General features: G+C 42.7%; 2 protein-coding genes and 1 pseudogene across 2 annotated transcripts; 1 reads left to right on the forward strand and 2 right to left on the reverse strand.

The window, feature by feature from the left end:
• Positions 1 to 4818: 4818 nt before the first annotated feature.
• Positions 4819 to 66012, forward strand: CYSTM1 (cysteine rich transmembrane module containing 1). The gene is made up of 3 exons (XM_069484111.1): positions 4819 to 4954; positions 21170 to 21376; positions 65529 to 66012. The coding sequence occupies exons 2-3, from the start codon at positions 21190 to 21192 to the stop codon at positions 65633 to 65635; spliced, it is 294 nt and encodes a 97-aa protein (XP_069340212.1). The 5' UTR covers positions 4819 to 4954; positions 21170 to 21189; the 3' UTR covers positions 65636 to 66012.
• On the reverse strand, positions 38033 to 38127 carry LOC138393288 (U6 spliceosomal RNA; annotated as a pseudogene).
• Positions 66013 to 66121: 109 nt separating the features above from the next.
• On the reverse strand, positions 66122 to 118448 carry PFDN1 (prefoldin subunit 1). Its single transcript, XM_069484108.1, has 4 exons — positions 118397 to 118448; positions 115823 to 115989; positions 96727 to 96811; positions 66122 to 67686 (listed from the first exon to the last, which is right to left on the reverse strand). Exons 1-4 carry the CDS (start codon positions 118427 to 118429, stop codon positions 67603 to 67605), a joined length of 369 nt encoding a protein of 122 aa, XP_069340209.1. The 5' UTR covers positions 118430 to 118448; the 3' UTR covers positions 66122 to 67602.
• Positions 118449 to 121896: the final 3448 nt, after the last annotated feature.

A 121896-nucleotide genomic window follows, 5' to 3' on the forward strand; every position in this document is an offset into this window, starting at 1 on the left:
AAAAGCAAGCTTTTGGCCTTCTGGATCCTTGAGTGTGGCCTTCTGACTGAATTTTACAGAACAAATCCTTTGAATAAAGATGCCTGGGTCCACTTATACCTCATCCACCGCTGGAGTTTTGGTTTCATGAGTCAATACAATATCTCTCCCTCTTTCTTAAACTAATTTGAAATAGTGCTTCAGTACTTGACTAGCAAATTGGAATTTAAAAGGGTAGATCAGAAAAAGAGGCACAAATCTGTGAGACCCACTGCTCAGGTGAAAATCAAAACCTGGAACCACGGCCAGAAACAAGGGATGACTTTGCCTCTTTCTCCTTCACACGCACACCCCAAATTCCCTTAGAGCAGTGGGCTAGGAAACAGGAGAAGTGTAATTTTTTTCTCATTTCTTTCATGCCCCTACATGAAGGAAGACTCGGATCAGTCTTGCCTGGGTTTTGTGCACGTGCTGGCCACACTCATTGGCATTCTTTTCCCGTCTGTCCCTTTGTCTGCTCCCATGAGGGGTAGGGAGAGCAGACATTGAAATTAGCCAGAGGCCACGTCTTGGCGGACTTCTCTAGTGCTTTCAACTCTCTGTACTTGACTGAAGGGAATTCTGCTAGCATTTGCCATTGAGCCTGTGAGCTCCAAAAAGATGTTGTTCAATTTGTGCAGCATTTGAAGACATTCATCTAATAGAGCCCCTGAGGGCCTGTGCATACCAGGCTCCAGCTTCCACACACTCACCGGCCAGTGGACGGGCCTTCTCATTTCCAGGAGTTGCCCCTGGTCCTCGGTCAGCCCTCCTGCACCCTGTGGGGCGGCACCTTTGCCATGGCCCTACCTTCCCTTCCGACCCAGCCTGAATACTGCTGTGAAATGATCCTTCACAAAACACTGCATTCCATTCCCACTCCCCACTTCAAGGAACTTCATGATTCCCTATGGTTTTCATATTGAATCTATCCTCTTCTGCTCAGCCCTTAATAAAACTAATTATAAAAGCTAACAGTTTGGAGCACTTACCTATGTACCACGCACATAGGTTTCACAGGTTTCTCAGTTAATCCTCAAAATGACACCAATCTTATCCCTATTTTTTTAGATGAGAAAACTTACGTACAAAGGGGTTGAGAACTCATTCAAGGTCTCTCAATAAGTGAAGGAATCTGAATGCAATCCTGTCACTCTGGATCCAGACCCCATGCTTGTACCAGAAGATTCTTCCATCTCAAAAGTTCTTCCATGGTCTGCTCCGTCTCTATGTTATATCTCACAACTCTCCAATATTTATAGTCCAGTTAGGCTGGTCTTATGGCTCCGCCTACCATTCTCTAATTTCATTGTCTTTGCTTATATATAATCCTTCAGTCATTCATTCATTCAACAAAGCCACCAGGCTGATTATACTGTATGCCAATAATTTCATTGTTATTTGCTCATTCATTCATTCATCCAGCAAACATTTACTGAGCCGCTGCCCTAGGTGTTCAGGTCATCCCCCTGACCCAGAATGCTCTCTTCACCTACCACTTCTCCAAATCCTGCCTATCCTTCAAGGCTCTGCTCCAGACCCTTTCATGCAGCCCCCTTTAGCCGAGCAGCTGGCATGGCCCCCAATTCCATGAACACTGAGGGCAAAGAAGGGCATAACATAGTTTAGCATTCAATTTCACAGCAGCCTGGCAAGGTCTCATGCTGTCTCATCTTCACCTCAGGAGTCAGATGCCTGCAGGACCAAGCCAGGGTACTTGCTTCTTTCATATCCATCAGTGCTGAGTGCACTCAGGGCACCCAAGAGACTCTTTCATCCAACTGTTGAGTGAATAAATGGGGTCCGATGAAAACATAATGGTTTTAAATGGCCCTTTAAAAACTATTATGAATCTGCATTCTCTTTCTTTGCCCTAGAATTCAACTAAAGTTTATGATAGTCTTATGAGGTAGGTATTATGTCCCCATTTTACAGAAAAGGTGGGGCCGGCAATGGTGGCTCATGCCTGTAATCCCAGCACTCTGGGAGGCGGAGGCGGGAGGATTGCTTGAGGTCAGGAGTTCGAGACCAGCCTGAGCAAGAGTGAGACCTCGTCTCTACAAAAAATAAAAAAATTAGCCAGGTGTGGTGGCCCACAACTGTAGTCCCTGCTACTTGGGAGGCTGAGGCAGGAGGATGGCTTGTGCCCATGAGTTGGAGGTTGCAGTGAGCTATGATGAAGCCACTGCACTCTAACCCCGGCAACAAAGCAAGATCCTGTCTCAAAAAAAAGAAGGTGAGGCTCAAAGAAGGTTAGTAACTTGCCCAAGTTCATTCACAAAACAGATAAATCTCAGAGCACAGTCTCCCAACCACTGCACCATGCTGCCTCCACAAACCTTGGCTGATTCTACCGAATGAACAAATGTTGAAAACCCATTGCTACTTCTGTGGCTAATGGCCTTTCACAGACAATATGCTTTGCCAGGGCCTTGTACCCAGACATTTTTCTCTATTTCCAGGAGTGGAAATTCACTGCTGTTGTGAAGAAATGACGAAACTCCAGCAACTTCTACATCTGGCCCACTGCTTAGTCCTGGGACTTGAGGTCAAAATCCTAGAAAAAATGGATGTGTTCCCTGGCCACATCTCTGTTCCTGCATGCTGCCAGCAACACTACCTGATTTTACCCACAGGATAACACTCCTTCCTCAGCACAGAGGTTGGGGTAGGGGTGAGAAATGTTCTGGTTTTCCTTTGATAATTACACCGTCACCCTACCAACTCAACAAAAGGGGAGTGGCCAGGGACCTTATTGAAAATATGTCCTAGCATCTTTTCTCCCCAGTATGGCCCCCAAATGTCCCAGCTGCCATATTCAGCTGGCGTGAGATGCTTCCCTCCCTTCCAAAGCAATTACCCCTGCCTTCCACCCCATCCTCACCTTCCCCTGCCCAGATTAGAGGCACGGAGGCATATATCAAGGGCCTGGAAAACTTTCTAGCCAAAAAGCCTTATTGTCTTGATGAGCACTGTCAGAGTGTAGTCATGGATGTGCCTACTTCTCTTCCCTCTGCATCGGTGCTCTGCAAAGGGTGGCTCTTGCCCCCTGATGATCCAGAGATAGTTTTGGGGTATGCATAGATGACCTTCACTCCTCAGAGACTAATAGACAATGCTGCTCTTTTCCACCAGCCTCTGAAGGACACTACCTACTGTCAGCTACACCAGATTCTCCCCACCTGCTGCTTCTTTCCCCTCAAGTCTTTCCTTTTATAGCCTCTCAGCCTCCCTTCCTGGGTCTCTCTTTACCTTGTCCTCGCTTTCTGCAACCCCTTCTCAAACCACTGCCCACTTCTTTCTTTCCAATCCCTCCTCCATTCTCTGCTCCTACCACTTTCCTCCTCCACTGGATCCCACAAACCTCATTCTGGCCCAACTCCCCCCCACCTCTAAGCCCCTCCCTAGATCTGCCAAACACTCCAGGTCTGGCTGCCTCTGTCCTGTTCCCACCATCTTCTTGCCCAGTCTTTTCTGATCAATGGGACCTAAGCTCACGTTTCCAATCTTTTCTTTCCTGTTAGCACAGCTCTCTCTGTCTAGAGCCATGATTCTTTACCTTTCACAACTGTCTTCTTTCCCATTTATATGCTGGTTTCTTTAAAAAGTAAATAAAAGCAAAAAAGTGCCACTTAAAAAAATTAAGTAAATAATAAACAAAACAAATGGTGCTTGGATATAAGATACACTACCCATGCACTTTTGATCTTCAAGGACCATGTCTCAATCGACCTGGCATTGCCCACTGCCTGACACCAAAAGGTGCTCACTAGAAGTTATAGTGATTATAAACTATTAGTTTTAGTACTTATAATCACTATAAGTACTAGTGATAATAAACTAACTTCTGGGTCTAAGATTCCATGCTCTGAGAGGGAAGGACAACATATATGAAACTTTTATGGCAGTGCAGAGATTAAGAGAGTAAAACTTAAATGAAAATCAGTCAGCAAGAAGAGAAGGGATGAGATAAGCATGGCTCTCAAACTGAGACCTCCATGGGGTGTTAAATTTTCATTTTCAAGCTGATGGTTTATTTGGGAGACTGCAGAGTCACAAAGGTGTAGGTAGGCACATCATTATAGCAAGCCAGGGGAAGAATATGAGGAGCAAATCAATTTCTAAAATGAAAAATAAAATTTTTGCAAGTAGGATTTGCAAGCTTGTTCTAGGCCTTGCTCTGGGAGCTTTTCAGTGATTTCTCTTCCGATTGGAATAGGAGATGAAGACCTTCAGGACACAAGGTCCCAGCCTGGGCCTCTCCCATTCCCCCTCCGGACATGAATGTAGTCTTATCACGCTAAGTACTGGCTGTACTATTTGCTGCAAGGTTTATGGGGGAAAGTTGCCACAGAGAGCAAACCAGTTATCAGCTTCAGCCCCAGTCCTCCCAGGTACAGCTCGGGGAGTAAGCCTTCAAAACTAGCTGGGTCTAGACCGAAAGTCACGAGGGGACAGCAGCCCGCAGGAAATCTCGCGCGCCACGCCCTGAGCAGGGTCCCCCAGGGACCCTGGCCTTGTCTCCCAGGCGCCCGCACTAGGGGCGAGAGGGTATCTGTCGGAGTCTCAGTACCAATCCAACCCGAGGAGGGTGCCTGTGGAGGTCTCAGGTATCCGTCGCACTCAGAGACGCGAGAAGCCAACGTCGCGTCCCTCCGGCGCCCACGGCCGCAGAGCGCTCGGGGCAGAGCCCGGAGGCCCAGCGGCTGGGGGCAGGGCTTGTGCTGTGACACCGCCCCTCGCCTCGCCCCTCCCCGCGCGCGTTGCCAGGGTGATCAGGTGACTCAGGGCTCGCGGCGCTCCGGGCGGCTGTGACGTCAGGCGCGCGGCGGCTCCTCACTCGCTCCGAGGCAGGTGCGGCGAGTCCAGTGCGGGGTAGTGCGGTCTCCTCAGTTCCCGACCCCACCGCCATCCAGCCGGTCCGTGGAGGGGAGAGGTGAGGCGCGGCAGGCCCGGGCCGAGCCACGCTGGGACCGGGGGAGGGGCAAGGCGCGACGGGCCCCTGAGCTCCCCAGAGAGCGCCCTGAGAGCCGGCGGGGGCGCGCGCAGCCCCCGGGGAGGGGCCGGGAGCCAGGAAGCCGGCTGCAGCCCTCCAGGAGCCCTCCCGGCGCCCCGCGGGCGCTCGCGGGTTCCCCGTCCCCGCGCCGGCCGCCCGGCCTCTCGGGCTGGACGAAGGCGCCCCGCGGTTCTGCGGTTCCTGCCTCCCTAGGAGTCGGCGGGGTCGGTGCGGGGCTCGCCACACCCGGTCTCCCAGGACCGGGAGGCTCCTGGATTTCTTCGCCTTGGGCTGCGATTTCTGAGGCGCTGCTGTGCGTGCTCCGAGCTGGACCAGCCGGGGGCGGGAGGCCAGGCGGGAGCCCCGCGGGTGGGACAGGGGTCGGGGGTGGACTGGAAGCAGGTGGGGGACGCAAAGCCGGCGCTCAGGGCCAGGGGTAAGCAGAGAAGGTGTTGCGGGAGAAAAGGAATCCTGGCTGGTTTTGAGAGTGGCGGATCGGGATCGGAGTAGACCTGTTGGGGAAGGTGAAATCTGAGCGGTGTCTTGAGGGGTGGGGACTAATCTGGTAGCAGAGGGGGTTGGAAGAGTAGGGGGAAGGGAAAAGGGGACCTCTGGGAAAGGAGACCGTGGGCCTTACGCTGGAGGTAAAGGAAGAACGATTTGGTGATTTACTGGGCTTCGTGCTGGGGCTGTTTTGGGAAATAAAGTTTGGAGACTTAGGTTAGGGCTGTTTAGGAAAAAAACTCTTGAGTGCCCAGCTAAGGCTTTGTGTGTTGTGGGGAGCCATTGAAATGTCGGCTAGATTGGGGTAAAAGGGGAACACTATGACGGGAGACACTGAGGACGTTGTGACACTCCGGAAGACGAGACAACACCGTGGTCTGGTGGGAGTCCTCGAACCCTGCTTATGAAATAGGGTTGGGGGCACAGGCAGGCAGGTGCCTTAACACCGCAGCCATTGTTAGCAGATTTAAAAATTTTTTAAATTAACAGATAATGATTGTGTGTATTTACAGGGTACAATGAGATGTTTCGGTAAATGTAAACTTTGTGGAATAATCACGTTAGCATTTTTTAAAATTCCTTCTCATGAGAGAAAGGACACACCCAACGGCAGCTCATTTTCTTGTATCTCATTTGACTGGCTTTAATGACTAGATGAGAGCTCGTCTCCCTTCATTATGTACGGAGGGTATAACGTCCACAGCACTTTGCCCTTCAGAGTGTCTTACAAAGACCAGTTATCCCCAGGTGAAATGCAAACCCCCCAAATGACTGGTAGGAGATTTAATAAGGGGAAACTATTAAAGGGGAATCTCACCCAAAACATGAACACCGGGCATTGGGTGAACTGAAAGGAATTCATACTCTTCGTTAATTGTAGAACAAAGATCTCAGGCCCAGAGTCCTTTCCTACCAGCCTCTCTGAGCTTGTGGGCTTCTCAGTGTAAGGCTGCTTAAGTGTGAATTGACCATTTTGTCCTAATTTCCTGAGAAACAGGAAAGATATTTTGATTATGTGAAGCAGAACGATTTGGTAATTTATGATTTTTCCCAGCCCTGAAACTTACTGATTCTGTGACCCAAAAAAGTGCAATTCCTTTTATGTTGAAACTTATCAACTTCTTTTTTCTGGGAGGAAGCGAAATGGCTAAAACCTTTCTACCAATTTGTTATTTGTTTGACTCCAGAAAACAGAATTGGGCCTCCAGGGATCTTGTACAGTAAAAGGCAGTTTAGGGAATTGCTAAGGAAAGTGGCCACGGCTGGTTCGTGCGTAAACGTAGAAACCTGTGTAGCATTCAAGGGCGACAAATCCAGAGTGGTGGGCCTGGGGAAAGGGAACTTCCAGTCAGATCAGTGAAGTCATTCTCTGTAACAGAAGCCCCAAAGTGTAAAAGGCCAGAGTAGTCCCCCCCCCACCCCCCTCCGTGTTCCTGTTCATTGGTAAGGATTATGATAGTGATTTTTAAAGGGCATTGTAGGAATCTCTTAATATTAAAAATCACTGAAAATTAGAGGCCGGGCCAGTTGGCTAATGCCTGTAATCCTAGCACTTTGGGAGGCCAGGAGTTTGAGACCAGCCTGAGCAAGAGCAAAACCCCCATTTCTACAAAAAATAGAAGAATTAGACCAGCCTGAGCAAAAGAGAGACCCCGTCTCTATGAAAAATAGAAAAATTAGCTAGGGGCGGTGGTGTGCACATGTAGTCCTAGCTACTCTTGAGGCTGAAACAGGAGTTTGAGGTTGCAGTGAGCTATGATGATGCCATTGCACTCTAGCCCAGGTGACAGGGCAAGATCCTGTCTCAGAAAAAAACAAAAAAACAGTCACTGAAAATTAGATGTCTTGAACACATTAAAAAAATTGTTACCTATTTTCTAAATCTCTTTTGATAATATTTGAACTGGCCAACTAATTATACTTCCTTTGGAAAGAAACAGTCCACCCCCCTCCTCCCTCAAGCAAAATAACTATGTGCTGTCAGGGCAGTTAAGTAGGCCAAGAGTTTTTGGAAATTTTCCGCTTTCATTCACCCCTGCCACCCCCACAAGGTTTCCCGTTGGTAGAGAACTTAAGACTTTGTTGTTGGGGAAAAAAATGTTAGTGTGTTTCCCTAAAAACAAGCTATAATAAACACCAAGACTGGCCTTCAACAGAAATGCTCTCACTTAAGGAGAACTGGGCCCAGGTGAGAGGCAGGGCTAGGGCTATGGGCTGCAGAGTTCTGAGCTTCTCACCTTTGTTACCCAGCTCACAGGAAGGGCACTGCTTTCTTGACATGTAAACATTCCTCGACCTTGAACCAAATAATGGCCAGTAGTCCCTTCACAGAGGTACCGAGGAGAATTAATGAGAGGCTTATATGAAATTTGAGCTCCTCCAAAGCAGAATATTTTAATTCGTGGATGAATGGTTTATTTTGAGATATCATGAAATAAAGAGGTGGAAGTTCTAAGTTTTTGTAAAAGCCTTATTCAAACTCTAAGGTCTTTTTGCTGTTTGTTTGTTTGTTTTGTTTTCCTAGAGTATATGGGCTTGGTTTACCAAGCAGCCTATAATCAAGATCTGGAGGCCTGGGCCTCAATCCGTGTTTGCATTTGATATGTAAATAAGCTCAAATTGTTCACTACCCTTGTTTACTCTCTGTTAACCGGGTCTTGGCTCTTTTAGAGTGCCTGGAGTACACCAGTAACACAGTAGGCTGTGGGGCTGGCACCTTTTGATCCTGCTTCCTTTTAACAGCAAGAGTATTATCAGAAAGTGTCACACCCCTAAACAGAGTTAGTTATTAACTCTTCTGTTAGAGACAGAAGTGGATAATATTGTTTACTAAATTGGATGAGGAGTGATATAGTCATCTTTTGAAATTTCCCTACCCTAGATCATGCCACCAGTTCTGTCTCTCAGTCTAGTAGGGATTCAAGTGCTTGCTGATATGCCCAGGGACACTACTGAATTACGACATCCATCTTTTAGACTTCTGACATTTTGTTGGCCAGATATACCTCTTGCACACAAGGGAAATTATGACAAAAAAGCCTTCCTGTTTTCCTTAGGCTGAGCTGAGTGCTGTGTTACAGGCCTCCAAGCTCCCCATGCTTGACCAAGGCTACTAATTGGCTTGCCTGTAAAATGGGAGTCAGCAATTAAAAAGCAGCAGTATAGAAGCAAGGGAACTGAGCATGCGTTGACCCTCCAGCCTCACAGCCAAAAAGGTTCACACCACTTTGGGCACTATACAAAGGGCTCTTCAAAAGGAAATGAGCTTGGAATGATGTCTTTGTAGTTTTCAGGAGACATATGTGGAATATTAGCACTGATACAGGCCTCAAAGCCAGTCCTGGGAAACTAGATGGGTCTTCACATCGAAAGCAAGGGAGACAGATGGTTTGAGTCCAGTTTCTGTGGGAGCAAGCCTGTGGTATGACTCTACCAGAAACAACGGATGATTTATATTTTTATGAACTCTTTTTGTTAAATGGTTTGAGGGAGTTTTGTTGTTTTTTTTTTTTTTTTTTCGAGACAGTCTTGCTCTGTTGCCCAGCCTAGAGTGCCGTGGCGTCAGCCTACCTCACAGCAACCTCAAACTCTGGGGTTCAAGCAGTCCTGCCTCAGCCTCCCGAGTAGCTGGGACTACAGGCATATGCCGCCATGCCCGGCTAATTTTTTTCTATATATATTTTTAGCTGTCCAGATCATTTCTTTCTATTTTTCGTAGAGATGGGGTCTTGCTCTTGCTCAGGCTGGTCTCAAACTCCTGACCTTGAGCGATCCACCCGCCTCGGCCTCCCAGAGTGCTAGGATTACAGGCGTGAGCCACCGCACCCGGCCTTAAGGGAGTATTAATAGTCATAGTGGGAGGGGCGTTTGATCTAGCTGGATTTACTCATTGGGGAGTAATGCCTTCCTTATTCAGAAGTGCCTATCTCTAGTTCCCTGATGATATGTGGTAAAGAATCATTAGCCAGTCTCAAGGACATTGGCTCAGAAAATACATCATAACTGAAAAGTATGTAGACATGGTCATTGTTATGTTCATGGGGGACAGTTGAACTGCAAAGGTATTTGGAGAGAGGAAGGCCTTGGAAATGGTGTTAGATTCTTGCCACACTGAATTTCTAATGTTGCACACGGCGTTTTACCAGTCAGCTTTCAGTATCAGGACCTTCGGCAAGATCAGTTCGGGAGAGTATGTGTGAAGAGTGGGACATTTGTATGAATGTGCCTTATCATTAAGCCAAATGCTTAGTGTTTTCCTGCTGCCACTAGCTTCCGGGACACTCCAGACTCTGCCCTCTTCCCTTCCCCTAGCCTTTCCTCCCCAGCACCACCTTCTATAAAGCCAATCTAATTTCTGATCCCAGTTTCTGCATCCTTCTGTCTCTGCTAACTTTGCTAAACTAATTCCTGGTGATCTTAAATGTCTGGTGGTGGCTAGATGAGAAACTCTAGTGAGGGGTAGTTGTATTTAAAGTGAGGGTCTCATAAGTGGAAACTCCAGTGTTTTTCACACTTCATTTGTTTTCTCCTGCTTGATTTTTGTCTTAACTCTATGCCATCTGTACTATTAACATTTTTCTTTAAGTTGATCCATTTTTAAAACCCTAAAATTTATTTAAAAGGGAAACTGTGTCATTGCCTTACCTTAAATTGAAAACAACTATATCACCTGCCACAAATAGAAGGTAAATACAAAAAGGCATAACTAATAAAATAAAGTTGTTTGTCTGTGTTCGCCAAATGATGCCGCATATCCCACTTGGGGAAGTACTACCGTCACCCAAAGATATGCCTTACTAATAGTGAGTTTTTCAGGTGACTGTGGATGGGTAGTAAGATGGTTTGGGTTAGGCAGGCCTTTAGAGAGGGCCCCTTAAATACTGTCTTCCCGGTGTAGCTCTGTGATACTAGGAAGGCCACAGAATGAAGAATCTAGGAGCTACAAAGAAGTTCAATGAGAAACCACTGGTGTTTCCACGTGAAGTTTGCCAAGAGGAGGCCTGAGTGGTGGTGAGGCTGTATACTATATTAAATTCTAGGCCCTCTGCCAGGGATGTGGCTTCATTGATGCTGTGTTATATTGTTCTTTCTGTGCAAGTGTGGCCCTAGAAAACTCAGATTTTTCTTCAGGCAGGATGCTATTTTTTTTTAACCTGTCAATATACGAAACTATTTTGAGCATCTTGTCTTTCACTTATAGTGAGCTTTTTGTGGGTATTGCTAACGACAATAATCTAAATTATCATCCAGCATTTGTTTTTTTTCCAGGCTTTGTTGTCCATAAAGACTATTCCTTTAAAAATCCTATGAAAACAGAAGAAAGGGGGAGGGTGAGCTACCCTGGGGTTGTACTGTCTTTCCGGGTGCCACACATGGGAGGCATGAGTGGTATTTGCTGGTGTGAAGAGAAATTCACTGTTGTCCATTAAGAGCCACCCTGCAGTGCTGACTGAGCTGCTGCTCCCTCAGAGGGTCAGGAGAGCACTCTTTCATGGTGGAGCAAAGCTGTGGCTGGCTAGATATTCATCAGGAACCAGGAGCGCTTAGTTAAATTGCCAGCACATTAAGCTGTAGGGGCCTCTTTCTAAACCATCAAGATTTCAACTTTCCCACAAAGCCTAATCTAATGCTCTGGGAGGAGGCGAGCAGAGCCTGTCTTTCAGGAGCTGTGCTGGTGGGGGACCTGGCCTGGGAAGTGGCCTTGTCAGGCTTGTTGGGAGAGATGGACCTGTCCCTTTCTATTATGTCCTCTCAACTTGGCGGGGTGCAGAGTTCTTCCCGTCTCTCTCTCTCTCTCTCCATGCCCTAACCTCTCCTTTTATTTTCCCAACTTACTTTCTGTATTAACAGCCTGTTTCCCTTTTCCTTTCCCTTCTGTTCACTGCTGCCCTCTCTTTTGATCCTTTCTCTTGCTGGGCCTCGTTTTCTCTCCATTCTCACTTTGAGGGCTATGTGAAGTTCCAGAGTTACAATGCTGTCCTGTATGTCCCAGTAACTAGATGCAATTCAGAGGTCCCTAGCCTTTTTTTTCCTGAGGAGGAGCCAACCTTCACTTTTTCCACTGCCTTTTAGATAGCAGTGTTGGTGAATTACTGACCGGAGTCCCTGAGCTGAGTGGTTGGGTAAGGCTGGATGTGGCCCTCCCCCAAATCGGGGTCCCAGATATATGAGGAGGGGGTTGTAGTAAGGATTTGCTGGCAGTGATAGGAGCTGTCAGACAAGGGCCTGAGTCCTTGAAGACTCCTTCCAGAAGCTGAAGGCAGAAGAGTCCTACATCCAGGCAATCCTCTGGTTTTTGGAGAGGACCATACATGATGAATGACGGCTAGAGAAGGGGCCCTTGGTGAAGTTGGCCTGGAACCCACCAAACTATTTGTGACTTTGGATCCTCCCTTGGAACCAGGTTTTTCCAGGTGGCAGCTGAAACAAATTGTGTTCTTGGTGTAGTTGGATGGTTGTTGGAAGCATCTAGAAGCATGGCTTTCTTGCTCAGTGAGTTAAGAAATGGATTATATTCTCCTAAAAGCCATGTGGCCGACTTTACCCAAAGATGATCAGCAGGAATTTTAACTTTTATTGTTGTATGTGACATGTATGATAAAGTATATATAACATAAATGTTCAGTTTAATCAATACTTGTATTCATTAGTATAACAGTGTAATCTATTCAGGTCTAGAAATAGAACTTTGTTTTTAAACCCAGATGGGGCAATAGAATGCACTGTGTTGCAATTTGTTTTTTTTGTTTTTTTGCACTTTTCCTTATCAGCGCATGTAGTTGTACCTCATTCTTCTTAAGGGTCATGTAGCAGCAGTTCCGTGGTTTGGAAATACCGTGGTTTATTTAACCATTGCCCATATTGATGGACATTTGGGGGGTGTGTGTGTGTGTGTGTGTGTGTGTATGTATAAAGTTGGATTTTTTTTTTGGCATACTGGTGTAAGTGTATATCTATAGGATAAATTTCTAAATGTAGACTTTCTGGTTCAGAGGATAGGATGCTTTTATTTATTTGGGATTCTACTTAAAAAATGTGTCTTTACTGAAGAGTTTATAAGAAAAAAGGGATGGACCCTCTTTAAAAAGAAAATTTGTTTACTCCAAACATTAGAGAGGAATGGGACACCAATGCCTGGGTGGCTAAGGGTAGGCCATTTTTGTTGTTGATATTTTCAGGTAGTAATGATTTTTTTTGAAGGGCTGTTTAATAAATGTTATAGCTTGTAGAAAAACAGGTCTTGGATCCAGCCAGGGGTTCTTTATAGAAAGCTTTATGCAAAAAGATTTTAGCAGATGATATGTTATCCTCTATTGAAGGGAACTTCTCTGAGTTCCCTCAGAAAGTCCCTAAGTTTAATATTGGAGGAAGATAAGATTGATTGACTACAGCCATATTTTCTAATAATTTTGAACTGTGGTGGATAATTAATGTGGATATGACTTTTCAGACTTTGCTGTTCCTACTCTAATCTACAGGGACAAGTTAAGAATGCTTACATCTTTGTGTCAGCTTAATGTTGGGGATAGTGACTTAAAACAATTACCTGAATGGCATTTGCAAACCACGTTGCTAAATAGTGTGTAGACTTTTTAGCTTCACGTGTATTCAGTTATAAAAGCAATAACTGTATAGTTTTTATATCAAATATTCTTTGTGAAAAAGGCAAATAAATAAGACAGTCTCTGCATCTCTTCATCACTCTAGGCCACTATGTTATTTTTTGGCTTCCATGTGTACTTTGATGCCCTTGTTCAGTGAAAGGTCTGACATCAGAGCTGTGTGTCATTGTGTACTACATAGAAAGGCTATTCTAAAGCTATATGCCAAAATATTTATTTATTTTATTTATTTTATGTATGTATATATGTATGTATGAATGAATGAGACAGTCTCATTCTGTCGCCCGGGCTACAGTGCCGTGGCATCAGCCTAGCTCACAGCAACCTGGCTCAGGTGATCCTCTTGCCTCAGTCTTCCAAGTAGCTGGGACTACAGGCATGCACCATCACAGCTGGCAAATTTTTACCATTTTTAGTAGAGACGGGTCTCACTCTTGCTCAGGCTGGTCTCGAATTCCTGAGCTCAAGCGATCCTCCCCCCTCAGCATCCCAGAGTGCTAGTATTATAGGAATAAGCCACCATGCCTAGCCAATGCTCTAATTTTTATTAATTCGTTGACTATATGAGGATAGCTCAGGACCTGGCAAAACACTCTGGCAAAAAAAGATTGTGAATGAGGTAGAGGATGGCTAATAATATTTGGTATTTGGACAATGATGGAGTAACACTGCAAGTTATCTTCTTTCAGTCTGCTCCCAAAAGAAAAGCAACTTAGGAAATGTCAATACACAGCAAAACGTGTTAGAAACAGTGAGTAGGTCATAAAGAGAAATATCTTGTCCATGTTATGCTAACTATCAGAGGTCTCCTGGTGTTTTACTGTTGGTGGAACCACCACTACCATCTTTAAAAAAGTAAATCCCTGCTGTTGCTTTTCCCCCAGGGCTCCTGTGTTAAACTGTCCATATCAGGAGTAGGTTCTTCCTAGGTGAAGGCCTAGTTTTAGAACGCCTGTTCTTATGACTTTAGTTTTGAAGTTTGAATTTGAGACCATCATTTCTTATCTCTGCTCACATGTATGTGTGCCATGACTCTCCTGATTGGGGAGTCATTTAGGCTTCTACTTGTACCTCCGTTTCAATAAAATTATATAACTCTTTGACCACCCCCTGGACTTCCCAAAGTAGGTTTTGTCTATTCTTCATGGCCAAACGACCGTCATCATACCCTTGAAAGTTGGAGAACTTCCAGTATTTCTTATCTGATACAGTAACAGATAAATAGAAAAGATAGTTTTATTTTTATTAATAGCAGTGCTAAAGGGGAGGAGCAAGCCAGCTAGAGTTCTTTCTCTCTTATCTCCAGCTCTGGGCCTGACATGCAATATTTAATATAAATATTGTTGAATAAATGAATAAGTTTGTCAGTAGTATCCAACAAACAAAGTTACATGAATTCTTTTATTTTTATTTTATTATTTATTATTATTATTTTTTAGAGATGGGTCTCGCTGTATTGCCCAGGCTGGTCTCAAACTCCTGGCCTCAAGCGATCCTCCCACCTCAGCCTCCTGAACAGCTGAGATTATAGGCACGAGCCACCAAGTTGGGCTATCTGAATATTTTTAAAAGAAATAAAGAATAACTATAGAAAAGGAAGATGCAACAATCCTGAAAGTCTGCTCTAAGCAAGGCTATTTGTTGAGCTGACCCTTTGGCCTCATCCCATACAGTGTGCTTCAGCCATAGTGAACCTGTTCAGTTCCTCAAATGCACTCTGCTTTTTCTCTGAGACATCTCACACATTGGTGTCTCTGACCAGAGCGTGAGAGTTAGAGTAATGTGAATTTCTGTTTATGCTTAGCTCTCAGTGTAACATCACTCATTTCCTCTTCAGAAGCTTTCTCAGACTTCCCTGCCTAGTTAGTTGTCTCTACTTTGAGCTCACAGTAGTCTGTGCTTCCTCTATCTTAGCTTGGTTTTGTAATTGCTGATGTTAATGTCTATGTCTCTCACTAGCCTGAATAGGAACTGTCTCTTGCTTACCATTATCTTGGTAGTGCCTGGAACCACTAATGCTGGGTAATAGTCAGTACTCCTGGTAGCATTTATGGAATGAACAAATGACTGTGTGAATAGAATAACATGTCAATACTAAAATTTAATGAAAACTGTAAAACAGGGATGATATGGCAGCACAAAAACCTAATTCTAAAGCTTTTTTTAGCCAACAAACCACACTCAAAATTATGGGTGTGAGATTCAAGAAATATTGAGGGACTTAGAATATAAAGCAATCTATTTACAAAGGTCGTATTTAAAAGGCCAGCTAATTGGGGAGTTTAAAGAAATAAAAGACTTGGAGATTTTTAGGGTAAGGTTTGCTGTCATGTTTTCATACTTTAGAGACAATTTTATAAGTTACCAGGAAACATATTTAAGGATAGAAGGATAAACATGACTTTAGACTTTGATAATAAGGGTTCCAAAGGGAGGGGGGAACCCACTGCATGTAACCCAGAGAATTTTGCTTTTTTACCCCAAGTCTGGTACCCAGTCAAGTGACTTCTCAGTTTGAAGCAGAAAGAAAACATTTAAAGACCTCAGGGAACTTAAGTGTCTTGTGGGGGAAAAAAAATCACACAAAAAGCAGTGAAGAATAGGTGTAAGAATAGATTGTTAACAAGGGGAAGAATAGTAATGGGAAGGAAAATTGGTGTATCAGAAGTGGATAGGAGGTCTAAAGCGGCATTTTAGCCATTAAAAATGGTGGGCAGCGTGGAAAGCAAGCACTAAGAGAACTTAATGTTTTTCCTGATTACACAGTTTCTCTTATTGAAGAATTTTCAGAAACACAAGTATAAATAAAAATTGCCCACTTTTTCAGCGCCCAAGGAAAACCACTATATTTTTTTCTTTCTGGCCAAATATTGTCTGTATGCTATTACTATACAACTTACAACAAAGGGTGAAAATCTTTATGTACAACTCAATACGTTCACATGTATTCGTTTAAACATGACTCAGCTCAAGATACAAAACATTTCCATCATCCCTGAAGGGCTCCCCTGTGTCCTTTGCCTCACTTTCTATAAATTAGTTTTGGCTCTTCTTACATTTCATATAAATGGAATTATAGCGTATCATTGAATGGTAGAAGGGCTGTTAAGTCTGGCTGCTTTGCTCATCCATCATTGTCTCTGGGATTCATCCATGTTGTTGCATGTAATAACAGTTCCTTTATTGTTGCTGGATAGTTTTCTACTCTATAAATATATCATTATTTATCTGTTCTGCTGATGAACATTTGGGTAGTTTTCAGTTTGGCACTATTATAAATAAAGCTGCTTTAAACCTTCTTGTATTTCTTTTGGTGGACTTACTCATTTCACTTCAATAAATATCTAAGAATAGAGTTACTACGTCATAATGTAAATACTGCTGAAGTTATGAATATATGGTATGCTATCTTCTATTAAAAGCTTGATTGTTTTAACTTTTATATATAGGTCTATGATATATTGTGAATTGTTTTTGGTGTATAAGGGTGGGAGTCAATGTTCATCCCCCCCCCCCACAAGGATATCCAATTAATCCAGCACTATTTATTGGAAAAACTACCTTTTGCTTTCTGAATTATAGTGGTGACTTTCTGTTAAATTAGGTGATTGTACTGTATGGGTGTTTTACACCAATGCTTCCTTCTATTGCATTGATCTGTTAATATTTATTTTAAAGAAAGTTGAGGTCATGCTGAATATATAGTTTTTAAATTTTTCTAACACAATATTATTAATATGTCATACTTAAAAAGCATAAATTAAAAATGACTGCAAAAAAAACCCATTATACAGATGCACCATAATTTAACTATTTTCTTTCTTTGGACATTTAGTTTGTTTTTTCCTTTCTCTGTTTTGTTTTGATCTGTCTTTTATGTTGGAGTCTTTCCTCCACTGTCTGATAATCTTTGTCCATTCATTTATGCATGAGGCAATAAAAAGCCCATTAGAAGTTCTGTGTGCGTGGGCACACTATGGGTGATTGTGTGAGTCATTTCTTTGGTGTCTCCCCAAGTATTAGTATCTTTTTTTTTTTCCATTGGGACTGTTCAGTTGTTCCAGAGGAAAATCCTCCACTGTACTGTCTGCAGAATTATGCCAATCTATCAGGTATCTTAAAATTTAAAAAATAGTAACTTTGGAAAATATTATTTTTTTCTGCATCTCTACTTTGATGAGGTCTTTCATATTGTCTTATCTTCCCTGATTACTTTCCTGAAGAATAGTTTCTGCCCTTCTCATTGTATTATGTGATTGAGTGACTGCTGACTTTGAACATGTCTTAAACGTGATCGTGCAGTAGTAGTGTTCATTACAGTCTATTAATGGATCTTAGCTGCTGCACTATTTGAGCTGTCCCTTTTGGAGCTCTGATTGGCCTTTAATGCTACAATTTACACTGTTTACATTTGATCCTTAGTGTAACACTTCACTATAGTCGGGTTTACATTTTTACCTGACCAAATTTATGAGGGAAAGCAGTTATGTTACAAAGTTCAGTATCATACCTTAAATCTAAAGCTCATTTGTGTTTGGCTATGTTAAGTGGTTTGTACTAGACTGTATCAGTGTTAGGTAATCCTTTTTACTTTAGTTTGGTTCTTTACCAGCTTAGGAACAATTGATTCCCACTGGGTGCAGTCCTGCTTTCCAAATGCCTGCTCTAGGATCTTGGATCCAGCACAGATGCTCTTTCTTTCTTTTGCTGTTCTCTCACTGGGAGTTTTTCTACCTAGAGGAAATTGAAAATAGATCCAGATCTTTATTCCTCTAAGATGACTGCCTATCTTGGGAAAGACAGGAAGTCTGTGTGTGGAAGGGGGTCATGGTGGCTGGAGCACCTTTGTGGTTTATGCTTTTTATAAATGCCTCCGTGAATAGCATGTGGGATTTTTTCCTCCCAGACCTTACTTGATTCTTCAGGCAGAGGGAGAAAGGTACAAACTAAAAATGAGGGGGAAACATGATTAAGGGCTAGATAAGTGAGAAGGACATGTACACTTGGAAAAGAGTTTTGAGGGAGAGAACTTCACAGGATAATGAGGAAATATATGCGGATAGGTAGATCAACAAGTCAGGAAACATTGACGTCTGAGGTTGTAGTAGTATACTCTTTGTTCTTTTTTTCTCCTCAATACCCATTGTTCTTAGAAGAACAATGTCTTCAGAGAAATCTAGGTCTAGATTTTGCTAAAGTGAGAGCAGTCATTACTGCATGGTCTTGTTGGACTGTTCAAGTTAAACTACAGTTTAAATGAAATTAGGTCTGAATTTCAGGACAGAGTATTTATGATGGCTGTGTTCTACTTCTGTGATTTAAAAATAAATAATGGAATGGCCATATAGGAGTTAATGCAACTAATTTCTGTGTTAGCCAAGGCTCACTAGGTTTTCCACAGCCTTCCTAGAAGAGAAAAAACGAAATGCATTCATGTAAGTCCAAATTTATGTGATGATTATAGTGTTAGTCACCACGAGCCTTTGCATTAGGGTAAGGGGAAAGGCCATTCCCATGTCAGAGTGTACTGCCAGTTGGCATAGACCAGAGAGCAGAGAAGGGAAGGAACTCTAGTGTTTTCTGAGTCCTTTCAGTTCCTAGAAAGATAAGATCTTATGACTGGGTGTGATGGCTGACGCCTATAATCCCAGCGCTTTGGGAGGCCAAGGTGGGAGGATAACTTGAGGCCAGGAGTTCAAGACTAGCCTGGGCAATATAGCAACACCCCATCTCTATAAAAAATTTTAACATTAGTGAGGCGTGGTGGCGCATGACTGTAGTCCTAGCTACTCGTGAGGCTGAGGCAGGAGGATTGGTTGAAGCCCAGAGTTCAAGGCTGTAGTGAGCTATGATTACACCACTGCACTCCAGCCTGGGTGACAGAACAAGCCCGTCTCAAAAAAAAAAAAAAAAAATTAAGAAGGTCTCTAAAAGGGGAAACAGAATGCAGATTGAAATAGAGACCCCCCCAAGCCATCCTGATTCCATATTATAAAATTTCAATTTATAATCACCTCTTTCAAGGGATACTCTGTACTTCCATCTCTTTCTACTGGGTTTAAGCCCCTTCTCCTGCCCAGCAGTCTGTTTAGCACCTTTTCTAAAAATCATTGTTTTTATGCTTGTCTTCTCAACCAGTTGCCCAGGGGAAGGGTTTGAGCCATACTGATTGCTATACCCCACATAGCCCAGTGTCAGGCACTGAGTCAGCACTGCATAATGTATGTTTGGTTGAATGTACCCAGAAGGGTTCATTCGCTTACCTTACTATTGGTTTCCAGGACTGGAAATTCTATTTCTTTTTTTTTTTTTCTTTTATTTATTTTAACACATCTGCTACAGATGATTGGAAATTCTATAGAGGTAGTTTAGGTTAGGCTGGGCTTCAGTCTTTGATTGATATGCTGTTACAAAGTCATGTGGAATCCTATTTCTTTCCTTTTTCCTGCTCTGCCTTTCTGAAATGCCCACTTCATGTTAAAGCTGACTCCTTCTCAGTGCTGCAAATTGAGTGTCAGCAATTTTGTAGGCTATGTCTTTCCTAGACTTTGTGTATGCCTGTGTTTAGGGGAAGAGAAGGTCGGGTGGGAAAGTCCGAACTTTTTACTGACAGAACCAGTCCCAGTGGCCAGGGGATGCCATTTACATTTGGCTTAGTCTTAGATCCCTTGAATCAATCATGATGAAAAAGGGGAGAGGGTGACCTGAATTGGCTTACCTAGGCTGGGCTCACCCTGGAGCTGGGATGAGATGAGCTTTCCCTGAAGCATGTGAGCTACAGGAAGAATGAATGGATATACCTACCTGGAAATCCGACTACCATTAGGAAGGAAGAATATGGATATTGTGTGGGCAACCGGCAAAGTCCACTGTTATACTAATCCAGATTTTCTAGGGAACCTTACTTTATGACTATTCTGTCTTTCATATGAAGTCACTTATGAATTTATTGATTGCGTGTTATGAAAAATAATAGTGAAATTATTAAATTTTTAGTGTGAAACTCTTCCCTACTATTTAATTGGGGATAGAAGACACTCAAATAGAGAAAAAGTTAAATAGTAGTGTAGGAGATAGGTAACAGTACGAAGCAGCAGTATGACAGATGTGTTGTTTAAGTGAGTCATCCGTAGAATATATACTTTGCATTCCCCAGTAATTGTTTGCTTCTAATCTGGAGATCACTGTGCCAGGCACCGTAGAGGTCAAAGAGATCATGGAAACAAGATGTGGCTCTTGAAGCTTCAAGCCCAATCAAGAGAATGATTAACAGGCTTGGGCACCAGGAAGCATGGCCTCACTCACAGAAGCAAACCCCTGAGGACAGGAACCTGTAGACACAAGTGAGGGCTCCTGGTGAGCCCTCCAGAGTCCTGGAAGCCTGCGTGGTCAGAGGAGATGCTTGGCATTCTCTGTAGACAGCTCTGCCCAACTGCTCGGAGTAGTGGGTCTGAGGAGAGCAACCAGATCACTCCAGTGCCCAGTGCCCAGTGCCCAGGGCAGTGGTAGTGGTTACCTTTGGTTGGTCACTGCTGCTTGTTAGAAGACCCCACTGGGTTCAACTCTGTTTATTGGAGAGTTTCTAGTAGCAGATCAGTGTCTACTGATCTGAGTCAGAGTGCTGTTAGGCTTTCTGCCTTATTAAAGCTGTCCAATCACATTTATGGACATTTCAGCAGATTTAAAAAATAAAATATCTTGTTATTCATTGAGCACATTTATTTAGGGGACTGCCTTGTACCAGGCCCCTATGCAAGGCTCTAGGGACATGGCAGTGATCCAAAACCAACTTGATCCCTGCTGTCACAGCCTACAGTCTAGTGGGAGAAACAGACAAAAGGCAAATAAATACATAAGATAATAGCCGATTGTGATGGTGAGAAGGAAGCAAAATGGGCAGAACTAGAGATTTGTAAAAGGCTTGATTCACCTTCATGGCATTTTGTAAGTGATTTCATGGGTTAGAATTTTTTTCCTAATGATTTCCACCAGTTAAATGCAAATAATTTTGATTCTTTTTGTCTCTTAGGTGCACTTGGCAGGTCCCTGATGAACCAAGAGAACCCTCCACCGTATCCTGGCCCTGGTCCAACGGCCCCATACCCACCTTATCCACAACAACCAATGGGTCCAGGACCTATGGGAGGACCCTACCCACCTCCTCAGGGGTACCCCTACCAAGGATACCCACAGTATGGCTGGCAGGGTGGACCTCAGGAGCCTCCTAAAACCACAGGTGTGTGTCTGTGAATATGTGGGTTACATGCATGTGTGCAGTTCCACGTCACCAAAGGAAATGTTTGCATGTTTTTTTTGGCAGAGAAGAAACACTGGCTTTTGTGACTTGTGGTTGATGTCTCCAAAGCTTGATGATGACTTAGAGTGGCGGCTTCCTCCTGAGAATGACTGCCTTCCTTCTCAGAAGGCCCAAGTCAGCTCTGCCTATTTCATTCATGCCTCTTGTTCCCTCTGGGGCTTATGACTTCCTGGCTGACAAGTTTTCTAAGCGCTACCCCATAGAGCACTGGTAGGGGAAAGTACCAATTGGGTTCTTGCCCTGGCAGCCAGTTTTGTTTTTCAGGTTGAGCCTTTAGGGGTTATTTTATCTGTCAGCTTGTTGACCCTCAAGTCATCCTCTTGCCCCTGCTATTGGGGTTGGTTTTCTTTACTAAATATTTTCGTAATTCTATTTAACCTGCTAGTTTTCAGCAGACTTCAGAGTCCTTCTTGTGTGCTAGAACAGTGCTACTCAGAGTTCAGTCTGCAGACAAAATACTGGTCCATGAACAGTGAATGGTTATTGGACGATGGCGAGATAAATACAGAAAGTGAGAGTAAACATTTAGAAACTTTTAGAGCAATTTGATATTGCTGTGACATTCAAGCATGTAATCTTGCATTTTACAAAAAGTTCAGTTTGTGCAGGATTAAAAATAAAATATCTTGAGAAGCACTGTGCTAGATGTTTTGGTCACTATTTTATAATGCATTGGTTTGCAGAATAGCTGCTCTCTTATAGCTCTTTCAGCTTTTTAAGATAGCTAATTCTTACTGAGTGCTTATTACATGTGACATGGTCTCCTAAGAGCTTTATATACATTAACATTTAATCCTTGCAACAATCCTATGAGGTTATTCCTGTTTTATAGTGAAGTAATTGGGATACAAAGTAGAGTAATGACTCGCCCAAGGTCACCCAGCTACAAGTGGGACATTCTAGCTTAGAATCCTGATAGTTTGTCTTAAAAAATCTGTACCTATAATTTATTGCTACACTGTTGTCCCTCTCCTGCATCCTGCATTTTCTGTGCTGATTCACATTCATCTGAATTTAGAGCCTTAGGCTTCCTCTGAGAGGTTTTCCTATAGTTTAACTCTTTACTAATCAAAATTAACAGAATTGATGGTTAATTTTATTCTAGGATATGAGGATTCTTTAGAATTGGTAGTTACCATGGAACGAAAATAATATTTAAGAGGAATTTTGCACTCAATAGGGAAAGATTCTACTTTTACAATGTCATGTCTTATACTCTGTTAAAATGGAAGCATTTGAACACCTTTAAAGAATTCAGTTTATCTTGAAGGAAAACGTTTACAGTCTGAGATTCTGTTCTGTTGTACCAGTTTTATAGTGCGTGCTCAAAGAAATGAGGGAAGCATAACCAATGTAATCAGAGTAGCTGGCATTCAAATTTGTGACATCACAGGAGCATTTCCTGAAAATAAATCTCAGTGTCTGGGTTTTCTGCTTCAAAATGAAGTAACTCTGTGATGAATGAAAGAAAGCAGATGGAAAAGACCACATACTGTATGATTCTATTTATGTGAAATTCAAAAATAGACAAAAAGAATCTATGGTGCTGTAGATCAGAATAGTTGCTTCAGGCTATGGACTTGGGTGGGGGTGTGTTGGTTATTGATTAGCATGGGCACAAGGGAACCTTCTGGCATATCAGGAATATTGTGTATCTTAATTTAGGTAGAAACATTCTTCAGGATGTGCACTTATGATTTTTGCACTTTGCTATATACTATACATTGATGTTTTAAAAAGTCATCCCAGCATCTGGGTTATCCGATAAACTCAGCCTAATGCCTACCTGGTGTTATGTCTTTCACTCATAGCCCTCATGTTTTTTCTGTCCATTTCCAGGCCAGTGTTGTTTATACTGACTCTCTAACTAGTACTTGATGAGCTTAGAACTTGATTGAACTGGTCTAAAATAAATGCTTTCCAGGTTTGATGGACTTTTTCCGCTCGTGAGAAAATACTCACAGATTTGGTCCTCTTACTTTTGGTGTAATTTAAGTATTGATGTTAGCCTTTTTGAGGTAAAAATAATTTCTTAATTCTTCTTAGGATTAAAGGCTCATTGAGTTCAGCCTTTCAATTGTGATGGATTTCATAAATGCATTTGAAAACTTTGATATCCTTTCCTGTGGAATTTCTTTGTCATTAGCATGTGAATTGTTAACTCTCTGCACCCATTCTGTACGCAAACATGGCAGGTGATGCCAATGGTCAAGTTCTCTCACCTGGGATCCAGGTTCTGTGAATGAGACCCTTTGGGGTTGTAGGCTCATTAAAGGATGAACCCTTTAGGGACCCATTTCATTCCTTGCTCTTGATATTGCTTCTGGGATCCCCAGTCAGAATCATGTGTTCTCATGCTGTGTATCTGAGCTCTGTATGGAAATTTAAGCTTTTTATCTCCAGCTGGATGATTTTATCTACTACTATAGAGCTGCCTGCCACTTAGGTTCAACTGTGTAATCCATTTTGTTAATGGCTACATAGGTGGAAATGGTCTTTTTCAAAGGAAGAGCCATCTCCTTTTTTCTTAATTTGTGTCTGGTAATTAGTTTTAAAGGGCTTTAAAAAAGGTGTGATGAATGGATAGGCAAGTGGGGGTAGATGGCTGTCTAAGCAGAACCTTCTTTTGTCATCTGTTTATGATTCAGAGTTCATTTTTCAGAAATTGTGGCCCCAAACCACCTTTTGTTTTCCTTAGGAAAGCATCCTTTTGGAAACCATGCGATTGGAAGCAGCAGATGCTTATGAGAATGAGGCATCCTAGAGAGCATACCTAGTAGGTTACCTTAAGGATCTCCTGGGTTGTTTTTAATAACTGTAGCAACTAGTATTTCTTGAACACAGTGCTTGATATTAACCTCATGTAATCTTCACAAAAACCGTAAAGTATCATTCCCATGTTACAGAGGTGGAATCTGAGGCTCAGAGAGGTTGTGTTTCAGTTATCTATTGTATAACATATCACCCCAAAACTCAGTGGCTTAAAACAGCAATGATTTATTATTTCTCATGATTCTCTGAGTTGACTGGGGGGTTCCTCCGCTTCATGTGATCTCTTCTGGGGTCACTTATGTAACTTTATTCGGCTGTTAGCCAGACCGGGACTAGGATGTCCCAGATGGCCTCATTCACATGAGTAAGATCTTGGTTTGCCTCCATGAGGCCTCTCTTATCATTGGGAGGTCTAGCCTGAGCTGCTTTACATGGCAGGCAGCTTCCAAGAGGGTGAAAGTGGAAGCTGCCAGGCTTTTGATAGCTAGGCCCAGAACTGGCACAGCCATTATTCACAGCAAGTCACAAGGCTAGCCATATTCAGTAGGAGGAGCAACAGATACCATCTCCTCCCTCTCCCACTTTTTTGGGTAACAGCTTGATTGAGATATAATTAATATACCATACAATTAATCCGTTTAAATTATACAATCCAATATTGAGAGTTTTTCAACCAACACCACTATCCAAATTCCAGAACATTTTTAAATTTTATTATTTTTGTAGAGATAACGTCTCACTATGTTGCCCAGGCTGGTCTCAGACTTCTGGGCTCAAGTAATCCTCTCTCCTCGGCCTCCCAAAGTGCTGGGATTATAGGTATGAGCTACCATGCCCGACCTTCCAGAACATTTTTATCATGCCAAAAAGAAACTCTATGACTTTAGCAGTCACTCCCCATTTCCCTTCACCTCCATTAATCTACTTTCTGTCTCTATAGATTTGTCTGTTCTAGACATTTCGTATAAATGGAGTATAATATTTGGTCTCTTGTGACTGGTTTCTTTCACTTTCCTTGATGTTTTCAAGGTTCATCCATGTTGTAGCATGTGTCAGTACTTCATTCCTTTCTATTGCCAAATAATATTCCATGGTATGGATATACCACATTTTATTTATCCATTCATTAGTTGATGGGCATTTGGGTTATTTCTACTTTTTGGCTATTAAAAACATTTGTGTAAAATAGAGTCCATCTTGATCAAAGGAATGGCTTGTCAATACAGGGTGAGAGGACTTGTTGGTGACCATGCAGACAATCCACTATGTTTTGCCCTTTGCTCTCAACAATTCATGTCCCTCCCATGTGCAAACTATATCTTCCACCTTCTAGGACCGTGAGATGTCTCATTTCAATAACTATATCAGCTTACAATCCAGGATCTATGTAGTCTATATGTAGATGAGGGCTCTAGCCTGCCATGCTGGTCCATATACCTTTGCTCATGCTGCACCCTTCACTCCCCTCCCCTTAATTCCCACTCTGCCCCTAACCTACACTCTCCGTCTTTGGAGATCAAAACAAAATATTTCCTCCATGAAGTTTTTCCTTACATCACACTGCCTATAGATTTTACCACTCCTGTTTGCTTCAATTGCACCCTATATAGACTTCTTTCAAAGCACCTCTTCTCTCTCCAAATTCAATTAGTTTCCACTTTATGTCCAGTTTAGCATCTTTTTTTTTTTTGAGACAGGGTCTTGCTCTCTCTCTGTTGCCCAGGCTGGAATGTAGTGGTGTCATAATAGCTCACTGCAACCTCAAACTCCTGGGCTCAAGCGATCCTCCCACCTTAGCCTCCCAAAGTGCTGGGATTACAGGAATGAACCACTGCATCCAGCCCAGTTTAGCATCTTACTGTCTGAATTCTATTAAACTGTTCTTACTGTTGTAGTTTGGGCTTTCACCATTTGTTTTAGTCAAGACTCTGAAGGCTGCCGGTGACAGAACCTCACCCTTAAATATTAATCGGCAACAGAAGTTCACCAGACACCTGAATAAAGAAAGCTTCCAAGCCGGGCATGGTGGCTCATGCCTGTAATCCTAGCTCTCTGGGAGGCCAAGGCGGGCAGATCATTTGAGCTAAGGAGTTCGAGACCAGCCTGAGCAAGAGCGAGACCCCATCTTTACCAAAAAAAAAAAAATAGAAAGAAATTAGCTAGATAACTAGAAATATATATATAAAAAATTAGCCGAGCATGGTGGCGCATGCCTGTAGTCCCAGCTACTCGGGAGGCTGAGGCAGAAGGATCGATTGAGCCCAGGAGTTTGAGGTTGCTGTGAGCTAGGCTGACGCCATGGCACTCTAGCCCAGGCAACGGAGTGAGACTCTGTCTCAGAAGGAAAAAAAAAAAAAAAGCTTCCAAAATGAAAGATGGTAATCCAAACAGGCAGAAAATAGGGATTCTGAGGGAACTAACTATGCAGGGAGAAAAAAACCTTCATACAAAAACAGGTGGGAAACGCTCTAATATTCTTAAGATATACAGGAAGATAAATCTTAATGAAATAATATCAGGGGTGCTGTATAAAAGGAACTCAGGAAACAAAAGCATTTAATCAAGAAGAATGTGAAACTGACCTCAGCCTAAGGATTAGATCCAAAAGACCCATTTGGTAGGCAGATCTTGCCAAACTAGAATTTAAGGCTTTTTGCCACAGGTGGAAGTTTGATGTAGGTTTTGGTTATCTGTTGTTATGTCACAAACTACCCCAAATCTTAGAGGTTAGAGGTTCTATAGTTTGGATAGGGCGTGGCAGGAAAGATTGATTCATTTCTGTTCCACGTGGCATCTACTGGAGCTGGAATGTAGATGGTAAGAACCAGTATGCTGGGTTGGGTATGTACACTTTCTGCCCTCCAAATAAGATTCATAAACTTTCCACTTGGCTTTGTATCCTGTCCAAAGGGGTCCTATTGGGTCAACTTACACCTGCAATACAGAGAAAGAAGCCATTTGGTTTGGCAGATGCTTTAGAAAGGAGAAAGGAATGGAAGCCTGGTGGCAGACTGACCGCTGGGAGGGGTTAGAACATACCCATGCCGAAATGCTAGTATTCCTATGTGTGTTCCAAACCAGTCTTGGTCTTCTCCATTCTTACTGGCTTTGTTTGATCCTCTTATTTCCCTTGAAGGTTTAAGTTCAACCAAATTCTGTTAACTATTTCAGTTCCAGTGGGATCTTGTACTTCTGGTTCATTTAACAAGAAATTGTTTTCTCAAATCCAAAAAGAAAAAAAAAAAATCACATCTGGCTGAGATGGTTGAAACAGCTGGGGTGGGATTTCTCTCCCTCCCCTCTATCTCCATCCTTCTGGGTGACCTTTCAGTGCTGCTATCACAGCATGGTGGTCTCAAGCGTAGTTAGGCTCCTTCCACACTGGAATGCAAGAATGGAAGCTACCAGGTTTTCCAAAAAAAAAAAAAAAGAAGAAGCAAACTTTTTATTTAACTTTTAATTTTGAAACAGTTCAGACGTACAAAAAACATTGCAAAAATAGTACAAATGATTCTGTATACCTTTCACCCAAATTTCCCCAGACCTAAATAACCACAATACAGTGATCGTCAGGTGTTTTACCCCCTGGGCTCAGAGGTTTCACAATGTCACTTCCATCACATTCTTGGTCAAAGCAGCTACAGGTCCGGCTAGCCTGGATTCAAGGGGAGAGGAAATAGACTTCATTCCTTGATTGGGGAGTGGTAAGGTCACATTGCAAAATGGCATATGGGATGGGAGATCTTTGGAAACATTACGGCAAGTTCCAATGGCAACATGTGAATTCCTGTTCACTGAAGCATTTTAAATAACAGAACTATTTCTAGATTCTTACAAATATGATATAGTAACAGTTCTGTTTAAAGTGAAGAATTAAACACAACAATATCTTTAGGCTTATGTGGGAAAATAGGCAATTTGTCTTTTTAAGGAAGGTTCTGTGAATTGGTTAGAAGGTCATGAAAGAAGGGGGTTTTTAATTCTATCACCAAATTAAAAAGACTCCCACTCAGTTACCTCAAATCAGAAGTGGAAGAGTCCTCAGGTGATCACCCTTCTGACCTCATGGCAGACATCTCTAGTCAGTTGTGGCTCTTTCTGCTACTCATGAATATGGCTTCAGAATCTTTCTTACTAAGCATTCTAGGCAGCCACTATGATTAGGTTTGAATTGTTAGGTAGGATGAACCCATTTATCATTCCTTGGCTAATCCCCCCTTTTTAGAGATATTTAAGCTATGAAGCCCAGAGAGGTTTAGTGACTTGCCAGGGTCAGTGAGTTTTGAATACGATATAAGTCTCCTGATTCCAAGCTAAGTGCATTTTCTCATTATGCCCTGCTGCTGTGATCCAGCGCAGATTCCACAGAAATTCTCAAACACTCACCAAAGGAAAATACTTTATTCTCAGCCCTTTTCCTCCCTTTTCTGTACCCTCACATAAAACACAAACCAACCAAAAAAAAAAAAAAAAAACCCACCTAGTAGTTATGGCAAAACACAGTTTCCTGGTAGACATAGGTAAAGTGGAGTGTGAGAGAGCTGGGTTCTATTAGCACTAGGACCTGGGCAAGTTAGTTAACCTCTTTGATCTTTCTTTGCTTGTGCCTGGCCTCCCCTTGTAAGCTTCACAAAGGCAGAGCTTTTTCCTGTTCTTCATCTCTGCTTCCATAGCACTTAGAACAGTGCTGAGCACATGGTATATTTAAATATACCAGTAAATATGTGTTGCATGCATAGAAATACTACCATTTCAGAAGGTGGCTATGAATTCATGTTAGGTGTCTGGTCCCCTCACCACGTTCCCTTTGAGATCCTTCCCTTGCCATTTAACGCTTGTGAGTCCAGATATTGGGGTTTTATCTGGGTTAGAACTGTGATATCTGGCAATGTATTGATTTAGAATGAAATAAGTTCTGCTTCAGCACAGTCCTTTGGGATGCCGCCCCTGGTTCTCAAAAGTCCGACTGGCCTTTGAACCAGGTTACTAAGCCTGTAAGTTGGGAACTACCCAGTGACCCTGGTCTTTGTAATTTGAAGAAATGAAAGGGAGGTGCATCTTCAAGGGTACCCTTCTGGGCCCGTCAGGCCATTGGCCAGCCGGCAAATGTTATGAGAGGCCTCTTTTATTCCACAGTCAGAGATTGTGGGGGAGGGGATAGAATAGCATATTTCTTCTGCACACTCTTCTTGGTGTTTCAGCTTTTATCAGTCAGTGTGAGGACAGAAGAGGAAGGAAATTTAACAGTCTGGCATCTCTGGCTAATTGGCTTGAGGTATGGAATTACTGCCTGGCTTGTTGAGCCTTTTATGCTTTCTTTCATCAGAAAGTCCAATCAGGCATTTTCATTGCCCTGGGAAGTCTTTCCAGCATAGACAAGTCCAGTGCCTTCTTTCTTTGCCAGGTATCAGATGACAGAATGTCCCAGCAAGGACACTGCATAGTGCCACCAAAAGCCACATTGGTTTACAAATCTAGGTTTCTCCAGTTCCCTGAGCTTCTGTTTTTCATCTGTAATGTTGGGATTAGAGGACCACAGTAAAGAATAAATAAAGTAATACACCTTATACAGTTTATGGCACCTCATGGGCAATGAGGAAAAGTTAGTACCCTCCCCTAACCCACACAAATTTTCTGAATTTTTGCTTATGGATGGATAGGAGTGGGGAAGATAGGAAGCTCTCAGGGAAAGGAGGGGAAGCCAGTTGCTGAGGGTCACTCCTGATCTCAAAATCCCCATAGCCTGAGGCAACTGGGACAGCTCCAAATTCATCAGTCATCTTCAGTCATAGCCACGGAACTGATCTCCCTCTTCTGGCTCATCCCCCCTGCTGTTTTCTACCCAGACCCCCTAATAGCTTCCCATTTCACTTTAGTAAAATCCAGAATCCTTGCAGTGAGGCAAGGCCCTTTGTGAGTGGGCTGCTGCTGCCTCACTGACTCCCGCCATTCCACCACCTGTGCACTCTGCTTTACCTTCCCAGGCGTCCTGGGCACTCACCGGGCACACTCCAACTCCCAGGGCCTTTGCACTTGCCATTCCCTTCCGCAGACATCCACGTTCTTTTGGTTCTTGTTGAGCTATCACCTAGTTAGAGAGGCTTTCCAACTACCTCCTCCTCCCCTGCCCCATTTAATATAGCACCCCAGGTGGCACGCTTTGTCCCTGTTCTTCCACCTCTTTTCCCTACCTTACATACTATGTTTACTTGTTCATTGGCTGCCGTTCTCTTCCCGCTGGAATACAAGCTCCTTGAAGGCAGGGACTTTTGCATGTTTTGTTCACTGCTTAATTCCAAATATTTATCAAATTGTTGAGTGTCTCCCTTTCCCAGTATCCTCTGGCTGCACCAGATATCTTGTGAGGCATTTTTCTTTCAAGCCTTGCCTTAACTTCCTTTTTCTTCTCATTGGTACAAAATTCTGGAAGTGACCCGACTGAGCTGCTGCTTCCTGAGTTACTGCCATGTGTTAGGCCTGGTGCTGACCACTGTATATCCTTTATCATTTAATTGGTATGACCGCTCTATGAGGTGGATCCTATTAAAGAAGGTACTTTGACAAAGCAAGCATTTTAAAACTGAGGCTCTGGCTTGAGAGCCTGTTCTCTGTGACAGTACTGCCTTAGTGGCTCCACCTCCAGGATAGGTCACCAGTTCTTTTGGGCTCTGCTCCATTGCTGCCTTCCCCCTTTTTTTTTGGAGACACATTCTCGCTCTGTCACCCAGCAAGCTAGAGTGCAGTCATGCAATCATAGCTCACTGCAGCCTCGAACTGGGCTCAAGCAATCCTCTCACCTCAGCCTCCCAAGTAGCTGGGACTACAGACGTACCCAGCTAACCTTCCCATTTCACATCTGGCTGAGGGCTTTATGTATTTTGTTCCTCTTTGGTGGTGCTTCTTTCTTGGCCTCCTAGTTTATCCTGATCTCTGCCTTCTTAATTGCAAGAGTTGACTGTTGTACACAATACTCCTCCATAGCTTATCTTCAGTTTACCTCTTAAACTGAGGATAACCCACTTAACTTTCCTCCTTCCTTTCGCATCTCTTAGCATGTATCCTGTGATATTCATTTGAATCTTCTAATGCCAGTTGGCATTTTCATGGAATCCTTTGGAAAAGTTTCACATAGGCCTGAGCCAGCATCTTTAAGACTTTAGATGGGTCTGTCAGAGACTTGAGAAGCTTGGGGTTTCCAACCTGGTAAGTGGGTCTGGGCACATATCTATTATACCTTTTTCTATGAGAAGGGAGAGAGAGAGAGCTCTGGTGGCCACAGGAACCATCTTGTCTGGCTCCTCAACCAGGAGAAGACAGGCTGCTTACGGGGTCCTCCTGGGATTTGTGGCTCTTGAGAAGGGCTCTGACATCAGCTGTTTCTCTCAGCTGTCTGGAGGGCTTCCCTTTTCCTGCCCAGAGCGGGCCCTGGGTTTAGAACTTGCTGATTCTTGGTTTGGAGGGAAAGCACTCCTCCTTACATTTTGTAGTGTTCTTTTGGCCTCCATTTGGTTTAGAGGATTTGCCATTGTACTGGGCTTACATGTGATAGGCCAGAGGTTTCAATTTACCTGAGAGCAAAGAGGTTCCGGTAGGAGCAGCTGCCTCACCTGATCCTTGGACGTGCCAGAGTAGGAACTATATGTAAAATTTAAGGGTTAGAATATTTTTTCTGTCCTCCTTAATGGTTTTCTATTATTCCTTAAAGACTAGCATTCCAAAAGGCACCTTGGGGCTCTTCATAGTCTGACCCTGCTACCAGGTTCAGTTTCAGTTCCTCAGCCTCACCAGGCTCCCTCCTCCCACATGGCTTTTGTAAATGCCATTTCGTCTATGTGGCTTGAGAAATTCTTCACTCCTCTCTTGTAACCTCCTCAGTACAGGTTACCCCTATTAATCCTTCATATCTCACCATGTGCCATGACACTGAGTTGTAACCCCTACCTCCCAGTCTGGGTCAGATTTCTATGTTTCATAGTACTAGCTGGATTTGTAATTTTAAAGTCTTGCCACTAGTTATAGAATTAAGGTTTTCTCTACTATGTGAAAGCTCCATGATAGGAAATCTTGTTTAATTTGACCAGTAGATTCCCCAGTAACTACTTGTTGAGTGATTAAAGATGAAGAAGAGCAAGAGAGAGGGCAGGGTGATACTGGAATAAGCTTTTTAAAGCCGTTAAACTCTGGGTTTGATTTTGCAGAAAAGACTGTTTGCACTACTTTTCGCTCTCTCACCTTACCCATTTTTGGTCTGGGATCTGAGCAGAATATTCATTGTGTAACAGGTTTGGGGCACTGGCAGTCGCAGATGTCTGAATAATCATAACTGGGAGGTGTAGTTTGGGGACATTCTTGCCTCCACTTAGTTCTTGCCTTCACTCTTTCTCTGATCCTTAAACATAGTAATAATGCTCATAGAAACTTTTTTTTAAATTCTCATAATTCAGATACCCCAGCATCTCAAATCATTTTCATGTCCTTACTTCCTAAGCAGTTCCTGCTTACATGCACGAGCCATTTATACCTGGCTGTCCCTGTAGTGTAGATGCCATCAGGTAGTCTGTTTTTCCCACCATGTACTTGTCATAAGCAAATTTCCTAAAGTGCAGGGTTTCTCAACCTCAGCATTAGTGACACTTGGGCCAGAAAATTTTTTGTTGTGGAGGGATGTCCTGTATATTGTAGGAATGTTTAGCAGCATCCCTAGCCTCTACCCACTAAATACCAGTAGTATCTCATCAGTTATGACAACCAAAAATGTCTCTAGACTTTACCAAATGTCCCTTAGGGGCCAACATCACCCTCACTTAAGAACCACTGCTACAGAGTCTTAGTAATTAAAATTTTAAGTGGGCCATTGCTTCTGAGCCCAGTGAAGGACAAGACCGTCCTAATCAGCTTCATCAGCAACTTAAAAATACATGACTTTTTCTGGCGGCATGCCGAGGGAGGAGGTTTCAGGAATTTGGAACTATAAAGAACTCCCTCCTGACTGGACAGGCTTTGTTTCTGAGCCTCTCTGCCATCTAAGGCTAGAGAATCTGGATGTTTGATAATAATTCCTAGATTAAAACCATCAGGACAAGAAGAGTTTAAGGCTAATGGTTTAAGTCTTTTAATATTAGATATTATCAAATAATAAGTATTAATAAATATTAGCTAAATAATAGAGCCAGTTTTTGTCTAGTAATTGTGTGCTTAGGCACTTTTATTTTATTTTTTTTTTTTTTTATTTTTTTTTATTTTATTTATTTTTTTTTTTGAGACAGAGTCTCACTCTGTTGCCCAGGCTAGAGTGAGTGCCGTGGCGTCAGCCTAGCTCACAGCAACCTCAAACTCCTGAGCTCAAGCGATCCTCCTGTCTCAGCCTCCCGAGTAGCTGGGACTACAGGGATGCGCCACCATGCCCGGCTAATTTTTTTTTCTATATATATTTTTAGCTGTCCATATAATTTCTTTGTATTTTTAGTAGAGGTGGGGTCTCGCTCTTGCTCAGGCTGGTCTCGAACTCCTGAGCTCAAACGATCCGCCCACCTCGGCCTCCCAGAGTGCTAGGATTACAGGCGTGAGCCACCGCGCCCGGCCGCTTAGGCACTTTTATATATTAATTCATTTAGTCCTAAATAACAACCCTCTGAGGTAGGTCTTCATTATATCTCCATCATACATATGAAGAAAATGAAGCTTAGAAAGGCTGAGTTGTCCATAGTCACACAGCTAGGAAGTGGTGGAGCTGAGATTCAAACCCAGCAATCTGACTCCAGAGCCTGTGCTCCTCAGTAACTACCATTTACTGAGCACCTGCTGAGGTCCCTGATAACTAGGCTGAGAGCTTTATAGACATGGCTTCCAATTTTTATGGTAGCCCTTCAGAGTAAGTGATACTATCCCAGATTTTACAGATGTGGAGCCAGTGTCTTAGAGACGCTATAATGTCTTGCCCATGGTCCCCCAGATCTCTGATGTACTTCTATGCATAATGTGGCCTCCCAAGTATGAATAAAAAATTTTTATAACCTTGTCCTTTTTCCCTTGGAACCGCCACTCACTAGTTCAACAAGTATCAATTAAATGCCTTCTGTAATTTAGTGCCAGTCACTAAATAAATGTTACCATTTCTAATTAGATCTTATTCAGGTGTTTTGTGTACATTATCTTATAATCCATATAGGAGTCTTGGTGTATCCCATTTTAAAGATGAGGAGTCTGAGATCAGAGAAATGAAAGAACTTTCTTAAGGTCTGTTTAAATACTAACTAGCTGAGCCATGAATTGAACCCAGGTCTGTCTAGTTTCAAATTGTATTCTTAACTACAGTCATGTGCCGCACAAGGACTTCTCTGTCAACAATGGACCGTACATACAATGGTGGTCCCATAAGATTATAACGGAGCTGAAAAATTCCTATCGCCTAATGACATCATAGCCATTATAATGTCCCATTATGTGTTTGTGGCAATGCTGGTGTAAACAGACCTGTGCTGCCAGTCCTATAAAGTGTAGCACATACAATTATGTACAGTACATAATATTTGATAATAATAAACAGCTATGTTACTGGTTTATGTATTTACTGTACTATACTTCCTATTGTTATTTTAGAGTGTACTCCTACTTATAAAAAAAAGTTAACTGTAGAACACCCTCAGGCACAGCCTTTAGGAGATATTCCATAAGAAGGCATTGTTATAGGAGATGAAAGCTCTGTGTGTGTTATTACCCCTTAATACCCTCCAGTGGGATAAGATCTGGGGGTTGAAGACAGTGATATTGATGATCTTGACCCTGTGTTGGCCTAGGCTAATGTGTGTGTTTGTGTCTTAGTTTTTAACAAAAAAGTGTAAAAAGTAAAAAATAAATTAAAATATTTTTAAATAGAAAAAGCTTATAGAATAAGGATGTAAAGGAAAAATATTTTTATACAGCTGTACTTGTACTTGTCATAAGTGTGTGTGTGTTTTAAGCTAAGTGTTATAAGAGTCAAAAAGTTTAGAAAATTGTTGAAAGGTTATAGTAAGTTAAGGTTAAATTATTGAAGAAAAAAATTTTTAAAAATAAATTTAGGGTAACTTAAGTGTACAGTGTATATAATGTCTACAGTAGTGTACAGTAATGTCTGAGGCCTTCACGTTCACTCACCACTCACAGATTCACCCAGAACAACTTCCAGTCCTGCAAGCTCCATTCATGGTCAGTGCCCTATACAGGTGTACCACTGTTTATCTTTTATACTGTGCTTTTACTATACCTTTTCTATGTTTGGATATGTTTAGATACATAAATGCTTATCATGATGTTACAGTTGCCTACAGTATTCAGTACAAGAACATACTGTATAGGTTTGTAGCCTAGGACCAACAAGCTATACCATGTAGCCTAGATGTGTGGTAGGCTATACCATCTAGGTTTGTGTAAACATGCTGTGATGTTGCTACAATGATGAAATCGCCTAACTACAAATTTCTCAGAACATATGCCCATCATTTAGCATCACATGACAGTATTCTGCTCTTTTGTGTGCTGTTAGGAAATATCCATAAAATACTCCAAAATTAGCTGTAATACACATTGTTAGCAATGGTAAAGAAGGGAGGGCTCTGTGGGTAAGACATGTTTTCTCTGGTGGCCCTCAATTGGAACTCTCTTCACAAAAGCAGATGAGAATGGCCTTTAGTTAGTGCACTGGTGACTTAGCACCAGTTTTGACTCTCATTCCACATACTTGTGACTTCAGGCCTTAACTTGACAGACCTGCTGAGCTAGGCCCAGCACTTCAGATGGTCTCCCTAATGACTACACCAACCCAGGGTCTCATGAGTGTCTTGGGATAATAGTATGATCTACTGGGAGACTGTAGACTCCTAAAGATGGCCTTAGGTTTTTCCATCTTCTTGGGGCTAGAGACACAATCTTTTTTGGTCAAGTACTTTATGCAAAACACTCTCTTGCCTTTTCTTTTTTCTTTTTTTTTTTTGAGGCAGAGTCCCGCTCTGTCACCATGGCTACAGTGCCCTGGCATCAGCCTAGCTCCCAGCAACCTCAAACTCCTGGGCTCAGGCGATCCTCCTGCGTCAGCCTCCCAAATAGCTGTGACTACAGGCATGCGCCACCATGCCCGGCTAATTTTTTCTGTATATTTTTAGTTGTCCAGCTAATTTCTTTCTATTTTTTAGTAGAGATGGGGTCTCACTCTTGCTTAGGCTGGTCTCAAACTCCTGAGCTCAAAAGATCCACCCGCCTCGGCCTCCCAGGGTGCTAGGATTACAGGCGTGAGCCACCACGCCCAGCCTCTCTTACCTTTTCAAAAGCCTTTGCTTGCCTAGCAATCAGAGGTAATGGAGTATGAAAAGACTTACTGCTCTTTGCAGATCCAGTTTACTCAGCTGGCTGGTGGGATGTGCCCAGTGCCTGCTGGCTAAGAGAAAGCTGGGTTGGCCAGACCGGGCTAGCCTGGGGAAACAGAAGGTGTTTTGAAGTCTTACGCTGCTCCCACACCAGTTAGCTTCATTGTTCTTAGCCCCGCTTCCACCCAGGAGCAGCCTGGGTTTTCTGCTCTAATATAGCTTTTACCAAGTCTTGAAAACATAGCACACACGTTCCTATTATCTCTTACAGAGCTTTGTTAGGTTGCTATAAACAATGAGGGCATTGGTTTGGTGAGGAAGAAAATGACTACTTTGGGTAAAAGGTAGCTAGGGAAATTGGAAGGTGTGGGTGGGATAGAGTCAGTCAGCCTTAGGAGGATTGGAGCCAAGCAGGCAGTGTTAGGACCTCCCTGTGCCAGCTCCACTCTGCAGAGAAAGTCCAGTGCTGCAGGTCGTAAGTGTGGGGGATACGCAAGGTGACAGGGATCGTCCCCTAGGAGATACCCTTACGTACAGGACTAGGCTCCAGGGCCTGTGCACAGGGTAGTGTGTCTCTCTCTGCACAAGCTGCCTGTGTGGCATGGTGCCCACAAGCACCTAGTGCCATCTTCCCAGTGGTTGGTGTGGTTAGCCACAGGGCAAACCTGAGGAGGAACCTCTTGAAAACTGACAACTTTTTCATTCCCTGAAGCTTCCCTTAGGTTTCCATAGAAGTCACTCTCAGGAGAACTATCTACACTAGTAGAATTTGGTGCCTTTTAAAAAACGTATATTATACTGTGGCTCCTCAGAGTTGAGACGCTCTAAAAATCGGGACATGATTTAGGATGATTGTAATTAAAATATTGAAAACAAAGATAGCAGAGTTTGGTGTTTGTATCACTGGATGAGTACTTAGCCTAGCAGACAATAAGGTGACCGTGAGGACCAAATCCAGAATGATCAGTGAGCCAGAAGAGCTGGTTTCTTCCAAATGTCTGCTTAGTTCAACTCTGCTAATCTCCCAGAGCTTCTGCTCCTGGGTTATACCTGGGCGCTCACACAGAGAAACCTGGCCACTTTTTAAAAAATAACTTTTTAAATTACAGAAGTATTTCTTCCCTTTAGAAAGTAAATAATACACATAATTATACTACCTAGAGATAGCAGCTAACGTTTTGGTATAAATTTTTTTATGATGCAATCCTTTTTAAAATTCAGCTAGTACATTAGTCTGTGTCCAAGGCATATATTTGCAGCTATTATAATGCTATATAAAAGTGCTGTTGAGTGTTTTTTGTTTTTGTTTGTTTGTTTAAATTCATCAAGTCTGTATATCCTCAGCTGGATCTTGGCCTCTTAGAATATGCAAGTCTTAAGGAGTGGTTATCAGTTTTCACCAAGGTCTCCATTTCAGATTAGTTTTACACTGTGGACTTCATACTGTTTTTTTCCCCTAGTCTAAATTATTCTTTTTTTTTTTTTTTAAATTTAGGGGCCATGCTAATCTTCTCTGTATCGTTCCAATTTTAGTATATGTGCTGCCGAAGCAAGCACCTAAATTATTCTTGTTTCTAAAAATCACAGTTTAGTGTAAAGCTCTACAACTCTTTATTAGTTTATAGACTAACAGCAGAAATAATGGCAATCAATAATTTATTATCTGTTTATTTTGTGCCAGCCACTGTGCTAACTGCTTTTCGAGGACTATCTCATATCACTTTTATAACAATCCCAAGAGGTTGGTGATTATCATCTCCACTTTTCAGATGAGGAAACTGATCGCAAAGAGGTTAAGGTACTTGCATTTTACTTAAATGGACTCTGCCATATATATTAAGCACAATCCCTAGATCCAGTGAACCTGTACTTGTGTGAGCTGGACCTTTGGGGATACAGAAATGAAGAGGACCCAGCTCCTGCCCTGTGAGCTGAGCTGACAGTCTGGTGGGAGCTGGGGGTCAGCAGAGACAGACCCAGTGAGCGGATCATGGCTGAATTTGAGTAGCCTGCTCTGGTCTTCTGCTGTTCCAGTCTTACCTTGGCTCCCCGAGGGAATGGGTCCCTTCTCCAGGAAGTATTTACTTTCCTATCAACTGTTACAGAAAGTCTTATCAGTTTGTACCAGGAAGCTTGTTGCTTGTGTGCTGTGAGGGCTCCAACCCTTTTGGTTCTGAGGGACCAGTACTGCTCCCCTCCTTTTCCCTTCCTGCTGGGCTCAGTGACCTTTTCCTCATTTGATTAAAGGTGTCTTGCATATCCAGGCTGGGACCCTGGTTGGAAAAGGTAGCACACTCCTATGGTTGCACTGACACATCCTCAGCCTTTTACATTTTAGGGACTTTCTGAAGCTGGGGGAGGGAGTGGAGCTGTCTCCTCCCACCACACACGCACACACACTTGTTCTGGAGGTTGTACCTGAACTTTCTCCTTGGCATTCTAAGCATCAGACCCTTTCCCCAGGAACACACCTGCTTAAAGACTATTAACTGGGAATAGCCTAGAAAAGATTTTAGTGCCTTTCAATTGCATTTTCCTTAGGGAACAGATCTCCATTAGACTTTTTTTTTTTTTTTTTTTTTTTTAAATAGTATCTTGGTGTCCTCTGAGCTTTTTCCATTTACTTTTCAAATGCGTTCCTTTGGTAGCCTGCAATACCTTGTCAGCCCAGACGACTTTAGAGAGAGAGTGTAAGATTGTATTGTGTGTTTGTCTTAATGGGTAAAAATGGATTTTTGCTTTTGAGGCATGTGTATCATGGGTAGTTTGTTTATGAAGGATCAACATTCCTCTCCCTTCTTCCTGAGCCTCCAAAAAAGCCCCATCCAGGTACACCCAGGCGGCTGGTGGGTATCCGTGAACTCCCCAGGGCTGTGGGCAGGATGTCCTGGGGCAGCAGATCTGAAGGAAAGGCTCCAGAGAAGCCCTGTGGAAAGGTGTATTCTGGGGCTGCAGGGCCCACTCTTGCTGGCCTACCTAGGCTGGGGGCCTTGAGCTCCTTTTGCTAGCTCACTTTCCCCAAATCTCCTAGGCAGATTGTTCCTTTGATACAAAGTTATGGCCCCAATATCAGGGACTGCCCTCAGCCCCTTTCTGGAAAATTCAGGGTATGCCAAGATCTCTGTTGAAGGGTTTGAACTGACAGATGTGTAGTGATTCCTTAAGAACTTGAGACTGGGTCTTTGTCTTTTCCTTATTAATGCTTTACAGTTGCTTTAGAGCCAGCTAAACCCGTATCTGCAACTTGTTTACAAGACAGGCTGGAAACAGCTTTTCCAACTCAGGTAAGGGATGCAAGGCAGATTATTCATTTGTCCATTCATTCATTTGGTGTCTCTTGTGTGCCAGGCCTACTGAGTGCCCTGTGGTGCTAGGCTGTAGACAGAGTGACAAGTGACATTGGAGTCCTTAGCATTTTTGTCCAGGTAGAATTAGGAGCTTAGGGTCAGTCACTAGGGTTTATCTTGGAGGTCAAAAGGAATTCCTGAATAGTATCATTCCCCTGTTTATTCATGACAGAAGAGTGGGGGTTGTGGTCTGTAGAAGGGTTCTTGGTGATAGCCAGCTCCAGCTTGCTGATTCCGCAGGCGCAGATAATAAGGATAGCTATGTGATTGTGAATATCATTAGGAGACGGCACCCCTGGCCTTCCTGGGTTATCACCCGGGAGCCTAATATCCACAAGGAGTTGGACTCGAGCAGTACCTCAGGGAAATAAACACCTCCTTTACCCCATTTCCATGTCTCTTATTCAGAAAGACCCCAATTCATTGTGTAAAATGGAACTACCTATAGGATCTACCAGATTTATTTAATGACTATATTGCTTCCAGGTGTCTTAGCAATTGGGGAGCCCTGCCTCTGTCCTTCAGGTTTCTGTCTTGGGAGCAATACTAGCAACTAATATATACTGAATACCTGCTGTGAACTAGACACTGGCCTATGTGGATTAACTCATTAAGTCCCTAAAGAACCCAATAAAGGAAGAGGTGCTATTCTTATCCCCATTTTACAGGCGAGGAAACAAAAGCTCGAAGAGGTTGTCATATCTGCAAGGTAGCACTAAGGCTGTACCCTAGAGTATCCAACTCTAGTGCCAGCTCTCTTTGCCTCTGCAACTGTGTTCTTTGGTGGACTGCCAGGCCCAAGAGATTGGGTCTGTCTGGACTGTGATATGGATAAATGATGATGGCAGCACTGCAAACAGACTGTCCAAGAGTGTACTAGGTTGAGTGTGCTATATGCTGTTCTTTAAGAGTTTGCCAAGAGTCCTTCTGTTCTGTCTCCTGGTTCTCCAAACTGGTAGTGCTGTGAATAAAACCACCACTTTGGACAGCTGAACTGTGTTCAGTGGATGGGGAGAAATCAGATGCTTTCTGGCCTGGCTGGCATACTGTAGACTCCCTACATACCTGCTCCACCCGCAAGGCCAACCCCACTTAGTTTTCCATCCTGGGGTTTTCATGGCAAGGATTAGCCTAGTGGAAAGGTAGTTGGTCATGATGTTCGAGACTTTTTTGACCTGGCTTTAGTGACAAGCTGGCCAGCATTGATAGATTTGACCATGGAAGGAAATAATTTCCCTAAACTCTGCCCCTATCTCCTAGGCTAGCAGAGTTCTAGTCACAGTCCTACAGGCCATACCACCCCTTCTATCTCCCTTTCTCCGCCAGAGAAGTCTCTGGCCTCACGTTTGCCAAATAAACACCTCTCAGTGGGTAAGGTGGTGGTTTTCAGGACCCTTTGTCATTGATTTTTGGGTGGATGTTAGCTTGTTGCAATGTTACAAAACAGCAGGACTTGCCATGGATAACTTGGTGGGGCCCCAGTATCCCACACAGTTCTTTCCAAATCTACAAGGATGGCCTTCGTTTCTCTGAGATGGTGGGCAGTGTGCTGCAGAGAGTAGAGTGGAGGGGTCGAGATCTGCCTCAACTCACCTTCTTACCACGCTCCTTGAGAATAGTCATCCTGTCCCACCCTGACCTCAGAACTCACTGTGTACATGGCTCAAAACTGAAGTGCATTCAGGAGAAAACACTATTTTTACTGTTATAAAATTAAGCCTGACAGTGGAGGAAGAAAACAACCTAGGGTGTTTTGCATAAATATATCTGCTTGAGCTGTTAATCAGTAACACAGGAATCTGGTACGTGTAGAAGCCAGTCATGCTCTGTATACCTAAGATAAAACACGCTTTGTGTTCAGTAAAAACGATATGGCAGTGTTTGCCTTCTTAGAAAATGCGACAAGTACTAATTGAATGAGACTCCTGGGCCAACACTCAGTGTGAGTCAGGCTAACATTCCCGATAACAGAGCAGCCTGTGCCTGGACACTAATTGGTAAAACCCAGCGGCTACCTCCTTGTTGATCTCCGTCTATTTGGGCAAGTTGCAAAGAGCCAGCTCTCCTCAAAGTAACTTCTCCATTTTTTTATTCCCCCCTGTAACCTAGTGCCTGAAACCAGGGAGATGATCGTTTTCCTGATTTCTATTTGGCCTTCTAAAATCTGGCAGTAGTTGTCTTATATTCAGGGGCTACTGACATTGGCGGCTTGTGGTTTCTGAACCATTTTTTATATCTGTTCCGCTCTTACCTTTTCTCTTGCTTTGTTCCCATGATTCCCGGGTTCCAAGCATCATTCCCGCTGCTCAGCAGGGTATGAAATAACAGATCATGCATTAATCACCCTAACCACTTCCATCCTGGGGGCAAGGGGCTATCAGGCTGTGATGGCCTTCAGTCAGCAGAAGCCAGGGCTGTTAAGGCTGACTATAGCAGCCCGGGCCAATTTAAGATGATGCCCACTTCTTGGTGAGCCGCTCACTGGCCATTGTTTACTTAAAATTTCTCATAGTGGCATAAGGGAAGAGAAATGAGGACAGGGTAATAATAAGATCGACGTTCCTCCCACCTTAACTCATTGAAAGGATCTGTCCTGATTCCAAATAATAGTTGTGTCTATTATTGGTCATGCCCGGTTTGGCATGTGACTGTGTGCTCCTTCAGCTAGGTCTTTGTCTCTTCTTTCCAAGTGGTCTGTGAGCTGCCTGAGTCAGGGACAACGTGTTTTATTTCTAGATTCCCCTGCAGGGTTGGCTGTGTTGGGAAAACACAAAGTGAACATGTGAGGTGGGAGGGAGTCTGAGCAAAGTGTCAGCAACAGCAGCTTCTTTCTTCTTCACATTTGCTGGATGTGAGATATAATTGGAGCAGTCTGGAAGAGTCTTCAGGCAGGAGGGCAGGTGGGCACACAGGCAGACAGAGTGACTTTTTTTGGTGACCATGACGTGCCTCTAGCTGGCTGGAGTCCAGGCTGGCCCCAGGAGACTTGCAGGATTGATTCATGCTACCAAACCAAAGAAAACTGAAGCTGCTTCTGGAACAGAATGTCCTTAAGCCACCAACATAGAGTTTTGCCTGCTGTGAAGCTCAGCTCTGGTGTCTCTCTTCCCCAGGAAGTTGAAGAGCCCTGGAATTCTCATGAATAAGCAAATGATTAAAGAATGCACATTTTTATGTGTGTGGTAAAATATTCATAATGTAAAATTGGCCATTTAAACCATTTTAAAATGTACATTTCATTGGCATTAAGTACATGAACATTGTTGTCCAACTATCGCAACCATTAGTCTCCAAAACTTTTAATCTTTCCAAACTGAAACTCTGTACTTCCTGAACAATTCACCATTTTCCCCTCCTCCCAGCCCCTGGCAACTACCATTCCACTTTCTGTCTCTGTGAATTTGACTACTCCAGGTACCTCGTGCAAGTGGAATCATACAGTTTTTATCCCTCTGTGACTGGTTTATTTCACTTAGCATGTCTTCAAGGTTAATCCATGTTGCAGTGTATGTTGGAATTTCCTTCCTTTTAAAGGCTGCATAATCCATTGTGTGTGTATACCACATTTTATTTACCCATTTATCCATTGATGGACACTTGGGTTGTTTCCTCCTTTTGGCTGTATTTATAAATAATACTGCTGTGAACATGGATGTACAAGGATCTGTTCAGATTTCTGCTTTCAATTCTTTTGAGTAAGGGTTTTAATGTACAAGGAGCAAGGTATCTTTGAAGATCAGTTTCTGATGAATCACTCTTCTCTGCTGAGGGCTAGACTTACAGACCAAAAGTCAGCATTACTCACCATCTAATTTTAGGCTCCAACATAAGTACCATTGGTCACTTGTAACATCACACTTCATTTTGATACTTGATAGGCTTTCATGACATGTTACAATTCAAGTTTTATATATCGCCTTTCATTGACTACACTTCAGTTGGCCACTTCCTTATGACTGTGGGGGCACCCTTGTCACTTGGTGGTGGGCATTGGACTAGGTGGTGCATCTTACTGCAGCTGGCGTGCTCTAGTGGTGCAAGCTCATGCTGACTTTGGCTCTCCTTCTGTGACCCAAGTTGGGCTGGTCTTTTGGCCTTGTCCCCAGACCTGGCTCCACCTTGAGACTTGAAAATCCTGAGCCTGCTGACGACTAAGGCTGTTGAGGCCACTTGTCTTCTCCTCATGGTAGATTTGTACAAGCGAGTCTGCTGGCTCTTGTAATCTTCTTTCATCTCAGCTTAGTCTTACACAACATTTAGAAGTATTGGAATTATGTATTTGTAAATTGTTGCCTAAGAAAGTATATTTCTGAAATGCCTTTGCACAGGACCGACCGGTTTTCCCTACACCAGCTAAGAACACACTTAGGGGATAATAGATTTTTGATGGATTCAGCTGTCCTTTCATGGGTCTTTCCACCTCCAGATGAGGCATCCTTGAGCCAATGTCCCTCTGTATTTGCTGGACCAGTTAGGAAGCAGAGATGGCTGGTCATGAAACTCTGCCTTAATGGGGATGTGGTATTCCCTGTGTTGATTTCTTTTTTTTTTTTTTTTTTTTTTTAGACAGAGTCTCACTTTGCCCGGCTAGAGTGCCATGGCATCAGCCTAGCTCACAGCAACCTCAAACTCCTGGGCTCAAGCAATCCTACTGCCTCAGCCTCCCAAGTAGCTGGGACTACAGGCATGTACCACCATGCCTGGCTAATTTTTTACATATATTTTTAGTTGTCCAGCTAATTTCTTTTCTATTTTTTTAGTAGAGACGGGGTCTCGCTCTTGCTCAGGCTGGTCTCAAACTCCTGAGCTCAAAAGATCCACCTGCCTCAGCCTCCCAGAGTGCTAGGATTACAGGCATGAGCCACTGCGCCCCGGCCTGTATTGATTTCTTATTAGAAATTATATAGACTTACAAATGAGCCAACTCAAACTACTTCTGCAAGGCTCATGATACTAAGAACAGTCCCGGTGTCCTGGTAGATTTTGAACCTATGACATGGTGAGGACCTAGACTGCAGGCCATATGGCCCTTGTGTGCAAGGCAGGGGCTGCCCACTGTTGCCACCTATCCCTGGCTTGAAGGCTTTTGGTGCTGCTCGTAGTTTCCAGCCAGCCCATGCTGCCTTTCCCTGTGTTTCGGGCCTTTTGGGACAGCACATGGAAAAAGCCTGTACCCCACACTTGAGGAAGTTAGAGTCTAGGTAGGGTGTATAGAGACACTGACAATAAGCCAGCCATTTCAGAGACAGTCCTATTTTCTTTATTCTATTCTGATGACAGAATTAAAAATGAAAACGTCATTGGCATACAAAGTGAAAGTCTTCTGTTCTTACCCCCGAAACTCTATTCTTCTGGACACTATACAACATGTACTGGCCTGTAATCTGCCTTTTTCGTCTTAATACTTACCTCGAACCCATTGTGCCTCAGTGCTGTATTCTTAAGGACTGCTTGGTATTTCTAAGGCTATTTTCAAATGATTGCAATAATAGTGTGCTAGGAGGAATTCAGAGTTAGAAAGAGCCTCGATAGGGTAGGTCAGGAAGGCCTCTTGGAGGAGCTGCCTGGAGCTCCCAGTTGGTGGGTAGGGATCCAGGAAGGTGATGCAAAGGAGGAGGAGGACATCCTGTGCTACTTTTCTTGTCTGCTCTTTCAAGAGACTGTTGCCTTCTCTTACTACTCTGGCACGTGGCTCCTGGGGCAGGGAACCGGAAGGATCAAGTGGTCTTTTTTTTTTTTTTTTTTTTTTTTTTTTTTTTTTGAGACAGAGTCTCGCTCTGTTGCCCGGGCTAGAGTGAGTGCCGTGGCGTCAGCTTAGCTCACAGCAACCTCAAACTCCTGGGCTTAAGCGATCCTACTGCCTCAGCCTCCCGAATAGCTGGGACTACAGGCATGCGCCACCATGCCCGGCTAATTTTTTGTATATATATTTTAGTTGTCCATATAATTTCTTTCTATTTTTAGTAGAGACGGGGTCTCGCTCTTGCTCAGGCTGGTCTCGAACTCCTGACCTCAAGCGATCCACCCGCCTCGGCCTCCCAGAGTGCTAGGATTACAGGCATGAGCCACCGCGCCCGGCCCCAAGTGGTCTTTTATTATGAATATATTTTCATCATTGGACCCTCACTACAGAAATCACTCTCAACACCTCTTTTTACAAATGAAGACATTGAGGTTTGGAGAGCTGACAGGGACAGCCCAAGTCAAGAGCAGAGCTGAACTAGAGCCTGAACCAGGAAGAAAGGAGGGAATGTCAGATGGATCTGAGCTGGAATGAGCTGAGAAAAGGGAGCAGTATAGGCTTAGATCTATGAATGGTGACCTTGTTTGGGTTTGTTCTGGGTGCTGGAGGATGAAGGGAGGGGTCTCCAGATAGCACATAAGATGCTTCTCAGAAGATCTTATGAAGTGTGGAAGAAGAGCCTTTCACACAGTTACCCACGTTTGAGCTGGGTCTCTGGCTTTAACCCTGCTAATGAATCAGGCAGCTATTTCAGGAGCTGATGTGTAGGAGAGGAGGGGGCGCTTTTCTGCCCTGGGCAGGCAAGCCTTTCCCCTGGCAGGGAGAGAAGGATGGAGAGGTTGTTTGCTGGGCAGCCAGGTCAGTTCCTGGAGGCGTCGCCCAGTGAGCAGGTATATGCAAACCTACCTCCAAAGGCCAAGAGAGCTGAGAGGCTGAAGAAAGAGGCCGACAAATCTAGTTTCTCAGAAAGACATATTTAATAGGGAGTTATGAACAGAAGCGATGTCTTTGGCAGCCAGAAAACAGTAGATCCCTGCACTTGCCCTCTAGAAAGTAGAAAACAAGCTTTGGGGGTAAAGACATGCAGCTGGTCATGCCTCAGACTCTTGTGAAACTCTAGGGACGTTAGATAAACATCTTTATCAGAGGTCATCATCCGTGCTGTAGGCGTTGTTTCTTTATGAGGGGTTTGTGCTGCAGGAGGAACACATCACTCATTGTGGTGGTTTCTCTTCAAGATGGTGCCTCCTTTGCCATACAGCAGGCTGTTTTCCTGCACAGGTGTTACTGCCCATTCAAGATCAGTGGAAGGCTGAGGACTGACAGGTAGTTTAGGCAGGTACAGGTGAAACCCACTGTCGGGTTTCCTGCTGGGGTGGCCTCAGGGCCCAAGGTGTCCAGGTCTTCAGTGGGTTGTGGCCTGGCAGTCAGGATACAGGAGCTGTGTCTGTGGCCCCTGGGCTATAGCCTCTTGCTACTGCCCTTATTGTTCCCATACCCAGTATGTTCTCTCTTCTGTCCCAAGTTCAGTATACAAACCCCATATCCCCTGACCTTGGAAGCTGCTCTGCCCTGGGCCCTGCCTGAGCTCCCCAGATGCATGCTTCTCAAAGATGTGACCGTGTCTCCCCCACCCTGAACCTCAGCTCTGATGCCACGTGGTTGGTTGAGGCCAAAAGAAAAGTGACGGGGACTGTGTGTGTGTGCGCGCGCGTGCATGAGTTGGGGTGGTGGTGGGGTGGTGTGAATAGGTAAGGCCTTGAGTTCCTGGCAGTCCCCCATCCAGCATTCTTATACTTTCCCACCATGGGTGTACTGGAAATACACATCTGGCTCTGTTCATTCACCCCCTTCCCCTCATACTGGCTTTGGGCACATCCCTCTTTTACATGGGAACTCTGTGACCACGTCCATACAGTGAAGGGCTAACTGATCTTGCAGGTGCCTTGCTCCTAGAACAGCCTGTGACTCTGCTTCCCAGCCTTTTGTTTATTTCTGAGGCTTCTCCCTAGGGTCTAGGTGAGCCCTCCCTTTCTTTCTCCCTGTTTAGGTCTGTCTGCAAGAGCCCCACTCTTCACTTAGTCGGGAGAGTGGTCTTCCTGAAAGGTCATAGGCATTTGAATAATAGTAATAACATCAGTGAGCATTTATTGAATGCTTTATAATGTGCTAAGCTCTGTGCTAAGCATTTTACATGCATAATTTTTTCATTTTCCCACCAGTGCTGTGGGGTATAGATTACAATATCCCTATCTTACAGGTTAAGAGAGGTTATCACCTGCCCAAGGTTACATGGCCAGTGAGTAGATGACCCTGTATTTAAATTCAACTTGATACCTTATTAAAATCTCTATTCTGAAATCCTAATTGTGGTATTTTTCACTAAATTGGGACAGGGTGTCTTTGGGAATTGTGACCTGGATTGGGGACATCCCCTTACACATAGTATTAGGTAAGGGGGTTTCTCTCCCTGCTTCTCTCTGAACTTCCCATCACCAGAATCTGATGAGAACCTACTGTCTCCCTAGCCACATCCCACCCACTACTTCTTGCCAAGCCTTGGGTTCCTGGGAAGAGATGATTGGAACAGCTGGGGACTAGCTTTGGTAAAGAGAAGGGCTGGGAAGATAGGGACAGAGGTTTTCTGAGAACACAGCCAAGGTTGTCTTTCTGTGTGTTGCAAAGTAGGACAAGAGGGTACGCTGTCTCAGACAACCTTGACCTGCCACAGGTGCGTGGGCTGTTCTGTGCCCCCTGGAGGGATGTGCTGATGCACACCTTGCCCACCGCAGCATTGTTAAGGGGTCAGGGCAGCTCTGTCTCTCTGCTCTGTGAATACAGCCCTTGTGTGCTCCTGCCTCCTCATGGCAAAGCTGCCCTCACCCAGTTTTCCACAGAGACTGGGGTTCTGCAACCACCAAGTACAGAAGCACAGAGGAGGCTGGGCACAGTGGCTCACACCTATAATCCCAGCACTTAGGGAGGCTGAGGTAAGAGAATTGTTTGAGGCCGGGTGTTCAAGACCAGCCTGGGTAACATAGTGAGACCTCATCTCTACAATAAATTTAAAAAATTAGCCAGGTATGGTGGTGCATGTCTGTAATCCTAGCTACTCAGGAGGCTGAGACAGGAGGATCGCTGTGTTCGAGGTTGCAGTGAGCTGTGATTGCATCATTGCATTCTAGCCTGGGCAACAGCGTGAGACCCTGTCTCGAAAAAAGAAAAGGAGAAACAACACAGAGGAATTTCGCCACATAGAATTAACACTTCTCTTTGGATTATTAGTTGGCCAAGTACTTGTCTTCCCACTGTGCATGTGCCTAGAATTGGGTTCCCTAACTCATATGAAGAGGTGGCATTGGCCCTACCTTCCATAGAGCCCTGGAAGGTCTCCTGAAAGGAGCTGTGCTCTATGAAGCCAACTGAGTCAGGCCTGTGCTGTGCTGCGCTAAGACGCAGTCTTCCTGTGGGACAGGTAGGTCTGATCCAGGTCTTGACAATGCCAAGGGGGTTTGGCTCTGAGGCATCTGAAGCCCTGAGGGGAGGGCTGGGTATGGGAGTTACTGGAGATGGCCAGATACAGACCGGTGGGATGCTTGGAGTCTGTGAATAGTCTAGGTGGCCAGGGGGAAAGTGCTGAGGAGGAAGGAGCCTTAGATGTTTTTGAGCAAAGTAGTCACATGGTGGGTGGTAAGTGTAGGACAGTGGGAGTGTGCTGCAGGAGAAGTCAGGAGGCTGGTGTGTGAGTGCTGTCTTTTAGTTGATTTTGGACAAACCATGTAACACTCGCTGAAGCAGTTTCCTCCTCTATATATGGGACCACAATGCGTTCTCTACCTGTAAATATGTGGGGCTCTACAGAATTCAGTCTGATGATGATGAAGAAAAGAATGATAAAGGCTGATTCTGGGAGGAGCAGGTGGGAGCCTTGGCTGAGAGGCTTCAGTCCCACATCCCAGCAATCCAGGGGGTGTTGGAGGGCCCCAAAGGAAGAGCAGGCAGAGTAGAAGTGTGGAAGAGATATTTCCAGGACAGAGGAGAGGATGAGCCTGGTGACAGTGTTGCTGATGTTGAGAGAAGGTCAAGGGTTAGGGTGGGCGTTATTTTGGGGGTCAGATGAGGAGGCACTGACATTCCTGACAAGAGTATTGCTGAGGTCATAGGCTGGTGGGGGTGGACAGCAGCGGTGTGGGGAGTCTCAAGTGGAGGGGCAGTGCTGAGCAAACGAGAGGAGAAAGAAGAGTATGATGCTCACACCACTGGGGTGAGCAGAGAGAGGGGAGCCAGGGGCCTGGTTAGGGATCTGGAGGTGGCCTTTGGGGGATCATGGAATCTGTGCATAGGCAGAGACTGTGCCTGCTCCCTCGATGCCCTGTTCTTCCAGGACCTGGCTGAGGTGGGCTCCTGACTATCCAGCCAAACCCAAAGAGGAAGAGAAGAGGCTGGGGTTGGTTGGCAAATTCTGAACTGCTGCCAGCTGGTGCTGTAGAGGGGAAGAGAAACCTTGGCAGTGAGCTGTTTGGGACCTGGCATGGGGCTGCAGACAGGGGGGATAAACGTTTACTCAGGGGCACAGTCTTAGGAATTAGTGTAAGACTTTCTGGTCTCTGAGCTCCTTGGAGGGTGATTTGATAGGAATTTTTTTTTTTTTTGAGACAGAGTCTCACTCTGTTGCCCGGGCTAGAGTGCCATGGCATCAGCCTAGCTCACAGCAACCTCAAACTCCTGGGCTCAAGCAATCCTACTGCCTCAGCCTCCCAAGTAGCTGGGACTACAGGCACGCACCACCATGCTTGGCTGATTTTTTCTATATATTTTTAGTTGTCCGGCTAATTTCTTTCTATTTTTATTAGATATGGGGTCTCGCTCTTGCTCAGGCTGGTCTCGAACTCCTGACCTTGAGCGATCCTCCCGCCTCGGCCTCCCAGAGTGCTAGGAGTACAGGTGTAAGCCACTGCGCCTGGCCTGGTAGCATCTCTTGCTTGCCAGGTTTGCCCAGGAGTCCCAGCATTAGCCTGGAGCTGACAGAGGCAGCAAGGCCTGAGGGGAGTCAATTAGATTTAAGGTATAACTGGTAGGTGGGACTGTAGGTCAGGAGAGGCCAGGTGCCAGGTCAGGCTATGAAAGGAGTGAGGTTGGGTAGAGTTGGGCGGTGTGAGGTGTCTAGGTGCCAGGGACTTAGGAAGGCAGCCCAAGACTGAGGCCAGTGCCACTGGGGCTAGGAGCCTGGATTGGTCAGTGCCAGCTGCCCTCAAAGCCGCTGAAACTAGCACTTGTGGCAGAGGCTAGAAGAGGCCCAAGGCATGCTAAGACTGGACAGGCCTGCCCTCCTGCCATCAGGACCCCGACAGTGACTAGAGGAGAGCAGCTTTGAGGGTGGCTTTGTAATCAGACAAACATGGATTTCAGAAAAATGTAAAAGCAAAGTGAAAGCCTCTACCTCTCTCTATACCTTGACCTTTAAGTTCTTGTATTTTTTAGAATACTTGTGTTTGTGTAGCCCTCTTATTGTACAAATAAAAGCACTGCTCTATATCTTGCTTTCATCCCTTGCTGAAATTATTGGCCACGTGGAAGAACTACCTTGTTCTTTTAATGGCTGTTTAATATTCTGTTAGGTGGTATGCCTTAATTTACCTATTTGGACTCCAGTTGATAGACATTGAGGTTGTTAGTTTGGGGTTATTTTGTTGCAGCAGCGATTATACTTTTCATAGATCTCTGAACATTGGGACAGTTATTGCTCCAGGATAAATTGTAGATACAGATTTTCTGGATTGAAATTGTCCCCATCCCGCTCCCCCATCCAAATTCCCCTTCAAAGAGGTTCTGCCAATTCACACTCCTGCGAATAGTGTATAAGAGTTATAAAATGACGACAGTAATACAGAGCTGTTGTGAGGATTAAATGAGATCATGTGTAAAGCTTTCAGCCAGCGCTGGCCACATCAGGCTGCAGGGATGTAGCTCAGGGCGAGGGTTGCACTACAGATTGGATCACTTTGGAAAAGCATCACTAAGGTGCTGGGTTGGGTTTCATAGTCAGCTTGGGGAAGGAGAGGTGCTGGGGAACAGTGGTCTGATAGTTGCTGAGTACCTGATGTGTGCCGGACACTGGAGCAGGGATAGAGCAGTGAACCAGATCAGTGTGGCTCCTGCCCTGCCCTCAGGGAGCTGACAGTCTAGAGTGAACAAGTCTCCCTGGAGTGTGGTAAGTGCTACCAGGATAAGTGCTGCTGTTCGCCTCTGACTGAGTCTCTCTCTCCCCCGCCTGCCCTCCCCTCCCTCACCCCACTCCCAGTGTACGTGCTGGAACGGGAAAGGAAGACGGACGACGGGTGTCAGGCAGCCCTGGCTGCATGCTGGGCTGCTCTCTGCTGCTGCTGCCTCCTGGACACCTTGGACTGAGCAGCCAAGACCCAAGTGTTTCCCTACCTTCTGTTACTGGAATAAACAACTAGTGTTGTACAATTTCAGTTTTTTGCTTTCTTTGAAATTAATCTGCAAGACTTGTAAATTTTAGCACTTATGATAGCTGTGAAATGGTATCTCACTATTTTATTTTGCCTTCTCTGAGTGACCTTGAACATAAAAATATAAATTTTTGAAATTAACCAGGCATGTTGGCATAGACCTGTAGTCCTAGCTACCTGGGGAGCTGAGATAGATGGGAGGATCGCTTAAGCCCAGGAGTTCAAGGCTGCAGTGAGCTATGGTCACACTACTGCACTTCAGCCTAGGTGACAGAGTAAGACCCTGTCCTCTCAAAAAAAAAGAAAAAAATATATATATATGTATATTTATATATACATATATAAATTTTGGTGATTGTTTGTATATATCTTATGAATTGCTTATACGTATTCTTAGTCCATTTTTTCTATTGGTTTGTCTTTTCCTATTGATTTATACAGAATCTTTATGTATTCTGTACACTAATATTTGTTTTATAGGCTTACAGATATCTTTTTACTGTCTCTTAACCTTTTAGTAGTACATTTTCTAGTGTGAAAAATTTAAATATCATATTTATCAATCTTTCTTTCATGCTTTGTATGTTTTAGTCTTTGAAAAATCATTCCCTTCCAAGATCATAAAGTCTATATTTTCTTCTAAAAATATTTCACATATAGTCTTTAATTCACCTGAATTTATTCTTTATCATGATATAGGATAGGGTTCTAGTTTCCTTTTTCCATTTTGATAATTTCAGCCTTATTTATTGATGAGGTGATCCTTTCTTTCTTTTTTTTTTTTTTTTTTTTTTTTTGAGACAGAGTCTCACTTTGTTGCCCAGGATGGGGTGCAGTGGTAGCTTACTGCAGCCTCCAACTCCTAGGCTCAAGCAATCCTCCTGCATCAGCCTCACAAGTAACTAGGACTACAGGCATGCACTACAATGCTTAACTACTATTTTTTTCTTTTAGTTTTTGTAGAAATGAGGTCTTGCTATTGCCCAGGCTGATCTCGAACTCCTGGCCTCAAGTGATCTTTCTGCCATGGCCTCCCAAAGTGCTAGGATTACAAATGTGAGCCACCATGCCTGGCCCCCGTTAATTTGAAATGATATTGTCATATACCAAGTTGCCATAAATGAATGCACTATAATCAGCAATCTGGCACGATATCCACCCTTGCTAGTGGTACTAGCACATGCATAAACACTTACCCCCTTTTCTTCGTAATTTTCTTGGCTACTCTTGGCCTTTTGGACGTGTATTAGTTTCTACAGAAAACCATGTTTGGATTTGATTGGAATAGCATGTGATTTACAGAGTAATTGGGAAGAGTTGATGTATTTACAGTATTGTCTTCCTATCATGAGCAAGGGACCTCCATTTATTTTTGTTTTATGTCCTTAAATAAAGTATTATAATTTTCTCCCCATAGCTCTTACATATCCTTGTTGGTTTTTAACATTAGATTTCTTCTCAGGTATATTATAATTTTAATGCTAACATGAATGGATTCCTTTTTTAAAAAATTACATTTTTTAAAATTTCAGAATATTACAGGTGTACAAATGTTTTGGTTACATTGCTTTTGTACCATTTGAGTCAAAGTTATAAGTGTGCCCATCCCCCACATAGTGTGCATTGTACCGTTAGGTATGAATTTACCCATCCCCTCCTCTTCCCTCCCACCTGCTTGATTTCTGATGAGTGTTATTTCCATATGTGCAATGAGTGTTGATTGATTAGTTCCAATTTAATGGTGAGCACATGTGGTGTTTTTCTGTTCTTATGATACTTATATACATATGCCACATTTTATTAATCCACTCATGTATTGATGGGCACTTGGTTGTTTCCACATCTTTGTGATTGTGAATTATGCTGCTATAAACATTTGAGTGCAGGTATCTTTTTTATAGAATGTCTCTTTTTCATTTGGGTAATTACCCAGTAGTGGGATTGCTGGATCAAATGGGAGTTCTACTTTTAGTTCTTTGAGATATCTCCATACTATTTTCTATAGAGGTTGTACTAGTTTGCAATCCCACCAACAGTGTATGAGTGTTCCTATCTCTGCATCCACGCTAGCATTTGTTGTTTTGGGACTTTCTGATAAAAACCATTCTCACTGAAGTTAGTGATACCTCATTGTGGTTTTGATTTGCGTTTCCCTGATGATTAGAGACATTGAGCATTTTTCCCATATGTTTGTTGGCCATTAGTCTATCTTCTTTTGAAAAGTTTCTGTTCATGTCTTTTGCTCACTTTTTAGTGGGGTGGTTTGATTTTTTTCCTTGCTGATTTGCTTGAATTCTTTATAGATTCTAGTTATCAGCCCTTTATCGGATTTACAGCCTGCAAATATTAGTATTTTCTTCCATTCTGTAGGCTGTCTGTTTGCTCTGATTGTTTCCTTGGCTGTGCTGAAGCTTTTTAATTTGATCAGGTCCCATTTATTTTTGTTGTTGCTGTGATTGCTTTTGGGGTCTTCTTCATAAATTCTTTGCCTAAATTCTTTGCCTAGGCTGATGGCTATAAGAGTTTTCCCAACACTTTCTTCTACAATTCTTATGGTTTCATGCTTTAGGTTTAAGTCTGTTATCCGTTGTGAGTTGATTTTTGTGAGTGGTGAGAGGTGCAGATCCTGTTTCAGTCTCCTACATGTGGCTATCCAGTTTTCCCAGCATCATTTATTGAATAGGGATTCTTTTCCCCGGTGTATGTTTTTGTCTGCTTTGTCAAAGATCAGATGGCAATATGAGGATGGTTTTATATCTGGGTTCTCTGTTCTGATCCATTGGTCTGTGTCTGTGTTCTTGTACCAGTACCATACTGTTTTGGTTACTATAACCTTGTATAGTTTGAAGTCTGATAAATTGATGACTCCCAATTTGTTCTTTTTGCTTAAGGTTGCTTTGGCTATACAGGGTCTTCTCTGGTTCCATACGAGTGTAGAATTATTTTTTCTAGATCTGAAAAAAATGATGTTGGTATTTTAATAGGGATTGTATTAAATCTGCAAATCACTTTGGGAAGTATAGACATTTTAACAGTGTTGATTCAGCCAATCCGTGAACAGGGTGTCTTTCCATCTGTTTACGTCCTCTGCTATTTCCTTCCTCAGTGTTTCGTAGTTCTCGCTGTAGAGGTCTTTCACCTCCTTAGTTAAATATATTCCTAGGTATTTTATTTTCTTTTTTGCTATTGTGAAAGGTACTGAGTCTTTGATTTGATTCTCAGCTTGACTGTTGTTGGTGTATAGGGGTGCTGCCAATTTGTGTACATTGATTTTGTAACCTGAGACTTTGCTGAATTTATTTATCAATTCTAGTAGTCTCCTGGCAGAATCTTTGGGGTTTTCTAGATGTAAGATCATATTATCAGCAAAGAGCGATAGTTTGACCTCTTCTTCCCTCGTTTGAATATGCTTTATTTCCTTTTCTTGTCTGATTATTCTGGACTTCCAGCACTGTGCTGAATAGAAGTGGTGATAGTGGGAAACCTTGTCTGGTTCCAGTTCTAAGCAGGAATGCTTTTGATATTTCCCCATTCAATATGATGTTGGCTTTGGGTTTGTCATATATGGCTTTTATAATTTTTAGTTACGTCCTGTCCATGCCTATTTTGTTAGGTGTTCTTATCATAAAGGGGTGCTGAATTTAGTCAAATGCTTTTTCTGTGTATATTGACACAGGTTAAGAAACTGCTACTGTTTTCCAGAGTGGCTATAATATCTTGCATTCCTGTCAGTAATGAGTGAGAGTTCCAGTTGTTCTGCATCCTCCTTGCCGGTACTTGTCAGTGTTTTTTATTTTAGCCCATTGTGATGGTATGGAGTAGCATCTCATTGTGGTTTTAATTTGTGTCTTCCTAATAGCTAATGATGATATCATGTGCTTATTTGCTCTCCTTATATCCTCTTTGGTGAAGTGTCTCTTTCAAGTCTTTTTGCCCACTTTTAATTTGAGTGGTTTTCTTACTGTGGGATTTTGAGAGTTGTTTTATATTCCATACACAAGTCCTGTGTTGGATGTGATTAGCAAATATTTTCTCCTAGTCTGTAGCCTGTCTTTTCAGCCTTGTAACAGTGTCTTTCATAAAGTGAAAGTTTTTTAATTTTGATGAAGTCCAGTTTATCAGTTTTTTCTTTTATGGATCACGCTTTTTGGTGTTAGGACTAAGAACTCTGCCTAACTCGGAGTCATGAAGATTCTCCTCTATGTTTTTTTCTAAAAGTTTTATAGTTTTACGTTTATGTCTGTGATCCATTTGGGGGTTAATTTTTGTATAAAATGTGGGGTTTTAAATGGTTGAAGGTTTTTGTGAGTTTTCTTTTTTGGGTTTTTCTTTTTATATACCATACCAATTTTTTTTTCAAAATCCTTTGTTTGAAAAAACTATCCTTTCTCCATTGAATTGCATTTGCATATTTGCCAAACCAGTTAGCCATGTTTATGTAGGTCTATTACTGTCCTCTCTATTCCATTACTTTGATCTATGTGTCTGTCCCTTTGCCAATACCATTATCTGTCTTGATATTATAGCTTTATATTAAATCTTGTTTTAGTCATTCTAGTTCTCTTGCCTTTCCATAAATTTTAGCATAAGTTTATCTCTACCTATTATAAAAATCCTATTGGGATTTTGATCAGAATTGCATTGAATCTATAGATCATCATGGGTCTTGGTATTTCAGTGGGATTGTGTGTGTTTACCCTTACATGCCGTAACCTTTAATGACGCAAGGCAGCCTGCTCATTCATTGGTTATATTGTGATTATTCCCGAGTTAAAACTCCCAGCATGTGACTACATTGGTGTCTTTTGAAGTTTGGCAGTACATGAGGCGAAGTCGTCATCAAATGGGGTGGGAACAGCTATTACAAGATGTCCAGTATGTTGAGGGACTTACAGGCTAAGTTATGCTCTGGGTCAGGTCAGCCACCATCATTCACAGCTTTGGTCTCCATGTGTCTTGCATCTGAGTAGGTCATGAGCAAGATCATGCACTGTTTGCCAGCCACTGGAGAACTCTCCCTGCCTTGAGGTCTCTACACCCCTATCACAAGGTCATCGAACCAGTGTGTACTAGGCATGATCAGGTTTTTTCTCTAGAGTTTCCTTAATTTCTTCTGCCTGGCATCATAGGCTCATTCATAATTATTTCTCCAGAAACTGTGAGGGATGTATTCATGATAAATCATGATATAATGAGTTGCTTCCTCCCTTCTGCTGTAGTAGTGTCACCCGTGACGTCAGGTCTTCAGCACCAGAAAAACATTTTGTTCTCTCCCCACACGCATTTTGGGGCTTCTCATACTTGTTGGCCTCTTTCTCCCCTTTAATCTTTAGAGTGACATCTTCCCCAGCTCACACCCGTGGTTCCTCTGGCCTATCCCTCGGAGGCAGTGGTCCTAAAGGACTTCTAGCCACATGGTGGGGTGCTGAGGGATTGCTTATGTCCTCGTCCTGTCCTGTCCTGCGCTCTTTCCCATTACTGCCCTTCAATCCCCCACCAAGTCTCCGCTGACTCCAAGATAAAAGAAAAACTGCTTTGTACTCCAAACTGAATGCAAAACATTTAGTCCCCTCAGGGTGTATAAGATTGCTTGTTAAAAGTGTGACAAAAAGGGGCCATCATCCCAGTAAACCGTTTGAGATTTGTTTTGGCAGCTTATTTCCTGCTCTCACCAGCATGAGAAGCTCTTGGTTATCTCCTCAGACTCACAAAAATAAAATGAGTTGTTTAAGTCTGACTTAATAAAATTATTTGTAAGTTTTTCATCTTTTATAAACTCATCTGGCTAGTCTCCACAGCAAGCCGTTGAGCCCTCCAGTCAGCTCGAGGCATTTCTGTGGCCGTGCTGGCCCCTGCAGTCGTGTGGCTTGGGGCGCTGACTGCATTGTGCTTTGTGAGCTTTGCACGTGCAGCCGGGCCAGCAAACAGGAGCGTGTACGCTGCTGCACCGGAGCGCAGTTCTTCAGTGGTGCCGGGAACGTAAATAGTGGTCAATTATGAAAAATAATGTTTGGAATGTACCGTATGATCGATCTCACTATTTAAGAAACCCCATGATGAAACTGTCCTGTCTGTAAATTGAGAGCTTTAATTTTTGACCTGTCTTCATGATACTAGCCTTTGTCTTCATCATAACATTTTCCTGTGTTATCTCAAGCGGTAGCTTCCACAACTCTGTCTTCCCATCCTGTAGAGGACAAAGCAGAGGCTCAAAGAGGTTGAGTGACTTGTCTGAGCTCAAGTCTGCCCAGCTCCCAAGTTGGTAGCAGGGACATGGGGGATGTGGGCATTTGTTTTAACCTCTTGTTTTTTGTCATAGTAAAAAAAAAGAAAGTCCTTATTTTCTCTATTTTATTTAAATAGGGTGATATCTTCTTATAGAATAGCATGGTCTTTGCTAGAAAATACCAAGCACTTCTAGATCTCTGGCCACTTGCAGAGGACTTGTCAGCTTCCAGCACCGCAGCTGAGTTCCACGCGAGGGGAGTGGGCTCGCGCTCCAGCGTTCCTGCACACGCCTCGCTCAGGCGCCTCAGCGACCTCCTTTCCTTCTCCAGCGTCTCCACGTGGAAGGTGCAGGTGTGGCAGGGAGGACGATGGACCTTTCACTTTAATATTCTGTGACTGTGACATTCACTCTGCCTCCCAGGTGACCTGGTCGTTCTGAGGTGATGGGCCCTGACTCTCTTTGGGACACACTCTGGAACAGGGCGAGGTCTAGATCTTGACCTCACACACAGACCTTGGATTTAGAGGGAGACCAGGGTCACAGAGAGGAGGGAGGGCTTTCGCCCCCTCCAGGCACAGCCACATTTTGGGTCCCACGCAGCCAGGCTCTGTCTGGTTGGAAGCGAGCCTAAGCTTGATGTGCAGAGCGCAGTGGGCTAGGAGGCAGGCGGGTGGAGTGACAGGCTGGGACCTGCCTTTTAGTTACTGTGTGACCTCAGGTTACTTCCCTTCTTTGAACTCAACATCCTCTTCTTACCAAAAATTGACTGGCCGAGGTGGTCCCCAGGGCGGTTTGGTCTGCAGTTCTGGCATCTGAGAAGTTCTCAGCTCTCCCGGTATCTACAGCCTACCCTGTCCTGCTGGCCCCAGCAGCTCTAGCCCAGGGATGGGGCCACAGAAGTGCTAGCAGTGCGGTCCTACTTGTTAGGCTGGTACAGCTTGTCCAGATGTACTTAATTGTTTTTGTTATTTACCCAAAAATTGTGCCATTGAGTCTGTGGTTCACAGGATGGATTGGGGGTGGGCAGGGCTACAGTGAAAGCAGACCTTGTGGTTGAGCCCAGGGTGCAGGTGGGATGGGTCTGGGGCTCGTCTAGGAGATGACACACTCACCTGGGGTTCCCTGGGCTTCGTCACCTCTCAGAGGCTTGGTCTTGGCCCTGGGATAGCTGCTTAGTTTTGTCCAGGGGTGGCCTCCCTTTCAGGATGGTGGCAGCTGTACTTCTGGAGGCCTTGGAACAGGGACCCCCACACAGGTCAACAAGCTCTCGCACCCTTTCTAGACCAATCCTTGTAAATACCTGCCCCTGTCTGGAGAGTAGTGGCAGGCCGGATGGTTGATCGTTTGGGCAGTAGTCAGTGGGCACAGGTTAGTGGGTGAGTTGGTTGTCCAGCTCCCAGTCTGTTCTACTGTGGAGTGGGAATCTTGGGACACTGAACCAGAGAGGGACAAGGACTCGGGAGATCATCTCACCTGACTCAGCTTCACTGAAATGACAGAAAGTCCAGAGCTGAAGCTGCAGGAAAAGGAGGTGTGAGGAGTAGGGCAGGCCACAAGGCACAGGAGGCCCCTGGAAGGCCCCGAGCTTAGCAGGCAAAGGCAGCTGGGCCAAGGCTGTGCCGGTTCTGCCAGGCCCTCATCCTCCCTGTAGAGGAAGAGGAAAGTGGAAGAGGTTCCTGTCCCCTCCTGCCCTTACCCTTCAAAGAAAAGTACAGACCCTTGATCACCTCTGTCCTGATAAGCGCTGGAAGGACAGAAGTTGGACTGCGTCCCTCTGCTATCCTGGCCATCTTTCACCCCATCACTCCCTCTCAGTGTGTGAGCCTGGTGCTCGCTGGGCTTGAGCAGGGGGACAGTGCCACTGCCTTTAGGACAGTTTGTTCTCATCAGTGCAGCCCCTTTGTGCTGGGTAGTAAATGATTCAACCACACGTGCACATCCAAGGAAAGCTGAACGGAAGCCTCAGCAACTTTTGTGTTCTCTCAGCCCCTGCATGAAGGGACAGGAACCATCTCATGGCTTTCTTGAGGTTTTACTTATTCAGAAAATGCTTAAAGATTTCCCCCTCCCTTCCTGCCTCATGGTCTGGTAGTAAAAGGGCTCTTCTGGCATCCCCTGAAACCTCCCAGCAGGCTGACTGGCCGCCTTCTGTTGGTCTAGATGCCCAACGTGGGGCGAGGGCAGTCAAGCAAAGACTTCAGGTTTTCCTACCCCTAGCACAGCCGGCACTCGTGGCACTTCTTGGGAGGCTCATCTAGGAGGTGACACATTCCTGTACCCTGGCCCCATGCAAGGATCTAGGAGATGACCACCATCTGGTGTGGCTATGGTGGTCTTAGCAGTTGAGGGCCAGCCCTGAGTACCTGTCACTGGTCTGGGCCATGAGGGGCTGGGGTGCTGCTTTGCTCCTGAAGCAAGAAGGATGCAGACATCAGAACCTTATGAGGGGTTCCAGTCTTTTTTTGCCTCTCACCCTTCGCTCTCCTGGGTTGGGACTGGGTACAGATGCATTCACAAGCACACACCAACAAGGACCTATTAATAAGACTCTATTACCACGTCAAAGCACTTGATTAATCATTTAAAAAGTCCGAGCTGTGCAAGTAAAGGTTTCAGATGCTGGACTGGGGCTGACTGAGAATCGGAGCCTTCACCTGCGAAGGCCTCTGCTCACATTTCTTGCAGGTCATTCCTGCCTATGGGGACAGAAGCCCCACTTGCCCACTGCCTGCCCAGAACCAGGTTTCTGATTAGCCTATGTGAATGTCACGTCTGGGGTTGTACAGTACAGTAGTCCTAGATCCTGGGACCAAGGGGACTACAGTTGGCCATGGTTGCAGTGGGCACTGGTGGCCCTGGAGAAGATCCCAGGGCTTGGTGGACAGGAGACTGCATGCCTCCCGGCATCTTCCATCTATCTTCTCTGCACAAAGGCAAGAAGGGGAGTGGGTGTCCCTGCTAGAAGCTGCTCAGCTCTTCCCAGAGGTGCTTTGCATCCAAGACCCAAAGCTTCGCTGGGCCTTTCTGACCCACTCTGGGCCTCTGGATCACTCCTGCACGCTCATACACCTGTCCCCCGTGTTCCCCACCCCTCTCTTGCGCTTGCATCGTGTGGCAAAGCTCTGGTACCTGCCCGTCTGCAGGCCGTGCATTGGGCTGGGGCTGAGAATACTGAGGGTTGGTTCAAAGGGCCGACTGTGGTGAGAGAGGCCAGCCAGTGAAGGGATCCCTGGAGCTGACCCCACCCCAGCTGTCGTCCCCTGGGAATGGAGAATCCCTTCAGCCCCTTCTCTTTTTTTAATTATTTTTATTTCAGCATATTACAGGGGTACAAATGTTTAGGTTACATATATTGCCTTTGCCCCACCCAAGTCAGAGCTTCAAGCTTGTCCATCCCCGAGACGGTGCGCATCATACCCATCAGGTGTGAATATACCCATCCCCTCCTCCCCCCTCCCATCTGCCCGACACCCGATGAATGTTACTACTATATGTGCACTTAAGTGTTGATCAGTTAATACCAACTTGATGGTGAGTACATGTGGTGCTTGTTTTTCCATTCTTGTGATACTTCACTTAGTAGAGTGGGCTCTAGCTCTGTCCAGGATAATAAAAGAGAGGTGCTAGATCACCATTGTTTTTTGTGGCTGACTAGAACTCCATAGTATACATATACCACATTTTATTAATCCACTCATGTATTGATGGGCACTTGGGTTGTTTCTACATCTTTGCAATTGTGAATTGTGCTGCTATAAACATTCTACTGCAGATGTCTTTTTTATAGAATGTCTTTTGTTCCTTTGGGTAGATGCCCATAATGGGATTGCTGAATCAAATGGTAGTTCTACTTGTAGCTTTTTGAGGTGTCTCCATATTGCTTTCCACAGACCTTTGCCCCTTCTTGCATGGGGCCAGGGTACAGGCTCCTATTGCTGGCTGAATAGGATGGTGTGAAATAGTGGGGGGGGGGGGGGGTCGGCCTTGTGGCTTATGCTTATGGAAGGAAGCCAGTCTTTAAGGCCCTGCACCCATCAGAAGGAGCTGGAGCCCAGCCTTTGTCCCCAGACTGGCCACGGGGGTGGGTGGGTGGCGGGGCACTTTATCTCTAAGAAGGAACTCAACTTGAGCAGCCACTGCAGGCTCCAGAACCTCTTCTGGGGCTGGGCATTGACTGCTGAACTTGTCTGGAAAGGCAATACCTGCTCCCAACTCCTACCCCCTGTTCTTTTGACCCTTCCCCCTTTTCTCCTTTAAGAAACACTTGTATTTTTAAACAGTATTCAATTTAGAGAAAAGCTGCAGAGGTAGTAGTTTCTGCATACTGTTAACGACTGACATAGTCATGGTTCTCCCGCCTTTATGCTCTGGCCCATCTCTGGCTGTGGAACACCTGGGCTGAGGCCGTCTCTGCCCAGCTCCTGCTGCGTGAATAGTACTGCCCGCTAAGCACATGGGGCCACTGGCTTCATGTACCCAGGGTGTCATGGCCCAGGACTCCAGCAGCGTGGAGTGCCAGGCAGGGTAGCATACGAGTTCTCAGGTTCCCCCCTCGGGGAGTGAGGAGCGACGGGGACGGTGGCAGAACAGAAGGTGAGGGGCAGTGAGGCCCCTGGGGTGGGCCAGGATCCTGGGGCAGAGACGAGGCCACAAGGTTCAGAGCGGCAGGCACCCTCCGACGTGCAGTGCGTTGGGCCCTATGGGGAGGTGCTCTGTGGAACTGCGAGGTCTTCCTTCAGAGGTTTGGCCTGGGACAGTCTCCCCCATGGAAAACACAGGTCACTCCCACCTCCAGACCCACTCTGTCCCCCATCCTCCCAACAGCGCCGGGGCGAGGTTCTGCCCTCAGCTGATTAAGGGGGAAAGCCATAGGGTTCGGGAAGACGTGGTGCCCCAGGAAATAACGGACTCGGGTTTCTCAGGTGTGTGTGGGCACTTCTAGCCCCGCCACGGTTGACGCACCCTCTGGTGTGAAGTCCATGTGTAGCCGCTGACAGTCTCTGGCCTCTGTCAGCATCGTCTGGGAGGACCGAGCTCAAAGTCCCTGGTTCCGCAGGTTTCAGAGTGTGTTTGTGAAGAAAGCCCCACAAGGTCAACTTGACTAAACTGGAGGAGAAAGGCGACAGGGCAGGAAAGACTGGGACATTTTTGTTTCCCTGACGAAGCTGCGCCAATCAGTGTTTGGACGGGAGAGAAGGGCATGGCCGCTGCCTGGCCCTGGCTTGGAGGGGTGGGGAGAAGTGGGGTCCTGGTGCTCGCCCCACAGCGTGGCTGTGAAGATGGAGTGGCCGACCTCCGGACAGCCCTCAGCACAGGTCCTGGCGCTTGTGAACCCCTCAGTAAGTGATAGCTTAAGGGACATTTGGGACCTCTCACACAGCAACCAGCCTCGGGCAGAGTCCCTGGTGTGAAGCCCAGGGACAGCCTGCGAGTGAGTCCCTGGGCTGTTTCTAGGGCTGGTAGGGGAGGGGGCCCTTCTGTCCCAGGGGAAGGAGTTCCAATCCTCTGGCAGGGAGAAGACAGAGTTTCTCATGAGGGTCTGCAGCCATTGTATCCTGGTTTCCCTGTCCAAAGCTGCCCGTGTAGATCTGGGAAAGCTGGGGACGTGAACAGGTCATCCAGGCAAATGGAGGTGACACTCTGCCTGGCTTTCCTGCTGCCATGACCCCACAGCCTGGGGTGTCCAGGCGTGGGGCAGGCTCTGGCTGGGTGTGAGAGAGGACTTTGCTGTAGTCCCCATCACCTCTGTGCCTTTCCTGGTCCCTTTTCTATCCCAGTTAGGCCTGAGCAAAACAGGCTTGCCAGCGGCTTTAGAGCCACAAGGCCTGGGTTCAAATCCTGCTCTCTGCCTGGCCATGTGTACTTGAACAAGAGACCTCTCTAAGCCTCGAGTCCCTTAGGTGTGAAGTAGGAATGATGGTAATATCAGGGTCATCGTGAGGACTAAAAGAGGTGACGGACCTTATGAAGCCTCAGAATAAACGGGTCGTGCGCCCTCTCCGCTCTGACCATGTTTCCCTGGTGGTGGGTTCTCGCCCGACCCAGAGCAGCTGTGCGGCTGCTGAGCGGGGCCACACGAAAGTAGGCTGGGATTAAACCCGAGCCGTGGGAGAAGGAACGTCTCTGTGGAGTGGAGGGCGACTGATACGATGGGAGGACTTGGAAAAGCTTCCCACCGCCCCAGCCCATTCTGGCTACGACATCAGGCTCCAGAGAGAGAAGCTGACAAGAGAGGAGGTATAAAAATACATACAAAGTACAAAAATAAAACTGAAAGGAAACTGCCAGCGGACTGGCTTAATTTACGAGATTCAGGCATTCACTAACTTTGAAACAGTTTAAAATCCTCACTGCTTACGAGTTGGATGATGGCTGCTATTTCGAGATTTTTTTAAAGAAGTGGCCACAGATTGACTATCTGCCATTTAAAATATGTCCTTACGGGAAGAGAAGCTAATGCCGGCCGAGAGTTTGCTGACAGGTGGGGGTGGCTGGGGTCCTTCTGGACCTGTGGCTTTGCTTAGCATTCAGATCTCTTAATGGTGCACTTAGCCCTGGCGGGGCTCAGGAGGAGACACCACACAGGCCCCTGCCACCCTGTCCCATGGGACCGGTTTTCATCCCTGCCTGCCTTTAAGCTTTGTGTCAAAGTATGTAGAGGTTGGGGGCACATTCTGAAATTGTGTATTCCCACGTATGAAAAACTCTGGCTCTTGGTGGTTCTTTTAGGGCTTAAAGCCCCCTTTTAGGAGATTTTAATTCCCATTCCTCTCACTCTTGGGCGGTGGCTTAACTATATCTGAAGAAATGCCCCCCCCCCCCCCCCCCCCGTTCTCCTGTAGGGTAGAGGACATAATGCTACCTGGTCTATAAACCAAGTAGAGTTTGCCAGTTCCGTCTGCCTTGGTGTGGGGCCATTCTGTAGCTCCCTAGTACTTGTCCCTGCGAGGATAAGCGCATCCTTCGTCGGGTAGTAGGAGGGGAGGGAAAGTAGCTGGTGAGCTGAGCCCCCCTCCATTCATCACCAGCAGTGACAGGAGCCAAGAGGCTGCACCAGTCTGCTGGATGGCTCCACCGGTAGCCCTCCCTCAGTCCAGACAGGCCAACTTTGTAGGCCTGAGGTTTATTCCAGTCATTCTCACCCTCTTCTCCCCTTTTCCCTCCAGTGTATGTGGTGGAAGACCAAAGAAGAGACGACCTGGGACCATCCACCTGCCTTACAGCCTGCTGGACTGCTCTGTGTTGCTGCTGCCTCTGGGACATGCTCACCTGACCAGGCCGGCCCTCCTGTCCTGCCAGCTCTGCCACCACCTCCAGCAGGTGTGCCAGCCCCCATCTCTTCTGATTGCTGTAATAAATGACTAGCTCTGCACAGAAACCTCTACTTTCAGCACTGTGGGAATCTAGATTAGTGGGGGTTGCTGCTGTTTAATTCAGTGACTTGATCTTTTTGATGTTCGAAATACATTTCTTATTGATCTTTAATAAATGTGCTAAATGATTCCTTTTATTGGCCAAAGGCTTAGTTATGAAATATATATTTATGATTTTAAATTACACATTCAAGGTAGTGGCAAACTGTAACAAACAACAGAATAATTTTTCTCTGCTAACACCCTCTAAGTTTCAATAAATTTGTCCAAACCTCACTTGTCTAAATTATTCCAGATATAGTCTAAGCTACCCTGAGTCTGTTTCCGTGTTTCCTGGACTGTCATCATTTCTGACTCCTCATCTGCTCACTGAGCCAAGTGAGGGTGTGTCAGCCAGTGGCCACCGTGCAGTGTCTGCCGAGGAGCCCACCTACCTTTTCATCCTGCTATTAGCCGAACCGTGTGGCTGCTGTGGTCACGGGCGCCTGGCGAGCATTCTCTCCCTGTCACTCGGAGATGGGCTGAGGCAGGAGCATTTGCCACCGCAGCTCGTACCTGCCTTTACCGAGAGCCTAGGAAAAGGGCCTTTTGGTAAGTAGGCCTTGCTCCCTGGAAGCCTGGGAGTCCACAGTCACAGGGTCCAGACCTGAGGCTTGCTTTTCCTGTCGTCCCCTCCCACGCCCTCACCCCAAACTAGTCAGCCACACCACTCGTCTCATCTTTGGCCACAAGGTGGCACTGACCTGCCATAGCAGCAAGTCAGATTTTCCTGCCTGCCGGGCCGCCCATGCCACACCGAGAGGCTGCAGCTGACAGCTCCCTCCCACTCTGCCTGCCTTCCCTGATAAACGTCTAACTACCAGGTCTCTCCGGGCAGGGGGACCATGAATGCTCCCACCGTGTCACGGCTGATTTCAGGCTACCAATACGATGTCACTGACCATGGAGCTGGGAAGAAAAGCACAGGAACGCACCATTAAGTGCTGTTTTCACCACCCAGACACAATACTATTAACCTCAGAGTTAACAGATAATGGTCAAACGTAGTAATATAATTAGGAAGGGGTGAGTTCTGAATATTTATTATCCTTGTTTTTAACATAATTTGCGGCTTTACATAATCTTTAATAATGGCTGTGTTTAACAACTGGCTTGCAACAAAATTTCTGAAAATTGAATAATCGGCCCTCCTGAGCCAGTTCCAGCACACCACTCGCTGTCCCAGAGCCCCTAGGAGGCCTCAGGATTAGAGCGTCCACCTTACGATACAGTCTTGGAAATGCTGCTCATTACTGAACTTTCTTTTGGAACGTTGAGAAAGCAGCGGGGAAAGGAATCTTTAGGCAGACTGCCACAGAGGGACGGCTATGCTTTCCTCCTCATCTGCATACTGCAATTACATGGAGGCCCAGAAGCTGAGGCGGTCAAAGGTACGGAAGGAGACAAAAGAAGAGGACAAGATCCCACTGCCCAAGGAAGGAAAGGCTCCAGTGCAGAGGGAGCGGGCGCTGAGGTGGAGACGGCCACTGCCTCTCTCGCTCTGTTCTCATCCCTCAGCTCAAGAAAAGCAGATGTCTTACAGTGGGGCGGGTGCCTTTTATTGGTCTGCTCAGTGCGTGCGGCGGCAGGCTCAGGGGGAGCTTCCTTCTCTGTCCTGGCTCTCATCTTCCCTATCCTGGGAGTTTGTGACTCACCCCAGGAGAGAAGAGTGTCTAGGCAGGGTGGCAGGCAGAGCCAGGGTAAAAATTACAGGGTTGGGATCTGAGAGGGACTCACAATGATGTAGAAAATGTGCGGTTGCTAGGCCACCCAGCTAAAACGTCCACCAGAGCAGGGGTCAGGAGGAAGAGCTTCCCCTGGAGGCTCCCTACTGGGCCCTTCGTGCCATCAGCATCTCCCGGATGTTGTCTTCGGCTTCCTTAACACTCCGCTCCAGGTAGGATTTTTTCTGCTGCAACATGAGAAAGAAATGAGGGTTAGGACCAGGGTGAATGGGCCAGGCTGGCAGGCCAGGCTTTATGCCCAACGGTCATGGCTTCTCTTTTGTGATGAGCAACTTCCAGGAGCACATTGTCTAATGGGGCCAGGGGCACACTCCTGCCCCAGTGCTCCCCACCTCCGGCCCACGGGCGGGGCGAGGGGATGACTTGGTACAGGAAGCAGGGGTGCTCTTCCCCCAGAAGGAAGTGGACTCTGAAAACAGGCATCTCGGTACATGAAGTTATACCAGACAAAGGCCAGGAAATTCCAGAACAAAGCTCCTGCCCCATAACAGACTATCTCCTTTCACGGTTTTCCATGGCCCGGGCCAGGCGCCTGCAGCCGCCGTGGACAGTGCGCGCTCTGCTCCGGCGGCGAGACTGCAGGCTGCGGCAAGCGCAGCACACGCTGCACTGAGGCAGATGAGTCAGGATGAAAGGGCTTTTCCAGTGAGGCTGCTGCCTGCCAGGAATCCAGGCTGGTGACACACTGTATAAAACAGACCTCGTGGAAGTTTACCTCCTACCCCATCTGGGTCCTAGATTACAACTCTCAGTTTACACAAAGAACTTTTACTGCTTTCAGGAGCCACATCTGGACCCGGATTACAGAACATTAGTCAAAGGAAATGATGTCTGTACAGTATTTGCCCTGTGCTCACCCCAGAAGTATGGTGGCTTTACCACTGGTCCCTGCCCTGAGGACATAGTTGTGGCTGTGTTCCCACTTAACAGACATGAAATGAAGGCTCTTTTTAAGGAATATTATTCATGGCCTGAAGGAATACTCACAATGGTCACCTCCCAGGGTCCACGTGGACTGAGCCACGGCGGAGCCATCAATGCAGCGTCTGGCCCGGGCAGCCAGGTGCCCTCTGCCACTCCCTTCACCCCAACAGCTGGACACTTAGCTGACCCCTGAATGCCCACAGGACTCGGGGGCCGGGGGATGCTTAGGGCAGAGGGCAAGTGAGCTGCACATCACTGCTTCAAGTGGCACCACAGCCTGGTACGACAGGCCTCGCCTGGGAACTTACCCCACTCTCTGTCTAGACGGTTATTAAATGATACACTGAGGGGCTTTTTCCTACAGAAGCCAAACGTTGTGGCATACACAAACCGTTACCAGTTCCTTCATGAACCTCTGATTCCTATTTGTCCTCTCCTAACTTCAATTTCCTGAAGACTGGGAAGAGCACTCTTTACTTATCTCCCATCTGTCCAACGCACACACAGTTCCTTACAACGCATTGAGAGCACCATAAAAACTCACAGTGATCGCGATAACAATGCAATGGCCATAAATGGATGCTGTTGCTAAGGAACTTTGTCTAATTACACTGCAAACCTGATACAGTCCTATCACTGTGGTATCAGAGTGAGAACTTAAACTTCCTTTGATACACAACTCTTAGACTTTACCTGTGAGCTGAAAAGAGGCAAATACTAGTAACTGCTGACGCACCACTGAAGAATGCGCGGGCACCGGGTGCTGCACAGAGGGAGCAGCAGCTCGACAGTGCCACGCACCAGCCGGGCACCGTGTGGGTTCCAGCCCCAAGGGACTGCAGGGGAAAGGCTAGTGCAGCGCGCCAGCCTCTCCCCTGCAATAGCCAGCCAGTGCCAGGGCCCCTGGTCTGCTGCATCTGGCAAACCATAATCAGCAAGAGCTTTTCTGCTCTACTACCTAGGCCTCTGGACAAATTCAGCTTTAAAAATTCTTTATTCCTTTAGGTTTGGAATGTGTTGCTAAGAAAAAAAAATTATAAAAATGAAAACATTAAAAAAAAATTTTTTTTCTCTTTGAGATGGGGTCTCGCTATGTTGCCCAGGCTGGAGTGCAGTGGCTATTCACAGGCGAGATCCCACTACTGATCAGCACAGGAGTTTTGACCTTCTCCGCTTCCGACCTGGGCCAGTTCACCCCTCCTTAGCCAACCTGGTGGTCCCCCACTCCCGGGAGGTCACCATACTGATGCCGAACTTAGTGCAGACACCAGATCAGCATAGCGCACTACAGCCCAGAACTCCTGGGCTCAAGCGATCCTCCTGCCTCAGCCTCCCTAGTAGCTGGGACTACGGGCATGTGCCACCTCGTCCGACTAAAAATTCTTTATTCCTTAACACCTCTTACTTCTATTTTCATGAATTTTACCACCGCATATCCTAAAGTCTTCAAGTTTCAAAAAATGCAAATGAACTTACCTATCTTTATTTTTGTGTGTGATTTTTTTTTTTTTTAACACCAATAAGCCAAGAGCTTTACTGATGCAGCAGGCACTTTACAATGAACCCCACAGTGTCCACCTTCTCTGGGAAGACAGGATGTCTGACAGACTCTCAGGTTTTTTTCCACTTCAACAACAAGAAAACAAGCTCTCCCTTTTACCACAGCCCTTGGATCTGCACCTGCCCAAATCGCCCCTCCTCCGGTGCACACGGGTACCCCTGACCGACGCTGCCAGCCGTTCTGGTCAACAGCCGAACAGTCAGTTCTGCATGACTCGCAGACAGAGGCCTAGACTATCAATCAGATCCTGCAAAGGATTTAGGAAACAGACGATTTCTCCTTCCATCTTGAAAATAAAATATATTTCAGCAGATACATGTCCTGAAGTAGTTTAGTTGGGAGTTCGTAGGAAGATGGTCCATTGTCAGTCCCTCTTCACCAGCCTGGGCATCCAAAGCTCTTCTCAAGGTAATATGACTCTTTTTGTTTTGTTTTGTTTTGTAACTGTCTGTCTTGCTGTAACCGAGCCGAGTGCCCTAGTGCTGAGGCCTTTTCATGCCACTGGAGTAACGCTGCGCTGCTGTTTTCCAAGAGTTTTAAGAACAAGCCATAGAGATTCAAGGAAGCAAAAGTTTGACTTAATCATTGGTTCCTTGATTTTCTTCATCCTCCCTGCCAGCCTCATTTGTATTGGTGTCAATTCTACCATAATTATTTTCGGGCTAAGTATGATCCTAGCTTATAAACTTGTAGGGACAGTCACCTAAGCCTCTGCAGTTCAGTGTGGTCAGAGCTAAGGCAGGATAGGGACCTTTGGGTCCAGGAGAGCCTCAGGATAGACTGTCTCTGGGGCCGTCCCTCATTTCAGGTACTGTGCTGTGCTCTTTTATAAGAGCACTGATACAATCCCTGAGGGCTCTGCCCTCATGACCTAGTCACCTCCCCAAAGACCCCGCCTCCGAATACTATCGCCTTTAGCAGTTAGGGTTCAACATGTGGATTTGGGGGTAGCGAATGTTCAGACCATGCTACTTTTCAACTACCAAAATACCGTGCACGGTCTTGCTCTTAAGCTAAGTCTCTGACATCACCCGACAACTCTCACCCTCACTCCTTCAGCTCCAGCCACACGGGCCTCGGGTGCTGTTCTGGTAGGCTCCTGCCTGGCCTCTGCCCTTTGCCGGCTCTCTTCCCCAGATTCCAGAGATTCCCGCACACACCGGCTCCTCACTGCCTTCAGGCCTTTCTCAAACATCGCCTTAAGGCCGTCCTGCTGCCCCTAATCTTCTCACTGGCCTTTCTCCAGCACTTAGCACCACGTGAAAGGGTACGGTCTGGGTCCCGCATGAGAAGGAAAGGTCCTCGAGGGCAAGACTTTGTTCTGTCCCCTGACACAACAGTCCTAGTGCCTAAAAGAATGGCTGGTGCATAACAGGAACTCACACTTGTTGAAGAAAGTGCATTTAGGGCAGGAACTGATGCCTTACTGCTCTACTCGCTGGCACTGCCACTTCTCAGCTGTCCCTCCCAACTTGAACAGAATAAATGAGGAACAAAGGCAGAAACTGACCATTCTCCTTCAAGGTGGTTCTCAGTTTTCGGCATTGTCCTCTAACCCCATCACATGCAGAGATTTAAAACTCAAACCCAGCACCACAAATAATGTTCAGTATTCGAGGTGATGAATATGTTAGCTAGATTGATTTAATTATTCTACATTACATTTATAAACCATAACATCACTTTGTACCCTATAAATTGATACTATTAGAAAAGACTGATTTACAATAAAAAAATAAAAAACAAAACTCAAACTTCAATGATTGCAGCGGGGGGCTTCGAAGCCTTGCTCCCACAAACAGAGCAGGCCTTGGAGTCGGGCCCTTCTGCTTCAACAGTTCAGCTCGTAAAATGATAAAACAAACCATCCAATTTCCCTTGCCCTGGACTCTGAAACCCTTGAAAAACCGCTCTATGTGATGTCAGCCTCAGCACTGCTAGACGCCACATGGGGACAATAACTGCTGTGTAAGCTCCAGGGGGCATCTGAAACTGGCATGTTCCACCAGCAGTCCCGGGAGGCATTTGCTGTCCTCGCTGCAGCATCCTTCTGTCTTGCTGAGCGATTTCCCTCAGAACGCTCTCCCTAGAAGTTTCCCTGGTGGCATCAAACCGCAAAGCTCTGGGTGCAGTGGCATTCTTGTGGGGCCTTGTCCTGGTGAGGGAGTCTGAGATTCCCCGTGGGGCTCAGCCTGGCCAGGGGACGACATTGCTGGAGCTGCTGCTCACCAGCCTGACATTCTTTCGGCTGGGAGTCAGACAGGGGCTGGTGTCTCATTCTCATCCTCTCACAAAGGAAAGAGTTTCAAGTACCTAGAATTTTCTGACGTGACACAATCTCTCAAAGAGACTCCTAAAGTAATTCATCTTGTGACACTCTCTCTATAGACTTTCTTCTTCTCTTAGGAACTGTCTCTAGCTCTCCTCCAAATTAGTATTTTTTTCCTGTTTGTCATGTCTTCGGGTGCAGAAAAGAGTTTTCTCCTCCCTGACCCTCTGTTTTCCCATCTGTAAATTGAGGATTTGGACAATACCAGTGAGTCCCTCCACACCCCCACTACACCCCCACTTTTACTCTAGCCACAGAACCCGTTTCTCAAATGAACTCTTGCCTTAAAGACTAAACAAACAAAACAGGTAAAATGGAGCTCGGAGGAGAGGGGAGACGTGGCAGATAAAAGCAGCCCTGCTGGCTTGCCTCCCTCCAATCCAGGCTACGAGGGCAACAGACAGGACAGGTTCCCTTCTGTCCCTGATGGTCAATGACAGCTGTGACCCCAAAGACCCTCTGCTCCGAGTCCCTGGTTCTGCCCCCGAGTTTGACCTACCCTGGCCACTTACCTTGTCCCTTGTGCTGAATCCACAGCTTTCAGCTTCTGCAGACCACTGCCAACTTTCAGCTCTACTATTAATCGAAAAAATTAAGGCAAAGGCCACCTTCTCGCTGTCTCTCCCATGACTTCCAAATTAAAACCCCAAGAACATCACTGATTCTCATGTTCAATCAATTGGCAAAACTGTAAAATGGTCAGAGGGTGCCAGCCATCCACAAGGGGGAGTTAAATAAGAGCCCAAGAATTCACTAAGGCATCGAGTCTTGGCAGACTGGGGGCAAAACGTGGAAGAAGGCAGAGGAAACAAGGGGGAAAAGAGAAAAAAAGAGGCATCGAGAGGTCACAACAGAGAAGTCAGAAACGGAGATGGGGAGGATGTGCAGGGCCACGGGCACAGGAGTGGCGCAGAGCCCGAGAGTGCCAGTGCTCTGCTCTGCAGGGGTGAGGAGCAACACCACGGGCAGGGGAGGCAGGCGAACCTGACCAGGAATTTGAAGCTAAGAGACAGGGTACAAGTGATCCAAGGACATGTCCAGTGGGGAACTCATCTGAGTACATTAGCTCCATTTAAGTCCCAGAGAAAGCTGAGCCTATCAGACAATCTGGGAAAGAGAGTAGAAAGCAAGCTCAAGCGAAGCAGGGAGCCAGGAGCGACTGTTCCAATGCACGTGGTGCTGCTCAGCTTCATCCAAAGAAATCATTCCCATTTGCAGCACCAGACTGAAAAGGCATAATGACAAGCCAGTGAATCGTGTCAAGTGATGGGCAGCTGAAATGGGCAGCGACAGTAGGATCAGAGATTAAGGGGAGGAGGAACCTATCTAAAGAAACGGCTTTTAAAGTGTGATCTCTGTATCAGCTGCATCGGCAGCACCTGGGCATGTGTTAGAAATGCACATTCTTGGGCCTCAACCCAGACCCATGGAATCAGAAACTCTGGGGGTGGAGTCTAGCAATCTGTGTTTTCACAAGACCTCCAGTGATTCTGACACACACTAAAGTTTGAGAATCAAACTTTCTGTTCTCAATCAGGAGTCGGCAAACTTTTTCTATAGAGGGGCAGATAATAAATATTTTAGGCTTCACAAGTTGCCTCCGTTAACTGCGTAGCTCTGCCTTGCAGCACAAAGGCGGCCCAGACAATGTATGAGCAAACGAGTGTGGCGTAAATGAATGGGCATGGCTGTTTCCAAAACACAAAAACAGGCAGCAGGCTGGATCTGGCAGGCTGGTTGTGGTTTGCCAATCTCTGTTCTTAAAAAAGATGGAGCTTTCAAGGGTAGGACTGAGTCCAGCAGGGAGACATGTCAGATTTTTAACTTTCAATGAAAGCTGCCTAATAAGGACATAAGTTCCATCAATCCATTCTTCCATTCATTCACTCAGCTCTCACTGCCAAACCATTCCCCTCCTTTGCCCTTACAAACCCTGGTTCTTGAGGTTCACGGCTCCATGCTCTACCACCTGACTCCCGCCCCACACCCCCGGCTGCTGGGATTTACGGCTCTCCTGGGCACTGCCCCTCGCTCACCGCTGGCACCCCGTCTTTCTCCACCACTGCTGCGCCATCCAAGGGGACTTGGAAATTCTATTAAACTTCCTTAGTATGTCCACTTGTCTGCCCTCCACAATAACTCTTTCATACTTTGTCTTGTCTCCGCAAATCTCCTAGACTCCCCTCTCCCCTAGGCTCACTGAGAAAATAAAAGCAATCTGATGAGGAACTCCTTTGTCTTCCCGCTACCAAATCTACTAACTGACCTGGACCTGTACGTGTAGTCTCTTCTCTCCCTACTGTTGAAATGGGTAGTGTCCCCTTGTTTTTAAAGGAATCGAAACACAGCCCTTCCACTTCGACATCATTCTATGCCCACGTGCCTTCTCAGAAACTTCACTCACAGTTATCCTTTCTCTTTCTTCTGACTCTCCTATTTCTTTCTCTGCAAGATCTTCCTGGTGAAGCAAATCACCTCCCAGTCCCCTGTAGACGCTGCCCCCTTGCTCCCCTCCTCTTAGCAAAACATCTTGAACCAGTAGTGCGGAGGCAGCATCTACACCGCCTTATCCCCCAATTGCTCCTTGGACCTCCCCAACCGCTCTCCCACCTACCCTACTGCACTGACTGTGCGCCGGTCCGGTGATCTCTATCATGCCCAAAGCAGCGGTTACTTCTTCATTATCCTCTTAATCTCTCCGCAGCAACACAATTCCTGAAATGGTTTCTTCTCGTAGCTTTCCTAACGCCACGTTCCTATTTCCTCCTACATCACCGGCTACTCCTTCTAAGTTCACCTTTGCTGACCACCCCCTCTCTCTGCTCAACTTCTAAATGCTGGCATTTTCCAGGAAGCTGTTCTGGAACTCCGCTTCTCCTCATCTACATTCTCTTCAGAAACCCTCATCTAGTCTCGCTGGGCAAGGTGGCACACGCCTGTAGTCCTAGCGACTCAGCGGCTAAGGGGAAAGGATCGCTTGAGCCCAGGCGTGTGAAGCTACAGTGGCTATGGTCACACCACTGCACTCCAGTCTGGGTGACAGAGCAAGACTCCATCTCCCAAAATAAAAAAAGAAAAGAAAAAGAAAGAAACTCTCCTCTAGTCTCATAGCTTTAAACATTATTATGACCCCTAAATTTATATCTCCAACCTGACATCCCCTTAAGTCCAGCTTTATATATCCAATTATTTATAAAGCATATCCTCTTAAGGTATCAAGTCTACACTTTACATGTTTAAAACAAACACAGGTGATTTGTAGTCACACCCGGCCCCCTTTCAGTCTTCCCGGTCTCAGTGAACGGCACTCATCCAACTGCTCACGGTAAAAGAAAACACACACACAAAATACAGGAGCCATCGCTGCTGCTTTTCTTTTCCTCAAACCCCACCTCTCCCACCCAATCCATCAGCAAATCTTAACTCACTTCCAAAAACATTCCCAAAGCAAACCCTTCTTTCTAGCTAGCTCCACTGCCGCCATCCTAGTCCAAGCCTCCGTCATCTCTTGCCTGGATTATCTGCCATGGATACTTCCACACCTAAATCGGGTTGGCCTCTGCTCAAAACCCCCTAATGGCGTCCCCTCACACTTCGAACAGAATCCAAACTCCTCAACCTGGGAAATGAGGCCCTACCTACCTGATCTGGGCCCTGTCAACCCCTCCAGCCCCATTACCACTGTCTCCCTTTCACTCACTTGAACAACCCCACCAGACTTACTCCTGTCCTAAGACCTGTACTACCTGTGCTCTCCACCTGGAATGTTCTTCCTCTAGATATTTTTAAGTGGCCAGTTACTCTTTTCATTCAGAGATTAATTGAAATTTCACCTTTTTAGAGAGGACTTCCTGATTACTCAACTAAAGAAGGTCCACAGTAACTCTCTAAAGGAAACTATACAATAGTTTCTTGTTTATTTCTGTATCTCAGTGTAAGCTCCAAAGAGTAGGGATTGTGTTTGATTTGATTAATGCTTCACCCCTTAGCACCAAGAACTGGCACATAATTCATTTAACCAACATGTATTGAATGCCCAGTATATTTAAGGCCCAAAGAGCACTGGGATTAGAGCAGCAAACAAGTCACACACTTACTCCTAGAGATTACACTGTCGCAGGGCACACAGACATTTACCATAGTAATAAGGGCTCTGAGGGAAAAGCAGTCTCCAATGGAGGAAACACCTGGTGTAATCAAGGAAATCACAGAAGCACTTCTGACCTCGGCTTTGAAGGACAAGGAGGAATTAACCAGCAGGGGAGGGTGCAGTGGGGAAGACAGCAATTCCAGACAAACGGGGCAGCTTGTGCAAAGGTCGAAGGAGCACGGCAAGTGTGGAGAACCGAATGGTGCCAGTGGGACAGAGAGAGAGAGAGAAAGGGGGATAACACGGAGGGGTGAGGCTGAGTCAGATCACACAGGGTCTCAAGCCATATTAAAGTTTGGGTATTTCTCCTGAAGGCCGTGGAAAGCTACTGGGTTTTAAGCAGGAAAGACAAAAGTCAAATTTCCACTGAAAAGAGACTATCATTCTGAAACAGAGAAAGTAAGTTAGAACAGAGCTTCCCGCAGAAGGCCCTATGAGTCGCGAATGGGCAACAGATGTGCCCACGATGTTGATCCCTTCAGGCCCTGGAGTGGCTGGGTGGGTCCAGGGCAGCCAAAGTCCCCATGGGCAGCTGCCTCCAGTTACCCTAGTGAATCGTGCAAGTACAATTTTCTGTGTGCTGTGATGTAAAAAAAAAAAAAAAAGGCTGGGAAGCACTGGATTAGAGAATACAAGCGTGAATGCTGGGAAGCTATGAGGACTTCACCATGTCCCTCACCATAACCTTCAAGGGGTATCAGAAGTTGGTGGGGGAGGATGTCAGGAATGACTCCTAGGATGCCTCGCTTGGGCTTGCACGCTGGCTGGATGGTGTTGCCTTTCGCTAAGATAAGAAACAGCGGGGGAGGACCAGGTTTGGAAGGGAAGATTATGAGTTTTGTTTTGGACATAATGAGTTTAAGGTACTTGTGAGATATCCAAGTGAGATGTGAAAAGCAAACTAGATTGGGTCTGAAGTTTGCGGAAGAAATCTGGGCTGGCGATAATAATTCTGCATACAGGTGGTACTTGAAGTCATGAGAATGAATGAAATTCCTAGATAAAGAACACAGTTTAGAGAACTTAGCCTTGAAGAAATTCAACCTTTTAAGGTTGGAAGGAAGAGAAGGAATCGGTAGAGGGAAACTGTGTGTCATAGCGACCAAGAGAGGAGCAGTTCAGGAAAAAGGATGCAATCACTAGAAACCACTGGACGTGTTCAAGTAAGAGGAATGACACCAAGTCAGAAATGGCTGGGGGCTGGAGAGGGCGGTGCTATACCAAGTGGCTTCTAGGGTATCTTGCAACTTTAAAAAGTTGAGACTTGACCCTAAAACTCTATGAAGGAAAATTGGCTGTTTTCATTGTCACAGATGAGCCTTGAAAGCACATGTAATGCAGCATCAGGACAAATAACTGTACCTCTTGTCTTCAGTGAGACACTGGGCTTTGTGCAGGTCTAACACAAGTGCTATAGAAGGATCAGTATAACCGTGCCCAAGGAAATGACTAGAGGGCTGAAATACTATGTTCAGGAAATAAAGGAGCTAAGAGAATGTACTTCAGAGATCACACAATGACACAGCTAAGAATTCTGTGCAGGAAAAATGTACTAAAGGTACACTAAATGTAAGTATTTGCCTGTTTCAGGAACTGAGCAAAAGAGATCAGGAAAAGAAGCACAGAGAGCACTACCAATATCACCACCCTGAAATCCAACCCTGGGATCTTTGATTCCTTTCTTGAACAAACAAACAAAAAACTAAAAAGTACAGCCTATATAGAATAGACTTCTAAGTCTATCATATGTGAAAAACAACTGTACCATGAAAACAAATTTTACAGAAGACATTTCCAATATACATTATTTTTCTTCTGTTTTTCCAGAATCAAAAAGGCAAATATTCATCAATAAGATGAACTAGAAGGACTATTAAAACTCTGCAAGTCTTCTAAATGAGCAAAAAAATTAAAACAAAAAGTCATACTATTTCAATTTGTCTTTAGTTTGTTCCAGTCTTACAAGAAGAGTGAGAGGATTAAGTGAACAGTGTTTACAGTGGAGTTTGGCCTGTAGGCATGGCAAAGGGTAGGTGAATAAGGGTGTGCCCATGGAGAGAGGAAGTAAGGGCAACACCTTGCATTCCTGGAAGTGGAGGTGTAATTGACTCAACTGTGGGGGCAAGACTAACATGCAGGTAAGTGTGGCAAAAGCCTGAAGTCAGTCTGACCTGGCTCCCTGTTCCAAGCAAGTCCAGCATTCCTATTCTCTTACAACTCAACAATAAAAAGACAACCCAATTAACAAATGAGCAAAGGACTTGAGCAGATATGTCTCCAAAGAAGATATATTAATGGCCAATAAGCACACGAAAAGCTGTTCAACATCATTAATCACTACAGAAATGCAAATAAAAACCATAACAAGAGACTACTTTACACACACTACAATACCTATAATCAAAACATAAAATAACAATTGTTGGCAAAGATGTGGAGAAAATGGAACCTGAGGGTGGGAATGTAAAACGGTGCAGCTGCTGTGGAAGACAGTTTGGCAGTTACTCAAGAAGTTAAAATATAACAATTATCATACGACCCAGCAATTCCACTTCAAGGTATGTATCCAAGAGAAATGAAAACGGGTGTTCAAACAAAAACTTGTAAATGTTCATAGCAGTATTATTCACAATAGCCAAAAAGTAGAAACAACTCAAATGTCCATCAACTGATGAATGGATAAACAAAATGTGGTATATCCATACAACAGAATATTATTCAAACATAAAAAGGAAAGAGTATTAATATATGCTACAACATGATTGAACCCTGAATACATTAAGTGAAAGAAGCTAGACACAAAAAGCCACACATTTTTATGGTCCATGTATAAGAACAGGCAAATCTATAGAGACAGAAAACAGAGTAATGGCTGCCAGGTTCTTGGAGAGGAAGGGAATGGACAGTGACAGCTTAATGGGTAAGGGGTTTCTTTTGGGGGTGATGAAAATGTTCTAGAATCAGACAGTGCGGATGGTTATGCAAGACTGTGAATTTTATGTTATGTGAATTTTACCTCAATTTTTTAAAAAAGAATTCCTACCTTCTCAAAATGCTGCACCCCAAGGGGAAAAGACAGGACATTAAAGCCCTGTGTTTGAAAACAGGCATGGCAAGACAAGTTCCTAATAAATTATTTTCACCAGCCAATCAGTCTGTACTCCACCCAAAGACTTAGAGTAATACATACACGAACTGGCCAGGGTAAAATAAACTGACATACTAATTTCTCAAAATGAACTTAAGTGTCGTAAGCAGAAGCACTGAGCATTTAGATTAATGAGTTAGGAAGGTACTCTGCGAGAGCCAGTGGACAAACAAGGGTAAGGAAACGTGTATGTGATCACATTACCACTTTCCAATCGAGTAACATATTTATACAACTAAAAAAATAGAGATATGGCACCGGAAACCCGTAAATGGACCTGGAGACAGTGAAAACAGGCACCAGCTCAAAGCCACGGCAGGCACAGATCCATGACTCATGGGCACCTCCTCGGCTGATGTGTACGGGTCAGCAGAGGGCAGAACTGGAGAACTACGAATATACTCCAATATCAAAGGGCTATTTATAAAGCTTTCCAAAAACCTTGGCTGTCTTGTCACTAAGAAAGAGAAAAGAAACTCACAGTTGTACCTCTCAATGTCACGCAAGAAAGCACTGTTCTCTAACTCTTTTTTTTTTTTTTTTTTTTTTTGTTGAGACAGAGTCTCACTTTGTTGCCCAGGCTAGAGTGAGTGCCGTGGCGTCAGCTTAGCTCACAGCAACCTCAGACTCCTCGGCTTAAGCGATCCTACTGCCTCAGCCTCCCGAGTAGCTGGGACTACAGGCATGCGCCACTATGCCCGGCTAATTTTTTCTATATAGATTTTTAGTTGTCCATATAATGTCTTTCCATTTTTAGTAGAGACGGGGTCTTGCTCAGGCTGGTCTCGAACTCCTGACCTTGAGCAATCCACCCGCCTCGGCCTCCCAGAGTGCTAGGATTACAGGCGTGAGCCACCACGCCCGGCCTCTAACTCTAAGCTAACCTTCCAGGACCTTTATTCACAGCACTGGGGGGATGGAGAGGTCAGATCCACACCACTCAGTGACACTTCTCCATCCAGGGGGACGCAAGGCTTACAGCATGATGAAATCGCACTACAGACGAAACGTCACAGCTGCCACTTGTCCCCAACTCCACACCCACCAAGTTACCATGGAACTGGTGCAAACAGAATGGCGTTTAATATGCTAATAGCTCTGATCTAATAGCTGACATAACACCAATTAAATTTGTAATGACACTGGAGTAATAAAAGAGCCCTTGGCTTACTTCTCTCTGCAAACATGACTCAAGGGGTGGTTTTCACTTTGCCCTTTCTTCAGTTTCCAGATGCCAGGCCACTTAGAAACCACTTATCTCTTCAGAGTTGGTGTAAACTCTGGAGTTCATCATCTTATAAGGAAAAGGACCACAAATAGAAGGTCCAGCTACTTGGGGCATACAACCATAGCATAAGAACCCCCATTTCTTTCAGAGTAAAAGTGAATGACAGAGTGGCTGGAGTCTAGAACCTGGAATCCTGGTTTACCACTCTGATCTCCCTCTTTTTCTCTGACAGATTCTGGCTCTGGCTCTGGCTCTGTGAAGAACACATGATCTCCATTTCTAAAACACGGGCAGAGGCCACCAAGCTCATGAGATGGCTTTGCCACAGAATCCATGGGTATCAGGAAATAAAAGCAGCAGATCTGACTGACCTGCTGGCACTTACATCCTCTAGCCCATCAACTAGCCCTCCCACTAGCCATGTTTATGCTTCACACCAAAGGAGTCGTCAGCAACATTTACACACGGTGTATACCGAAGCTATCAATAGTGGGTCCTTTAAATAAAATACACAGAAAGGTTCATGTTCTTATGGAATGCCCCGCAGCAGTTAGAATGAATGAATGTTTACTGTGCAGCTGGAGCTCAAAACCCTGCTATTGAATGAGAAAAGCAAGTTGTTGAAAGATATGAACATGGTATCACTTGCTGAATATAAGATGCATATAAATCATGGAATGAAAGATACAGATCAAATCCTTGGTAGCTGTTACTTCTGCAGAACAGAAATAAGATTGGGGTGGGTGTTACAAAAAAGACTCAAATTTCATTCGTTTTGTTTTATTTTTGTAAAAACAAAACAAAAAAAATGGTAAATATAAAATGCTACCATTTGTTAATTCTGGATGATAAATTAGCTTTAATATTTCCCAAATTAAAAAAGATACCTTCTGAAGCAGGTATCACCAGTCTGGAATAAAAAATAGCTTTTATCTTATAAGCACTTGGTGGCAATATGCTCAATCAGTAAATAGCTACTGAGCGTCCACCACAGGCAAATAATAAAATCCTGCACTGAGCGTTTACTACGTGCCGGGCATAGTACTAAATGACTTACATGTATTATGTTACAAGGCAGGTACTTTTCTTAAGAAAGAAATGCTTATCTTCCTCACCTCCAGTTTTCATTAACTATAGTCCTGGCCTCCTCAATCTAGTCTGGGGAAGACTAGTGGGTTTTCTGATTGGCTTGTTTGGGAGGAAAAAACAGTGGCTCAATCAGTTCTGCCCCGCCAGGAGCTGCTTGCTTGCAGAAGGTACACATTTTCCTTGGAAGTGACAGACAGACTCTGCCTGACTCTGCAGAGGGAGACCTGTGGTTGTCCTGAACTTTCAGAGATTTGTTGGGTGAGTTCACTTACTATGTATGCCAGACTCTAGGTCAGTATTAGAAACCCATTATTGCTGCACACGTGAGCCACAGCCTTCAGTCTTATCTTTATCAGTATTCAAGATAAAATGCATAAAAAGGTGAAATTTTTACATCCATCTGCCCAACTTTCAATTGGTTCCACTCTTGGGCAGGAGATAAAAGTTATTTATTGTGTCTCCCTCCATCCCAACACTGCTGTTGTTGCCATTTTACATACAAGCGTATTTAAGCTTAGAAACACTAAGTATGTAATTTACCCAAGATGGTCGTAAGTGGCAAAGTCAGAGCTCAAATTCATCTCTGTATGATTCCAGAGTTCACTTTCTTAACTCTCATGCCAATGCATAATGCTACACATAGAGCAAAGACAAGCAGCAGTATCTATTACTTGCTAAGAATCTTCAAGATGAACTAGAAAAATATTCTAAAGATTGGAGCTTTTCTCAGTACATACTTGGGTCTCAAAAAGGGTAGGAAAGTGTGTGCACATGTGAGGGAATAGTGAGAGTACTAGTTACCATAAAAATCCCTTTAGGGACCTTTTAGCCTTCAAAACTAGCAGGCATGTTTGCCTTTGCCTGTGTAAGTACCCACCTCCCTCAAATCTTACTCAAGATAGCACAGATACATGGCAGATTTCTTATCTCCTGTACTCTAAATGGTCTGTGGTCAGCCTCTCCCTCGCAGTGTGGTCCCACAGAGTGCTCAGCTCTGAGCCTTAACGGGATGTCAGCCTCTACCTTCTGCAATCCCTCCCAAGGGGAACAAACCTGCTTCCCTCAGCCGACCAGGCCTGCCCAGCTCCAGGGTCAGTGCTACTAAGGGAAGGCCACAAAGCACTTGCAACTCAGGTCTAACACGAGTGACAGGCCTTGCTATCACCACAAAGCCATGGGCCTAGACAACCCATGAAAAAGTAGTTTCCTAACCATGTAGGGAGTTGGTCCCGACCCTGCGGCTTGGCCCCTTCTCAGCAGAGGCCTGCCCCTGTGAGTATTCCCTCAGCTCTCTGGTCTCCCAACACACACTGTCCACACCTCTGTGAAGTGCTTTACACCCTGCTATAGTGACCCAGGGCTCAATCCACGAACCCTGTCCCTTCCCTAGCTATCCTTTTCCCTTAGTTGACCTAATCCAGATCTATGACTTGAAATGCCATCTATAAATCGACAATTTACAGACAATTCTCCATTTTATTTCACCAGCCTAGAGTTCTAGATTCATCTAACCAACTGTCTATTCAGTACCTCTGCTTGGGTGTCTAATAGTGTCTCAAAGGTAACATGGCCAAAACCAGTCTTTCAATTTGCTTTTATAATTAGTTTTGAAACTTGAAAACTGACTAGGAAACACTAATCTCTACAGCAGCAATCAGCAATAGCACATCTGTTCCTACACACAAGTGGAATGTCTGCAGCAGGACAATCTCTGGGAGCCCAGTACACATGGAATGCTGAGTGGCGACCACACTGAATGAATAGCATGGGCACTAGGACAAGCTACTTGCCCAGAACAAGCAGTACTTAGACAAAATGAGTAGAAGCAATGCTGACTTCATTCACTTACAGGGGTGGGGAACCTGTGGCCTTCTGATTTCAAGATTGTTCTTTTTTTAAGCACCAAAGGAGGCAAGAAAATCTTCACCTTTCTCTACTGCATTCCTTTTCATAAAAAGAGTTGTTCTGTGAAATTTGGATTCAATCAAAGGGCCACAGGTTCCCCACCTCAACACAGGCTTAGACCCTTCCAGCCTCATTTCCCACTCTAACACTCTACTGCAGCTACCCCTCCACTTTCAGACTTCTGTTCATACTATCTTTGGTTTGAATTGCCCTCTTCTTGCCCCAGCCCCATCTAGCAAAATTCTAATTGACCTTCAAAGCCTAGGTGAAATGTCCCCTCTCCCATGAACCCATTCCAGATCTCTCCAACAGGAGAATCAGTGATATACATGGGAGGAAGAGGGTATGATTCTTTAATCATCAGTCCAAAACTTTAGGGTTTTTTGACTCCTCTTTCACTCCTACACCCAATCACCTTGGCTCCACCTTAAAATATATTCAGAGTTTGACCACCTCCGCTGACACCATCCTGTTCCAAGCTACCATCATTTCTCACCTGGATAATGCAATCGCCTTTCATTAAACCAGGGAGTAAGGCAGGTTGGTGACTTCAGAAATGTCTAAATATGCATTCCCAAAGCCTGCAGCATCTAACTGCTTGGATCTCAAAGCTCTAGGTAAATACCAGGATCTTCATTAATATAGACTTCCCAAGACATCTCCACAGCATCTTCCCACCCCAGCCCAGCCCCCAGAATCTCTTAATAAAAAGAATCCATTTTTTTTTCCTTTAGTGCTAAAGTGGTCAGGCTCGGATACCTCCACTATCAGCACCAAAAAAGGAATTGCACAAAGCAAAGGATCTGGGATGAAACTTCAGAATACAAAAATCAATACACAACTTCAGAATATAAAAATCAATAAGCCCTCAGGTGAGTCAACACAGAACACCAGAAATATAACAACATTTGCTCCTAGTTTTCACACACTCCACCACTAGGAAATACACAGCAGGGGATAGGAAAGACATTTAAATCCTTCCTTCAGTGATCTTCAACAGCTTTACAAACAGGTACTAGATTGCCATCTCTACAGAGAGTTGTTTCTATTATTCATTGGGAAGAAGTTAAGGCCCAGAGAGGTCAAGAGCCAAATCAAAGCAGAGCTCTAGGCTGGCAGTGTGGGTCAGAGATACATGCAGATGTGCTGGAGTCACATGTGTGGTTAATTTTATAAAACAACCTGACACTCCCCAAACGCTGAGGATAGGGGAGAGTGCTAAATAGAAAGATTTCTTTATTTACACCCCAACTCCCCCATTTTCAAACCACCATGCTGCTCCCTCTCTCACTCTTTCTTGCAGGCTAACTGCACATTTCCACGATCAAAAGCCACATTAAAAGACCAGCAGAAGCCCACAATTGCCTGGCTAATCTCTAGTACCACCGCTGAGTCGGAGCAGGCTCTTTGAGCCCCCAGGCTCTGGCTCCACACAGAACGTGAATGTGGGTACATGAGCCCTGTGGGGTTTGGGAAAAGGGAGAGCTCAAACAATGCTCTTGTCAGCACTTTAAACAAAAAATCCATTCAATGAGAATGGCACCATGTTCCTTTTGCCCTTTCTCCCTAGGAACTAAATTAAACAGATTACAGACAGTGGCAAGAGCTGGCCTTAGAACCACCTCCCCCTTATTTGTTATTTTTAGCAATTTAGTCCGACAACGCCTGACAACTAAACATGCCTAGAATAGCTAAAGGGAGGTGAGATTATCAGATACTACCAGCAAAAAAAACACTAGTCATCACTTCCTCCAATCCTAAGAAAGAATCATTTTCCATGTCTTTATAGCATCACAGGGTTTGAGCCTTTAGAGTTTCATATACAAACAGAGTACGTATAAAACATCAGTGGAAACTGATAAACTTTCCTGACCTGGAGTATTGTTCCACCCTCACATGTTTTCTTAAAAACAAAAGCAGAAACAGATGAACTAAATTGTTTTACACAAAAGTTAGCGGTACAATGCATTTGTGTGCATTCTGGAAAAATTCCCTCACAAGAGGATTACGTACCCAAAAGAATGGCTTCATGAACAGTAATGGACTTTAAATAGTTTTACTATGCTGATGGCAGGTGGGAGATTTGTTTGAAAGCAAGACAAAGTGAGATGGGAGAAACTCTCCCAATTAGTCATTCTATTTATAAATGAAATAACATAGCAAAAATTATTTGAAAAATGAATAAAATGGTAAAATTAAAATGGTAAAGCCCTAAGAGAGTAGTATAACTGCATCAGCAGATTAACTAAAATTCATAAAAATATATTTTATAAAATTTAATAAGATACAATTTATTAAAATGTTCATGAATGCTCAAGGAATCTAACAACATTTCCTAAATACAGGGACATGCATGTCACTATTGTAAGTATCATGTAAAAATGATGTCAATTTATATATGTGGAGTTAATAAAAACTATTCCGCTCTATCCAAAAGGATATAACTCTAGGACTGGGCGTGGTGGCTCATGCCTGTAATCCTAGCACTTTGGGAAGGCGGGATGGGAGAATCACTTGAGGTCAGGAGTTCAAGACCAGCCTGAGCAACAGTGAGACCCTGTCTCCACAAATAAATAGATAAATTAGCCAGGTGTGGTGGCATGCACCTGTAGTCCCAGCTACTCAGGAGGCTGAGACAAGAGGATGGCTTGAGCCCAGGAGTTTGAGGTTGCAGTGACTATGATCATGCCACCGCGCTCTAGCCTGGGCGACAAAGTGAGACCCCATCTTCAAAAAAAAAAAAAAAAAGTGTATATCTCTAAAACAGGTGATGCCTAATATAAACTACTTTTAAGCCATCACATGCACATCTCTGTGACTTAAGTGACTAGTACAAAGATATCAAAGGAGATGTCATCACCTTGTATGACATATTAGATGGCAAAGCTGTAGGCAGACAACTAACCTTTAACTTCAAAAATAGGATTCATTTTTTAAAAATTAAGATAATGATGTGGACATGAAAGGAAATTGTTTTGTTTTGCTTCCTTCCATCTTTTCAAAAGGGCATTTTTGCTTTCTAAAGTGGCAATTCAGAAGAAGAGCAAGGTTATGATGATAATCTCAATACAGGTGATTCGAGCGACCAACTCTAAAGATCATCTAATCCAATACTCTCATTTTACAGATGAAGAAACTGAGGCCTAGAATATAACAAGGGCTAGCATGAAGAACTCCTAAATCAACATAAGGTTTTTAAATTAGGAATTTAGGGTAATGAATGCTCTACTATAAATCCAGTAGACTTGGAAATCTATTTAAGGTTCAAATGTCAGCCTTTTGGATCTCGTTCTTTTGAGCTGACATGTATAGTATGCTCATTAAGACAGGTGTGGCCGTCCCCACACTGAGTACTGAACAACTCACTTTTTCTTGCCAGTATTTATTACTTCAGGTTAGAGGACATCTGCAATATGAGAACAGAGACTGATCAGAGTAAGAATCTAGGATAAGGAAAAGTACACTGACTAACATTGCAGAGAGGTATGCAGTAACATGAAAGAAATTCCAAAGTCTAACTCATTAAAAGAAGTCATTCTCTAGGCAGCTTGAAAATGATTTAAGGAAGTCTCAGGTGTAGGAGGGAGGAGGGTAAGACATACACTTACGGTTAGACAGAAAAGTAAAGCATATAACAATGAAGGCTGAGGTCAACAACTCTCTAAAGTATTCAAAGGAATACGGTCTAGCGTAGGCATAAATAAGTGCTCCAAGGAGGGAACCAAGGGACCCTGGGAATGTATCCAAGAAGAAAAGAATAACTGAATGGAGATGCAAAAAGCTGAACCCTGGGCTAATTGGAATACAAATCCAATTATCTTAAAATCTTTTATACTAATCATAAAATGAAGATGCACCATCAGGGAACAGATTAAATCAAGGATGTGTGTATCTTAAATATCTGTAATATATATTTTATGGAACAATAAGAAAAGTTACCTAGATAAAAGGACCAATCTATTTGAATTGCTTACATTTAAGTTCTCAACAGATCTATAATATTTCTATGGAGGAAATGAAATACATCACAAATAGTTTATATTTGGGCAAATTTTAGCACTTTGATTATAACATATACACTGACCAAAGCACTGATAATATTAATAATAAAGACTGCTCAAACAGAAAAAAAAAAAAAAAAAAAAAGCATAGATAGGCTTTTTTCAGACCCATGCCTATTCTTATCTGAAAGGCACAAAGGAAGAATCTCCAGCTTCATTTAACCCTAAGACAAGACATCAGGATAGACTATATATAGTTTACTATATACTCTGGGTTTCCAACCATCAGGCTCTTTTAGACTTAAGTCTTTCTTTTTTTTTGAGACAGGGTCTTGCTCTGTCACCCTGGGTAGAGTACAGTGGAGTTATCATAGCTCACTGCAACCTCAAACTCCTGGGCTCCAGTAATCCTCCTGCCTCAGCTTCCCAAGTAGCTGGGACTACAGGCACATGCCACCACACCCCGCTAATTTTTTCTATTTTTGGTAGAGATGGGAGTCTCACTCTTACTTAGCCTGGTCTCGATCTCCTGGCCTCAAGCTATCCTCCTGTCTTGGGTCTCCCAGAGTGCTAGGATTACAAGCATGAGCCACCAAGTCGAGCCTAGACTTAAGTCTTAAATAACTGAAAAATATTTTAAAACAAATACCTATTTTTCCAAAGGTTGAGCATGCAAATTAACTCTATAAAGAGATAAGTAGTCATATCTGAAATCCCAATGTATGCATGAATAAGAAGAAATCACTTCACCCAAGACTCTCCAAAGTGAAAACAACATAGAAAGATTAATTTGGCAACTTGCATTTGTTTTCAAAATTTAAAAAAAAAACACATCCATAAGTGCCTAGCTATCTAGCTACTGCTAAAGGTGGGAAATCATCAAGCTAATTTTTTTTTTTTTTTAAGATTCAGGGTCTCACTCTTGTCATCCAGGCTGTAGTGCAGTGTTGTGATCACAGCTCACTGCAGTCTTGAACTCCTGGGCTCAAGCGATCTTTCAGCACCAGCCTCACTAGTAGCTAGGACCACAGGCCTGCACCACCACACTTGGCTAATTTTTCTTATTTTTTGTAGGGTCTCACTATGTTACTCAGCCTGGTTTCAAACTCCTGGCCTCAAGCAATACTCCTGCCTTGGCCTCCCAAAATGCTGGGATTATGGGCGTGAGCCACCATGCCCCAGCTAAGCTAATTTTTAGAATAGAAACATTTTATACTTCTTTCTAGGACTCAAACTCTCCTGGGGTGAGGGTAGAGGGTAGACTCTGAAAAACATTTCCCCTCAACAAGAGGCTAAGATAAACTATACAAATACCCTATGAGAACATCTTGACTTGTTAAGGATAAAAATGGAGCATCTGGATAGATAAATCATAGTACTTCTGTATGATGGGATACCATATAGCAATGAAAACAAATCACAATCTCAGATTATAAAAGGGATGTACTTCACAAACAACGCTGAGCAAAAGAAGGCAAAAAAAAAAAAAGTGATTTTGTTCAAAAACAGAGTAAATTACAGGGTGTCCCAAAAGTCACCATACATAGGAAAAATGGGAAATTGTAGCTAAGTGTACCTTTATTTATGAAATATTCATTACAAAATTTTACAAATTTTTTTTTCCTTTGTATGGTGACTACAAAAGTTTGTAACGAACCAATAGGCCTACTTCTTGTTTAATGTTTAAAAAACATTCTATCACTGGCTCTGCTCTCTCACCTGCCCTCCTTTCTTCACTGACAACACAGGTCAGAATCAGTGCCTATCACATAGTAGAGGCCACCATGTAGTTGACATCACCTCCAAAGAGGGCTCCCTTCATACATACACACAGCAGTACCAGCTCAAAAATGAAGTACTGAGGGCAAAATTGGACATCTGTCCAAGTGCCTACCAGTCACCACCCATGCTGTGGAAAAAATGATCCTCACCAGGCAGAGTAAAATGTCATCAACCACAGGAAATCCTCCAAAGCATGTTCTCATCAGAGGACCAGAACGAAGCCAACTGCAGAATGTCACAGGCACCTCCTATCCAGTTCTCTCACCACCATTCTTCCCACTATTTCAGGAATCACTGTCTGACCAAAATTGTCTTTTTTGTGGAAGAGCCAGGATTTTAAGAGTCAGTACTTTTACATAGTTTTTTAGATTTTACGTATAGCATGGGCTGGAGAGTTATTTCAACCACCCTGGGATTGTAACACTCTGCGTCAGGAGTGGCACACTAAATGGGCCAGAATGTCCTGGGTTTCCTCATTCTTATTCTGTCACTGCTGAGCTAACCAGGGTGGTGGAAGGGGTAGTAACCATGATGGAGATAGAGGGGAAAGAAAGTGGTTAACCAGTATATACCCGTGCCTAAGATACAACAGAGACTGTAGAGCGAAGGCAGATGGGCCTGAAGCAGTAACTGTTGGGCCCCACCTGGAACAAAGAAGGGAACATAAGGGAATCATGGCCAAAATGTGTTCAAATGTATCACTGAAAGTTTATAGTTACCTCAAGGGTTCCCAATAGTTGAGATTCATAAAGTCAGGAGCTGAGATCCAGATCATTTGAACGCTGAACCTAAGTTTTCCCAACTGCAAAAGAGACCTGTAAGTATTATCCCCTCCTTACCTCCAAAAGAGTGAGCAAAAATATAAGATGTATTTTCTACTTTTTAAAACAGCAGTCCCCAACCTTTTTGGCACAAGGGACGGATTTCATGGAAGACAATTTTTTCACAGACTGGGGTGGCGGTGGGGGGATGGTTTCAAGATGATTCAAGTACATTACGTTCCTTGTGCAGTCAAACCTCTCTGCTAATGATAATCTGTATTTGTAGCTGCTCCCCAGAGCTAGCATCACCGCCTCAGCTCCACCTCAGATCATCAGGCATTAGATTCTCATAAGGAGCACAACCTAGATCCCTCGCATGTGCAGTTTACAGTAGGGTTTGCACTCCTGTGAGAATCTAATGCCGCCGCTGATCTGACAGGAAGTGGAGCTTATGTGGTGATGCAAGCAATGGGGAGCCGCTGTAAATACAGATGAAACTTCTCTCATTTGCCTACCAGCTCACCTCCTGCTGTGAGGCCCAGTTCCTAACAGCCCACAGACCGATACCAGTCTTCAGCTCAGGGATTGAGGACTGTAGCTTTAGAAGACACAGATCTCCTCAATCTATCAAAAGTTTTAACTCAACTTTAATGGAAACAGAATTTTGTCAAAAGAAACTTGTACTTTCTCTTTGTAGCAATGTTACACATTATAAAAAGAAAATTATTTTACAAAGACAGTGAGACTCATAAGGGTCATAATTCCAAATGCCAATTATATTCAAGTTCTTTTCTTTAATTATGCTTTGTATTTTTTTAATAACAACATATACTGTATTATGCACTCAGTGCCTTCTTCAAAAAGTTATTTATCAAGATGAGGCACGTAGGCCAGGCACAGTGGCTCATGCCTGTAATCCTAGCACTCTGGGAGGCCGAAGTAGGAGGATTGCTCAAGGTCAGGAGTTCGAGACCAGCCTGAGCAAAAGTGAGACCCCCGTCACTACTAAAAAAAAAAAATAGAAAGAAATTACATGGACAACCAAAAATATAAATAGAAAAAATTAACCGAGCATGGTGGCGCATGTCTGTAGTCCCAGCTACTCGGGAGGCTGAGGCAGGAGGATTGCTTGAGCCCAGGAGTTTGAGGTTGCTGTGAGCTAGGCTGACACCATGGCACTTTAGCCTGGGCAACAGAGTGAGACTCTGTCTCAAAAAGAAAAAAAAAAAAAAAAAAAAGATGAGGCATGTCTAACCTCCCTTCTCATGGCTAGTAACTCAGTTTTAGGGCATCCCCTTGGCCAAGAGGGGGCCATTCAGTCAGGCAGTGGGAGGAAGCCTTAAGATTGTATTTTTTTTTTTTTTTTTTTTTTTGTTGAGACAGAGTCTCACTTTGTTGCCCAGGCTAGAGTGAGTGCCGTGGCGTCAGCCTAGCTCACAGCAACCTCAGACTCCTCGGCTTAAGCGATCCTACTGCCTCAGCCTCCCGAGTAGCTGGGACTACAGGCATGCGCCACTATGCCCGGCTAATTTTTTCTATATAGATTTTTAGTTGTCCATATAATTTCTTTCTATTTTTAGTAGAGACGGGGTCTCGCTCTTGCTCAGGCTGGTCTCGAACTCCTGACCTCAAGCGATCCACCCGCCTCGGCCTCCCAGAGAGCTAGGATTACAGGCGTGAGCCACCGCGCCCGGCCAAGATTGTATTTTAATTGACAATATTCTATTTAATACTTTTCCCCTCAACAATATGCCTTACAATTTCATATTGTTTGTGAAAACATTTTATAATGATATGTATTCCTTTGAAACTAAAACAAATGAGAAAAAAGTTATTTATCATCAGTATTTTTAAAAAATAGAGAATTTCCTCAAATAACAACATAAATAACATGCCTACTCTAGCATACTAAAGCTACCATTTCGTGTCATCTCATGAATAGGATCAGAACCATTAGTATACTAATCACCATCAAGTTGAAATGGTGGTATTCCCTCCCAGAACTTGATCCATCATCTTTATAAAGGAAAGCTATAATCTACATAGCTCTATCATGTTGTGAGCCTATTGTGAAAATACTTCCCAATTAATCCCATTAAAGTGATTACGATCTGAAAAATAATCCAATGTAGGTGTTTTAAAATGTAAAAAAAAGTTTTAAGAAGAAAAAGACACTAAAACTATCTTTCCACCATTAAGATAGTGGTTATCTGTTCCCTTCCAGTAGGGAAGGGACTCCCCATCAAGAGAACATGAGGCACACCTGCAATCCTAGCTCTCTGGGAGGCCAAGGTGTGAGGATCACGTGAGCTCAGGAGTTCCACGCCAGCCTGAGCAAGAGCAAGACTTCATCTCTACTAAAGACAGAAAAAATTAGCATGACGCAGTGGCATGTACCTGTAGTCCCAGCTACTCTGGTGGCATACACAGTGGACCAAACTAGTAAAACAAGTAACAGCTTTGATCAAAAACTCTACCAATGACCCAGACCAAAAAGAACCTTACTCTTTCAGAGATGAAAACTTAGTAAATGAAAATAGCCTGGCCTTTGTAGGTAGGGTGATGTACAAATTGTGCGTCCTCAACTTAATTGTAAGGTATCTGAGGATAGAAATTAATGGTGATGATAATTATAGAGGATTAAGATGAAACAGATTAGACTGGCAAGAAATACCAGGGTTCAGAAGAGACTGTAGATTTGAATGGAGGAGCAATTACTAGGAGGCTTGGGAAAAACAATGCAGAGCTATGACTCTGTATCAAGCTTCCCAAATAATAAATTATATTTAGGAATTACTCAACTGGTAATAGTTTATATTCCCAATTCTCACATTGTGCTAAGAAGCTAACAGAGTAATCACGGAGCACAAGAGAGAAGCACCTAACTTAAGATTGAGGAGTCAGAAAATGTTTCTCAGGAGAAGCAGCCCTATACTGAGATCTGAAGGACCAGCAGATGGAGCTGGTAAAGGCAGGAGGGAACTACTTTTCAAAAATCTAGCAGAAACAAAGAAAGAACAGCAAGTTCCAAAAACTGAGAATATGTCCACATGGCTGAAGCATGCAATATAAGGCAGAGGAAATGAGGGAGCTGAGAGAAACAAACAGCAATAATTTCATAAAGAGCCCTGAAGGTATGTTAAAAAGTTTGAACTTTACCCTAAGAACAATGATGGTTTTTACACAGGGGAGTAATATGACCAGATTTAACATTTTATTAATAGAAAAGTCACTCTAATTTAAATATGCTAAAAGGATTAGAAGGGGGAAGGCTGGAGATAAGCAAATCAGTTAACATGCTCCTGCAGATGGTGGTGGGAAAAATTCCAGAAGAAAATACCATTAATGAACAAAATACAGAACAAGTAATATTCAGAGATAAAAAATTTTCCAGAATTGAGAAAATAAACAAATCCTCAGATTCAGGAAACCTAACAAATTCCAACTAGGATTAAGAAAAAAATAAAAAGAATAAATCTACACCTAAACACATCCCAAAGAAACTACAAAAAGCATGAAAGACAAAGAGAGACTATTAAGAGCAGCTAGAGAGAAAAGACAAATTAACAACAATTCCACTAACAGATCACTTCTTAACAGCAACAACGGAAGCCAGAAGTCAGGGGAATGCTATCTTTAAAATAGCTGAGAAATTCCTAAGAATATAAAGCAAAATAAAACATATGCTCTAAATTGTGTATATAGTAATAATGAGTACTTACCCACTCAGATGGTAAGTCTCTAAATACCACTGCCACTAAAGTGACAGACTTAGGAGAAACTGATAAATATGACCATAGAGGGCAATTTATTACATCTCTCTCAGTAACTAACTGAATAAGCAGAAGAAAAATCAGTAAGAAACACTTAAAATCTGAACACCACAATTAACAGTATGTGTGCACATGAGTACACATGTCAGTTTATGCACATACCACATTTCAGGCTGACGTAACAAAACTATCAAGGTATGGCAGTGGAAAAGTATAAAATTGCTACACTGAAGAGAAAGGTGGTTACAATACAGGTTGGGGAAGTATTGGAGAGTATACAAATGCAGAGATATGGTTAATGCAATAATTGAATGTTGAGGTAATAGAAGACTACAACAGTGAAAGAAATGGAAAATAAGAAATAAAGTATAGGGCCGGGCGCAGTGGCTCACACTCCGGGAGGCCAAGGCAGGAGGATTGCTTGAGCCCAGGAGTTTGAGGTTGCTATGAACTATGATGATGCCACGGCACTGTAGCCCAGGCGACAGAGTGAGACTCTGTCTCAAAAAAAAGAAGAAAGAAAGAAAGAAGAAATCAAGTATAAACAACATTTATATTACTAAACCAGAAAGATAAACTGTCAAATGGAAGCCAGGTGTGGTGGCAATATAACGAAACCCTGTCTCAAAAAAAAAAAACAAAAAAAACCTGTCAAATGATGAAAAACAGTACATACAGCATAATTTCTCTTTATTTAAAAAAAAAAAACCACTGTGTATATGTGTGCATGAATGTGTTTATATAAACAGACATTCAGAATGATACACATCAAACTGTAGAGCTGACAGGTGACATTGGAAGTGTTTGGAGAAAAGAAGAAAGCTATATTTTTATTGTTTGCTTTAATCATTTGTTTTATATTTTGTTTGTTTTCCTTATTTACAATGCACTTGTGTTGCTTTTGTAATATAAATGACATGTAAAATGAAAGATTAAAAAGAAAAGACAAAATAACTTCCTAATAGATAAAATATTCTACCAGTATTTGAGAGACACTACAAAAGGAAACTTAGAAAATAAATTTCTTAATACTCACCAAAACTGAGCAGTATGCTAAAATCATCACCTGCAGAAATTTTACCTTGATAATTTTCTAATCATAAAAATTAAACACATACTTATTAAAATTTATTCAACACAGAGATTATAAGAAAAAATCATTTTACCCCATGTCCCACCTAATTTCCTTAGGGGTAACCACTGTTAACACTTTAATATATATCCTTATGTATCATTTTTAATGTTACACACACAGATCTTGATTTTTTGTTTGTTTTCATAAAAAGAATTTTATATACAATACTTTACATCTTGTTACTCATCAGTACAACTTTTAGATATATTTACCTACAGTTGCAAAAACGCATTTTTCTGTTTTATCTATGTGAAATGGTTTTATTTAGGTTTTTAAAGATACTTTTGTTTCTTCTGAGTGAAAATACAAGATATAAAATTCACTCTAGAACAGCTGGGCTGATAAAAACGATAAAATAGGACCCAGCAACAACCTGGTTACCACAAGCTAACAGTTTTTTCTGTACTGGGTTTTTTGCTGTTTTGTCTTATTTTTACAACACATTTTTCTAAGCTACAAATCTATTATCAAGTCTGTTTAAATCATCAGGAGTCAAACAAAAATAAGCCTAAGTAACCTAAGACACTACATGCTTCCAAGCCAGGCCAAGTCAGTGTCCCTGAGAAATCCCCAGGCTACATGGGCTATCTCCCCAGTTCAGCAGAGGGCTGAGTCAGATTCTGAACCACCGGCCTCAAATAGTACTCACAGAAATTACATAGTGACCTATGAAGTCAACGTCTCCACCTGCATCTCAGGAAATCTTGGTCCTTAAGAGATAATAACCAGGTTTTGTCCAATCTAACTTTTACTATATATAGGACGGGCCTTTCACCAAAGCCCAAGGATAATATCCCACAAATGGTCTTAGTGTATAAGGAAATTATAATAATAAAATCCAATTATCCTAAGATTTACTAACTTACTCTTACCTATCATCTTGTCCCCTAATTCAAAAAAAAAAAAAAAAAAATCTGTTTTCTCACTGGAGCACTATCCTTCAGATAGTTAATTAGTTATAGCTTACTACTTGATCCTTGTCTAGAACCTAATCTAGGTTAAAGAAATTATAATGTATAAAAGAGACTACACTAAGATCCTCTAACAACTATTATCATTACCCACCCTCTTGTGCATCCACCAAAATCCACTACACATATGTGTTGCTTAAATGTACACTGTACTTTTGTTTCTGTTTTGTTTTGTAGAATAGACATGCTCATTCAAAGGCAACAGACAAAATACATTCAGGTTAACAGCATCCTGTCTTCTTCAAAATTCCCTACAGTTCCAACTACTCTTTTTTTTCTCTCTTCAGTCTTCTCCACTGCCAGAAATATGACTGCTTCATGGCTCTAACATAATTAGAAAAAATAAAAATAACATGACATGACCTTGGCAGGCATATACATTTTCATTTAATATGACACAACTTTTTCCCAAAAGTTAACTTTTATCACCAATATTAACTCAAAACTTACTTCTAATTCTTTTATTTTGTCTTCTGCTATTCTCTGTTTCTCTAACAGCTGATTGTGAATTACCTCCTTAGATTGAAGAATAAACCTACAAAACAAAAGAAAGTTGAAAATTAAGCCACATGACCACTGTATTCATCAAAATCAATAGCTTTATACCACAAATATTAAACTAAGAAAACTAAAGGACCTCCTCATTCAGGACAAACAAAATGCACTGTTAAGTTAATGTGACAAACTCAGGAAACCACCATATGTTTTAAACCTTCCTGGCTGAAAAGAAATGATGGCTTAAAAGTAGATTCTGCTTTCTTATTTAAGAAGGGAATCAGGCCAGGTGTGTGGCACCTGCCTGTAGTCCCAGCTATTTAAGAGGCTGAAGTGGGAAGATCACTTGAGCCCAGGAGTTCAAGTCCAGTCTGGGCAACACAGTGAGCAAAATCCAAGTAGATTCACAGATAAAAGAAAAATAATAATAAAGGAATAAAAATCTATCACAGGCTAAGAGAAAAGTCAACATACAAACTATAAAAATCTCCTATAATTTTTATTTTTAAGTTATCTGATTCAATTTTTATCTAGAAATTTTTTTCAACAATATGTGTAAAGTAGAGCTCCCCTCGCTCTTTTTTTTTCTTTCGGTAACAGCAGTAACTCATGACCTTTGAAAGTCACAATCAAGTACTGTGTTAGGATCAATGCATTAGTGTTTATATGATTTCCTCACACAAAAAGCACTGTATAAGCCCTAGTATCTTTTATTATTTCCAGAGTGTATAATACCTCTGAAAAGCTCAAAATATACAAGTGGAAAATTTCAACTTTTTCCATTTTACAGTCAGGCACATTATTTACCACTGATGGGGGGGAAATATGGGGAAGCTTTAAAAATTAACACTGAATCTGTTTTGTGACTTTTTGTTCCTAATTCTTGCTGCAGGGAAAGGAAGAACAAACTTTTGTAGCCTCAAGTCAGTGAACTGAAATATTTCCCTTCCACTGGAACCAACGGAAAAACCCTAATTATTCAAATCTTTTAGGATTGTCTAAGTAGACTAAAATAGATTTCAATTAAAGATTACAATTAATTAAGCAAGCTCTTTCTGCTCTTTGCACTAACTTAGAGTTCAGCACCAAAGAATTAAACACCTTCTCTTAACAAAAAGCCAAACAAGAAAACATATCAAGGTAGCAATATACAGCTTCCTCTGCCAATCCCACAAAAACAACACTGTGCATAGGTGGGTTCTTACCAATAGGGCGTATTATACATAAAAGACAAGTAAAAACAGACAAAAAAGGGCAAATAGCTATGCCCTGACACCTGGGAGGAAACTGCTCTTTCCCCTCTTCTTCATGAATACACCTTGCCACACACATTAACACAATCTGATGAACTTCTCTTTCACTGTACTAAATATTACACTGATTATAATGTGGCCAGCCCAGAGAATTTAACTGATAATCTTTGTCTTCAGTAGTAACTTGATCCTTTGTAAAAACCTTATTCATATATTTACTGGAAAGACAGCCCACATTCATGCAAAATAAAGATTAATTCTAGGTCTTTTACTATAGAACTCTGCATGTCTAAAATGTTCTCTTTTTTGAGACAGGGTCTCACTCTGTTGCCCAGGCTAGAGTGCAATTGCATCATCATAGCTCACTGCAACCTCAAATTCCTGGGCTCAAGGGATCCTCCTGCCTCAGCCTCCTGAGTAGCTAGGACTACAGGCATACACGACCATGCCTGGCTAACTTTTCTATTTTTTGTAGAGACAGTGTCTCACTATGTTGATCAGGCTGGTTTTGAACTCCTGGCCTCTAGCAATCTTCCTGCCTCAGCCTCCCAAAGTGCTGGAATTACAGGCATGAGTCACCATCTCTGGCCTAAAATGTTCTTATTGAGTCTAGCAGACAGGTGCTATTTCTGAAAAAATTGTGGTTTATAGAATATTTTTCTCAGAACTCTTGTGAGTATTTAAGAAGAGTTGTTTTGAACTGTATTAAGTCTCAGTGATACCATAGAAAAAGTATTGTAAAATAGCATCTAAGAGATTACTAAATTATGTCATTACATGTATGATTTTACTAAGTCTTTTAGTCATGGAAATAATTATCAGAGTAAAATATACATTTTTAAATAGCATTGATTCAGCCAATGAGTACTATTCTCAAATAATAGGTCATCAGACATCATGTTTATTAGCATCTGGGAAAATTTCAAAGCTAAGATTAGAGGTCAAGTCATTACTTATGTGGCCTTTATAAATAAAGTATCTGCAGAGATACTAAATCCCTTGAGCAGAAAATAAAATTACTAGAAAGCAAGAACACTCAAAAACAAAAACATGTTTTTCCATGGCCACACATCCCTTGAGGTAGCTATATTGGACTGTGCCAACTTCAAAGGCCAGAGTCCACCAAAGCTGGCCAGCCTAAGCCTAAGGACATCTCAGCCACATACGTTTTAAATAAGGATGAGTGCTGGGTAAATTCAAATGTTTACCTCAAAGAGTAGTTACATAGTCAAAATTCAAACATAAAAACTATGAAAAGGTTGGTTTCGTCCTCAATTTAAAAAATGGCAAAGATAGGTTGTATGGAGATTGGAAAGGGCTCCAAGAAACATATGATTTCTGAAAAAAGTCTTTGGAAAACATCTATTGTTTAAAAAGGCACTGAATTATCAGATGCTATTTTGAAGAGAAAGGATATACCATGATGATGAGTCTTATTATCATAAATATATGTACAGTTTCTCAAAGTAGAGAATCTCGCAGAGATCCTGCCTGTTTATGGAAAGGATTCTGGAGTTCAAAATGTATCACAAAGGAAAAATAAACATGAAGAGGGAAAGTATTCTCCTATGACGAATGATATGTAGGTAATGTGTTTACAATACTCAGGATTATATGCCTGGACTAGAGTTGCTGCTTTGTAAAAGGCCTCTTCTTAAACCTGGAAATCAATGCTATGTGGCTCCACACTGTCCATTCTCTAGGGACTTGGAACCTGCTGTTTTTCTTCCTCGTTTATGTGTAATTATGCCATCTAAAAAACATAATTCTCTGATGGCTTTTGGTTTGTATTATTTGAGAAATATTAGATGCTGTGTTCTGAATTGTCCTGCAGGCCGGTACATGACTTCCACTTTCTTATAACTCAGCATAAGTCAAAAGTGTTGTTCACCTGCCCAAACACAATCTAGGATCAGTGGCAATGTTGTCTTCCAAAATATGGTCACCTAGACATATGCTATTCAGGGACAACAAAATGCTTGTGACGGTGCACTTTGTGTGGGTGGGAAATTTTTACAGGATGTCCGAAAACACATCCTAAAAGCATTTAGGTTTCAGGGCCTCCATAAATTCAGCAGCACAGAAAAGACTGAATAAGAATGAGCCTATCTTGCTTCTTTGCCTTGCTTCACTGGTGATAAAAGCTACTTGCACATCTACACAAAGATCTACATGCAAAAATTTTTACTTCATAATTTTTTAATAAGGAAACAAGTAGAAATAACCTAAATCCCTTGGTGGAAAGCAATTAAAAAATTATGGCACTACCACATTGTGGAATGCTCAGTGAGCTAGACACCTATGTTGTTGGCATAATGAAGAGGAGAAATTCTGAACAGTTCTCCTGATTAAAAAGCAAAAAAAAAAAAAAAAAAAGTTTTTAACATTTTGCTGAGCTAACACAAAGGAAAGATTCCACAAAGGCCCAACATGAAGTGAAACTGGGAATTTAGGAATGTAAGAAAGCAATAAATTGGCTTTTGCCCTGAGAGTTTCTGCTGAATCCTGGTGACCTTAAGCATCCACACTGGCACAGAAACAGGACATAAAACAGGAGATAAAACCAAATCAAGGGGCCAGCCAGGAGTAGCGGCACATGCCTATAGTCTATAGTCTCAATTACTCAGAAGGCTGAGGCAGGAGGATTGCTTGAGCAGCCCAGGAGTTCATGTCCAGCCTGGGCAACAACATAGCAAGACCCCATCTCTTAAAAAAAAAAGAAAGAAAGAAAGAAAGAAAAAGAAAAGGGGCCATCCAAAGTAGGATGCTCTTAGGAGAATCCTCTATTAAAGCCAGGTTCCCAAAGGGTTCCACCATCATTCTAAGGGTGAAGAAATAAACTTACCTCTCGGTAGAGCACAATAAAAGAAGCTTTATCTGTACCTTAGTAGTGAATAGAATGAAAAAACAAAAATCTCCCCAAGAATGTATAACCACAAACTTTTTTTTTTTTTTTTTTTTTTTGAGACAGTCTTGCTCTGTCATCTGGGCTAGAGTGCCATGGCGTCAGCTTAGCTCACAGCAACCTCAAACTCCTGGGCTCAAGCGATTCTCCTGCCTCAGCCTCCTGAGTAGCTGGGACTACAAGCACACAACACCACACCCAGCTAATTTTTCTATTTTTAGTAGAGACAGAGTCTCTCTCTTGCTCAGGCTGGTCTCAAACTCCTGAGCTCAAGCAATCCTCCTGCCTTGGCCTCCCAGAGGGCTAGGATTACAGGCATGAGCCACTGAGCCCAACCCACAAACTCTTAAATGCAACCAACTATATGGCCCAGGAAATCTCAAGCACAGAATTTAATTTAAAGTGCTCCTAGTTAGATGGCGGGCAAAATTCAAGTAAACTGAAAGATACTTAATCAAAACATAAAGAGAAAAAAAGGCATAAAAAATTATAAAACCTGGCACTTTGGGAGGCCAAGGCAGGAGGATCGCTTGAGGTGAGGAGTTCAAGACCAACCTGAGCAAGAGTGAGACCCTGTCTCTACAAAAAAATAGAAAAATCAGCTAGGCATGGCTGCAGACGCCTGTAGTCCCAGCTACTCAGGAGGCTGAGGCAAGAGCATTGCTTGAGCCCAGAAGTTTGAGGTTGCAGTGAGCTATGATGATGCAACTGCACTCTAGCTGGGGCAACAGAGCAAGACCCTGTCTCAAAAAAAAAAAAAAAACTAAACAAAAAAATTGAATACAGCATTAAGACCTAAAAGACAAAATCAAGTGTTCTAATACATGTGTAATTATAGACCCAAAAGGAGAAAAGACAGAGAATGGGGCAGAAAAAGGATCTGAAGAGATAATGAACAAGAATTTTCCAAAGCAACAAAAAACACCAAATCACAGTTCCAAGACACTCATGCAAAACAAATACCAAAACCAAAAAGCTCTAGATATGGCATAATCAAACTACTAAAAACCAAAGATGAAGAAAAAAATCTTGAAGGCAGCCAGAGAAACAAAAATAAGAATTACAGCCAACTCCTTGTCACAAATTATGCAAGGAAGACGATACTGGTGTGACATTTTCAAAGCACGGAAAGAAAAAGGCTATTAACCCAGCAATATATACACAGTGAAATTATCTTCCAAAAATGAAGGAGAAATCCAAACAACAAAAGCTGAGGTGTTTATTCTGGCAAACATACACCATAAGGAAGGTTAAAGGTAGTACTTCCATCAGAAGGAATATGATAACACATGGCAACTTACAAAGAAATGAAAAGCACTGGAAATAGTATAAATTAAGATAAATAGGCATGTCTGTCTTATAATGACAATAAGAAATATCATTCTAAAATACGCTGTCTAAAGAGGGGTTGGCAAACTATGGTTTGCAGACCAATTCACTAATGCTCATTTGTTTATATAATGACAATGACTGCTTTCTCACTACACTGGCAGAGTTAACAGAGAGTTATGATAGAGTATGATATGGCCAGCAAAGCCAAAAATATTTATTATCTGGCCTATTACAAAAAAAGCTTGCCACTCCCCGATCTAAAGCAAAAGCAATAGCAATACATTGTAGGCTTCATAACATATGTAAAATGTATAATGATAAAACAAAAGATGGGAGGGAGGAATTTCACATATATTAATAAAATGTGATATATTTAAAGATAGATTATGATAAATTAAAGACATACATTATAAAACATAGGACAACCACCACATAAAAAAAATTTTAAGAGGAATACCTACTAAGTCAAAAGTAAAGATAAAACAGAACTCAATCCAAAAGGCAGGAAAAGAAGAACAAAGGAATAAGGAATAAACGAAGCCAGGCACAGTGGCTCATGCCTGTAATCCTAGCACCTTGGGAGATGACTCCACTATATGCAGCCAACAAGAAATCTACTTTAAATTAAAAAACCTAAATAGGTTAAAAGTAAAAACATGATCACACCTACTAGGATGGCAATACTCAAAAAGATGTGGTCAAAGAGAATATGGAGAAATTGGAACCCTCATACATTGCTGGCAGGAATGTAAAATGGTACAGCTGCTATGGAAAACATTCTGGCAGTTCCTCAAAAGGTTAAACATAGTTGCCATAAGGCCCAGCAATTCTACTCCAAGGAATACAGCCAATTGAAATGAAAATGTATGTCCACACAAAAACTTGTACACAAATGTTCACAGCAGCACTATTCATAATAGCCAAAAGGTGGAAACAATTCAAATGTTCAACAGATGAACAGATAAACAAAATGTGATATAGTCACACAACAAAATATAATATTTCAACAATTTCAACATTTCAACAATAAAAAGGAATGAATGAAGTACAGGCTACAACTAGATGAACCTTTAAAACATAACATTAAGGGCCGGGCGCGGTGGCTCACGCCTGTAATCCTAGCACTCTAGGAGGCCGAGGCGGGTGGATTGTTTGAGCTCAGGAGTTCGAGACCAGCCTGAGCAAGAGCAAGACCCTGTCTCTACTAAAAATAGAAAGAAATGATTTGGACAGCTAAAAATACATATATTAAAAAAAAAAATTAGCCGGGCATGGTGGCACATGCCTGTAGTCCCAGCTACTCGGGAGGCTGAGGCAGAAGGATTGCTTAAGCCCAGGAGTTTGAGGTTGCTGTGAGCTAGGCTGAAGCCACGGCACTCTAGCCAGGGCAAAAGAGCGAGACTCTGTCTCAAAAAAAAAAAAACAAAAACAAAACATAACATTAAGAAGACACAATCATTTATTGTACCATTCCATTTACATGAAATATCAAGAATACACAAATCTAAGGCCGGGCGCGGTGGCTCATGCCTGTAATCCTAGCACTCTGGGAGGCCGAGGCGGGTGGATCGCTCGAGGTCAGGAGTTTGAGACCAGCCTGAGCAAGAGTGAGACCCCGTCTCTACTAAAAATAGAAAGACATTATATGAACAACTAAAAATCTATATAGAAAAAATTAGCCGGGCATAGTGGCGCATGCCTGTAGTCCCAGCTACTCGGGAGGCTGAGGCAGTAGGATCGCTTAAGCCGAGGAGTCTGAGGTTGCTGTGAGCTAAGCTGACGCCACGGCACTCACCCTAGCCTGGGCAACAAAGTGAGACTCTGTCTCAACAAAAAAAAAAAAAAAAAAAAAAAAGAATACACAAATCTAGAGAAACAGAATGAGGTGTTCCCCAGGGCGAGGGTAAGGAGCAGTAGGCAGTGGGGGAGATTAGAATAACGGCTAATGGAGAATTCTCTTAGGGTTGACAAATATGTTCTAGAATTAGACAGTGGCAATGGTTGCACAACTTTACAAATAGAAAAAACCCATTGAACTGTACACTTTTAAATGGGTAAAATAGTGAATTTTATGTTATGTGAATTTTAATCTAAAAAAATGGCCCAAGGATTTAAATGGACACCTCATCAAAGAAGAGATAAGGATGACAAATAACTAATGTCACAATATTAGTTATTAGGGTAAAACAAATTAAAACCATAATGAGATATCATAAGACACCTATTAGAATGGCCAGAATTAAACAACAACAAAAAGACAATACAAAGTGTTGGTGAGGATACAAGCAGCTAGAACTCTCATACATTTCTGGCTGTTGTGCACACAAAACGGTGCAACCACTTTGCAGAAGAGTTTGGCAGCTTCTTATAATCATTACCATTCTTAATATACCATTCAACTCAGCAATCTCACTCTTAGGTAACTGTGGTGCAATTATATAATGGAAAGCTATTCAGCAATAAAAAGGAACAAACCCCTGATACATGCTGCAATATGAAATCTCAAAAGCATTATGCTAAATCAAAGAAGACAGAAACAGCTACACGTGGTATAATTCTATTTACACAGCATTCTAAAAAAGAAGAACAAGGACCAGGGCTTCTTGAAGAAACGACTGATCATAGGGCTCAGGTAGGGAAAATACAAGATGAACCTGGAGCATTATGCAGTATGAGAAAGTCAGGAAGTAGTCTAAAAACAAAAGGCTAAAAAAAATGAAAAAGCAAACTACAGATGGGAGAAAATATTTGATAAAAGACATGCATCCAAATTATACAAAGAACTCTTAAAACTCGACAATAAGAAAACAAACCACCATATTAAAAAATTGTCTAAAGATCTGAACAGACACTTCACCAAAGATACAGAGATGGCAAATAAGCACATGAAAAGATGCTCAACATCACATGTCACTGGGGAACTGTAAACTAAAACGACAATGATATATACCACTGTTCATCTAGTATAATGGATAAAATCCAAAACACTGAAAACACCAAATGCTCATGAAAATACAAAACAATAGAAACTCTCATTTATTACTGGTGGGAATGCAAAAATGGTACAGCCCACTTTGGAAGCCAGTTTGGCAGGTTCTTACAAAGCTAAACATATAACCAAGAACATGTGCACACAAAAATCTACATGAATATTATAGCAGCTTTACTCATAACTGCCAAAAGTTGGAAGCAACCCAAATATCCTTCAATAGGCAAATGGATAAACAAACTGTGGTACACCCATACAATGGAATATAAATCAACAATAAAAAGAAAGAAACTTCTAGTACTCAGGGAGGCCGAGGCGGGAGGATCACTTGAGGTCAGGAGTTTGAGACCAGCCTCAAGAGTGAGACCCCGTCTCTACTAAAAATAGAAAGAAATTAGCTGGGCAACTAAAAAAAATAGAAAAAATTAGCCAGGCGTGGTGGCACACTCCAGTAGCCCCAGCTACTCAGGAGGCTGAGGCAGGAGGATCCCCTCGGCACAGGAATTTGAGGTTGCTGTGAGCTATGACGCTGCCACGGCACTCTACCCAGGCAACAGAGCAAGACTCTGAAAAAAAAAAAAAAAAAATAAGCCAGCCTGAGCAAGAGCGAGACCCTGTCTCTACTAAAAATAGAAAGAAATGATTTGGACAGGTAAAATATATATATAAAAAAAAAATTAGCCGGGCATGGTGGTGCATGCCTGTAGTCCCAGCTACTTGGGAGGCTGAAGCAGTAGGATTGCTTGAGCCCAGGAGTTTGAGGTTGCTGTGAGCTAGGCTGATGCCATGGCACTCTAGCCTGGGCAACAGAGCGAGACTCTGTCTCAAAAAAAAAAAAAAAGAAAGAAAGAAAGAAAGAAATGAACTATCAACGCACAAAAAGACAGGGGAGCCAGGAGCAGTGGCATGCACCTGTAGTTCCCCCAGCTACACAGGAGGCTGAGGTGGAGAATTGCTGGAGTTCAAGGCCAGCCTGGGCAACACAGCAAGACCTTGTCTCTTAAGAAAAAAGACAGTAACCTTAAAGGCATATTGCTAAGTGAAAGAAGCTACTATGAAAGGCTACATACTGCACCATTACAACTATCACCTGCACTATGTCCAGCATTTAATGGTCATTTCTACTTGCATATCCCAAATTAAACTCGTTTTATCAACCCACACCAACATTCCCTACAAGCATTTTCACAATCTCAACATCAGCTTCTATCAATGATATCACCACATGCCCACTCACCTAAGTCCCAAAATTGAAGGTACCCCCTTACCCCCTACATTCCCAATTTATCACTTTCTCTCATAATGACCCTCTACCTCTCCATTCTACTTCCACCACCTTAATATATGCCCTTATTACTGCACTCCTGAATTACTTCCAGAGCTTCCTACCTGTTTGTACTCCCTGATTGAACTCTATCTAATTCATTCTAACTGTATCAACAGTTTTCATGTAGCTAGCCCTCAATTACTTACTGGTCATTGTAATGATTGTGTGTTGACGACTTTAGCAGACACTACTAATTAGCTACCCAATATCTGTTTCCTTTTCTTTGTGGATAGAGTCCCAATTTTGTTTGGGTACCCTCCACTTCCCCAGGTAACTTAAGAATCCTAGGCAGAATCCTGATTGGCCTTACCCAAACATGACAATTCCATTTCCCAAGATTTAAGCCCACACAATTGGCTCGGTTTTTGTCATGAAATGTGAGGACCATTAGAAGACTTATGGGAAAGATTTCTTTGTTCCTTCAAAAGTGACACCAGAAAAGATGGTACTTTTCTAACTCTGGATATTGACATGTCTGAATGAAATCCTTGGAACTCCTGCAGCCAACCTGAAGATAAAGCTGGCAAACCCAGAGAGAAGGACAGAGGCAAGAGTACTGAAATAAGTGGCAATGAAGCCAGTATACAGTCCCTGAGGAGGCCTGACAGACACAACATGGGTTAATCTCTCAGAAGCAGTATACTGTGCAAGAAGCCACACAAAGAAGTACATATTATAATGACTCCATTTATGTAATACATTTATATGAAGTTCTAAAATAGGAAAAATTAAATCTACAGTAACAGAAATCAGATTAATAGCTGCCTGGAGCCGGGACTGAGGGAGGGGAGGATTGACTTGGTAGAATCAAGAAGGAACTTTTTGGGATGATGCAAATGTTCTTATACCATAATTAGGGTGATGATTACATTTGTCAAAATTCACCCAACTGTACTCCCAAAATGAGTGCATTTCACTGTATATGTTACACCTCAGTAATGTTGATTTAAGAAAGACAATTAGTACTATGGTACACCAGATGATGAGAGGTGCCATGGAGAAAAATAAAGCCAATGAGAGGCAAATAAATGAGGGTGTGGGTATGTGCATAATTTTAAGTAGGATGGTCATGAAAGGCCTCACTGCCTTTTTATTAATGACCTGAAAGAAGAGAAGGAGTAAGCCATGGAGATATCTGGAAGAAGGCTTCAGGAAGGGAGACCATTGTTGATCTTGGTCTTTTTCACTGATGAAGTGGGAAGTCATCTGAAGATTTTGACTAGACTTATGTTTTAAAAGGATCACTCTGGCTGATCAGTTGAAAACAGGCCATAAAGTTGTAAGGACAAAAGCAAGGAGTCCAGTTAGGAAGCAATTGCTATAATCCAATGGTAGCTTAGACCAGGGCAGTGGTTAGAAGTGTTCAGATTCTGGACAAATTTAAAGATAGTGTCAACAGTATTTGCTAACAAATTGAATGTAAGACTGAAAGAGAAGAACCAAAGATGACTCCAAGATGACTCCAAGATCTGGAAGAACTGGAAGGATGGAAAAGCCATTTACTGAAATGAAGACTGAGGGAGGCAATGGTTTATTTACAAAAAACAAGAATTTTATTTTGGCCAAGGTAATTTTGAGATGCCTATTAGACCATCAAATGGAGATGTAGAGTAGGTAATTGGACGTGCAACTTTGGAGTTCAGGGAAGGGGTCTAAGCTAAAGAGAAATATGTAGGAGTTGTCAGTATATAAAAAGGCATTTAAAAAGATAAGCCTGGATGAGATCATTAAGAGACTAAGTATGTATAGACAAGAGAAGAGAAAAAAATCCAAGGGCTAAGCCCAAGGTCAATCTAGTATTTACAAATGTGACAGAAAAGAAATAGTAAAGGAGACTGAGAAGGAATGGCCAGTGAGGTCGGAGGAAAACCAAGAGGCGGTATCCTGAAAGCCAAGCGAAGAAAGTGCTTCAAGGAAGAAAGAGCAACTGGACTAAATACTACTGATAGGTCAGAAAAGATGAGGATGAGAACTCACTGGAATTATTAGAGAAACATTGTCCCTTCTGTAATCCAATCCCATATAAATGTCCTTTGCTCTACATGAGTGACACACACTGCTAAGTTCAATTCGTAATAATTAAAAATCACTCTCTATTTTTAAATCAAAACTGCTACTCCTGAAATGGAAGCAGTAGTATGTGAATCTATTTTAAACATGATGTTTATTTTGGGTTACTATTTGGTATTCTAAGTATCTGGTAAATAATCATCTCTGATGTTTACCACTTTTACTCTGGCCTCATCAAACCCCAAACAATTCCACATATAAGCACTGAGCTATTCTACAACTTTTTCCCAAGATGTGATCTTTATTTTACTAGTAGACTGAAATACAACATTGGGTAAAATATAACAACTGGACAGTAAAAGATTAACATCCAATGAGCATTGAAGGACACGTACAGAAGAGAAAACAACTGGTACAAAAGCAGAAAGTCACAGAGAAATATAAATATACTTTGGCACAAATGCAAAAGTCTCAGTCAGACACACACATACAGGATGCATATTGTGGTCCAAATCTTTTTACTCTGAGCCAACATAAAAGGTTGGGCTTAGGGCAGTCATGCTCTTATCTATTTAAGGATACATTTTTAATACTAGGCTCCTGTTGCTGTGCAAATTTTGATATCAGAACATTTCAAGTCCTCTTCAAAACCAAAAGAATAGTGTCTTCCAAGTAATCTGGTCCATTTCAAGGTAATAGATCTTCCTCAAAACAAGAGTTGGTAATAGGAGTTTCTGGGCAGGACAAGGAGACAACATTCTCCCAGACATGTCCATTTAAATTTAAATTCTAAAAATAAAATGAGCATACACTCTCCACAAAAGCATAGGCACTAATGGTGCATTTAACACACTACAATCCTAATTACTCCATCAGGGTAAAAAATATTTGCAGTTCACAGCAATTCCTGATATAAGAAAGAAAGAAAGAAAAGAATACCATACTAGTAAGTCTACTAATAATTACCAAGTACGTGTTCATATATTAATATATGGACTGACTCTCACCTTTTAGGTCAATATTTTTCTGAGCTCCTTTTTGGATATTTCATTAAGATTATGTTCATAAACATGAACATTTCAGTCCTCGCTCTCAGATTAGATAGCAAGTTGTTCCCAAATTTGCCACTATGAGATAAATGGCAGCTAAACTCAGAAAATTATTGGTATAGCTTAAAACTGACTGTTTTCTTTTCGGAGAAATTCAGCTCGTTAAGTCAGTTATAGCACACAATTCCTCAGCGACAAAGTAACACAATTCAAGATTGCTGCTACCTTTATTTTTATTTACATAGGAGCAGCAAGTAAATGGCACTTTGCACTCTTCCCCCAATTAAATACATTGATTCTTGGTTATTATCAATGAGGATACGCTGTAGTATCCTGTTGTGCTGTTAAATAACTGCTATTTTCACACAACAAAGGCAGATTTTACTTAATCCTTTGTTTAAAAACAGCCATATCTTTTGATGTCAGGAATGCAGAAGTAAAGTCCTCCAAGTAACTAAATGAATCAATTACATTTATGTTTTTTAAACATGTTCAAAGCCTAAAATAAGTAACCCCATAACAAGGACACGTTAAATAAAAATCTTATTTTAGCATGTTTGTACTCTCCAAGATAACAGACTTTTTCTCCCTTTTTTGAACAACAGACTTCTAATTAGCACAACATTTTCAAAATTTATTTCCTGTGTTGCAGTGAGAATGTTTGGATTCTGGAGGATATGGGAGGGGAAGAAGGGAAAGAATTATTAAAAAGTACTTGTCTGCAGAAGAAACATGACTATGTAATTCTTACGCACATGTTTGTTAACTTCCCTGGCATAAAAACAGTGATGTCATTCTAGACAGCAAAGTTATAATGAACACCAAGTTTTTAAATCATTGACAATTTAAGGAAATTAAGAATATTACTCAAAAATCTCCTCTCCCAAGAGCACTACATCTATGGAAGAGAAGAGTGTGCCCATCTGGGGTTACATACATATGTGACATCAACAAAACTGAAGTCATTTTTCCTTGCACAACAGGAAAAGTTGTTGTTTTTCTCCCTTAGAACTCTGGGCAATGAAAGCCATGACTTTAAATGGCTCTGTATAAAAACACAAGAAGGGTGGGTCATATTCTATTAGTAAAAGGAGCTGAATACCAAGAACTTCTCTTCCTTCTAAGTAAAATTGAAAAAAAAAAAAAATCTCTTCTTACCTTTGACAATTATTTTATCTTTGCTTCATTTTCTCTACTCTAAAATACAGATTAGTATCTTAAAGAGTATAAAAAAGGAATTTGTAAATTTGTTTTGCAATGCAGCTCTTAAAAGTAATCTCACACATTATTTTACTTTTTTTCATCTTACAGTATGCACTAAACAAAATATCTAAACTTGATTCTGGTGAAAGCAACAATATAAACTATTTTTGCTACAGTATCAACAGTGTTTATGAACAATATCAAGAATATTTACTACACCAAAATTTTTATTTCCTAATCTTACTTTGCCACTGAAGGAATAAAATATAGGAAGACTATATCTTCAGTTTTAAAATTACCTCGAATTGACTGGAAGACCAATTCTACAGCTACAGGAAATTGCAAAATAGTTGCAAAACTTGAAGCACCATGACCATATCCCTTTCAATTAATATTTAAATAACTAAACTTAGAGAAACTGCAAATATTTCATTCTGCCTTTACTGAATGGCATGATTCAAATTACAGGTCAACATCCAAACTAACAAATAAGATCAAAACAAAACCAACATAAATTTTAAACAAAGGGCATTTCAACCAAGCTGTCACGAAGAGTTCAGATTTCTGTATCCCAATTAGTTGAAAATTTCTTAACTATTTAGATTTTTTAAAATTTGTTACCCATCAGGAATACACCTACTGTTTTACTTTCTACCTGTGCTGCTTTTATCTTAACTTTTATGCTTCTGGATCTTTCAGCCATTAGAGATCAACCGTTAAATTACTTCAACAAGTAGAAATAGCAACACTGCTCCCAAACAGCAATTTCTGCATTGCTAGACACTTATCTAGTTGGCAGATTTATACCATTGTTCATTCTTAGTTCCTGAAATGTAAAAAAATACCCACAGAATGGTAGCATACCTCTAAATTAGTTTAAATATGCTACAAAGTTATTTTTAGTTAGGTTCAAGTTTTTTAAAGGCACTAATCATTCTTCTCAAAGGCTAATCTACTCAAGTTCCTTCTATATTAGAAAAATAAAAAGCTCATTTGTCTCTTTTGGAAAGAAGAAATATTATTTAAGATCAAGCAAAAAGCATATTAGTATAATAGACCTGACATCAAATCAGGGTCAGGATCATACCTATTGTTAATAAGTTTTACGTTTATTCTAATCATGGTCTTTTCAAACACTAGCATGGTTAAATGTCATTCATGTGCATTTTCAAATGTAATTCTTATTTTAAAAATACTCTTATGCTTTACTATGCAAAGTAAAAAGAAAACTCCCACAAGCAATTATAAACTGATTCTTATGCATGAAAAAAAATACAAGAAATGTCACATAACATTTATTTGAGATCTGTCCATTCCCCCTATGCATGCTAGAAAGATGCAAAGACAAACACTTCCAAATATTCAGACAGATCATTCCACAGTTGTAACTTTCATCATAGTTCTCAAAGCAGTATGGTGAGGTCAGCTCACAAACAGCTTAAGTAGCAAAACTAGAAATTGGTGGTAGTAGTATCAGGCTACATAACAGCCTCTCCAAAGAATATGAAGTAAGAGAACTAAAATGTGCTGGCAACATGCCAAAAGACTGGATGGAATATAGCTTTGAACATGGAATACTCAGAGCTTACAGTATATAGCAATTCACCATCACATACCCGGTAGCTTGACTTTCCTTGTTTTAATCCAAAAATAGCCACGTATAAGAGGTACTTAACACCACCAAATTGCTCCACAGTTATGAGCTGAAAGGCATCTGGACTTGCAATGATTTAACTAAATACATACCCTAAAAAGAAAAATCTAATTTTCATTCTATGTGAAGATGAGGAAGGTAAAATAGATACAGTTATACTGATACTATTCTGCATAGAACAGCCTTTATTCCCCAAGGATTACACTACTCTCAGCATAATTCTAAAGGTTTGAGCTTTCTATATGGTCAGTTCGGACTGAGTATCCCTGCAACTGGCTGGCATTCAGAATTAGTCAACTTCTGCAATAGAGTCAATAAAGAATTTTGTCAGATCAAAGGACACAATTTTGGTCAGAAACAATTTCTTTGATCTTAGTCAAAATGTTATTTTTATAATTTAATCTTGACTGAATCATACATTAAAATACAATAATGAACTCTAATTCTTAAGTCTCTGGCACTTTCTATTTTTTCTAAAGAACCAAAAGAAAATGCAGTTATTTGTTATTTTAGGCAAGAGAAAGAATCAGATTAAGTTCAAATCAACACACATTTATTTAACACCTATTTTGTGCCAGACATTATACTGAGAAATGAGGAAACAAAGATATACATGTATATGGTCCCACAGAGCTGACAATCTTGCTGGGGAGACTGACCCATTTAAAACACACCTACACACTCAACATGCTCTACTGTTTGTAGGAATAAAAACCCTGGTAGCACCAAGGAAAGAGTGAATGAGTCTGACCCAGGGACTGGAAAAATCTTCAGAGGCAAAGTAAGATTTTAGCTGTCTTGAAGGTTGAGAATTTCACAAGGGAAAGAGGGACACTGCCAGCCAAGGACAGATGAACGAAAGCAAAAAGGCACAAAAATACGGCGTGTGTCAGGAAATCCTATGTGGCAAGGGTCAGGATAATAATTTCTGGTACATGTGCTACTACTTCTCTACCCCCACCCTGTGACAGACATCACTAATCAATTAAAGCATGTTTAAAGCCCATATGAAACCTCAAAATTATTTTCACCAGATAACACATAACCAGTAAAAGGAGGGAAGTCCATTAGATGAAATGTGCATGCTATCCTGAGACTGGAAAAAGAAAGTGGTGGAATCTGAGGCTAGAAGGGTAAATTAAGAGCAGATTATGAATAACCTAAAATGCTAGGCCAAGCAGTTTAGATTTTATCCTTGTACAACAAAGGATGAACAAAGGATTTTATGAAGAATACTGATGGGACCAATTCTGGCAATGTGTGAAGAATGGATTTGAACAGACAGAAGGAAAGCAAGAAAAAAAGAACAGTTAAGAAGCTATTATATTAGTAAGAGTCCAGGCACAAACAATGAGGCCTTAATTTCAGCAATGGAAAAATCTATAGCAGGTTCTAAAACAAAAATAGAGTTTGGGATTTTCTAATCTGTGGTTTTCAAACAAAAATTTGAGGAAAATTTGTATTCTAATCAAAATTCCCAATACTCGAAAAGGAAAAGACAAGACAAATTAAGGTAAACACTAGAATTAAAGAAGTGAATCACAATGATACCCAAAATTACTCAAGACTATAAATTCAGAAATAGATATTTCAGGTTTAGCATCAAGAAAGAGAACATCCTCATGACCAGACTAATACTCAGCAAGTCTTTTCTTCCTCTCAGGGCACTAATACTCTAGCAAACAACAAACGCTATTCACCTTACATGCCCCTACAATACAGGGCCAAACGCACACTCCCAGTGAGATGCAGAAAGCACAAAAGTCAAACTTAAAACCAAAGTTTGAAATCATGTAGGAGCCCAACTTTATCTAAACATTTAAAACTACACATTTCTTTTAAGAAATTCCTCGTGTGGAATACAACCTATCTGTAACACTTTGGATAGTATATAAAAAAAGCAACTCTCCTATCACTTCTGCAGAACATTTAATAAATGCAATTATCCTAATTAAAAATAAGAACTGCATTGTAGCTCAAAAGGCCAAAGATAGTGAAAGAGTTTTTCTATTTTGAAAAAGAGATTCTTTAGCTGCTGCAAACAAAGGCTAGTGTAGTGATGTGAAATCCAAGTACAACATGTTAATAGGCAGGCTAGAAAAGCCAGCATTACTGTTTTAAGACTTAAGGATATTCACATTAAGGATAAAATTATCCTGTAGTGAATGCCAACAATGTACTTCATACTACATAGACACATACTCAAGGCTTCCACTTTGTTCTCATCCTAATTCTTTTGCGTCCCAGTAACAAACTCTCAAACTGGGATTCTCATCCTCTTAAAACAAGCTAAAATGAAAAATATGAACTTGGAGATAAAATTAGTAATATCTTTCATTCTGAGAAAGCAAATCAGATGAACAGTTTACCATAATCTCTCTCTTATCCAGAAAGATATAGTTGGTCATGTGCACAGTCTACTTCTCATGATGTCAGTCCAAAGCCATTATTAAATTTTACATGTTATGCTTCTTTCAAATCAATCACAAAACAAGTCATCCCAAGACTGAGGTCAAATTCCATTCTAACTAAAAGAACTCCAAATTTGAAGTAATGATCCACTTACTAAGTAATATTCAAAGATCAAATTCCAGAGAAACCTTCCTCTCGTACCTCCCCCCACTTAAAAAAAATCAGTCTTCTACTTTAGCTCACTGTAATGGAATGTGACCTGTACTTAAGGGCTTTTCCATTCTTTTTTTTTTCTGCTTAGAGAATAGGAAGCAGACCTATTCTCTCTCACAAGGATAATGTTTTTTAAAAGAAAAAAAGTGAAATGTAGATGGTTAATTGTATAATAATAATTAAAACAAACAAAAAGTAAACAGGTTTACTAGATTTCTCACATACTGAGTTGTCCTCCTATCAGAATAATATATGACACTTAGAATGAGTGTATTTAAATGACAATTGAATCTTTATTTTTATTTTACAACACTGGTCAGACATCTAAAAGAGTTATGATTTGTATCACCCCTAAAACATTAGGTAGGGAAGATGAGGTTAAAACCATGCCTACTTAAATAAATCTTCACATACAATACAAATTATAAACATCCTCGCATGACAAATCATATTTTTATCATTGAAGTTACATCCTTAAGTAGAGAGAAGGGAGAAGTATTTAAGAAATGCACTTCAAAGTCTAAAAGTAAACATTTATATCTGAGATTCAGTTCCTCATTTTTTAAAAAAGAAGGTATTTGACTAGATGATCTTTAAAATTATTTCTATGATACTTTAACTCAAGTTTTAAAATGAACAAATTCTGATTTAATTCAGACAAAAGAGCTACCAAGATAATCTCATTAAGGATATATTTTACTTACATTCTTCCTACACCTTCGTACATGTTAGTTTCATCTACCAAAGTCATAATCTCTGTATCTGTAAGATGTGCATGCTTTTTTGTTCTGTTTAGCTGTTCAATCTGTATGTCTGCAAGCTTCACCTTCTGTTGAGTGTCAATAACTTTGGCTTGAAGCTCTGTGAAGGCCTAATAAAAACAAGTCCATGATTTAGTAGGTAAAACATTTTACAGTAAACATTTAAGTCAAATCCAAATATATTAAAACAAAACATGCTAACCAGAGACAAAGTTGTGAAATTTACCAAAGCAAACATCAATAAGTCAATACAATTGTAAATGATCAAGTCACTATGCTAAATATTGAATTTCCTATGTCCTCAGAAGATGCAATCAATTTGAAGCAAAACAAATGCACATTAAGAACCATATCAAGTAGCAAGTACTCAAGAAGTAATAAGAGCAATAAATGCAATAGTCAAGAGATGAAACCCAGAGATTCAAAACAAGAAACATAAAAGTAACAACTCACTACATTTATATCACACAACTAGTTTTCAAAGCACTTTCCCACATGAATTTGAAATATTAACATGGGACTATTAATATGAGAACATTAATAAGGGATATAATAATAAATATCTCATTTACTCCTCTCAATAATCCTATGAGTTAGGGATGGCAGTTTCATCATCCACAATTTACTATTGTAATTAACTAAATGAGTTAAGAGATAAAAGTAGCTTGCCCAGGGTTGAGCAATTATTAGGTGGAAAGGCAAGTACTTTAATCCATTTCTTCTGACACCTTAGGTCAGAAATCTTTCCATTCTACTGTTTACAGTAATATTCACAATAAAAGTTTTTTTGGACAAAGACCAAAAAGAGAAAGAGAGGGAGAGAGAGAGAGAGAGATGAAGAGCACTGGCAGAAGAAATGCATCATGATCTTCATCCACAAATACCAGGCCAAATTTGACCCTCATGTACATTTACTTAAGATAAACACAGTTCTTGGGTACTCTTGTTGAAGTGCCTGGAATGACTTTCACATGCTCTCAAATTTATGCCTTAATAACAACATTTGTGACTGTAATACATAACAAAGGCTACTATATAACTTTTATTCTAACTTTGTTCTCACCTACCAGTGAGGTTTCAAAAGATTTACTTTGACGAAGAGGTGCCTGAAATTTCCTACTAGTTTCCACCCAAAAAAAAAAGACTTTGTTTGTGAAGACATTAGAAGATAAAACCTTTAAACAAATTTCTTTTTTTATTTAATTCATTTGGTTGTCAAAACTATTCAAGTCTGTAATCATTTTCTTAGTTTGCATTCATTGTCCACTTGTTTCTTAGCAACAAATTCAAACAGTACTGGGAGGTAAGTTCCTCCACAGCTGCAGTCTTGTTAGCTTTCACTAAACCCTGACCTCAGTTTGAACTTTTAATACAAAAAAAGGTAAATTTTTAGAATGCACAATTTTGTTTTGAAATGTAAAATTCCAGGTATTGATTGCTCTGTACAATTTGCTAAGGAACGAGTATATTGTTAAAGCTAAGATATTACAGCATTAGCAAGCACCTCGTAAGGGCTAAATTTACAAGTTCCAAGACACAAACACATAATATCCTCAGGGTAATAACAAATAGCTTCACTTATTAGGAAAAACTATTTCAGCTGTCCTGTTTCTCATGCACAGGTTGACCCGAGGCGGTCTTAAGATGTTCTCACCTTAAGAACCTAAAGTAGTGGTCAAAAAAGTGTGAAGACAGAGAATATCGGATTCTAATGTCAACTTCTGACTGAGTCTTTTCTGGAAAAGTATTATAGATTTAAACTAGATGAAACCTAGGATCCTTTCCAATCCGCCCCACCCCATCCCCCAAAGCATATGGTTTTGGGTATTAGTGGTTTTAGGATCATGATCATTCTCAGGTGGGAAAAATCCTTCTGAGTAACGACACATTTATAAGCACCTGTTTGAACAAGGAGCAATTCAATTCCACCTGATACCAATTTCATTTGGAAAACTTTACAGACTTTCTTTTGACAAGCGTTCCAAAAAGGGAGGAACAGTGGGCCAAAGCCCTCAAATAACATTACTGTAACAAAAGACGTCTGACTTTCTAAACTGTAGATACGGAGAACGTTCAAGGTATGGGATAGAATAAATAACCTAAAAACAAAGGTTGGACTTGGAGTTTTCCAAAGCAAATGAGGAGGCAGAATAACATGCCTCAGCTCAGGCAAGGGGTCCGAAGAGGCTTCAGTTTGAAACGCTCTCTTCAGTTCTTACTATGAAACTGAGACCCTGAAGGCTACAAAAGCAAAGAAATGACTCTAGAGCTCAGAAAGAAGGGACAGGCCCGCAGACTTACCCGACACAGCCCAAATGGCTCCAATTCTGCAAGAGCCGCTCGCCCCGCAACCCCTGCTTAAGGAGGCCTGGTCTGGCTTTAGGACTCTGGGAAGCCATTCCCTCGTCCCTTGGAGCCTCTTTGTTTCTGCAAGACTCGAGCCTCACTCGATACTCTTTTCCACAGCCCCCCAGACCTCCAACGAGAAGCCTCTGCCTGCTCAAGACCCTCTTTTACCTTTTTCAACTCCAGATCCACGGGGGCCGCCATCTTGATGCACTCTATGCGCCTGCGCGGTGGGAGATGGCCTGAAAGAGGTGGGGGAAGGGCGCGCCTCGATTTGAGCACTGGCCTTTCTTCTGCGCCTGCGCAGGAGTCATAGTCGCAACGCCCCTCCCCGCCGCCGCCCCCTCCCGCCCCCTTGCCCCCCTTGCCCCCCGCCGACCCCCGCCCCGCTTCGCTCCGCTTGGTCTTGCGGGTCATCTTTGAAATATTCGGGTTTCCAATTCAGTCCGTCTTTGCCATGTGACGGATCAGGTCTAGCTTGCTCCTTCACATCTTCCAGACACGGTCCAACGCTCAGATTTCATATGTGGCTTTTAAGTAATTTGACAAATAGCTTAGTTTGTGCTGCTAAATTGAGATGTATGTAGATGAGGTCAAACGCTTATTAGTCGTTCAGTGCTTCATCCAGTCCTGTGCCGTCAGGGGTGAGCGAGGATAGGTCCCGAACCTCAGGCTTGCCAGTATGGAGAAAACCACTAGAAAATTCTACTGCATGTTCCCCGAAGACCATGAGAGGTCAAATAATTTTGTTTAAAAAGAGCAAACAAACAGGTTTTCCGGGTCTCATCCCAAACTTTCTTACTTAGAATCTTTGAGAGTGGGGCCTTGAAAATTTGCACTTTTGCACACTTCCTAGTGACCTGATGATGCAAGTATCTGATGGACCACATTTCGAGAATCTCGGCTGTACAAGGTCCTGGCGTTTGAACCAGAAGGATTGATAATAATTGACTTTTGGAAATGGAAAAAATGGTTGTTTTACCTACTCTAAGAACTGTTAGGTAAAAGGGCAGGGAATTTGGAACTAGAAAGCTCTAGATTCAAGGCTTGGTCTACCTTCAGCCTAAGTATGGTTCCATTTACAAGCTGTGTGGCTTTGAGCAAGTCACTTATTCTTTTTTTTTTTTTTTTTTTTTTAACTTCACTTCCCCTTGGCAGAGTAACCTAACGTATTCACAGGCTCCGGGGATCAGGACATGGAACACTTATTCTTGAGCTTCAGTCACCTCGTGTTTAATATGAGAATGACAGTATTGTCCTAACGGGGTTGTTGTCAGAAATAAATGAGATCAGGATGAAAAGCTCTAAGCACACAGTAGGTACTCAATATAATAGTTGATATAGTTAAGTTGAACTCGTTAGCATTGTCCTGTTTGTCTTTCAAAGTCCAGCAAATGGGCATCACATCCCCCATCACGAGTGTCAAAGATAATCTCTCCTCTGAACTCCCCTCAAGGCATCTGCTCCTCTGTCAAAGTACATAACACTTTCTACCTTTTCTTTCTTTCTTCTTTTTTTTCTTTTTAACATTTTCTTATTAGACTGTAAGCCACTGAAATCCAGTACTATGGAATAATGGTTCTCCCACCACTTATACTCAAAACACCTATCACAGTGCCTCACAGGGAAAGAATACAAAATAAATGCTGGATATGAATAAATTATTCAGAAAAAAAAATCACTCCTCCATAATTTGAAAAAGGAAAAAAAGAGGGTCTGATCCATGACTTCAGATTATCAAGGACCTTCTTAGAACTTCCTTATAGATGATCAATATATAATAACTAAATATTGAAATTCGAAGAAAGCCTCATATACTTTCCTGTATATAATATTACTATATATAGAAACAGTATTCAGAGATGTAGGGACTGTAAAAGTTAAGAGCATGGGCTAAGTGTCAGACAACCAGAGTTCAAGTACTGACTATACTACTTAAAAGCAGTATGATCTTAGGCAAGAGCCTTCTTTCCATTTTTTGGTCATCATTTCTCCTTGTATAGTATTCCTTCCTCCTACTTTTAATTTCCTTCTTGACAAAGGAAATCCTTCAGTAGGTTCTTTCAGTAAGAGTCTCTGAGAAGTAAATTATCTTAGTCTTTGCGTTATGAGTTTAATTTTGCCCCCTGCAAAAAAGGTGTTCTGAAGTCCTAACCCCCAGTACCTCAGAATGTGCCCCTATTTGAAAACAGGGTTTTTACAGAGGTAATCAGGTTAAATGAGGTCATTAGAACGGGCCCTAATCCATTATGCATGATGTCTTAATATAATAAAAAAGGGAAATTTGGCCCCAGAGATAGTTACACACAGAAGGAGGACTATGTGAAGAGACATATGGAGAAAACCATGTGAAGATTCAAGTTATGCTTCCACAGCCAAGGAGCATCTGGGGCTAATAGACTGGAAGAGGCAAGGAAGGATTCTACCCCTATTGGTTTCAGAGGAAGCACGACCCCACTAACCTGTTAGTCCTTGATTTTGGACTTCTAGCCTCCAAAACTGAAACAATAAATTTGTGTTGCTTTAAACTACCCAATTTAAGCCAGGCATGGTAGCTCACACCTGTAATCCTAACTCTTGGGGAGGCCAAGGCAGGAGGATCGCTGGAGGCCAGGAGTTCAAGACCAGTCTAAGCAACATAGTGAGACTCTGGCCCTACAAAGAAAAGCAAAAAAATTAGCTCGGGGTGATGATCCATGCCTATTAGAAGCTGAGGCAGAAGGATCCCTTGAGCCCAAGAGTGTGAGGCTCCAGACTGAGCGACAGAGTGAGACCCTATCTCAAAAAAAAAAAACAAAAGAAGGTGTGTTGAAGCATGCACATCTCTCAACCTCTACTTTACACTTATTATCTTTCTATTTCCTTGTGCCAAACCCTGGGTTTTTACAACTCTCTCCACTAATGTACTAATTCTCTTTTCAACTATGTCTAGTTCGCTGCTTAACCATCCACTGGTTTTTATTTCAATAACTATAATTTTTAATTCTTAAAATTGTATTTGGTCATTTTCCAAATCCATCTGCTCTTTGCATCATCATAGCTCACTGCAACCTCAAACTCCTGGGCTCAAGCCATGCTCCTGCCTCAGCCTCCGAGTAGCTGGGACTACAGGCATGCGCCACTACACCTGGCTAATTTTTTCTATTTTTGGTAGAGACGGGGTCTCACTCATGCTGCTCTTGAACTCCTGATCTCAAGTGATCCTCCCATCTTCGCCTCCCAGAGTGCTGGGATTACAGACATCAGCCACCGTGCCTGGCCCAGTTTTTATCTTAATTCTTGACACCACATGAGTGAAGCAAATTTGGGGAAAAATAAAACTTGACCTGAGCATAAAGTTAGCAGTATGTGATATGCATTGATGAACTGGAAGTCACTTCAGTACATTTCTATATCTCCCTTTCGTTTGGACCTTCAAAGTAAGTAAGTTATTTCCTTTCTCACTCTGGAACTTCTAAAAATGACAGGAAGAGACTGTGTCTGAAAGCTCTGAAGAATATGCAGTACTTGGACACTTGCCCAAAGAATAACCATGCTTCTTTTTTTTTTTTTTTTTTTAAGAGACAGGATCTCACTCTGTCACCCAGGCTGGAGTGTAATGGCTTGATCATCGCTCACTGCAGCCTTGAACTCCTGGGCTCAAGCAATCCTCCCACCCCAGCCTTCCAAGT

This window comes from Eulemur rufifrons, chromosome 10 (assembly GCF_041146395.1).
Source record: "Eulemur rufifrons isolate Redbay chromosome 10, OSU_ERuf_1, whole genome shotgun sequence".
In the NCBI taxonomy this organism is placed as follows: domain Eukaryota; kingdom Metazoa; phylum Chordata; class Mammalia; order Primates; family Lemuridae; genus Eulemur; species Eulemur rufifrons.

Coding starts and splice junctions, on each gene's coding strand:
- CYSTM1 (XM_069484111.1), top strand. CDS start 21,190: ATGAACCAAGAGAACCCTCCACCGTATCCTGGCCCTGGTCCAACGGCC. Junction 21,377..65,528: donor GGAGCCTCCTAAAACCACAG/GTGTGTGTCTGT, acceptor TTTTCCCTCCAG/TGTATGTGGTGGAAGACCAA.
- PFDN1 (XM_069484108.1), bottom strand. CDS start 118,429: ATGGCGGCCCCCGTGGATCTGGAGTTGAAAAAG. Junction 115,990..118,396: donor TGGATCTGGAGTTGAAAAAG/GTAAAAGAGGGT, acceptor TGTTTTTATTAG/GCCTTCACAGAGCTTCAAGC. Junction 96,812..115,822: donor TACGAAGGTGTAGGAAGAAT/GTAAGTAAAATA, acceptor TTTGTTTTGTAG/GTTTATTCTTCAATCTAAGG.